At 39.9% G+C, this 128,032-nt stretch overlaps 2 protein-coding genes across 8 annotated transcripts; both read left to right on the forward strand.

Moving 5' to 3' along the window:
* The first annotated feature begins 496 nt into the window (after positions 1–496).
* Positions 497–76,326, forward strand: Zmym2 (zinc finger, MYM-type 2). 7 transcript variants are annotated; one of them, XM_011245220.3, is made up of 26 exons: positions 497–666; positions 1,763–1,825; positions 16,664–17,520; positions 25,046–25,328; positions 26,920–27,085; positions 27,924–28,136; positions 33,239–33,310; positions 34,555–34,705; positions 35,470–35,585; positions 39,809–39,925; positions 42,155–42,305; positions 46,057–46,229; positions 51,478–51,643; positions 52,373–52,407; positions 55,966–56,095; positions 57,221–57,336; positions 58,034–58,205; positions 58,654–58,731; positions 60,459–60,584; positions 61,915–62,009; positions 63,478–63,646; positions 64,145–64,296; positions 70,148–70,262; positions 70,820–71,071; positions 72,150–72,270; positions 73,683–76,326. In XM_011245220.3, exons 3-26 carry the CDS (start codon positions 16,674–16,676, stop codon positions 73,873–73,875), a joined length of 4,209 nt encoding a protein of 1,402 aa, XP_011243522.1. In that variant the 5' UTR covers positions 497–666; positions 1,763–1,825; positions 16,664–16,673; the 3' UTR covers positions 73,876–76,326. The 7 variants fall into 7 exon arrangements, with proteins under 7 accessions (XP_011243522.1, NP_083774.2, NP_808295.2 ...); XM_011245221.3 differs by having other exon boundaries at positions 659–924; XM_011245219.3 differs by having other exon boundaries at positions 661–784; positions 73,683–75,786.
* A 38,804-nt stretch (positions 76,327–115,130) lies between these two features.
* Positions 115,131–118,932, forward strand: Gm36789 (predicted gene, 36789). The gene is made up of 3 exons (XM_017316282.1): positions 115,131–116,903; positions 117,878–118,180; positions 118,538–118,932. Exons 1-3 carry the CDS (start codon positions 116,690–116,692, stop codon positions 118,831–118,833), a joined length of 813 nt encoding a protein of 270 aa, XP_017171771.1. The 5' UTR covers positions 115,131–116,689; the 3' UTR covers positions 118,834–118,932.
* Positions 118,933–128,032: the final 9,100 nt, after the last annotated feature.

Here is a 128,032-nt window from a genome sequence, read left to right on the forward strand (position 1 = left end):
GCTCGCCCCCTCGGTCCGCCGCAGGCACTGCCGGGCTCGCCAGTCGCCCGGGTCTTGGGGGCCTGGACAGGGAGGACACCGGGACATCGAGGCCGCGTTTCTCCTCGAGCAGAGTCGCAAAGGGCCGCGGCGACCGTCTGGAGGCCGAGACCCAGTGTCCCGATCCCGGGCCCACGGGAAGCCTCGACGAAGACCGCCCGCCCCCAGGGCCGAAGCGCGAGCCGAACTGCGGGCAGCGCCACTCGGGCTCCTGACCCGGGCGGACCCCGCGAGTGGGGGCGGGGCGGGGGCACGGAGGGAGGGAGGGAGGGAAAGAGGGAGGGAGGGAGGGCCGGCCCAGCCCGCGGGGGGGGGGGGGCCGGTAGGCCCGAGGGCGTGGCCCAGGTCTGACGGACAGCCGCCGTGACTACCTCACCGAGGAGGGTCCTGAAAGAAGGCCGACTGGGCCAATGGAGCCTGCCCGAGGCATTCCGTGCCGCCCACGCCATCAGCCAATGAGCGTGCGGAGGGCGGGGCCTCTCCGGGCCCCGCCGTGCCACCGCCTCCTCTGCCTCCTCCTCACCAGCGCTAAAGCCGGGACTGGACCGAGCGGAGTTGTGCGTGTCGCCGAAGGGGGGTGGGCCGGGGGAGGGGAGGTTCGTTCCGCGGAGCTGCAGCCAGAACCCGGTGAGGCTTCTCCCCGCCGTCTTTCCTGTCGAGGGCCGCGGAGAGTGGGGGTGGCTGGGAGCAGCGCAGCCTCGGGAGGAGGAGGCGGAGGCGGGGGCGACTGGGGAGGCGGAGATGGGTGAGGGCAGCGTCGGGAGCCTCCCACCGAGCCGGGCTTAACAGCCCGCGGCGGCCGGTGTCGCGGCTGCTGCGTCGGGGCCTGAGGGTGCGCTGGGGGCCGCGCTGATGTCCAGGGCGGCTTCGCGTGCGGCCCGAGGGGTGAGGGAGCGCGGGCGCGGCAGGGCTGGCTGGGTGAGGCGGTCGCCGGGGGCGGGGGGCGCGGGGGCCTCGAGGTGCGGGCGGCAGCGGCCGGAGGTCGTGGGGTGTTTTCCTTTCTGTGCTGCGGGCGGCCGGGCGGGCCGGGGAGGGGCCCTTTGGCCCTCCCGCCTGGGGGCTGCACTCCCACCCTGTCTGTCCAACCGAGACCCCAAGTTTTCGATGGCAAGGGGTGCCTTTTGAGTCTTGCGGCGTCCTCTTCGTCGCTGGTCTCCTCCCCGGCGCTGTGCTGCGCGGCTCTTGCTCCTCACGTATTGTTTGGCTGGGTCTCTAATGGCGGACGGGGAGGCAGCGCTGCCGGTCTCGGACTGCAGGGGGGGCAAACCTCGGGCCCAGGGCAACTGCTTGGGGCAAATATGGGCAATATCAGCCCATCGTTGACATAAACTGGTTTTTACCTGTAAATTGGTGCTGAGTTTGACTGGAATAACCGTGGTGGTAATACTTGCGAGGGAGTGCAAGTCCCTTGCTGGCGTCGGGGCAATGTTTGCCCTTCCCCCTCCCTACCCCATAGCAGGCTTGGTGCCCTCAGGTCCCTTTCCCTGCAGATTGAGGCTTACACATGGGCTTTGGCTCCAAATAAAATATTTCACTCCACTTGGGTAGTAAGTAGTAGGCTGTTTTGCGTGGGCTTTGGGGTAATAATAGAAGGGCCAAACCTCCTTGACCCCTTAGTCCCTTCTCTGCCTCCTCCTGGTGAAATCGGCTTGGTGCTCCTACCAGATTGGGTGTTCATCCATTTCTCTCCCCCCCCCCTTTTTTTTTTTCTCTTTTATCCCAGGACCAGAAATTTCGTTCAACCCTATCTGGTGCATCTTTGGCAGAAAGTGAGGAAAACACCATTGTGAGTCCTTTTCTTCTAATTTGCTTATTAACAGAGGACGTGGTTGGATTATAGGGGTTCAGCTATAGGATTTGGCCCTCCTGGTTGTTCTTAAGGGGAGGAGCCTTCTCTTGGGTGGCAGCTGCTGTCGGGGAGAAACTCCAGTGATGCCTGGTGAGGCAGCTGGGAGTGGGCGCTGCTGTTTGCACCGCTGCAGACATCGCTTCTGCTGCTGCAATACCAACCTCAGCAACCAGACGACGGGCTTCTGCAGCTGCTCACGTTACCGGTGGGGAGGAGGGGTGTTGGGAAGGAGGGCATATTTCTGGTGCCCTCTAGAGTTACAGAGTGGGAATTAATGTTATTTGGTTTGAAGTGCATGCAACCATTTTTGACATTTTTCTTGTCATCATGGTTAATGGACCTCTGGTAATGGACAACTATGGAGAGCTGCTTAACTTTTTATGCCTGGTCTGAGTGACAGAATTTGACCATGAAGGTGGACGTGTTTCTAGATCTTTCATGTTCTTTGCATCTGTTGTTTTCATCTTACCAAGTAGATGCTGCTTAGACCTGTGCAGTCCTCTACTTAGTCTTTCATCTCTGGTGTTGACCAGTTCTCTATTATGTCACGCTTTTTATGGATTTCTAAAAATTTTTATAGTGTGTGAGTGCATGGTGTGTTTGTGTTGGTGCACATGCCAGAGCACCAGTGTGTAGGTCAGGACAACTTTTGGAGTTGGTTCTACCCTTCACTGTCTAATTGGTTCAGTGAATCCAAGCCAGGTTGTTAGGCTCATGTAGCAGGCCCCTCTATCCATTCAGCCATCTTGCAGGCCCTATCACTTATTTTGAGATGGCATCTAATGTATCCCAGGTTGACCTTGAACTTTTGTTGCGTAGCCTAGAATGACTTTGAACTTGTGATCCCTCAGTCTCAACTTCCCAAGTGCTATGACTTGTGTCCTCTTGTTATATTTATGTGGTGCTGGGAATCAAACCCAGCTTCCTGCACGCTAGCAAGCACCTCACCAACTATGCTACAGTTCTAGCCCCAAATATTACTCTTGAGCCCAGTACAGCTCCTGTTGTTACTTGTATACTTTTAAAGGTGTGTTATAAGTATAGATGCTTATGGTTACTTTGGATTTATTTATTTTGGTTTTTTGGGACAGGGTTTCTCTGTGTAGCCCTGGCTGTCTTGGAACTCACTCTGTAGACCAGGCTGGCCTCAAACTCAGAAATCTGCCTGCCTCTGCCTCTGGAGTGCTGGGATTAAAGGCGTGCGCCACCACGCCCGGCTTGGATTTATTTTTAATGTGTATGATTGTTTTACCTGTTTGAATGTATGTGTGACATACATGTACTTTGTGGCCAAGGATGTCAGAAAAAGGTATTGGCTGTTGTGAGCCACTATGTGGGTACTGGAAACTGTACTTTATAACTGCTGAGCCATCTCTCCAACCCATTGTTAAACGTTTTAAACTTGTATTAAGTAATTTAATCCACAGGAGAACTTGGTAGTATAGCTAATAATATTTTCCCCTTCTGAACACTGTCTTTACTCTGAATTTGCAGAGGAGGGAGTAGGCGTAGAAGGATCCTGGGAAGGACCCAGTGAAGCAGGTTCTGAACACAAAGCAGTGTGGCGACAGAGCCCACCATCAGCAGCTGGACTGGACTGGATTCTCATGTCGGAGATCTCAAACTTAAACTGAGTCAGAATAACCTTTTCTTGCTTGGAAGTGGAAACATAAAAAGTGCTTGAATCCTGTTCAGTTCTTTTAAAAAAAAAAATAGAAAATGCTAGATGGTGGTGGTGCCCACCTTTAATCCCAGCACTCAGGAGGCAGAAGAATCTGTGAGTTTGAGGCCAGCCTGGTCTGTAGAGTGAGTTCCAGCATAGCCTGGGTGACATAGAGGAACTCTCTGAGGGGTGGGTGAATAGTTAACAGTTGGTATTTATTTATTTACTTATTTATTTAATTTAGACTAGGATTATGGTCCAGACTGGCCTTGAGTTCACTGTGTAGCACATGATGTCTTTGGGGGGGGTCTTCTTTTTTTTTTAAATTTATTTATTATTATATCTAAGTACACTGTAGCTGTCTTCAGATACACCAGAAGAGGGCATCAGATCTCATTACCGGTGGTTGTGAGCCACCTCTCCAGCCTTCTTTGGGGGTATTCTTTTTGCCTCTTTTTCTAGTTGGTGGATTACAGGCATGTGCCACTATGATCTGCTTCATTTAGATTTTTTACCACCTTATTTCAACACCAGTATAGGCTGTTTGTATCAGTATAATTTTTTTCAGTATATGTCTGAAGGAACTTTATTATTATTGGAGATGAGGTTTTACGATATAGTTCTGGAACTCACTTTGTGGACCAAGGTGGCCCAAACTCAGAGAGATACACCTGCCTCAGCCTTCCAAGTCCTGGGCTTGCAGGTGTCCACCTCAGTGCCTAGCTCGACTATAAACCTCGAATGAGTGTGAAGTCCTTTTAGGAACTAAGTCATTCTGATACTAAGTTTCAGGACCTTTCATGTGGCTGTTGTTATTTTTCCATGAATGATTAACTTATCTTCCCTCCTCCCTTCTTAGATCTTTGATTGTAAGCCTGGCCTTTAATAGCTGGGCCTCCCTCCAGCCTTCCTCTTTCATAGTGGTGTTTTTTTGTTTGATTGTTTTTTGAGACAGTCTTGAAGGGTGTGAGTGTGTGTGTGTTTGTGTGTAAATGTTGCTCAGGCTGGCCTAGACTTTACAGCAGTTCTCTTGCTTCAGTCTTGGTGCTAGGATTATAGGTAGGTGCCCCTGGACATGGCCTGACTCCATCAGTCCTTTGTCAGCCACTTTGGTCCTCCACAGAAGCTGACATAGAACATTTCCAGCTCTCATGGATATGATCTTGTCAGACCGTAAATCTGTATAATTGGATTTATTTTGTAGGCTTTTATTCTGTTTTGCTTGTTTGAGGTACAGAAGTATACAAACAGTGCTATTGTGACAAAATGAATCTTTGGCTCATATAACATGCACTGGTATTACTGTGATAGGAAAAAATGTAAGAAAGAATATATAATTCTTTGTTGTCAAAAGATGTGGTATAGTTTCTTTATGCTTTGATATCTGTCCCCAGTTCACTGATAACATCAACACATAGTTTATTATGTTAAATGGCTCTTATAAGAAATCTTAAGAATCTTTATGTCTTTAGGTATTGTAAGGAAAGCTCAAACTAATTTCTTGTCCTGCTGGAATTCTATGTGTAATCCACCTCAGTGTATCTTGATACCCTGAGAGAGACAGACAGACAGACAGACAGACAGAGACAGACCGTCTTTCTTGACCATCTCTCATTAGGAAATAGATTGCCTGGACTCCATGCAACTGTATACAACAAGGATACTCAAATCCAAAAGCTGTGCAGATCTAAGTACATGTAACTCATAAAGTTGCCAGTGAGAAAAAAATTGTTGCTGGATAAATGCATAAGTTTGAAGAATGAGGTACAGAGCAACATTACAGTATATTTTTTTTGTATATAATCTAGACAATTTTGTTGTACCTGGATGGATATTTTAGTTTTAAAATAATTGACTTTTTTTTTTTTGAACATAGAAATAGCAAGTGCATCCTCATTGGTGCCTGTGCTAAATTCATCGTAAAAAAGACAGTTGATCATCTTAAAGGGTGAATTATAGCACACCTTTTATTTTGTTTAAAAGCATATCAGTTTAGCAACTGGAGAGGTGGCTCAGCGATTAAGAGCACTGACCATTTTTCCAGAGGACCTGGGTTCAATTTCCAGCACTCACATGGTAGCTCACAACTGTCTATAACTTGTTTCTAGAGGATCTGGCATCCTCACACAGACAAAAAAAAAAATGTAAGAAATACTATATAATTCAGCAAAACACCAATGCACATCAAAATGAATAACTTGTTTAAAAAAAACGTATCAGTTCTCAAATGAAGTTAAAATACTTTTTGTTCACCATTAAAAATCCATTTTAGCCAGGCAGTGGTGGCACATGCCTTTAATCCCAGCACTTGGGAGGCAGAGGCAGGTGGATTTCTGAGTTCGAGGCCAGCCTGGTCTACAAAGTGAGTTCCAGGACAGCCAGGGCTACACAGAGAAATCCTGTCTAGAAAACAAACAACAACAAAAAAATTCCATTTTAGTGTTAGAAAATTGATCAGGTACCACAAATACTTGATCACATGGTGTGATTTGTGGTTTGTTTGTATTTTTTTATTGTTTTTTTCAGACACAGTTCCTATCTTTCTTCTTGCTGTGATTAAAACACAGATCAAAAAACAACTTAGAGGAGGAAAGGATTCATTTATTTTATACTTGTAGGTCGCAGTTTATCATTGAAGGAAGTCAGGGTAGGAACCAAGAAGGAATGTTGCTTGCTGGATTGTTTTTCTCCTCTCTCTCCCCCTTTTCCTCTGTCCTCCCCTTCCTCCTCTTCTTTCTTTTTCTTCCTTCCTTCCTTCCTTCCTTCCTTCCTTCCTTCCTTCCTTCCTCTCTTTCTTCTCTTTCTTCTCTTTTTTTCTTGAGACAGGGTTTCTCTGTGTAGCCCTGGCTGTCCTGGAATTCACTTTGTAGACCAAGCTGACCTACTCAGAAATCCACCTGCCTCTGCCTCCAGAGTGCTGGGATTAAAGGCATGTGCCTCCATGCCCTGCTTCTTTTTTCTTTTTGGACAGAATTTCAATGTATAGCTTTTCTGGCTTGGAACTTCCTATGTAGACCAGGCTGCACTCAAACTCATAGAGATCTGCCCGCCTCTGCTTTTGGTTACAGAGTGCTATTAAAGCCCTATTCAGCTAGTTTTAAACAGCCTAGGCCTCCCTGCTCAGAGATGGTGTTGTTTAGAGTGGGCTGGGCCCTCCCACATCAAACATATAAATCAAGACAATTCCTCACAGACATGGCATGGTACAATCTGATCTGGGCAGCTCTTCATTTGATACTTAAATGACTCCAGGCTGTGTTAACATTGACAGCTGAAACTAAATAACTAGGATACTCCATTCCTTGTCCACTTGACACATAAACATACCACTTGAAGCCATAGTCTTTGAACTCTTTCCTTGTTTATAAGATCTTCTTAGTGTCATAAGATAAAATGTCCAATTTTCAAAGTCACAGTCTTTAAAAATTTCCAATACTTGAAAAGTTTAATCTCTTTAAAAAGTCCAAAGTCTCTTAACTCTATAAAATTAAAAACCAGTAATATCCATTCTTCTCAGTGGGAAGAACTAGGCATATTTATACTAGATCAAAGCAATCCGAAATCCTGCAGTCCAAATTCTGAAGCTCAGTGTTTGGCATCTCAGTCACCTTCTGGACTCCAAATGGCTTGACAGTTTACCTCTTTAGTTGTGTCATCCACAGAGCATATAACTTGTGTTTAGAGGGTCAGGCCAGCTCTGCTTCACACTTGATACTGTTCTCTGAAAGTTTTATGGCTGTGGGTCTCTGGCATCTTAATTCTCCACTGCAACTCTGACCACACTTTCATTGATGACTTCTCCTGGCCTCTCTATTGACTCTACCTCTACCACACGGTGCCAGGCCTCAGCCACTTTCCATGAATCTTTCAATCCTAACTTTGATGCCTTCAGAACCAGTACAAGGTGGACTGATTCTTATGAGTTGCCTAGTTTTGACTACCAGTTGGATGATGGATGCAGCCTTGGTGTCACGTTGAGTCCACCCTCCAACTCCCTTCTGTATGCTGACACTGAAGAAATAACTACCTGAAGAGTTGCTTTAGTGATACTGACCTCTTATTCATCACTAATGATTATTCAGTCCTAGTTGATCAGGAACCACAGAACGATAATTCAAAATACAGCACAATTCTATTAATAGTCTTTCTTCCCTCTGAAATGTCAGACAAGACAAAAGTTTGAACATTTTTATCTTCCAAGGTCCATTCTAGTCTACTTATTTATTTATTTAATATTTATTTATTATATGTAAGTACACTGTAGCTGTCTTAGACACTCCTGAAGAGGCATCTGATTTTGTTACGGATGGTTGTGAGCCACCATGTGGTTGCTGGGATTTGAACTCAGGACCTTTGGAAGAGCAGTCGGCGCTCTTACCCGCTGAGCCATCTCACCAGCCCCTAGTCCATTTATTAAGCACTGGTTTGCAATAGCTTTCCAACTTAAAGTTTGAAAATTCCCCATAATGCTCTAGCTAAATAGTCCAAAAGCATAAAAAGCTGTATGGTGAGGTTCATTGTAGCTACAACCTCACTCCTAATACCAGATTCAGTTCTGTTTTGCCTTGTTGTTGTTGTTGTTGCTGCTGCTGTGTATAAAATACTCTTACCCAGGGCAATTTTGAAGAAGGATTCGTTTGGCTTGTACTTTTAAGGATACATCCCATCGTTGAGGGAAGTTGGGACACAAACTTGAAGCAGAAACCACAGAGGAACACTTTTTCCTTGCTCAATCTCTGGCTTGCTCACATATTCATGTTTATCTAGTTTTCTTTTCTTTTTTTTTTGTTTTTCAAGGCAGTGTTTATGTAGCTTTGACTATCATTGAATTCACTATAATTTGAACTTACAGAGATTTACCTGCCTCTGCCTACAGAGTGCTAGGATTAAAGGCATGTGCCACCACTGTCCAGCTATCTAGTTTTCTTACATAGCCCAGGCTCACCTGCCCCAGAGATGTGTTGCTGCCCATGTTGGGCTGGGCCCTCTCATATCAGTCATCAGTCAAGACAAGCACAGACCAAATTGATTTGAACAGTTGCAACTCTCCCTTTGATTACTCTAGACTATGTCACGTTGGCAGCCGAGACTGACTAGGATATAGGGTATCATTATGCCCATATTGACCCTAGCCTCCTTTCTAAGTACTGGGATTGTAGGAATTTGTTAGCTTGCCTGACTAGGATTTTCCTATTTTAAGTTACTAACATTCCATTGAAAACTAGAAGAAATAACTTCTATTCTTGGCTATGAATAAACATTTCTTCATGGCTATGTGTGTTGTATTTATTTACATGTACATTTGGTTGTGTGTGTGTGTGTTTAGGCCTAAGGTTGATGTTGGGTGTCTTCCCAATTGTTCTCTTGTCATAGTTTTTAAGGCAGTTTTTCTTTTCAGTTTTTTTTTGTGGGGGGGAGGGGTGTAGGTGGTACACACCTTTAATTACAGAACTCAGAGATAGAGGCAGGTAGGTCTGTAAATTCCATGCCAGCTTGCTGTACATGAATGTCAGGCTAGCTGAGGATATATAGTGAGATCCTGTGTTAAAACAAATACATAAAAACAAAAGGATAGTATCATGGGTGGAAATGACTCAGCGGTCAAGGACTCTTCCTGCTCTTTCAGAGGACCATACACAGTAGAATGTAAAAGTGTTCATTGAGCCTTTTTACCTTGGTCAGTATAATAAGATAGGTACTCTTCAGAATTTAAATTTGTATTTACTTAATACAAGTAGTTCTTTTATTCTTGGTAGCTTTTTTTTTAGGTTTTAAAAAATTACTGTCTTATTATTTTATGTGTATGGGTATTTTGTCCTAGTGTTTGTGTACTTTGTTTGTCTGGTGCCCATGGAGGCCAGAAGAGGGTGTCTGATTCTCTGTAGTTGGAGAGTTAGAGATGTGTGTGTTATCCTTGTGGGTGCTGATAGATCCTCTGGATCTATCTAGATCCTCTGGAAGAGTAAGTAGCCCAGTGTTCATAACTGCTCCGCCCCTTGGTGCCTATTTTCATCTGTTTATATGTTCACTTTTAACTGAAAAGTACTCTCTTCTCTTCTCTTCTCTTCTCTTCTCTTCTCCTTTCTTTCCCTTTCTCTCTCTCTCTCTCTCTCTCTCTCTTTCTCTCTCTCTCTCTCTTTCTTTCTTTCTTTCTTTCTTTCTTTCTTTCTTTCTTTCTTTCTTTCTTTCTTTCTTTCTTTCTTTTTTCGAGACAGGGTTTCTCTGTGTAGCCCTGGCTGTCCTGGAACTCACTTTGTAGACCAGGCTGGCCTCTGACTCAGAAATTCACCTGCCTCTGCCTCCCAAGTGCGCTAACCACTGCCCGGCTGAAAAGTATTATTTTCAGTTAAAGTACTATTTGGTCCCTGTTTCTTGGCATTATGAATCTCAAAGATCTCTGTGCTGACTGGAAGATACATGAGTCCTCAGCCTATGGGATCTGATGTCTCTACAGAGATGGCATCAGAGTAAAGCTGAATCTGAATGGATTTTGCTGCTGTTAGGGGAAGCCCGCCTACATTTGGTCACAGATTTTCTGTACTGATTTTTCAGTGGGAGTATTGGAGAAACTTTAATGTCTTTGTTTTTTCCCCTAATTGGTCATTCATTTTTTTCCTTTAAAAATTTGTGACATTTAAAAAATATTTATTATTACTTAAAAAGTTTTAGGTTTTTTTTTTTTTTTTTTTTTTTTTTTTTTGGTTTTTCGAGAAAGGGTTTCTCTGTGTAGCCCTGGCTGTCCTGGAACTCACTTTGTAGTGACCAGGCTGGCCTCAAACTCAGAAATCCACCTGCCTCTGCATCCGGAGTGTTGAGATTAAAGGCGTGTGTCACCACACACGGCTTTTAGGTTTATTTTTATTTTATGTGTATCAGTGTTTTGCCTACATGTATGTATGTGTACCATATGTGTGCCCGGTACGGACATATACATAGATACATACATATAATTCATGTGCACACCTATCATAATACAATTTTTAATAAAGTCATTCTTCATACACCCCCACCCCCCACCTAATACCCCCCTCAAGACAGGGTTTCTCTATATAGCGCTGATGATCCTGGAACTTGCTCTGTGGACCAGGCTGGCCCTGAGCTCAGAGATCTGCCTGCCTCTGCCTCTGTGATTACTGAAGCTTCTGATCTTGTGGCTTCTGCTCTCTCAGGGTGGACTCCATGTGTGGAACACCACACCAGGTTTATGCTGGGATTAGATTCAGGGTTTATCTATAACTATGTGAGACCTCTACCAACTGAACTATATATCTTTTTTCCTTTGGTAAAAAATAGCTACATTATTTTACATTTTCTTTTTCTTTTTTTTTTTTTAAAGATTTATTTATTTATTATATGTAAGTACACTGTTGCTGTCTTCTGACACACCAGAAGAGGGTGTCAGATCTTGTTAGGGATGGTTGTGAGCCACCATGTGGTTGCTGGGATTTGAACTAAGGACCTTTGGAAGAGCAGTCAGGTGCTCTTACCTGCTGAGCCATTTCACCAGCCCCTATTTTACATTTTCAACAGTGCTAAGGAGATTTGATTTTTTTTTCATTCTTTTCAGTAATTAAAAAAGTTACAGCCAGGTGGTGGTGGCGCACACCTTTAATCCCAGTACTCGGGAGGCCGAGGCAGGCGGATTTCTGAGTTGGAGGCCAGCCTGGTCTACAATGTGAGTTCCAGGACAGCCAGGGCTACACAGAGAAACCTTGTCTCGAAAAAAAAAAAAGCAAACAAACAAACAAACAAAACAAAAAAACATGTATTTGCATATGTGGCAAACATTATGGAATATTTTGAAGGACATACTCTGAGTAGAGTAGAAAGCTTGCACATTTAATTAATGGTAGTTTTTGAAAGAAATGACAGCTGGTTTGTAATGGATCTGATTCTCTCCTTCTATGATTGTCTCCTTCTGTGTGTTTCAGGTGGTCAGGCTTGTCACCAAGCACTAGCAAGTGCTATTTTGCTGGTCCTTTTGGATAGTTTTTTTAAGACATCAAAATGTAGCTCAGGTTGGCCTGAAACACTCACTCAATCTCCAGAGCTCTGAGATTACAGATAGTAGGCCATCAAGTTGAGATTTCTTGGCTTCATATACATTTGCCCAATGGCTGATAATGGGCCACCTTTTGATTTGATGATGAGTCATTTGTGTGTCTTGTGGCACAGTGTCTTATTTAAGTACTCTGTTCTTTTTACGTTGCACTGCTCACCTTCCTACACCTCTTCCTACCTACCTCTCTTTCCTTGTTGGTTTCTGATTCGGAGGTATTTTCTCTCTTCTTTGTCTTCATTTCCTTGGTAATACTCTTTGCACACTATTGTGAATCTTGAACAGTTAAGTGTGTTTTTTCCTTAACTGTTTGGTGATATCCAGAATGACAAATCCAGTGGTATGAAATTTTCTCTCAGAGTTTTTTAGTTGACTTCTATTTAGATCTTGTTTCTTTTTGAGATTTATTTATAGATTGTATATGGTATAAATGAAAGACCAGTTTTTCGAGTTTTTTTCCTCTTCAGGCCATCTTTCTGCTTTTTGTTTCCATATATGAAAGAAAGCTCAGGACTGGCTGTAAAAGTAACTTTTATTCTCCTGCCGTAGTTGTTGTCTTGGAAGCTGACTGCCTCCCTCTGCTAACTTGGGCCTAGTCCTGGAATCTTCCAGTCTCTGTGTAATCTAGTCTAGGCCTAGAATGTTTTCAGTATCTGAGAATTACTGCTGAACAAGTTTACCCTTTCTCTTTCTGAACTCTGGCTTGCTGGTTCAACTCAGCTGTTTTAGCTTAAACTCTTTTCTAGTTTTTTTTTTTTTTTTTTTTTTTTTTTTTCTATTTTGGTTTTTCGAGACAGGGTTTCTCTGTTTAGCCCTGGCTATTCTGGAACTCACTTTGTAGACCAGGCTGGCCTCAAAACTCAGAAATCCGCCTGCCTCTGCCTCCCCAGTGCTGGGATTATAGGCGTGCGCCACCACACCCGGCTCTTAAACTCTTTTCTAAGCTGACTGATTTAATCTGGCTTTTCTCTTTTGGTGTCTCCTGAATTTCTCTGCTTGGCTTCATACTAACTTTGTTAATATGTTCTAATCTTCTGGCTTCTCATTCTCTGCCTCTCATTCTGCCTTCACATGTGTCTAGTTTGTTCTCTCTGTCTCTCTGTAATCTCTGTACAACTGTTTCCTCTCTCTCTGTACTGTTCCTAAAAGAGCTTCCTTTTCTGTCTCCTCTCATGAGAGTTGGGCGCATCCCAGTCTGTCACATCTTTCTCTGATTTGTAACCTTGTCTGCCACTCAGTTAGACATCACTTTCAAACATGGGTGCTTTCTTTTACAAACTAACTTTACTTCATTGTTTGGTATTAAAAGTGTGTACTAATGGCTTGTCTGTATTCAAGCTAGAGAAATTAAAGGTGCGTGCTAAGGCTGAGCCACACCACAGCCAGAGACAGGTTTTTCCAGTAAATAGCACAGTTGAGGTCCACAGTGTGATGGAACATTCTGTAACCACTGGCTATGATTTCCTCTAGTTCATCCATTTTCCTGTGAATTTTTTTATGCTGGAATATCCTTTGTATGCCATATTCTTTATGATTCACCTACGCACTTCTCTGTTAAGGACTTCTGAATCTGTCTTTTTGTTGTTTGTATGCTTGTTTTTTGACTCCGGGTCCCTCTCTGTATGTAGTCCTGACTATTCTGGAGTTTGATATGCAGATTAGTGTCTTTACTCAGCCTTTCAGGGCTAGTGTTGTGCAAAGATGACAAAGTAACTTTAAGTTACCTATAAAGTGTTTGCTAGAATTATATATATCCAGGTAATTCTGGATTCAAAACAGGAGTTTGGAAATGTTCACCTTTTCTTTTTGTTCTTGTTCTTCATCATCTCCGTCACCACTACCACCAGCGTCACCATCATCATCATCATTGTTGGTTTTTTGAGACAAGGTTTCTGTGTAGACCTTGCTGTGCTGGAACTTGTTCTGTGGACTAGGCTGGCCTAGAACTGAGATCTGCCTGCTCCTGTTGGGATTGAAGGCCTGTGCCAAGACAGCCTGGGTCCATTTTCATTATTTTTAGGAGAGGTTTAAGAGTTGTTGGTTATTTTGAAATGTTGATAGAATTTATAAGTAAAGCTATCTGTCCTAATTTATTTACTTATTTATTTTTAAGATATATTTATTTTATGAATATGAGTACACTGTGGCTGTCTTCAGACACACCAGACAAGTCAGACCAGAAGAGGGCATCAGATCCCTTTATGGATGGTTGTCAGTGCTTTTAACTGTTGAGCCATTTCTTAGTTTCTCCCTCCTGCTCCTCACTTTTCTTTTTCTTTTTTGCTGAGATGTTTCTGATTACTGACTTAATCAACTTTGTCTACTCAAATTTCATATTTTTCCTTTGTGTGAATTTTAAGGATTTTTTTTTGAAATTTTATCTTTGTTATCCAGTTTGGTATATGACTTGCTTGTGTTATTCTTAAAAATTCTATTTCTGTAAAATTAGTAATGACACCTCCATTTTTATTTTCCATTTTAGTAATTCTCCTCCTCCTTTCCTTCCATTATGAATTTAGGGTTAGTGTGCTGCTTTTGTTATTTTTTTTCTTTGTTCCTTATTGATTTGAGAAGATTTTTCTTTTCTTTCTTTCTGTCTTTTGTTTTGTTTTGTTTTGTTTTTTGTTTTTTTTCGAGACAGGGTTTCTCTGTGTAGCCCTGGCTGTCCTGGAACTCACTTTGTAGACCAGGCTGGCCTCGAACTCAGAAATCTGCCTGCCTCGGCCTCCCGAGTGCTGGGATTAAAGGGGTGCGCCACCATGCCCAGCATTATTTTCTTTTTTTGTTGGTTCTTGTTCGTTCATGTACTCTAGTCTGGCCTCAAACTCATTGCATAGCCAAGAAGACTTTAGAGCCCCACTTCTGCTCTACAATGCTTGGATCATAGGCATGTTGACAGTGGGCCTGGTTTTTGTGATGCTGAGGATAGAGCCTGGGTTTTCCTGAGATAAGCAAGCACTCTTACATCTTTACTTGATATTTTTACTGGATATTATTTCCCGAATTGTGCTATACTGTGATAATAAAAGATTATTCTCATCATTCTGTAATGGTGTTTTAAATATATTCTATTTGATATTTTGTTTTGATACATTAATATTTTACAACTAATTTTTCTAATTTATTAGGAATTACTAATTTTGAATTTATAATTATTGGGAACTATAGCAGGTACAGCAAACACATTGCTGGTATTCTTTTGTTGTAGAAAATTTATCTTCGCCTCCTATGATTCCTTTATGGTACTTATAAAATTTTTAGGTAGGTTTCTAAAGGGGAAAGTGTTCTTTTTCTTGTTTTTCTTTTTTTAAATTTGAGATAGGCTTTCACTTTGGTAAGCTTATAAGGGAGAAGATGATGATAATTTGTTTTTATTTTGAGACAGGGTCTCTGTGTTGCTCATGCTGGGCTTGAACTTGGATTTCATAAAGTTAAGCAAGTCATGGATAATTGCTAGCTAAATATGAGTGATAGTAAATTAACTATGATTAAATTTCCTCCTGATTATAGTTCATAGAGTAATAAAACATTCATACATCTTTTAAACCTGAATTGTCTTTAAAAGAAATTTAAATTAATGGAAAAATAGATAGGAGTCACCTGGTGTATAGCTTTGCTTCTTCTGACACCAAAGAGGTAAAGTAAATTTAGAATGAAGATCTTTCATTCACAAAGTCATGGGATGATTTATGAGTTCCTAGTTAGTAGGAATGTTCAAGCTTATCTGTGGATTGTCAATGTATTCCACTGTAAAGATATTAGCACTGTTGAACACTTCTATTATATTCAGCTCTCATTGTAAATCTTTTGATTCTTCACCAGTTAATGGTTACTCAATTTATACTTTTCAGCTGTGTTTTGGAGTAAAGTTTTTGACTATCAATTACACATTTTTTCTATAATGTTTTTTTTTTCTATTGTTATCTCTCTATCTTTACTGATTGATTGATTGATTGTATTTTTGAGACTGGGTTTTCTGTGTAGCCTTAGCCATAATGGAACTAGCCTGGTCTCAGGGTAACCTCAAACTGCAAGGCCCTCCTTATCTCAAACATAAAAGCCAAGGGTCCCCCTCCCCACTAATAAATTCATCTTAAAAGATGAAAATCATGTGATATAAAAATTAGGAAAATGATAAACAGTGAACACATTCTCTACCCCGTCACCCATTAGTTGAAGTGATAATTCCATTTATGTCCTCTATCCTATTAGCTCTTTGTATTTTATGATTTTAAATCAGGCTTTTAGGATTTATATAACCAGGGGTTGGGGTGATGGCCCAGATGAGAAAATGCTTGCTGTAGAAGCATGCAAGCATGAGGACCTGAGTTTAAGCACCCACATAAGAAGCTGTGTGTATCTGTCATCCTAGCAATGGAAAGAGACACAGCAGGATCTTTGGAACTTGCTATCCAGTCAATCTAATCAAATTGGTGAACTCTATTACGTGAGAGATTTAAAACTTGAGGTGAGAAGTATTGACGACTCAGTGGTCAAGATTGTTTCCTACATTTCAGAGGACTTGTTGAACAGCTTACAACTGCCTGTCACGCCAGCTCCAGGACATCTGATGCCTTCTTTTGGCCCCGTGGATAAATGTACACGTGTGGCATACGTTCAGTACCGTACCCATAAATAAAAATAAAGATAAATGTTAATTTAAAAAAATTCGGTAAAGCAAAATCTGGCCTGGGATCAGATCTAGTCTCAGTAGTGCCAACCTTCCTGCTAATCTTTTTAAACTGGGTGGTTGTGAAAAACTAGTAAAAGGTTTCTGAGCATCCAAGGACCAAAAAGTCAGAGAGTTCCAGGTAAAGATTCTGTCTCAAAGGGGGTGGGGGGATACCTGATGTGGACCCCTTGCTTTCATATTATCATGTTAGTTTTGGAGTTTCAGTTGACACTTAACTATTTACATTTTGGGCAACTTTACGGAGTAAATCGTGTATCTCTAGAAAGTGGTAGTAGAAGTGTGGTACGCACGATTACTGAAAATCGCCTTTAAAAATAAAGTCACATACTCAGGTTTATGTTCTTTTGTTTCCCTGAACAGGTTCTTTGGCATGGACACAAGTTCAGTGGGAACGTTAGAACTGACTGATCAAACTCCTGTCTTATTAGGAAGTACAGCCATGGCAACTAGTCTCACGAACGTAGGAAATTCATTTAGTGGCCCACCTAATCCTTTAGTGTCTAGATCTAGTAAGTTTCAGAACTCATCAGTAGAAGATGATGATGACGTTGTTTTTATTGAACCTGTACAACCTCCTCCATCTTCTGCACCTTTGGTTGCTGATCAAAGACCCATAACATTTACATCTTCAAAAAATGAAGAACTACAAGGAAACGATCCCAAAATTCTTCCTTCATCGAAAGAGTTGGCCCCGCAAAAGGGCAGTGTAAGCGAGACAATTGTTATTGATGATGAAGAGGACATGGAAACAAATCAAGGACAAGAGAAGAGTTCCTCAAATTTTATTGAAAGGAGACCTTCTGAAACTAAAAACAGAACTAATGATGTGGATTTCTCCAGTTCCACTTTTTCAAGAAGTAAAGTAAACGCAGGAGTGAGTAACAGTGGTATTACCACAGAGCCAGACTCGGAGATTCAGATTGCTAATGTTACAACCTTAGAAACAGGCGTAAGCTCTGTGAGTGATGGCCAGCTAGAAAGTACTGATGGGAGAGATATGAACTTAATGATTACTCATGTCACATCACTGCACAACACCAGCCTGGGAGATGGCTCCAACGGACTTCAGTCCAGTAACTTTGGTGTGAATATACAAACGTACACCCCATCTCTAACGTCACAGACCAAGGCTGGAGTTGGACCTTTTAATCCTGGTAGGATGAATGTTGCAGGAGATGTATTTCAGAATGGAGAGTCTGCACCTCATCACAATCCTGGTAAGAAGTCATATTTTACTTCATAAAAATGAATTTAATATTTTGTTGGATACCTTTTTCATTGAAATAAAACTGTTGTTTGGTGTCTATAGAAAATGTTTTAATTTTGTTAATATTAAAGTTTGAATTTGTTGTGTATAGTATTTGTGAAGTAGAATATTAGCAGTATAATTTTGTTTAATGAATTAAAAATACTGTATAAATTTAGCATATTTTATAGATTGCTTTTTGCTAATATTAATATCATGTAAATTAGAACAAAAAGATTAATAACATACTTAAAAACATTGTACAATAAATTCTACTTATTCCCTTATTTTTTTCATGTTTTTATTAAAGAATTGACTTAAGGTTTTTTTTTTTATTTCCTATCTTTTGAAGAAAGCAAAACACAGTTTTCATTTTTAAATTATTCTAAGGAATGATTGACATGCAAAAACTGTACCCGGTACAGCATAACTCTATTCAAGTCGATGACTTTGAGACCTTGTGCTTTGTGCTTGTTACCATCTTTGTTCTTTGAGATAGGGTCTCACTCTGTAGCATTGACTGGCCTGGAACTTGGTGCCTAATCCAGGGTGACCTTGGACTCAGAGATTTACTTTCCTCTGGGATTAAAGGCCTGTGGCAGCACACATATCTTGTGTTTGTTTTGATTGCTCATTTAGTGTTTTTTATTTTGTTTTCCAGTGTTTTTAATAAGCTCTTCATTTATTATTTATCAAAGTTGGTTCCTCCCCTCCCCTCCCCTCCCCTCCCCTCCCCTCCCCTCCCCTCCCCTCCCCTCCTCTCTCTTTCTTTCTTGTTTTTTAAATTTTTCTGAGTCAGGGTTTCTCTGCATCCATGGTTTTGCTGGAACTCACTCTGTACACCAGGTTGACCTCAAACTCAGAGATCTGCCAGCTTCTGTCTCCCTCTGCCTCTCAAGTGCTGGAACTAAAGGCAGGCCTGACCACTGCCTGGCTAAGTTGGAATATTTCTTTACTATTGGAAGGCCCCTCTTTGTGAGCTGCTTTGCTCTTTGAAAAATATTAAAATATAAATATTATAATAACTGGCCTTAGCTGGTTGTAGTGGCACATGCCTGTAGTTTCAGCCCTTGAGAGATGAAGGCAGAAGGATCAGGAATTCAAAGCTATCCTCTGCTACAAAGCACATTTGAGGGCATCTTACACTACAGTGAGACACTGTCTCAAAAAGGGCTCTCAAATCAACATACAAAACTGGTCTTTTCATAAATAACTGTATGTTGTTCTTTTCTGCATGAAGTTATGTCTTTCTACCTCAATTTCTATGTGTTTATCTTCACTTCATTATTTAGTCTCATTAGAAACTTTATTATTATTATAATATCTAAGTACACTGTAGCTGTCTTCAGACACACTAGAAGAGAGCATCAGATCTCATTGCGAATGATTGTGAGTCACCATGTGGTTGCTGGGATTTGAACTCAGGATCTTCGGAAGAGCAGTCAGTGCTCTTAACTGCTGAGCCATCTCTCCAATCCTTATTATTAACGTTTAACACTTAGGAATTGTGTAAAATTAATTTGGGATAACTAAAATGTAGGTGATGTGCTCTTTGATATATATGAGTTTTAAAAAATCAGTTTAATGTGTATGAAAATTCGCCTGTGTATGTATCCACACCATGAGCTTGAGGAGGCCAGAACCCCCTGGAACTGGAATTATAGATGGCTATGAGCCTCCATGTAGGTGCTGGGAATTAATTGAACATGAGTCCTCTGAAAGTGCAGCCAATTACTTTTAACCTGTAACCCATATTTCCAGCCTGTTATTTTTGTTTATTTACTTCAACATTAGTATCTGATGAGTGAAGAACGTTTGCAAAATGCATAATTAAGAAAGAATGAGCATCAGGGGCTAGAGAGATGGCTGTCTTCCAGAGGACCCTGATTCAGTTCCCAGCACCTACATGGCAGTTCACAATTATCTGCAACTCCAATTTTAGGGTATCTGACACCCTTATACAAATATAAATACAGGCAGAACACCAATGCACATAAAATTAAAAATAAAAAAATAAAAATAACTAAAAAAAGAATAAGGGTCAATATCCCTTATTTTTATTAATTGAATATGTTCATCAATGCTGTGTATAGTTATCTTTAAGTCCTGTTTCTGTTTCTTTTAATTTAACCTAGTTGAAACATACTATAGTTTTTTGTTTTTAAAAATAAATTATTTAGATTTACTTTATTATTTTATGGATGTTTTGCCTAATCCGTAGACACAGAGAGACTGGACTTTGTGCACTTTTGAAACCTCAAAGCCTCCCTAGTGACATACTTACTCCAGCAGGGCCACACCTACTCCAGCAGGGCCACACTTAACTACTTTTTCTAATCCTTCTCTAGTAGTGCCACTTCCTGGTGACTAAGCATTCAAACCTATGAGCCTTTTGGGTGCATTCTTACATACATGTGCATGTACAGGCCAGTGCTCACTGTTGGCTATATTCCTCAACCACTTCTTTATTTTTAGGTAGGGTTTCTAAATGAAGCCAGTGGATTTGACTTGGCTCTCTGGCCAGCAAGCACTAGGATCTTCCTGTGTACACCTCAGTGCTGGGATTACGATGCACCTCACTGTACCTGGTTTTTTTTTTTTTTTTTAGATTTTTTGAGATTTTTCGAGACAGGGTTTCTCTGTATAGCCCTGGCTGTCCTGGAACTCACTTACTCTGTAGACCAGACTGGCCTTAAACTCAGAAATCTGCCTGCCTCTGCCTCCCAAGTGCCAAATGGTGGGACTAAAGGAGTGCGCCACCACTGCCCCATTTCTGTTTTTTTAAATGTGTATTCTAGGTGATGAAATTCTGGTTCTTATTCTTCCATGTAGAGTGCTTACCCAGATCTTTGTTATTTATTTATTTATTTATTTATTTATTTATTTTTGAGACAGAGTTTTATATAGCCCATACTTAGTTAGGTTCAGCATGTAACTAACAATGACCTTGAATTACCAATCTTTTTGCTTTTACCTTCTGAGTGGATTACAGGCCTGCATCCCACCATGCCTATATAATTATATATATATATAATTTTTTTTTTTTACTTTTCTCCTTCCTGACAGATTCAGGAAAAAAATAAAAAAATATGTATTTGCATACATGCTGTCTTGATTACTTTTATATTTCTGTGATAAAACACCAAGACAAAAAGTAGTAACAGGAGGAAATGGTTTATTTCAGCCTACATGTCCTGACCATTTTGTATTGAATAGAAGGACAGAAACCTAAGCCTAGAATGTGGAGGCAGAAGCTGCTGTGGAGGCCATGCAGTAGGTTGCTTATTGGCTTACTCTCTCCTGGCTCGTTCAACCTGCCTTTCAGTAGCCCAGAACTGCTTGCCCAAGGATGGCACCACTCACAAAATAGGCTGGGCTCTCCCATATTGGTCAGTAGTTAAGGCTAGCCTGTAGACAGATCTTATGGAGGCATTTTCTCCATTGAGGGTCTCTTTTCTCAAATAACTCCAGGTTGTGTCAAGTTTACATAAAGCTACCCTGGACACAGACAAAGCCCTGCAGGAGTCAGGTTCTCTCCTGTCTTGTAGGTCCTGGGGCTTGTTGACAAGTGCCCTTAACCTGCTGAGCCATCTCACTTCCTCATGCTTAGGTTTTTGCAGTGTTCAGGATCAGCTTGCTATACAGACACTACTGAGCCATATGCCCAGATTGAGCATTTTGACTTATGACATATATTGCCATATGTTTTTTCAGAACAGTTTTACCAATGTATGCTACTACCAGGTATATATTAGTACGTTTTTCATTGTAGCTTTTTATTAGTTGATATAAATGTGGTCAGAGTTAGTTTGTCCTCAATGTTAGTTTTAGAATAGCTGTTTTTTAATCATTATAAGTATATTAACAATATTAATATGAAAAAGCAGATAGCATTAATTGTTACCATTAGGAAGAACCAATCACTTCAGCTAGGGTCACATAGTGAGACCCTGTCTAAAAAATAATTGATAATATCTATAATTCTGAGAACATCATGTAGATACGGTTTTGAAATCTCTATACCATTCCTTTAAATACCTAACAGTTTTTTCTTTCTAAAAGATTTTATTTTTACTTATGCCTTATGTGCCTGTCTGTTATGTGCATGGACATGTACAAGTGCCTGTAGAGGATAGAGGGGACATTGGATCTTTCACAGCTGAAGTGGAAGGGAAGTGAAAGGTAGTTGTGAGCTGTCTGACATGGGTGTTGGGTACTGAACTTCAGTCCAAGAAGCGTACCAACTGTTCTTGACTGCTGAGCTATCCCTCCAGCCTCTACAGTAGTTTCTAAAGTTTGACTATGTCAAGTTTATGTGATATCAAAGTTCTTTTATTTATTTATTTATTTTTTAATCAAAGTTCTTGATTCTCTCTCTCTTTTTTTCTTTCTTTTTCTTTTTTTTTTTCCGGGGGAGGGTTCGAGACAGGGTTTCTCTGTGTAGCCTGGCTGTCCTGGAACTCACTCTGTAGACCAGGCTGGCCTCGAACTTAGAGATCCTCCTGCCTCTGCCTCCGGAGTGCTGGGATTAAAGGCGTGCACCACCATGATTCTCTTAGTTCTGGTTTTTTAAATGTAATTATTTTTAATATATGCATTTTTTTAGTTTTATTTCTTTAGTAATATTGATGGGCCATAAAAATTATGTACTACTCATACTGCTTATTTATTATGTAAAGGAATGTAAAATTCACTTAAGTAAGAACAATGTAGAAGCTGGCAAAATAGGTCAATGAATAAATGCCCTTGTCACTTGAGGCTCATCCCTGGAATTCATATGGTGGAAGAGGAGAGCTGTCTCCCAGTATTAGAGCTGACTTCTGCAAGTTGTTAAAAAACACGAGAACAACAACAAAAAGCCCAAACCAATCCCTCTCTGAAAACCTAAAATGCAGTTAGACTGATACAGTTTTTAATTAGCTCTTATATTTTTAGGCTGTTTTTTTTTTTTTTTTTTTTTTTTTTTTTTGTAGTAGAGAATAGATTAAGAGTTAGAAAACTTATATCAGCATTGTGGTGCTAATCTGTAATCCTAGCATTTGGGAATTAAACTCAAGAGCCATCAGTAACCCAGAGTTATACTCAGGTACATAGAGAATTTGAGGCTATCTTGACTCAAAAAAGAAAGTTATAAAATCTTGCTATTTATACCAATTCTTCTACTGGTGTTATTTGGAAAAATGTTACTGTAGTTTTATTATCTTTTTATATAAAGCTGAGGGTTTAGAAAAATGATTAATTACCATTCTACCTATTCCAAAAATGTTCTTAAATATTGTGGGAGAGAAAACCTGTAAGAAGGGGAAATGTAAGAGATGTAAGAGCTGATATATAAAGAAAGTCTATATTATTTATTCTTCAGGCATTAAGCTAATTTTTTATTTATTTTTGAAACCGGGTTTCTCTGTGTAGGTAGTCTTAGCTGTCCTGAAACTCACTCTGTACCATGCTGGCCTTGAATTCAAGAGATTCATCTGTCTCTGTCTCCCTACTGCTAGGATTAAAGGCATGTGCCACCACTGGAAAGCTTTCTTTATTTGACCTTCCAGAAAGGTTTTCTCTGGAAACCTTTTTTTTAAAAATTGTTATTTATTTACTTTATATATCCCAATCAAAGCCTCCCCTCTCCTTCCTTCCCAGCCCCTCCCTCTCACCTCCCCTGGAAAGCTTTTCTGAAAAAGACATTTTTGGATTATGGCATGCGCATATGCAGAGTCAAACAATAGATATAATAGAAAAAAATTAAAAAAGATGTTTGGAAATAGTTTTATGTCTTCTCAAACATGTTGTATTTGTTCAAGGCCCTAGTATCTTATTTTTTTGTTTGTTTTTTTTTTTTTTTTAGAGACAGGGTTTCTCTGTGTAACAAGTTCTGGCTGTCTTGGAGTAGACTAGGCTGGCCTCAAACTCACTGCTTCTGTTTCTTTTTTTTTTTTTTTTTCCCTTTTTTTTTTTTTTTTGAGACAGGGATTCTCTGAATAGCCCTGGCTGTCCTGGAACTCACTTTGTAGACCAGGCTGGCCTTGAACTCAGAAATCCGCCTGCCTCTTCCTCCCGAGTGTTGGGATTAAAGGCTTGTGCCACCACTGCCTGGCACTGCTTCTGTTTCTTAAATGCTGGGATTAAAGGCATGTGCCACCATGCCTTGGGCTTACCCATATGTTGATATATGTGTTCCTTGTAAATACATTTACACTACCTGTTTCATGCCTGTGACATTTTTAATGCTTCCCGTATGCCCATCACTGTGGTTTGTTACAGTATTAGCACACTTAATATTCTATGCTATTTCTAGTTTAGAGAAGAGTGAAACACATTTTTTAATAGTAGCATATCAATCTTAGAGGTAGTATAATACAAACTATTCCTCTAAATTTGTTTGTGTTCGTGGTATGTGCTTGGGTATTTGTGTAAGGTACATGTGCATTGCTGTGGGGTCAGAGGGTAATCTTGAGTATTGTTCCACAAGCACTGTCTATCTTATTCCTTGAGACAAGGTCTTCTCATTTGCCTAGAGCTGGCTGGTCAGTGAGCCCTGAGGATCTGTCTCTGCCTCGTCAGTTTTGGGGTTATGAGTGTGTGTACCATACTTGGCTTGCTTTTAAGAGAAAACAAAATGAAAAAACGTGAGTTCTGGGGACTGAATTCAGATCCTCATACTTGTGCAGCCAAATAGTTAACATCTGAGCAATCTTTCAGAGCCAGTGTGTGTGTGTGTGTGTGTGTGTGTGTGTGTGTGTGTGTGTTTAACTGACAAACAGAAATAATATGTTTTTATCTTGGAGAAAAAGTTGATTAGAAATATATATACATGGTAGAATGGCTAAATCAAACTAATAAGACATTATATACTCTCGCTGTTTTTTAAAAAAATTAATTAATTAACTAATTAATTATGTATACAGCATTCTGCCTGCATGTTCACCGGCACGCCAGAAGAGGGCATCAGATCTCATTACAGATGGTTGTGAGCCACCATGCAGTTGCTGGGAATTTAGCTCAGGATCTTTGGAAGAGCAGCCAGTGTTCTTAACTTCTGAGCCATCTCTCCAGCCCCTCTCTTGCTGTTTTTTTTTTTTTTTTAAAGATTTATTTATTTATTATATGTAACTACACTGTAGCTGTCTTCAGACACACCAGAAGAGGGCGCCAGATCTCATTATAGATGGTTGTGAGCCACCATGTGGTTGCTGGGATTTGAAATCAGGACCTTTGGAAAAGCAGCCATCGCTCCAGTCTTCTCTTGCTGTTTTTAAGACTACAATATATTGTTTATAGAAAGCAATCTTACTTCCAAACAGTTTTTTTCTGCAAAGTTGCTACTTCATTAACATTTGAGACAGGTTTCTTACTTCAGAGCTCAGGATGGTCTTAAATTCTTGGCAGTCCTTCTGCTTGAGTTTTTCAGGCATGAGTAAAACTATTTCTTTGATAATAGGTTTCAGTGTCTTTAAATACCTATTTGATTATTCTTTTCTATATATTTTGTTTTTAAGATTCTTGGATCTCCCAGTCAGCATCATTTCCTCGTAACCAGAAACAACAAGGGGTGGATTCTTTATCACCAGTGGCCTCACTTCCTAAACAGATATTCCAGCCCTCGAACCAACAACCCACTAAACCAGTTAAAGTCACTTGTGCAAACTGCAAAAAACCTCTACAGAAGGGGCAGACAGCTTACCAACGCAAAGGATCAGCTCACCTCTTCTGTTCAACCACCTGCCTTTCTTCTTTCTCCCATAAGCCTGCTCCAAAGAAACTCTGTGTTATGTGTAAAAAGTAAGATTAACCTTTCACACAATTCCATGTCATTGAATATTGATCATAAAAGTTTTTAGAATTTTTTTTTTGGGTGATGAATTCATGTTTTAAAACAGTTAGCAACTTTGAATCTTTGCAGCCCAAGTCTAAGTTGGTTATAGATGGGGCTTCGTATTTGGTATGGTCAGGTCTGATTGTCTTAGGTGCTTGTAGTTATTTTGAATGTCATTTCCAATGGATCCCTTAAATTTGGAAAAATGTAAATATTTACACTGTTTTATATTTTTTTGTTTTTACAGTGTTAGGGAGCAAGTCTAGAGCCTCACCTCACAGAGGCACTCTACTACTAAATTCATTATTAAATATAAGAATGTAGCTTAATGCTAGACAGTTTTTTATATATATGTGTGTGTGTGTGTATATATATATATATATATATATATATACACATATATATATGAGATACAGAATGCATATATGGTTCATTCTGTATTATAATAAGCCACATTTTACGATATCTTTGGAATGTGGTTATTTTGAGTGGGTAAAGCTTTGGGTTTTGGGTATTTTTGTGTTGAATATTATCAAAGGCTTATAGTTTCATAACCCAGATATCTTTTTTTGTAGTCTTGGAACTACAGCTTCTGCCCTTTTTTGGGGGGGGGCTGTTTTCACAAGCAAATATAGATGAATATTCTGTACTCTCTTGGAGCAGCCTAAGTCTGAAGCTGGTTTTAGCCGTTCGACCTCTGGGAAGGAGTTAGTGCTTTATTCTTGTAGTAAATCTAAGCACAAAAACAATTGTTCTATAGTGTTTAGGTGGTTTTAAATACTGTAATAGAGAGTTTAGAAGTTTAGTTCTTTTAAAGAAATGTCAACACTATCATGATTATTTAGATTTTTGGGGGGGATGGGTTGGCTCTTATCTTAGAACTTTATATAAGTTATCCTGGCTGCAAACCTGTAGTAGCCCTATTACTTCTCCCAAGGGCTGGAATTACAGGTACATGACCCCCTTCTATTTATTTGTTTGCTCATTCATTCATCCATATATTCACACATTTATGTTAAAACATAATCTCATGTAATCTAGGTTGGCTGTATACTGAGACCTTGAACTCTGAGATCCTTTTAAGTATTAGGTTACTGGAAAAGTAAAACTATTTCTTTGATAATAGATTTTAATGTCTTTTCAAACCTCCACCTTCTGAGTGTTCAGATTATAGATATGAGCCACCATGCTTGGCAAGTGGTGCATTTAAGTAGACTATTTTGTGTAGTAATCTCGTTTACCTATTAATCAGTTGGGAAGGGGAATTGAACAGGCAGTGTCAGTTTAAATAAATAATTATTCTTTTATTCCATGTTGTTATAGAAATTTTATTTTAATGTTTCCAATATCTGAAAGCCATGTTAATGTATTTGAAGATAAATTAATTTTGACTTTTAATCTTTTCTGAGAGTTCATATTTTATACTAAAAGTGATTTCCTGGATCTAAAAATGGTGTTTGATTTCCATGATCTAATCTGTGGTTAAAATATCAGTTATAACCTTTATTTTTGGTTTCTTATGAAATGGAGCTTTAAGTTGTACCTCTTGTTTTTCAGAGATATAACTACAATGAAGGGAACCATTGTTGCTCAAGTGGACTCAAGTGAGTCCTTCCAAGAATTTTGTAGTACATCTTGTTTGTCTCTCTATGAGGACAAACAGAGTCCTGCTAAAGGAGCTCTAAATAAATCAAGATGCACAATCTGTGGCAAATTAACTGAGGTTTGTACTTCTGTACTTTTCATTTACTTGTATGAGAAAAGAGTTCAGATTTTAACAGTTTTCCTGTACTCTATATTGATGCATGTATTCTCAGAATGATGATATGCAAGACTAGGATTCATAAGACTAGAATTGTATAATTCACCCAAAAGAGTAAGTAGTATTATGATTGCTCTTTTTGGTTGTTGTTTTTTGTTTTTTGTTTTTCGAGACAGGGTTTCTCTGTATAGCCCTGGCTGTTCTGGAACTCACTTTGTAGACCAGGCTGGCCTCAAACTCAGAAATCTGCCTGCCTCTGCCTAGGATCAAAGGCGTGCGCCACCACACCCGGCTTGCTTTTTCTTTTTTATTGGTCTAATAATATGTTTATTTATACAAATAGACTGACTATACAAGAAAGACAAAACACTTGCAGGCAAAAAGAAGTGGAAGCATGTTCAAAAATTTACATTATTAACTGTGATGTTAAAGCAATATATACTTTACCTTGTTTGAATTGATTGTAGTGTTGTCTTTTTCTCTTCCTTGCCAGTGCAGGGTACTTTGTCATTTCTTTTGTTGTCTACAGATATAACACATGGTAGATTTTCTGCCATTTTATCTTTAAAGAGGTTTATAGTAATAATTACTATGGTTGTTCATTCTTTTTCAGTAACAGGCATGTGTGCATATATTCTTTCATATATAAACAGTTCAAAGACAGAAATATATTTCGATTTTTTTCTTTTCCTCAAATTAGTCTTCTTGGGGGGTGTAGTGTCTTTGTTCCTGTTGAATTACGTTTTTAGCTACTTGAAAACAGATAAACTCATAAAAATTCTGACTGTTTTTCTTTTAGATTCGCCATGAAGTTAGTTTTAAAAACATGACTCATAAGCTGTGCAGTGACCACTGCTTTAACAGATACCGAATGGCCAATGGTCTGATAATGAATTGCTGTGAGCAGTGCGGAGAATATTTGCCCAGTAAAGGTGCTGGGAATAATGTTCTGGTGGTTGATGGTCAGCAGAAGAGATTTTGTTGTCAGAGTTGTGTCACTGAATACAAACAGGTAATTTATGTGCTAAAAACCAAACCAACGAGGTATTCTTTTGGGCAGACTTGGAAGCATTGTAGTAGTGCTAATGTAGGAGGGTTTAATTACATTTATCTTGGAATCCCAGTTAATTTTATGGTTGTCTTCAAATGAAATATGTATAGATTGTTGTGTAGGATATGGATTGTATGTGTAGGAAATATGTGTATAGATTGTTGGAAATGAGCTAGTAATTATACCTGTGATAGTAAATGTTACTAATGAGGTTTCTCTTGAATTTTCTCTGGGGAGTTGGAGAGGGATTTTCAAACTGTCAGGGCTTGGGTTCAGAATGGTTACCTTCCTGTTTGAGCTGGAAGATTAATTTCTAGTTTTAGGTCTCATTTGAGTTTGAAAATACATTTAGAAGTAACATGCATTATAAGATGAGCTTTCGTTTAGCTGCTATTTTGTTTTCTCCTTGACTCTTATGCATTATTTGTAAGTAGTACTTTTTAGTCTACAGTTTTGTTCTGTATTCTTTTTGAAAAAAATATCTAACTCCATTGTTACGTTTCCTTTAGTTTTAAAAAGAGGGTATCTTAATGTGTATATTGTTTTATATGTCTCTTAATTCATCCCCTATCAATACCTGGATAGATCCTTCTCAATCTTTATGGTAGCATAGGGGCTGGAGAGATGGCCTAGTGGTTAAGAGCAGTGGCTGCTCTTCTAGAGGTCCTGAGTTCAATTCCCAGCAACCACATGGTAGCTGATAACTGTCTGCAACTCCAGTTCCAGGGAATCTGACACCTTCAAACACTTAATACAATTAAAATAAAAGTAATTAAATTAATTTAAAAAAATACCTGAGCCTTTATGGTAGCATAGTCTATTTCATCATAATTTTATGAATCCATTATTAAAAATCAAATTGAAGCATGGATGGTTAGATTAGTATTAATTAGTTCTTTAGAGCTGCCATATATCATATATATATGACTTAAACAATAGTGATTGACATTTTCATAGTTCTAGAGGGTGAAAGTCCAAGTATAGGTCTCTGCTCTTCTCTTCTCCCTGCTTCCTACAGCTGTCTCTTTTTGCCTTGTTAGTATATGACATTTGCCTCTTCTCGTAAAGCCCCACCCTCATGACCTTCTTTAACCTTAATTGCCTCTAAAAGAACTTGTCTTCATATAACAATTGAATTGGAGGCTAGAGTTTCAAAGTAGGAATTGGGTTGAAGGGAGCACACACAGTTCAGTCTATAATAATAAAAGCAAAAATAGTCTTACTACATTGTCTTTTGTTTTGTTCTGTTTTGTGACAGAACCTCTTTGTAGCCCAGGTTGCCCTGAACTTGAACTCCTGCCTCAGCCACTCAAGTACTGTGATTGTAGGCATACATCACCATCCCTCCATTGTTTATTGCGTTTTAATTATCTTTCATTTCTATGCTTTTAGGTTATTTTCATTCAGTATATTTGTATGCTGGAAGTATAGTATGTATAACAGTGTGCTTCTGTCTCTCTTCATTCCATGCTCAGTTCTGTGCTGTTAATCTTAATTGGCTATAGCGGCAATGTTCTTTAACCAGTAAATCAGGATGTCTTCTATAATTCCTTCTATAATGTTGGGAGATTGAATATATAAGAGACAGTACAAGCCTGTATTGTAGTAGCTTTGTTGTTGATGGCATTTTAAGCTATGACCTGTCTTTTGCTGTTACAAAATAGTGAATGATGAATAACAGAATATTTTGTTACTCCCATATTTGGGGATAATAGGTATCTATAATCTCAGTAGTTGGGAGGTTGAAGCAGGAGGGTTGTTTGAGGAGTATCCATGGTAAGACACACCCTCAAAAAATAATTTGATGTTGGCTTTGGAATCATTTGGTAGATGTTGACATACGGTTCTACCCATCATTAAGTATGTTCCCTGTTGGAATTACTTGTGTGACTTTCCTGTCTTTATTGTCTGCAGTAGAGAAGATGCTAATCTTTGTGAGAGAGCAAGTGTGTGACTTATGTCTTAAGGACCTGCTTTACTGCTTTGCTATGGTGTTTTTCTTGCCTATGTTTTTGTTTGTTTTGTTTTTGGTACTAGGTATTGAACCACTGAGCTACATATCTATCCTGAGTATAGTATTTTAAAGTCAGGAAACAATTTTGTGTAGCTATTCTCAGTGCAGTTCTTGATTGTTTGGATATCTTGGTCCCATTCTAATTTCATATGAATTTGAGAAGCTGCTTTTCAAGTTTGCAGAAATAGAACTTTGATATGGTGGCATAGAATCTACATGTGGCTTTGTTTAGTGTTGGCATTTTGACAATATTAAGCCTTCTTATTTATAAACATCTGTGTTTGCATTTACTTAAGCCTGTTTCTTGAGTAGTCTTGTAGTTTTCACTGTGTAGGTCTTCATTTCTTTGGTTATTATTCCTACATGTTTAGTCTTGGACTTATTTCTTGACACATTGATTTCCTTTTGAGACTGCACATGGCCATGTACAGGAGCATGGTGACTTATTGTCCTCTGTGACCTTCAGCTTTGCTGAAAGCATTTATTACCTCTAATTTTACTGTTAATGTCTTGGGATTTTTCTGAATTTTTAGTCATTTCATCTACCTGTGAATTAGAGTTTTACTTATTCTTTTCTAATATGTGTTTTTTTGTTTGCCAATTGCAATTGACAGAGCTTAATGTTACGTCTAATGGAAAGATGAAAATAACCAGGAAATATTCATGATCCCACAGGAAAGCTTTTTGTTTTTCACCAATTCAGTACTTTTGGTAGTTCATATAGCCATTGTAAGGTTCAGGTAGTAGTTTTTTTTTTTTTTAATATTAAGTGTATTGGGTCTTTTTTATCATAAAAGCGTATTGAATTTGGCTTAATGCTGTTTCTGTTCCTTTGAGATAATTAGAAAAACTTCATTGTTAGCATGTAGATTGATTTCCTTTTTTGAATGTTCTTTATAGGAATAAATCCCATTTGATCTTCACTACACACTTGTAACTAAGCTTATGTCTACTCTGATTTTCTTTTGCTGTTATATTTTTTAGTGAGGGTAGTGCAGGCTGGTGGAAAGGTGGGTTAAAATGTCTCATCCGCTTTTTGGAAAAGATTGAGAGTGCATGTTTTATAGAATTTATTAATGAAACTGTCTATTCTTGGGCTTTTCTTTGATGAAAATTTGCTTTGGTCTTGAAATAGAGTCTTGTTATGTTCTCAGACTTCTGTGTGCCAGGGTTACATCATGCCAGTGGTGGGGAGTTCTCATTGATTGATTGGTTAAATCTTTTTAATAGAATTCTCTTGACACATTCTGGGCAGTTTTGTGTCTGTTTTGGGAAATTGTCATTTCATCTAGGTTGAACTTGTTTTGTACAACTTTTCCTACCACTTGTACTTTTTTCCAAAACATTAATGTCATTTAGGTATAGTGTTTTTTCTGTCCATTTTGGTGTATATCTGCATACATGTTTGGGTATGGGCTCATGTGTGCATGTGTGTAGGCCAGAGGTCAGCCTTGGGGTGTCTTTCTTTAGGTGCTGGCCACTTGGTATATGTCTATACCTATGTTTTGAAATATAATATCTTACTGACTTGGAGCTCACCGAATTTTCTAGACTGCCTGACCAGTGAGCAAGGCCCGGGGAACTACTAGGTTGTGTTACAAGTATGCCTGGCTTTTATTTATTTATTTTAGTGTAGGTAGTAGGGTGGAGCCCAAGACCTCAGGTTTATGTATGGAGGAGTTTATTTCCCCAGCCTTTGTGTCTTTTGTTAATTTAGCAAAAGATTTTTTTTGTTTGATTTTGCCCCCCCCCCCCCTTCAGTACCTAGGGCCTCACACATGCTAGGCAGATGCTGTTCCACTGGGTTGTGGCCACATCTCTTTTTCTTTCTATATTTCCATCCATCCATCCATCCACCCATCCTCTATCTATCTATCTATATCTATTTATTTAGTGTGTGTTGAGGATCCTGGAAGCCTATGGTCCAGATTTCTGTCATACACTTGACAATCAGGAGACCGTGTCTTTTTTTTTTTTTTTCTTGGTTTTTTTGAGACAGGGTTTCTCTGTGTAGTCCTGGTTGTCATGGAACTCACTTTGTAGAACAGGCTGGCCTCAAACTCAGAAATCTGCCTGCCTCTGCCTCCCAAGTGCTGGGATTAAAGGCGTGCGCCACCACGCCCGGCTGAGACCCTGTCTTAAATGAGGTAAAAATCAGAACTGATTCCCAAGGCTGTCCTCTGACCTCCACACATTCTACATGTGATTAAAAACATCAAAGGCCAGGCTGGATGTGGTGGTACACTGTTGTGTTTTTTAACAAAATCTTTACTGTTTTTACCAATTGATTTTACCAATGAAGACTGGGGTGCCAGATGCTGAGAAAAGCCTGCTAGCTCAGGGAAGCAGAGGAAGCACCCGGCTGACATTCTTCTTCAGCCTTTGCCCAGAAGCAGTCCTGTCAGGCTGTCTCAAAAAAAAAATCTCCTACAAACTTAGTGTCCCTCCCTTCTGCCTCCTGTGCGTTTCTCCATATGCTTCTGACTTCCTCTTACCATCTGTGGTTGTTTCTTAATAATCCTGTGTTCACATCCTGCCAACTGGCTGCTTGTTCTACCTCTTGACCTATGGTTGACTTTATTTAATATGCTGTGACAGTACACACCTTTAATTTCAACACTCTGGTGGTACAGTAAGGGTAGGATCTCTGAGTTGAGACTAGTTCATTCTGCATACCAAGTTCCCGTCCAACCAAGGCCACTGGGGTGTGGAGTCTCTCTTGTGTCTGAGAGAGGGAGGGAGAGACAGGGGGTGTATGTGTGGCGAGAACAACTAGAGTGCTTATTAAAGAGTAGGTGTTCGTTCTTAAAACCTCGTGTATAGAGGGAATCAATCAAACTGTTTTCTTTCCTGTGCTGTTAAGGTAATGTTTTATCATTGTATCATTTTTTTCCCCATTAACAATAGGCATAGAGCAGAAAATGCATTGTTGAATGTTAGGAGATTATAAATTAGTCAATAATTGAAGCAGCTTTCATAGATAATTCATTTGCTTTTCAGTCTAACTGCTTTTCTTTATGTACTTAAAAAGTCTTTTAAAATGTTTTAGGTAGGTAGCCATCCAAGCTTCCTGAAGGAAGTTCGGGATCACATGCAGGACTCTTTCTTAATGCAGCCTGAGGTGAGCAGAAATGTTGGTGAGATTTAAGACATATTTTTAAAAAATTACACACACACACACACGACCTATACATATATGTGTTTGTGTCTGTGTTTGTGTGATTGCCTTGGGTGGGAGTGTGAAGGTCAGATGACAACTTGTATGAATTAGTTATATCCTCATACTATGTGAGTCCATGGTGTCAAGTGTATATGAAAAAAATCACATCCAGTTTGAAGCATTAAAATGTATTTTAAGCATAATAATTGTATAAATATATTAAAATTTGTTTTCTTAAATTATAACAGATGATGAGTGTTTTTGTTATCTCTAAAAAAATAGACTTTTCAGTTCCACAAAATTTTACGTTTTTTATTTGTCAGAAAATACTTGTGTTCCTAATCCTTTTTTTTTTTTTTTTTTTTTTTTGGTATTGTTTACCCAGATGAATAATATACTTCTGATCTCTGACTTCATGCTTTATTGTTTCTTAGCCAGTGAGGCTGTCTGTCTATATATGTATTTCTTTTACCCATGCTCTGTTTTGGAGTGTTTTTACTGTTGCAGCTGCTGTATCTTTTTGAGTCGGGGTCACGTTATGTAGCCTAGTGTCAAGCCTCAGCTTCCTCATGTCTCTGTCTCTCACACAGGAGCATACTGTTCTCAGCCAGAGCCTTCTCTGAGATACCGGCATTTCCGTGGCCAGGGTTCTTTTTGTGCAGCTCCCTTCATTAGCTTGTTTTCCAAGCTGGAGTACTTTAGAACTTCATTTAGTTCTTTAACTTAGTAAGGACCCACAACCCACCTCTAGGCCCGGAGATTTAGTAGCCCTCGTGTTTGCCTGGCTCTTGTTACTTTGAGATTCAGTCTTGTGGATAGTGCCAGAATCATTGAACACATGTAAGGAAGGTACTACATTGTAGAAACTACATTGTAGAAAATCCTTGTTTTTTGAAGGAGGGTTAGATGGTGATGATTGGTCTGTTAATAGCTAATCTAGTTAGTGGCACAATTAGTTTGCATCTAGATAAAAGAGAGTAATATGTCACTTTGAATAGATAGCAAATGCTTTGAGCCATGTATGATGGCACGTGTCTGCAAGTCTTGTGGGGCTAAGGAAGGGGGGTCCTAAGTTTTGAGGCTGGCCTAGGCTCCATAGAGAGCTGTCCTTTGCGTTTCAAAAAAAAAGATATGAAATTGATCTAGTTGAATTGTATGTGTACATTTATGTGTTTTTAAATTATCTTTTTATGTTCAAATTTTAGAAATATGGAAAACTGACAACTTGTACTGGTTGCCGAACACAGTGCAGGTTTTTTGATATGACTCAGTGCATAGGTCCTAATGGATATATGGAGCCATATTGTTCAACTGCTTGCATGAACAGTCACAAGACAAAATATGCAAAATCACAAAGTAAGTTTCTGATATTTGGAAAGTTTGAAGACTTTAATGACATACTTGTTTATCAAAGGTAACTGATCTTATTTTTATATAGTTTTAACTGTTTTTGTTTTCCCATACCTAACTTCGGTGATTTCCATACTTGTTAATTTTTAAAAGTTAGTGAGGTTAACTGATTACACCCAAAAATATCTAAAATATATTTTTATGTATCTATGTTTGTTTTAGGTAATTTGACAGCTATTTTTAGTTTTTTATGGCAGTACTTTTCTATTGAATATTTATTTTTATTTTATGAGCCTTGGTGTTTTGCCCACATGTGTCTGCACCTGTGTGTATGTAGTGCCCACAGAGGTCAGAAGAGGGTGAAGGAGCTTCCTGAAATGGAGTTACCGGTGTTTGTTAGCTGCTGTGGGTGCTGGAAACTGAACTGTGGTTCTTTTTTGTTTTTTTGTTTTTTTCCGAGACAGAATTTCTCTGTATAGCCCTGGCTATCCTGGAACTCACTTTGTAGACCACGCTGGCCTCAAACTCAGAAATCCACCTGCCTCTGCCTCCCAAGTGCTGGGATTAAAGGTGTGCACCACCACGCCCAGCTGAACTGTGGTTCTTATTGCTGAGCCATCTCTCAAACTCCTGGCAGTGTTTTTTAAAGATGGAAATAATCTTGAATAACTTAAGTTACAAATAATAGGATAATTTTAAAAAATCAGTTAACATTTTTAGAAAACCTTTTACTTTATAAAGAAATCAGGTATGTATCTTTTCTCTTATAGGTTTGGGAATTATTTGCCATTTTTGTAAGCGAAACTCTTTACCTCAATACCAAGCCACAATGCCTGATGGAAAACTGTATAACTTTTGCAATTCCAGTTGTGTGGCTAAATTTCAGGTTTGTTGCTTATTTTTCCCTACCCCCATAAAATGCACATAGATAACAATCAGTATAATATGCTTTATCTTTTCTGTTACTTTTAATTTGTTGAGTGCCTGATGAGAGGGTAGAGATTATAGCCTGAATCACAGAAGGCCTGGCTGTACTTTCATACATTGTTACTGTGATACAGAGCTTGAAGGAACATGAATTTTAGTATGGTTTAATTCAGTGCTTTTCTTGTTAGTTTGAATAGCTGTGGTCTGTGATAAATGAATGAAAGTGTCTTTAGCCTGTAAGTACCAAGAATATATACTTTCCAAATTAGAAATGAACCTTGTAAAAAGGGAATTAGTCTTAGAGTAGACCTTGATGGGATCCATTTTAGGGAGATAGTATTTATTTGGTATATGTTCTGAACTGTCTTACATAGTTCTTCAGAGTTGGAGTATGGATAATTCCAGAGGATAATGTTACAGATAGTGTTGAAACTTAGCATGGTTGACTGATCTGAGGGAATAGTTTAGAGGGAACTCAAGCAGTAGTTAGGTAGTACTAGTAGGTTTACCTATTGTATGTGAAAATTTCAGGGTATTGCCCAAAGATTCAAACCAGTGCATAAAGCCATGCTTTATGAGTTAATTCATCCAACAGTTCTCTGTGTGTGTGTGTGTGTGTGTGTGTATTCAATCTTATGTAGTCTCATTTATATACAAATAAGACAAAGTTGACAAATAGACAATATTTTTATCTCTCAAGCTGTATAATTTGAACTTTATATCTGTGTTAGTTATTTTCCTTTTAAAAGCAACGTAATAGGGCTGGAGAGATCAGTAGTTAAGAGCACAGTGTTCTCTTTCAGAAGGTCTGTGTTCAATTCCTAGCACCCTGATGGCAGCTCATAACTGTCTGTAATTCCTTTTCCAGGATCTGGCACCCTCAGTCAAAACACCAGCACACATAAAAATAAATATGTAAAAAAAGATACTAATATTATCTCTTTAAGCTACTATATAAACAAAAGTTGCTATAAGTTCACAGTTTTAGAAGTTAAAAAGTCCAATATGGCTCTTGCAAGTTTGTGACTCAAAGTCCTTTGAGTAGATGAAGCTGCATCAGATGGCCCAAAAGACATGTAACATTTTAGTCACCTGATAGTTAATTTTTTTTTTTTCTGTTCAAGGTGACAAATTTTATTTTTCCCACACAGGTTATATACTCATAGGAGCAGGAAGGGGGTGGGGGTGGGGGTGGGGGTTGCTTTGTGTTTGGGTAATGCACCCATTCCCAGGAACAGGATGTTGACTGGTCAAACAGTTCAGCAGGAAGATCAGAACAGAAAGGGTTACTAGGCACTATCCACAAGATTTATAGCTATTTGTTCTCGGCTGACTTCAGGATCTATGTCTATTTGTACTCAGCTGGGCTAGTGCTTTCCCACAGAGGCCAAGACTTTGTAAGTAAGCACTTATGGCTGACAAGGCAGTTAACATTCAAACAGGGTCGCTCCAACAGTCACATAGCATCACTTGGGTCACTTGAGGACTCTTGTCTCTGGGGCAACTAGGTCTTGGGGTTTGCACTTAGTATTACAATACATACCGACAGGCTAAACCTCAAAAGAGTCAAGTAACTTGGGTCCCTGAGGGCTCACAGAGACTTGGTCACCAACTAGGGAGCATACAGGGACTTGCCCTAGGGCCTATATACATTTGTAGCAAATGTCCTTCTTGGTCTTCATGTATGGCCACAAACCAGTGGAACAGGAGCTCTGTCTCTGCCCCTACCTGGATTGCCTGGTTGGGTCTCAGTGTGGGAGAATGTGTCTAGTCCTGCTGGACTAGATGTCTCTAGGTGGGGTCTATCCAAGGGGGCTCTCCTTTTTCTGAAAAAGTGAGGGAGTAATTGGGGGAGAGACTTATAAGGGTGGGACTGGGAAGAGAGTATGGGGTTGTGATTTTGATGTAAAGTGAACAAAAAATAGTTATTGGGAAAAAAACAAAATGAAATTCTCAAAATTCTCAAGAATTCTAGGCTTTGGGTGATTTTTTTTTTCCTTTTTAAATATTTTTTATTAGGTATTTTCCTCATTTACATTTCCAATGCTATCCCAAAAGTCCCCCATACCTTCCCCCCCCTCTCCACTCCCCTACCCACCCACTTCCACTTTTTGGCCCTGGCGTTCCCCTGTACTGGGGCATATAAAGTTTCCATGACCAATGGGCCTCTCTTTCCAGTGATGGCCGACTAGGCCATCTTCTGATACATATGCAGCTGGAGACAAGAGCTCTGGGGTACTGGTTAGTTCATATTGTTCCACCTATAGGGTTGCAGTTCCCTTTAGCTCCTAGGGTACTTTCTCTAGCTCCTCCATTGGGGGCCCTGTGATTGAATAAAACCATCCAAGACCTAAAAAGGGAAGTAGACACAATAAAGAAAACCCAAAGTGAGGCAACGCTGGAGATAGAAACCCTAGGAAAGAAATCTGGAACCATAGATGCGAGCATCAGCAACAGAATACAAGAGATGGAAGAGAGAATCTCAGGTGCAGAAGATTCCATAGAGAACATCGGCACAACAATCAAAGAAAATACAAAATGCAAAAAGATCCTAACTCAAAACATCCAGGAAATCCAGGACACAATGAGAAGACCAAACCTACGGATAATAGGAGTAGATGCGAATGAAGATTTTCAACTTAAAGGGCCAGCAAATATCTTCAACAAAATTATAGAAGAAAACTTCCCAAACCTAAAGAAAGTCATGTGCATGAACATATAAGAAGCCTACAGAACTCCAAATAGACTGGACCAGAAAAGAAATTCCTCCCGACACATAATAATCAGAACAACAAATGCACTAAATAAAGATAGAAAAAGATAGAAAAGCACTAAGGGGAAAAGGTCAAGTAACATGTAAAGGCAGGCCTATCAGAATTATACCAGATTTTTCACCAGAGACTATGAAAGCCAGAAGATAGATGTTATACAGACACTAAGTTAATTTTTTTAAAACAAACTTTAATTTTATGGTACTGTGTGGTATTTAAAAATGATTGTTTCTTCTTCTAGTGTTTGTTGAATAATTTTATTAGCTACTTCATATAGGCACAAGGTTATGTGTCACATATCTATGTGATGTGTGATATACTTCAAAAGAAAGCTAAATACCAGTGTAATTCAGGTTGAGAATCAGAGAAAATATCTTTGTATGGTAGTGGCTTACACTTTTAATCCCAGCACTCAGGAGGCAGAGACAGTGGATCTCTTGAGTTTGAGGCCAGCGTGGTCTAAAGAGTAGGTTCCAGGACGGCCAGGGCTACACCGAGAAGAAAAGATATGAAAATGAAAGAAAGGAATAGAAAAGAAAGGAAAAGAAAATGAATTAGAAGGTGAAAAGTTCTTTTGTGTTGGTGGTAATCCTAGTATTCGGGAGACAGGATGATCTCTGTTTTACATAGCTAGTTCCTGGACCTCAGAGACTGTATGGAGACCCTATCATAATGAAGAATCAGAAAACAAACAAAAACAAAAACCAAAAAACCATTATAAGTCCACGTATGTTTATATATCCTATCTTATTCTGTGAATTATTTCTGGTATGAATCCCAGCTTTTATTCATTTCCCACCTAACTCTGAAGAATTGATTACCTTTTTAAAAAGCAATATATGCTGTTTTTCTTGATAATAACTTGGAGTGAGAGTTAAGGGAGTGATGTGAACTATTTGTTACTTAATATTTGAACCTTGGAGAGACCTTTGTGTGTTTTTCTATCTCCTTGCTAACTTGTCCCTTCCTCCATCTCTCCTCACTCCTCTTCCCTGATTTTATTTACAGTTTAGAACTCGCGAAACTAACCTTATTGTTCTCATTTTCTTCAGCTGAAATAATTGAGCTATAGTTTTTTCTTTTCATATTTAGATAATCTCTCAGTAAATAATTCAATCCTAAAGCTAACAGTGGGTTGTTTTTGTTTTTGCTTTTTTTTTTTTTTTTTTTTAAGTACTGGGATTGAAGCTAGGACCTTGTGCTTGTTAAGCAAGCATCCTTTCATTGAACTATATTTCAGTTCTTTGACACAATGCATTTTAAAGGCAAAATTAAGAATTGCTGTTTTGTGAACTAAAGAAGTAATTTACAAAGAAACTTGCTTTCTGCATGTAATAGACATTTGATAGTTCTTACAGCTAGAAGTTCTAAAATACTTGTCAGACTAAGTGTACTTTGTTCTTTATTTTAGGCTCTAAGCATGCAGTCATCTCCAAATGGCCAGTTTGTAGCACCCAGTGATATTCAGCTGAAATGCAACTACTGTAAAAATTCCTTTTGTTCAAAACCAGAAATCTTGGAATGGGAGGCAAGTCTTATTTCCTTATATGTGTTATCTAATGCTAAGACAAGAATCTAAGAAAATAAGTGGCATTTCTATTTGGAAAATTATTTTTTAGTGGATAATAATAAGCTTTGTATTTTGTGTCCTTGGTATGTTTACTTTGTGGAAATAAAACCAATAGGATAGATTTCAAGGAAGCAATTTATTGAAGTCAAATGTAGTATGTTTGTAATAAAATATAAAAGTCAATTCACACACCTAAAATCTCTGCAGACTCCTACTCTGCCCTCTCCTTGTCATTATTATCATCTTATGAGCTATGGATATGTTATTGCTCAATATTTGTAGAATTAGAATTTGTAAGGCCGATACTATGCTGTTATTTAATATCTTATCTTTTAATAAATATATTTTAATAAGGGAGTAGAGAATGAATTTTGTTTATTTTTTTTCCTTAGCACTAAACCTTTTCTAGTTTACTTATTTACTTTGTCATGTTCCTTGTTTTGCTGTTTCCAAGTGAGTTTGTTTCTTTAAGAGTACAGAGATGGAAAGATGAATTATCCAGGCTGCCCATTGCTGTGTTTACTTTTGGCCATCCTTTAACCTTTTTTGGGGGGTAGATTGGGTGGTTGGAATATAGAGTATATGCTTAAAAAATTATATAAGATGTGAAATTAAAATCAGACTATTTTCTGTGGTTGTTTACATGTTATTTAAAATGTAATGCATAGGTCAAAATTGGTTCCTAGAATTAGACTCCATGATTTTGAAAGTATTTGGAAATCCGAGGTTTATTATTTTAGAGCCTGTAAAATGCTTTTGTTTTGAAAGATTATTTTCATGTATATGAGTACACTGTAGCTGTCTTCAGACACACCAGAAGAGGGCATCCGATCCCATTACAGATCGTTGTGAGCCACCATGTGGTTGCTGGGAATTTAACTCAAGATCTCTGGAAGGGCAGTCAGTGCTCTAAACCACTGAGCCATCTCTTCAGCCCAGCCTGTAAAATTCTTTACTTTTATTACTTTGCTTGGTGCTGTCTCCAGAGTAGTTAAACCATTCATGCTTTTGAGACTCTTGATGGCATCTTGTCATTAGTTTTAGACTAATAACCACCTAGTAGCAGAAATAATATTGAATGCCCAACATGAGAATAAAGGAATGGCCAGGGAGTGAGGAAAACCTACAGGTAAACATATACGATAGTATCATATAGAAATAAAGATTCCACAATAAGCTGAAGTCTGATAAATTTTTAGATGAAAATGGGAATTTCCCCACTGTTCATATTTTGTAGTACTGTGTTGCTTTTACTTGCACAGAACTTTAGTGTTAGATGCCATTAAGAGATACTGCCCTATTGAGTGAGCATTTCTCTTAGGAGACTGTGCGCTTAGGACTCCATAATTAGCAGTCATGATACTTTTTCTCTTTTCTCTTAGTCTGTGCGTGTGCAAGCACATGTGGCTTATTGAACCCAGGACCTTGAGTGTGCTTAGCCAATACTTTACTTTTGAGCTCCTTCCCAGCCTTCCTTTCTCTTCTGAGTTATCTATTCATAACGGGGCAAGTTTTCATTAATGGTTGCTTTACTTGAGATGTTTTCTAGACTTTTATTTTCTTTATTTTAGTCTTTAGATATCTTTATGTGTTACGTTAGTTATTTAGATTTAATCTATATCTGCTATAAGTTTTGGGAGAAAAGTTGCTTTGCTTGGAGTTTTAGTTCTTAACTCCTGGGTCACTGTTTCAAAAGTAGACCTTACAATTGTGGCTTGAAGCCAGGAGAAACAATAATAACTGTTTATTTAAGAGAACTAATTAACTCAGTCTCATGCTTTTGCATCAGTGTCATATAAGAGCACCAAACTGAAAATTTGAGACATAATAGACGTTCTTATTAAAGTGTCACTGGAATATGTTTGATTGCCTAAAAATGTTGTATCTTGTGTTTCTGTAGCTTACATTGTATTTTTTGTTATTTTCTTTGTGTTTCTCCAATCTATTAGCATATCCAGGCTGTAACTGTATGTTAGTGATTGTTCTTAGTCGCTCAGTACTTTCAGGGTAGTTAATAATGCTCAGTTGGTTAACTTAGGTGTCTGTGGCCGTTAGCAAATGTATCTCCAAGAATCATAACATTAAGTAGATAAATGATTTAACTTTCTTTAAAAGTGGCTTGTTTATTTCTTAAACTTGGTCTTGAGATGGTTCTCATACTTACCAAGGTTCCCGTTGTGCATTTAGAACAAAGTGCATCAGTTCTGCAGCAAAACTTGCTCAGATGACTATAAGAAGTTGCATTGCATAGTTACATATTGCGAATACTGCCAAGAGGAGAAGACTCTGCATGAAACAGTAAATTTCTCTGGCGTTAAGAGACCTTTCTGTAGTGAAGGCAAGTGTGTATACAGCATTGTTCATAACTTTTTATATATATATATGTTTTTTGCTAAATTATTTAAAGAGTATATAATTACAGACGTCCAGAATAGGTACACAATTTTAATATTGACTTAAGAAAATTTAGTTTACTTTTATACTGAATCTTTTTTTGTTGTTTTACATGTATTTTTAGACTTCTGGACCTCAAGGTTTCACCTCTAGAAATTTGGGATAAAATGAAAGGAAGCACTGCCATCCCACGCTATTTATTACTAGAGTTGTGCATTGTAGCCTGAAGGTTGATTTTGCAGGAGCAGGCAGAGTGTTTTGCATTCACTCCAGTTCCCTACCCGCTTGCAGCTATAGAGTTTTTTAGTATTTAGATTGATCATCACTGACCTCAAAATCTGAAACCCATGATACTCCAGAAGTTTCAGGTTTTGGATTTTCAGGTTAATGAAGTCACTAAAGTTGATGTGACTGCTGAAAATAAATACCCTACAAGAAGCCCCCAAACCTGAAATGTCTCTGACCTAAAGCATTTTAGTGTCATTGATGTAGAGGTGGGAGGACTTATAGTGACAAGCACAGTGGATGCGTTGTGGTTTGTGGTGTCTGAGATATATTGGGTTCTGTTACAAATATTCACAAGTGTCCTTTCTTCTCATTTAAACTTGCACTGGTCTTATACCAGAAATCAGACTGTAGACATGAACTCTAGTTCTAAATTTACTTCTCCAGAAATAGAAACAGGATTGGGTTTTAGGTGCTCATTGTTGCTAGTGTTTCCAGTGGTCACATTTTTGCTCTAATCTGCCTCTATCTTGTCTTCTGTTGGGGGGTCACTGATATATCTTTTTTTCTTTTCTTCTCAAATATATTATATAGAGAGATATAGATATATAGCTATATACATACATACAGATAGCAATAGGTATATAGATATATACATATGTACACACACACGCACACACACACACACACACACGCACACTCACTCATATGTCTGTCTGTCTATCTATCTATCTATCTATCTATCTATCTATCTAGTCCCTTAAAGAAAACAGCTCTTCCCCTCCTCCGTTAGAAGCTATCAACTGTGAGGAGCTATATCCCTATTACTTTTTTGCTTGTTTTTTTTTTTTTTCTCAGTCAAGGTTTCTCTGTGTAGTTGTATTGTGTAAACCAGGCTGGCCTTGAACTCAGAGTGCCACCTGCTTCTTCCTAACCCAAGTGCTAAGATTAAAGATGTATTACTCTTTACCCACCCCCTACCCCTGGACCCCCTTCCTATCACAGCTTTTTAGGCCTCTCTTCAGTGGCTTCCTCTCTAGACAGTTTCGTTTTGTTAGGGGGGAGTTAGAAATCACAGAAACCTTCAATGTCTGTCATTCTCAACTCTGAGTCTGGAGTCATTAGTGATAAATGCTATTACATAGGCTTCCTATCTGTGTTTTCACCTATCTGATGTTTCCACCGAGGACTATTTGTCCTCTGCTTCTACTTTTTCTGTGAATTCCTGTATCAAATTTAGATCAAAAGGGTAGTTAGATAATCCTGAATGCCAACAGTCAATGGCAGAAAAAAATGTTTGTTCAGTGGAATCACCATACATCTCACAAACAATCCAGCATGCGTGTTAGAAGGTATTAATGACAAAGCCGAACATTCCTACTCAGCTGTAACTGGTGCATCTCACCTAGAGCCACGCTTTACTCTTCTTATCTAAGGGCATAAGGGCAGAGTTAGAGTAAAGATGACCAGTTCTATGGTGTGGTGGCGCACACCTTTAATCCCAGCACTTGGAAGGCAGAGGCAGTCAGATTTCTGAGTTTGAGGCCAGCCTAGTCTACAAAGCAAGTTGCAGGACAGCCAGGTCTATTATATATATTTATAGGCAGAGAAACCCTTTCTTGAAAAACCAACAACAAAAGATTAATACTGAGTTGATTAACTCTATCACCTACTTTTTTGTGCCAAAACAGTCTAATATTGATTATTAATATAGGTATCTGTTCTTACAGAAATTATACTTTTATAACTCTAAAATGGACTTAATTAAATTGAAGAGTGCATCTCAAATAGTTAATTGGTACTTAGAAACATAATTTTCATTGGGAAGGACTTAGTTTCAAATGGGTATAAAGTGTTAAGGCTATGAATTTTTCTCTTTACTTTTTACTACTGAATGAGGTTTTGTTTTGTTTTGAAGTCCTCTGTTACTCATCCTAGTTTTATGGGTAAACTATTTACTATCAGTCAAATTCAGTGAATTACAAAGGCCAGGTGTGGTGGCATATACTTTTAATCCCAGCACTCTGAAGGCAAAGGCAGGTAGATAACCTGTGAGTTTCAGAGTAGCTTGATGGACAGCCAGGGCTACATAGAGATTCTTAAAAAAACAAAACAAAACAAAACCAAAACAGAAAAAAAAACCAACCCCAAAACCAAAAAAACACTCAACAACAAAAAACTAAAGAAGATGTATATTAAAAAATATTTTAAATATAGCTCAAAGGCTGGTGATGGTTCAGTGGGGAAAAGTGCTAGGTCTGATGACCTCAGTTGGATTCCCAGTACTCATATAATAGAAAGAAGTTGTCTTGACTGCCATGTGTAGGCTATAGCATGATGACATGACACATACATATTTATATATGCAAATGAATGTAATTTTAAACCTAAAATACAGTTCATAATAACAAATTGTAGGATATTACATAATGATTTGCAAACATTTTATTTTTCAAACTGTACAGTCAGGTATGGTGCAGTTGCCTCAGGCATTTGAGGAAGGAGGATTGCAGGTTCAGAGCCACTCTGAGATTCACAGATAGGTCAGAACATTTAAAACACGGCTTCATGAAAACATTGTAGGTGGTAGAACTATAATTTGAGCTTTTTATTAAAGGATAAATCAGGTTTCCTAGATATTAGTAGATTAGTCTACTTACTGGTTAACCTTAGGGGTAGTATAGTTAGGAAACTAGATATGTGAAAATATATTTATGCAGAAGATAAAGTAAGGTATTTTTTAAAGGAGTAGATAGCAAAGTATTTTCTCTAGTCACATCAGAGTCCTATTTTCTTGATGAATTTCTATATGAAAATAGGCTGTTAGGAAGACTCTAGAAAACTTGAATATGTCTAAATTTAGTTAGAACTTTTCAGCAGTCTGCATTCATTTTTCCAATGCACTCACTTGTATCTTTGTGATTTTACTCAAATAGAAAATAGTTCTGAAGCATTGCCAGATGTGTTTTCTAATATGATAATGTTCTGTTTTAATTTTCACAGGTTGGTGTTGTATGATAGACCTAGTATTTCAGAGGGCCTGGGGAAAAGGTTCAGTCAGCCAGTGCTTGCTGTTCAGACATGAGGCATGAGTACCTGAGCTTGGTCCCTGTCACCTATGTAAAAATTGGACATGGAAGTCTGTAATCCCAGCACTGGGGAAGGGAGGCAGAGACAGGGGGCTCTGAGCGCTTGCTGGCTAGCCAGTCCAGCTATATTGGCAAGCTTTAGGTTCAGTGAGCGACTCTGTTGAGCGAAATTGAGGAAGGCAACTGGCATCAAGCTTTGGTCTCCACATGCACCTGAATGTACACATAAAACATGGAGGTTTTTAGTTAGAAGGGAAGAGGACTTTACATTTGAATATATTCGATGTTCTGAAACCAATAATTAACTAGTCTTATAAGATTTGTCTAAGTTTAAAATATGTCTTTTTATGTGTTCTTTTTAAAACATACAACATTTTTCAGGCTGCAAGCTATTATACAAACAAGATTTTGCAAGACGATTAGGATTAAGATGTGTTACCTGCAACTATTGTTCTCAGCTGTGTAAGAAGGGAGCCACTAAAGAACTTGATGGAGTTGTCAGAGACTTCTGCAGTGAAGACTGCTGTAAGAAATTCCAGGAGTGGTACTACAAGGCAAGTAACAACACCTTCTCAGCAGGGCAGCTACTTTGGGTGGACTTCTAAAGCACTTGATATCTGTTACTGTGACAGTATCCGGTTGTTCTTTTTATTTGTGTACTCTATGCCTAATCCTGTTTGTGCTGTTCATTAAGGTTTTTGTCTCTTGTATTTTTATATTTTGAAGTGAAATTATCATTATTTTTCTTCAGAATTCATTTAGGCATTACCAACCATTAGTCTATTCTATGTATTTTCGGTGGTGTAGCTTCATAAAACATTATTTTTCTAAATTTATTTTTAATAACTCCATTATCCGTATTGAACAGTAGCAGTAGTTGCTTTAAATATTAAGGTACTGTTTCGTAAGTATTTGCTTATAGGTGTGTGTGGGCTCACACGTAAATGTCTCCTTGTGGAACAGAGGTATAGAACAACTGTATTTTATATATTATGAAAGACTTTTTAAAAGTCAATAAATATTACCCTTTGGGCCATTGTATTAACTACTTTTTTTTGAGACGGTGTTTCACTGTGTAACATTGGCTGCCTTTTATATCACATATCTCTGATTTCTGACTGCTGGGATTAAAAGTGTGCAACGTCATTACCCCCCCCCCCCCCCCCCCCAAGACAGGATTTCTCTGTGTAGCCCTGGCTGTCCTGGAACTCACTTTGTAGACCAGGCTGGCCTCAAACTCAGAAATCCGCCTGCCTCTGCCTCCTGAGTGCTGGGATTAAAGGCATGTGCCACCATGCCCGGCGTGCAACGTCATTTTTGATTTTTTTAAAGATGAGAAAATAAACATAAGTTTGGAGTTTGTATGATCAGATTTTATCCAAGGAGAGGTTACTAATTTCTACGCTGATAACAGAAAAGTACGTCAATGGTAAAAGTAAAGTTCGTGATATGTATGGATATCATGTTTGTGATAAGTCTGGACACAATTTAAAAGCATGTGAAAATAGACATCATGCCATAGGATTAAGTTTGAAGAATCTGGCTAATGCTTCAGAGGATGAAGCTGGCTACTGGCATAGCCTTGACAACCAGCTACTCCATTTTCAAGCACCTGGACAACTTTTTGAAGCTGAAAGTGCTTTCACAATCAGCAGCAGGCTTTAGAAAATGCTTTCTAAGAATTTCATCAAATCTCAAAGCATAATTTCTCATTGGCCCAAAACAAAAACAAACCAAAGTAATGATTTGTTTTGATGATTTCGGTGTTTGAAATTGACAGTCCAAAGTTGCTGTTTCTTTTGTACCAATATAGTAATTCGTATTTAAAACCCAGAAGCCTTTGTGCAGTATACATAATAGTTTTGAAAGACTGTCTCGAATTAAAATAGTTTTATGTATTTTTAGTATTTAAATTTAATAATGAGAGGTAGCTGTATAGCTCAGTGCTTACTGTAGGCAAAAGGCTCTGTGTTTGATGCTAAGTCCCACAAAAATACATTTCATTGAAATATTTAACAGTTTGCTTTTAAATTTTCTGTTAGTATGTTATATTAGTTGCATTTCTATTAACTTGATAAAGCAGCATGGTTAAGATGACTTACAGAAAAATTTACTTTGGCTTAACAATTCCAGAAAGTTAGAGTTCATAATGTCAGAGTAGAGAGAGGTACCAGGTTGGGGTGGTGGCTGGAGAAAGGTGCTAAGAACTCCCAGCAGGAACTGTAAGTACGAAGCAGAGAACATACTGGAAAGTGGCAGGAGAATTTTACCTCTGAAAGCCTGCCCATCCTGACTGACTTCTTCAAGCAAGATTACATCTCCTAACCTCCTCCAACTGTTTAATCCATAATCCAGCAGTCAGGGTTAGGAACATTCCCATGCAACCGCTACATAGGATAAGACATTTTAAGTAATCTGTGTTTCCTGATCTTTAGTAGATTGCTTCTGTATTTAAAAAGAGACTTTATACAAATTTTATCTTTCTAGTTGGAATAAAAAAATGTGTTGATAGACAACCAAAGAAAAACATCTTAGAATAAAATGTGTTTTATCTGGGTGTGGTGGTACACACCTATAATTTAAGCTGTCAGAGACATGTTGGTAGCCGGTTGGATGCCAGCCTGTGTTTACACAAAAAGACCCTGCTTGTGTTTAGGGGTTGGTTAAGAGCACTGCTGTTCCTGCAGAGGAGCTTGGCTCACTTTCTAGTACCCATGTACAGTTACCCAGTTACAGCCACCTACAACTCCAGTTCTAGGCCTAGGTCTGACTCTTCTGAGACATGCACTTGGCTTACAGACACTGAAACACGTAAGATGCAAAGTCAAAGAGAAGGTTATAGCCTCCACAACTTTATGTCATTAAGCTTAGAACTGTTAGTTTCAAGTTCTCAGTTATTCTTTAAGTTTGAAAAACTAGGTACTTTGTTTTCATGAGTAATTGACATTATCCTGCCCTGGGTTTTCTTTGGACAAATTGTTTTTAATTTTCTGGAAGAAAATTGGACAGGAAAAGAAGTATGTTTGATTATAGAATGAAGGACTGATTATTATTCAGATTTTTGGATAGGTTATATTTAATTATGTTCTTTGGAATTCTTTAATTTCAATAAAAATTTCTGGCTATAGTAGCATATGCCTGTAATTCTAGCATTTGGGATATGGAGTCAAGGTTTGAGGCAAGGGTGAGCATCATGATATCTTGCCTTTAAAAAAAAAAACAGTGTAGTACATAGTACTATGCTATGGCACTTAGATAAATTTTACACAAACCAAGTTTTAGCTTAGATGTTAAATTGAGAACCCTTTTTGTGTGTTTTACTTGTATTATTTTATTTTCTAGTGATTCATAAACTCAGTTTCTCTTTCCTTTGCCAGTCTGTATCTTGAGGTCAAGATAAAGTACAGGTTTTGACTTGGTTTGTATGCTGGAATCCTGCTACTTCAATTTTAATATTTGATGTTAGATCTTTAAATTTTGAGTGTTGGTTTTCAGTGTTCATTTTGGAGGGCAGTTGTAAGAACTGTAGATAGTAGGTCAACATTATTAGGCTTTTTCTCAGGTTTTTAGTAAGTGGGGAGGTCAGGCTACAGCTTTGCTTTTTTCTAGTGTTCTGACTCATTTGTAAATGGTGGTAAGCCTACATTTCCTCGTGTTTATGTGTTTTGTCTATTTGATTATAAAAAAAGGACAGAAAGAAAATGAACCTGAAATACTTCTGTGATTTGAAAGTAGTCTTTAATTGGTGAGAGTATCTCTCGTACAGTTGGTTGCTTATGTAGTTGTGGTTTGGTATTCAAGGCCTGGAGAGCTGTGGATTGGCCTTGCTGAAGCTCTCAAAATCTAGGTTTTGATGTCAGCAAAAGGTGGTGGCGGCGGCAGCGGCGGCAGCTGCAGCAGCAGCAGCAGCAGCAGCAGCAGCGAGGTAGATGACCTTTGCTAAGTGAGAGCAAAGGCACATGGAAAAGTCAAAGCTGCTTCCTTTGCTTTCCTTTTATCTCTAGGGATCTCTAGGGCGTTGCACACATTTAAGATGGGTCTTTCCACTTGGAAGAACAAGTCAGTTAACCATCACAATGACCTAGGTTAAACACTAAGTGCCCCTGTGATACTACTACTACATAATACTATCAACAGTGTACAATTTTAGACTAGCATCAGTTACTGCTAATAATTTATAGTGTGAAGCTTCACTTGTTGAATGTTTATTCAGCAAGAAGGCTGAACTAGAGAAAAAAAGACAATGCATTATGGCCTATCTTTGTTAGTTAAGACCTGTGTACGATATGATCCATTGTTAATGTCTCCCAACCAGAAGTTTACTTTTTTTAAATACAAGTTCAAATATACTGTACTTTAGAGATACACCCTTTACAGTATTTATTAATAGAATTTCACTTGAGATTGGAGGTGAGATAAACACACACAATAAAACTATGGATTAGAGTAATGAAAAAGTAACAGCTACAATTATGAACTGTAAAATAATACTTAGTATTATCAGAATTTCCAAGCTGTTAAGCTGATGATTAGTTTTTAAAAAATAATTATTTTTAGATCAAACAAGTAATTATTATTGTATTGGAGTTAAATACATCTTTTGTTTCATTCAATGATCAAAATGTCTTTGATCAAAAGTATGGGCAAGATTTTGGTGAAACAGTATTTCTTTAATTGCTACTTTAAAGTGTAATAGTTTGAGTTTTAGAGTCAGATAAAAAATATACATATACACACATATGTATATGTACATATGTGAAGTTATAGATTTCCTTGGTTTGATTGTATTCCTAGCTATAGATTTGATTGGATATCTTTTGTGTGTTTATTATTTATTTAATAATTTTTTATTCTAAGACCAGGTTTCTCTGTATAGCCTGGGCTGTCCTGGAACTTACTCTGTAGATCAGGCTGGTCCAGCTGCCTCTGCCTCTCAAATAGTTGGGCTTAAGAGCACACGCCACCATTGCCTAGCTTCTGAGGGATGTGCTGCAAAATTATTTTATTTTTAAGTAAATATAGACTGTTTTAAAATGTAGTTTCTAAGTACTTAAAATTAACTTCTTTTTAAATTTTAAACTGTCAGAAAATAAAATATTTTAAGCCGTCATTTCTGAGTTCCCATTTTAAGAGCTTGTTTCAGAATTATCTGGTCTTCCTGGAGATGTCATCCCTGTTATTGCCCAGTGTTTTGTCCTGCAGTGCATTCAGTGAGCTATTTTCTTTCTTTAAAAGAAAGCAGTCTGGATATCTGCTTACTAATTAGAACTGTTTAATTAATTAATCAATCAATTAATTAAATTGCTAAAGATGTCTATTATAATTATGGGTTTCAACATTATTTTATCTTATGCTACTTGCTGTTTAAGTTTAAATTTTTATTTGAGTCAGGGCATTACTGTGTAGCCCATGGTGGCCTCAAACTTGCCAACTTCTTTCCTTACCCTGCTATCTATTGGAATAGTAAGTACGCACTACCATGCCCAATTTCAAAATTAATTTCAAGTAAATTTCTACTAATTTTGTATACTCATGTTCAATTATTATTTTCCAGTCCTTATGGTTGTACAGCAAAGACAGGAAACTGCTGAGCCATCTTTCCAGCCATTCTCTTTTACTTTGGTGTTAATAAGATTGGATTTTGTCAATTGTATCACACATCTAGTCTTCATGTTTGCCTTACAATTTTATTTTTTCCTTGATATCATTTTAGTATTTCCTCATCACATTGGCCAGCTATTATGTGTGCTATGTTAAATCTTCTCATTTGAAATGTCTGAGCACTTTTTTCTTTTAATTAAGGCTGCGAGGTGTGACTGCTGTAAATCCCAAGGCACTCTGAAAGAGCGAGTGCAGTGGCGTGGCGAAATGAAACATTTCTGTGATCAGCACTGCTTACTACGTTTCTATTGTCAGCAAAATGAGCCCAACATGACAACTCAGAAAGGACCTGAAAACCTACATTATGGTATGTCATGTGGCCACTTGAAAGCTTTTTATATTCTTAAAATAAAGAATCGCAAGCATTGGTTGATTTGAAGGTAGTTAGTAAGACTGGGTCCTGGCTCAGTGGCAGAGTAAGGATGATAGTTTATAGCCCTAGTAAGCTTCTCCCGAAAGAGGTCAGTTTTCTCATAGTTTATGTACAGATGGAAAATAATAATTGAAATAAATTCCATGCTTTCCCTAGGCCGAAGTCCCCTGTATGATAATGTTTTATAGATACATTGCTTATTTTATTCCCACTTAAAATCATGTTCGATGAAAAAAAGTATTGGGCATCATTGAGCTAAATTACAGAGAAATTAAATAGAATTAAAAAGAACTGTTTTAAAAAATAATCTATCCTGTGACAGCTAACTTCAAATTCAAATAAAAAGTTTCCTGAGCAGATGATGTGCTAGGTGTGGCCTAGAAGGAACAACAGAGCTTTTTAGAAGTTGTGGTCTTGTATTTTATTTAAGCAGCAATTCTTAGAGTATCGAATTTCCCCTAAAGCACATTGTACTGTGTTCAGAGAGGGCAGAGGGAAAATGAGTTCATCGTTCACTCACCTCCATAGTTCTTATACTGTTTGTAAATTTGGGATTGTTTCTTAAGATAGTTTTTCAAAATTGTAAAACTCCCTGATAAACAGGGATTTATAAAAATGTCAAGAAAGTGTATTTATCTTATTTTAAATGTTTATGTTTTTTAGATCAGGGCTGTCAGACGTCCCGAACCAAAATGACAGTGAGTATTTTTCAGTTTAGTGCTGTGATATGGTTTATAGTATAAGTGAAAGTAATTAGGCTGAGTTAATATGATCACCATGAAAGGTGTTTTTTTTTTTTTTTTTTTTTTTTTTTTTTTAATACTGTGTTGAAACAGTGGAAACGTTCAGCTTACTTCCTAGTAGCAGAGACTGTCAGGCGTAATGTGAATCATTATAACCTCTGCCCAGATGGCATGTGAATTGACATAGGAATAGCTTTGGTAGGATTGCTCCTCTGTCCCTCTCTGTATTTAGAGGGTATGGATGGGCCAGTGGTAAACAGTTAGGTTTTTAAGGGAAGCAACAAAGGACAAAGTACACAAGCTACACACTAGAGACCAACCTGACATGGATCTCGCTTGGAGGGAAGCAAGGGAAGTGAAGTTAAAAGTAGTGTGATATGAAGATCTCTTAGTGGATGGCTGGATCTATGAGTCTTTTAAACCTGAAAAATATATAATAGAGTCTCTGATCCTATTTTTTTTTTTTTAGCCTTTTCCTTTCTTTTAGTACAATGCAGCAAATCCTTAATTACCTGTAATGATTACTAGGGAGCATAAGTAGTGGTTGGCCATACCATGAAGAACAGTGAGGCACTGTCTGCCTTTAGTATGCCAGCTCTTTTGGAGTTTCTAGCACCCTTGTTCAAAAGGTCTGTGCTAGGGGTTGGAGAGATGGCTCAGCGGTTAAGAGCATTGACTGCTCTTCCAGAGGTCCTGAGTTCAATTCCCAGCAACCACATGGTGGCTCACAACCATCTGTAATGAGATCTGAAGCACTCTTCTGGAGTGTCTGAAGACAGCTACAATGTACTCATAACAATAAAATAAAATTGTAAAAAAAAAAGGTCTGTGCTAAAGGAATTGTTCATTGGCATTAGAAAAAGCCTGTGGACCAGCTTATACTATGCTTAAACAAATCAATAAAGATCTGTAGCTCCAACTAAGCTCATCTAGCAGGTTTTCAGAACTCTGAGATACCTAGGCTCCAACTCAGAAATTGTGATTCAGAAAATTATTTAGGTGGTTCTAATATAAAAGTAGAGGTGACAATAACCTACAGACATACATTCTTTATATCCTTGGGTTAGGGCGCCATCATGGCTATTAAGACTTGTATCTTTTTTTTTCCGCATTGTAATCTTTTAGCCCTGTATCCATAGTCAAGAGAAGCTTAGCTGATTTTTTTTAAATAAGCTGAAATGTGTTCTATTTCATATATATATTCACACACACACACCCCACACACTATTAATAGAATTTCATTTGAGGTATGATTTAAGTGATAATAACATGCACAATATAAAACTATGGATTAGAGTAATAAAAAAGGCACAGCCACAATTACCATAAACTAAAAAGTAGTATTTAATATTATCAGAATTCCCAAGCTTTTAAGCTGACAATCAGTTTTCCAAAATTGTACTAATTTATTTTTAATGACCTGTTTAGAAAAAGTGTAATGAATAGCATGGCTTTGTAGCTTTCAAATGCTTATAGGATGATAATCAGAATTAGAACATTAAACCTCAGCTAGTGCTGACTGTTTACACATTTGATATGTTGAGAAAGTTGAACTTGAAGGACGTAAGTTATGTAGATACTGTAGAAGAATCTGGCAAGTGTTTTACAAGAGAATGTGAAGAACAGCTTTCTAGAGCTGACAGGAGTGTCTGGTGCTCTCAAGGGCATTGGTAAACTTACTAATAGTTCTCAAGTATCTAGCTTTAAATTACTCAGTTTCTGCAGCCTTGCCATTATATCAGTGCTCAGAACAACTTTACAAGCTCATATTTATAGTGCTCAGAATCTGTGAACTGTCTATGTCATTCTGTGGGAGATGGGGTGAAAAAGCATAGGGATGTCTAAAATCGTCTGTAGTTCTACAGCTGCATCATGCTAGAAGGGAGAGACCCTGGTTTTCAGAGTTGAAGAATTACTTTCCATTAGGCTAGAATTCTTAGGTTCTAGTCATTTGTGGAAACAAAATCAGAGTGTCCTTCACTTCTCTCCCACTCAGTGTAATCAGTTTGAAAATTAAGGCTTGATGTGGCCGAGACTTGTAGTCTCAGATACTCAGGAGTTGGAGGCAGGAGGATCAAAACGTCAAGACCTAAGTGGTTTACAGAGTTAACTTCAAACCTTAAGGCTAACCTAGGAAACTGAGACCCAACTCAAAAAATTTGTTGCATTAAATAAGGTTACATGATACAGCCTAGTAGAAGTGTATTTGCCTAAGGTGTGCCAGGATATACATTTTTTTTAAACGATTTGCATTCTACAAACTTTGAAGGCATGAGGAAGCTGCAAATCTTAGTGTTAGCAAAGAAACTCCCACAGTGGACAACTGCCCAATATTATTACATTAATTCAGCCTGGGGCAGCACCAAACACATTACTATTAGCTAATTGATGGAGAAATGTTTGTTAGAGTAAGGAGTTTTGAAGGCTCTGAATTCTGGTAACTGGAAATAGAAATGTTAAAACATAATTTAGGGGCTGGAGAGACAGCTCAGCATTTAAAAGTACTTACTGCTCTTGGAGAGGACCTGGGTTTGGTTTCCAGCACACATGGTAGCTGGAACAACGATCCATTACTCCAGTTTCAGGGGATCTGATGTCCACTTCTGACCTCTTTAGGCACCAGGCACACACATGATACATACATGCACACAGGCAAATACTCATATACATGAAATAAAGATACATAAAAAATGTTAAAGTCCACATAGTTTATGTTGTGCAGTAAACGGGTAGGAGAGGCTTTGGTGGGTACAGACAGAATGGATGTCTTGAAAAAACTGTCAGTGTTAAGGAGAAATATGACTCTGTGCTTAAAACACGGCGTCAGAGCTAAGTACCACATGTGTATATGCTAAGTGCCACATGTGTATATGCTTCGTATCATAGTGCCTAGAAATTGGAGGCAAATCAATCAACCATAGGAGACTAAAAGAGTTGGCTTGGGAGGGAAAACTGGTTGCTGCCAAATCATAAGCTCTAGTTCGGCTAACCTCTCCCTTGGTTTTATGAATTTCATAAACCTCTATATCATAGACCTCAAGCTCTACCAGAGCAAAACTTAGTGTATTTATAATTAAACTTGTAAGTCTTTGTTCTGTGTATTTTCAGGATTTTAATTTATAGTGACATTACTCTGTAGAGTGAATTCCTGCTGCTAACCAGTGTGTTTAGATCCACATTGATCCTCCAGATTATGACTGGTAATCTAGGAGTAATAATATTTGGTTATACTTTCCCACTTTTTGTGGAAGTCCACTTAAGCGTTGGAAAGCAGACAGTGAGCTGGGCATGATGGCACATTTCAGCACTCTGGAGGCAAAGGCATGTAAATCTCCATGAGTTTGAGGACAGTTTGGTCTGCGTTCCGAGTTCTAGGCCAGTCAGAACTATATAGTAAGACTCTGTCTCAAGAAAGAAAAGAAGAAAGACAGGAATAGAGGAAAGAAAACATGATCAGTACCAGGAAGATGTTAAAATTACAAAAATAAAATGTTTCTCTTTGCTTCTCTGAAGGGCTCAGCACCACCCCCTTCTCCTACACCAAACAAAGAGATGAAGAATAAAGCAATTCTTTGCAAACCTTTAACAATGACAAAAGCAACTTACTGTAAGCCTCACATGCAGACCAAATCTTGTCAGACAGGTAAGTTGAGAACTGCTGGATTGCACCTCCTCCTCCTTAGACCACTGATGAAAAAGCCATGCTTTCCTAGAGTGAAGGGCTACGGTAGGTTTGCTAGGGATTGTATCTTTTCATCTATGTGATTCTCTTTTTATATTGTCTTGAGAATGAAGAATATTGATTAAATTGTGATCTGATAGTCAATGATTAAAAGTCTAGAGTCTAACTTGTTAAAAAAAGTCACACAATCCTATAAAACTTTTCCTGGACCGATAGCTACATTTGCATGTTTCCTGTTGAGAAAATGGTTTCTTTGTGGTCTATAACAATGATAGTTTGTTCAGAAAGATATTAAATAATTTATTTAGATACTTGTTTCACATTGCAGCATTAACTGTTTCTGTTCTTCATTTTCTTTTGATATTTTTCTTTTGGGATTCTGTCTTGCTGTATAGCTCAGATTTTTCTTGAATTTAATCCTTTTGCATGCTGGGATTACAGGGTGGACTATTGTGCAGCTCAATGTTTGCTGCATTTTAATAGTTTCAGTAAATAGACTGAGGAGAATTGTCAGGACAGTATGCTGGATATAGAAGTATATTTTTAAAGGATATATTTTAATTTTTTTAAAGAAGTTGTTATGTAGTGTTTGTTCTAAGTTAGAATAGGTGTTGCAGAAATCTTTTTATCAAATCTTGTAGAAACTAGAAATTTCTTATAAATGAGTACAAAGTTATTTTCTTTTGTTGTTAAGTTTCCAGTTATTATTGTTAATATTAATACAGTTAATATTGTTTGTTGAAATCAGTTAACCAAAGACACAAAAAGCCATGTGTAAAAGAAAAAGTCATGCTTTGTGGTTATATGCTTTTAGTTGCTCTCCTAGGAAGACAGAAGCAGAGGCATCTATTAATTTAAGTCCAGTTTGGTCACAAAACAAGTTTAGCCCCCCTCCCCCCCCCCAAAAAAAAAAAACAAAAAAACCAAAACAAACCTATTATGGTGGCTCATACCTGTAAGCTCATGATGTAGGAGACTGAGGCAGGAGGATTGCCACAAGGTTAAGGCCAGCCTTTTTGACATGTTTAATGATTTTTTTTTAAAACAAAACCACATGTTGTTCTTTCCCTATGTCTTGTTTTTCAGATGAGAATTGGAAGACAGAGTATGTCCCAGTGCCTATTCCTGTCCCTGTGTATGTCCCTGTGCCTATGCACATGTACAGCCAGAATATTCCTGTTCCGACCACAGTTCCTGTTCCTGTGCGTGAGATTTAACCCTTTTAGTCTAAGCTTTTGCAGGCAGTTTGGGAAACTTGTCTGTAGTTACTAGCTTGGTAATACTGGCAAAGCTGTACTAATTATAGTTGCTGTGACAAAGTGGATTTAATGCAAGGAGGAATTTCATTTTGGTTTATGGTTAAGAACTTCCAAAGAGGTTCTACCTTCTAATGGTTCCACAGCCTTTCAAAACAGCACCAGCAGCTGGGGACCAAATGTTCAAATACACAAGCCTATGAGGTGTTGTTGACATTTATACCCAGTAGAAGCCATTTGTCCTTTTCTTCCATGGTTAGATTTTTGTCAGCTTCCTGCTATGTTGATGCTTTTTATATTTGTTTGGGCATTGCAGAGTGTTAAGTTGACGGGGATGGGTATATCTGCTGTGGCAATACTATCTCTTCTCTTCTCTTCTCTTCTCTTCTCTTCTCTTCTCTTCTCTTCTCTTCTCTTCTCTTCTTCTCTTCTCTTTTCTTCTCTTCTTTTCCTTTGTTTTTTTTTTTTTTTTAAAGTATCTGTATTCTGGAATTTTCTTGTCATGGTAAACTTCTTAGTTTTGATGTTTAGTCTTGCTAAAGACTTTCTTTGATAATGTATTTATATAGTAGTAGGTCATGCATTTAATTTGAGAAAATAGCTTGTATTGTTTAGTACACCTAACAGTAAATGCTTTCGTTAGGTGCCCGTTCCTGTGTTTCTGCCTGCTCCATTGGACAGCAGTGAGAAGATTCCTGCCACAGTTGAGGACCTCAAAAGCAAAGTTTCTTCAGATCCTCTTGATTCAGAATTGCTTACGATGACAGATATGATGACTGAAGAGGAGGGGAAAGCAGAGGCATCCAACATCAATAGTGAGCTATACTATTCAGTTTGTCGCTAAGAGGTGTGGGGGGATGGGTCCTATGTATTGTCATTATTATGGTACTTAAAGGCATATCCTGTAGCAATACTTAATAAGATGGTAGGAGAAAGGATTATAGCAGAAATATTTTATATTAATAAATACACACTTTGGCTCAGGGTTAAGAGTACTTGATCTTGCAGAAGACCTAGGTTTGGCTTCCAACACCCACAAGTTTATATCTTCCTTTAATTCCAGTTCCAGAGGCTCCAGTGTCCTCTTCTGGCATTCACAGGCATGAGACATGCAAGTGGTGCACAAATATACATATATGTACAACTCTTGTACACATAAAACAACAAAAAATTTTTATAAAGAGAAATATAAACTCCACTTTGAACTATGTATGCTCTAATGCTAAGCTTGATCTCTAGTGGAATAATTTGTTTTATTTTGAGGTGGAGATTTTGTATGTGTCCTGGGCAGTAAACTCTTGGCCTCAAGACAAGGTCTTCCAGCCTCCTCTCCTGAAGTAGGTACGGTTGCCACCAACCACACTTGCTTGTGTTTTCAAAAAAATCAAACAAAAGGTTTTTTGTTTTGTTTTGTTTTGTTTTTTAAAGATTTATTTATGTGTTTGAGAGTTGCACATGGGTATGTCTGGTCCTTGTGGAGCTTAGAAGATAGTGTTATATCCATTGGAAATGGAGTTACAGATGACTGTGAGCCACCCCGTAAGGCCTGGAAACCGAATTTAGGTCCTTTGCAAGAGCAGCTATTGCTTCTAATTCACTCACCCCCCCCCCCCTTTTTTTTAAAAAATAGGATTTGAATTCAGTTCAGTTATTTTTCGTAGTAGATTTCTAAGATATTGTTTTGTGATAGATATTCCCAGTGATTATTTTTTTTACTAATCAAATAATTTGCTTTATCTAAACCATAATTTATCCTGTTTTCTCTTAGGACACTGTTGCTGCATAGTGGCATGATTTAATATGAGTGTTTTTTTTTTTTTTTTTTTTTTGGACATTTATTCCTACCTGTAGCCTTCTGGTAATACTTAGAATCCATTTTTAGTCCTGAAATGCCTGATTCCCTTTATACGAGACAATTGTAGTAGTTGTTTTACAGTGTTCTCAGAGGTTGTAGTGGATTGTAATTAGTACTATGGGTTTGTTGTTGGTTTTTTTTTTTGTTTTTTTTTGTTTTTTGTTTTTTTTAGATAGGGTTTCTTCGTGTAGCCTTAGCTATCCTGGAACTAGTGCTGTAGTAGACTAGGGTGGCCTTGAACTCACAGAGATCCACTTGTTTCTACTTCCCAAGTGCTGGGATTAGAGGTATGTGCTACCACCCCCCAGCTTGGTGTTTGCTTTTAATTTAAAATAGAATATAGACACCCACTTGGTCTCTGTGCTCAGGTTTTGGAGGGTGAGTTCTAGGTGTATCTAATATATTACAAAATAATACCCCATGGGAAAAAGAATGAGAAGCCATGTCATGAATTCTTCATAGAAAAGTTATCTTGTGAACACCTTTATTTCCTAATTGTATAATTTGTCTTATTTTTCTTTCTGGAGACCTTTTGTCACTGTAGTATATGTTGGATAGAATGCATATAACTGTGCAAAACAACACGGTAGTTATTAACAAGCATAGCCTGAGTCTGCGGAAACTTGCTCAGAATTCAAAAAGACTGTTTGAAAATCAGTTATTTACCTCCGTAAGTTTTTTTTTTTTGGATAAAGAATTGTTTTTATGAATATCGACTTGAGGAAATGACTCCCTCAGAGAAGTGCCTGCCATGCAAGCGTGAAAACCTGAATGTGGATCCTCAGAACCTATTTAAAAGATTAGGCACAGTGGCTTTTGCCCATAACCTTAGTGTGGATGACAGGGTAGAGTAAGGAGGGAAGGTGCACCCAGTAAACAAAGAAAAAACACAGGACGTCAGCCTTTGGTGTCACCTGCATCCCTGTCTACGTGGAAGGACTTAGGACACACTGGCGAGTAGTGTGTGTGTCTCTCATTCTCACACACACGCGCGGACACATACAGATACTCTAACATAGGAGTTGTTTTGCTGTTATATTAACTTTTGAAAGGGGATAGCCAGAATATATAGGATTAAAAGTTTCCAATTTTAGTTATGAATTTTATAGTAGGTTACATATTAATATTGGTAAGTACTTTTTCCTTTGAGAAATACAGAAACTGTTGAGTTTTTTAAAATTTGATTTTTAATGATATTACTGCTTGGTTACAGGTGTAATTATTGAGACAGACATAATTGGCTCAGATCTTACAAAGAACTCTGACCCAGATATACAATCCAACATGCCCGATGTACCATATGAACCAGATTTGGATATTGAAATAGATTTCCCCAGAGGTACTTAAATGCTACTTTATCACTTTTAAATCAAGTTAAATAGTTGTATTTATCAGCAGTGTTTATATCATCACTTCTTGTCCTCATCCTTGTTTCTTTTTTCCATGTGTCCTTTGCAGTAGAGGATGCTGGGGGTGTGCTTTTCCACTTAGCTACATTCTTCTTCTTTTGTTTTTTATTTAAAAAGAAAAAAAAAAAAGAAAAAAGAAAGCTGAATTAATTTCAGGAACTTTAGAAACTAGAGAAAAATACAATACTTGTATTTTTTCAATTGAGAGGTATTGATAATATTAGGGTAGAGGTAGGGATCATGATAGGGTTTTGCTATAGTCCAGGCTGGCCCCCAGCTCAAAGCACTCCTTTCAGCCTCTGCTGCTGGGATTATAGGTGTGTGTCAAATGTGTAGCTTGGAAGCATTTTTCTTAATGTTCTTGAAAGTTAAATTCACATTTAAAGGGAAAAAGTAGATTTACTTCTTTAAAAGACATATGCCCTGGGTTGAAGAGATGGCTCAGCAGCTAAGAGTCCTGACTACTTTTCCAGAGGTCCTGAGTTCTCAGCAACCACATGGTGGCTTACAACCATCTGTAGTAGTATCTCATGTCCTCTTCTGGTGTGTCTGAAGACAGTGACAGTATACTCATATAAATAAAATAAATAAATCTTAAAAAAAAAGACATATGCTCAACTGCTTCTTGGTCTTTAGTGCAGATTAGGTGAAGTGTCCCATCTGGGTGTCTTGGCTCCTCCAGTCCCAGCCCTTGACAGCAGAGGCTGAATTAGAGTTACGAGCAGCTACTATCAAGCTGTGAGGTCCATCCAGTTTAATAAGGGCCTGTCTCGAAAAAGAAAAGTATTTCAAAGCCTCATGTGATAGTACATACCTGTAGTCCTACTACAAAGCTAGGAGGATTGTAAGATGTAGACTCTGTAACATGAGTCCCAGGCCACAAGCAGACAGGTAAAAATGTGTTTCTTTTCTCATTTCCCCCTAATTTATGAATTTCCATTGAATGAAATGTCAAGCATTCCATGAAAAAGGCTTAATAGATTAAACTAGATTGGCACTTTAGATCTTCTAACTAAATTTTTGTTGTTTCCTTTTTCTAGTATCATATAGTTGTATGATTTCTGTATTTATACTTGTTACATATTGTTTTTAGTAGTATGAATAGGGTTTTTTCAAAACTCAGCACCATGTTAAGTATGCGTCTCCTTGTGCCTATCCTAGCAGAAACTTATCCTCATGTCTGAATGATCGATCCTTAATGTTTATGTAGCATAAGCTTGTACTGTTACATTTGAAATAAAATATTTTTTAATTTGTCAGCTGCAGAGGAGCTTGATATGGAAAATGAGTTTTTATTACCACCTGTTTTTGGAGAAGAATACGAGGAGCAGCCCAGACCTCGATCTAAAAAAAAGGTACAGAATTTGTTAATGGTTTTATGTCTTTTATTCATTTAATATCTCTGTAACGGCAGGTCAGAGAAAGATGCTTTGGTGATTTCTTGTGCCTGACAATATGGGAAGATAGATGTTAAAATTTATCTTAATACAAGGTCAAAATAGAAAATAGTTGACTTAAAAAGGAAATTCAAGTCTGACAATAACAGAGACTGTTCTCTTAGTGAGCATAGTGGCACATACCTGTAAGCACTGCATTTGTCTCAGAGGAAAGGAGAAGGGGGAAGGAATTGATGGTTTCAATGGGTTAAGTTTTTTATCAGTTTTGATGAGGTTAATTAATGAAGAGAGGTATAGTTTATTCTTAAGCATGCTAACACAGAGCGAAAGATATTTTGGGAACTAGGGATGTAGCTCAGTTGGTAGAATGTTTGCCTACTGGGTTTGATTCCCAGCACTTTATAAATTGGGTGTGATGCCTCTTAATTCTAGCAAGAGAGGCTAGAGGATCAGTGGTTTATGGCCAGCCTGAAATAAATGTTTTACACACACACACACACACACACACACACACACACACACACACACACACACACACCCCAAAATAACACAGCAGCAGAAGAAAGCAAAACCAGGTATGCACTAGACAGTTTGGTCATTCATAATCTAAGTTGGTTTAGTATTCTATCAATAACTTTCTGTTTCTGATTTCCAACATAAGACAAGAGCAAAAGACACAAAGAAAATGGCTTTCACAAATTTGTCTCAGGAAAGAAAACTGAAAATAAAGGAGTGTCAACTGTATGATGAAGGTGATAAATGTTAGAGCATAGTGAGTTGGAGACTACCTGGCCTAAATAATGAGACCCTTTTCCAAAACAGACAAACGACCTTACCAGTAAACATTAAAAGAAGGCACTAGGTTTTGACTGCGGGGCAGTGTGATTGCCTAGCATGTAAATGGTGCTGACTTGATCCTCAACACGAAAAAGAAAACAAAGAGGAAACTTCCTTTTTCCTTTCTGTTGTTGTTTTGTTATTTTAAGACAAGGTTTCTCTGTCATCCTGGCTGTTCTAGAACTTGTTCTGTATACCATGCTGGTCTGTTAATCTCAGAGATAGATATACCTACCCCTGCCGCCTGAGGTAGGAGTAAAGTTGTGTGCTACCATGGCTGGCTAAGGGTAAATTTCTTATATGTTTAAGATGTTAGAAAGTTCTTCAGTCCCAAAGTGACATTTAGAATCCTATTTTTATTTTATACTTTTTACTCTGATTTTATTATATAAGTGATTTGTATACAAACATTCATGGATTTGGATTTCAAGAAGCAGTATAGATAACTATCATTAGCTCTCAGAGTATCAGCCAGTTCTAACACAAATACAATTCTTTTTGAGTTGCCTTTGTTTAAAGATGACTTGCATAGATGTCATGAAATAATATAGTCTCAGAGAAAGAATTTACAGTGTTATTTTATTACCAGGGAACCAAGAGGAAGGCTGTATCAGGATACCAGTCTCATGATGATAGTTCTGACAATTCAGAATGCAGCTTTCCTTTCAAGTATACATACGGTGTAAATGCGTGGAAACATTGGGTCAAAACTAGGCAACTTGATGAAGATCTTCTGGTATTAGATGAGCTAAAATCCTGTAAGTGTTTTGGTTTTATTATCCTAAGTTCTGTTTAAAAATCTGTTTCTGTACTCAATTACCTTTTAATGTGCATCATGCCTGGTATCTACCAAGGCCAGAAGAGGATGTTAGATTTCCGAGAACTGAAGTTACAGAAAGTTGTAAGCTGCCATGTGGGTGCTGAGAATCAACCTGGGTCCTATGGAAGAGTAGCCCTTGACTTAAACGTCTGAGTCATCTCTCCAACCTCATGATTCATTCAGTTTTAATTTATATATACGTGTGCATGTCTATGAATGTATTCTCTTTTTGTGTGTGTGTGAGTGTGTATGTGAGTGTGTGTGTGTGTGTGTGTGTGTGTGAGAGAGAGAGAGAGAGAGAGAGAGGAGAGAGAGGGAGGCAGTGAGAGCGCCAGTGGAAGCCAAAAGAGAACACCATAGTTAGAGCCGGAATTAAAGGCGATTATGAGCTGTGCAACATAAGTGTAGATTACTGATTATTTTTATTTCTTTTTAGCTAAATCAGTAAAGTTAAAAGAAGATCTACTCTCTCATACCACAGCTGAGCTTAACTATGGGTTAGCCCATTTTGTCAATGAGATCAGACGACCAAATGGAGAGAATTATGCACCTGACAGCATCTATTATCTATGCCTTGGTATACAGGAGGTAAGCTTTTGTATATGATGTTACTAAGAAAAGTTGTGGTAACGGTTTGTTTGCTGGAACTTTTAGAAAGCTTTTTATTTAGCTTACGTGTGTGTGTGTGTGTGTATGTGTACAGATGTGTGTTTTGGTGCCCAAAGAGGCCAGAAGAGTGCCAAATAGTGTTTCTAGGTGTTTGTGAGCTGTCTGATGTGAGTGCTAACATCTGAATTCTTGTCCTCATGGTTAATCAGTGAGTGCTCTTAGCTGAGCCATCTCTCCAGTCTGTTTTCTGGGATTCCTATTTGGCTAACCAGGAGAACTAGAATATAATCTCTTTGGAAATACTTAGGGTACATAAGGGATTTTTCTAAGATATTTTATGCTTTTCTGTAACAGTACATACATTGCTTATACCTTCAAGTTCTTTAGAACAAACAACAGTTGACTTAAGTCGAGTGCTCCCCTCCCCACTTTTAACAGGATTTCAGTGTTGTAGCGCTGGCTGACTTGAGACTCACAGAAACTCAACTGTCTCTGCCTTTCACATGCTGAAATTAGCATGTGCACCACCACACTCAGGTTCATGCATGTTTTGTGAGGAGTCTAATAGCATTGTGTATTTGGGCATGACATCCCTTTTTAGTAGTTGCAAGTAAATGAATTCATAGACTAGCTACAGAGTTTTCTTTAGAGTGACTGATGTTTTTATATACATATAGGGCATAAGTATAAGTGTATACACTTAACCCATACTAGCAATGCTAAGTAACTGTACATGCTCCTTGTTTTATCTGTCTAGTTAAGGAGACATTACTTTTGACCATGCAGATGTAAAGATCAAGTACTTTTCTGTATGAAGCAGAGCACTAGACTTCAGTAGGAAAAGGAGAGGAAATTTTAGACTTCTTGTTATTTTTATCCAGTGATATATTTTGTTGTATTAGAGTTCTATATAAAATTTTATTTAAAAGGACTTCCTGCTAAACACATCCTAAAAATGAGCTTCTAGGTTTTTGGTTACATGATTGGTTAGTGTCAAGAGTTTGTTTTCTGTTGTTTTAATGATACTTTCATTCTTTAAGAATCTCATGCCAGGTAGTGGTGGCGCATGCCTTTAATCCCAGCACTTGGGAGGCCGAGGCAGGCGGATTTCTGAGTTTGAGGCCAGCCTAGTCTAGTGAGTTCCAGGACAGCCAGTGTAGTTCGATAGATTCTCCCTCCATCTCCTCCTCTAGGATGCATCCCCAGCTCCCTACTCTGTTTAAAGAGGCATTGGCCTTTTGAGACTGGCTGTTTAAATTCAAGACTCACTCACCTCTTAATGTATCATCATCCCCAACTTTTGTTGATTTTTAAGTTAGAGTAAGACCTCAAAAGACATATACCAAAATGGTGGTTTCTTTGTCCTTCTTGTATCTTATCCATCCAATTTTTCATCCCTTTTTCAAACACTTTAAGCTATGTAAGCTGCTATTGCTTACGCATAGATACATTTCTTTTTTGTATATTCACCTTATGATAGTCATCTTATATATTCTATACCTATTAGTTTTAGCAGGTTTTTTTCCTCCTAATCTTTCTGCTTATATAAGCATGTCTGTCTGTTCCTTTCTTTCTCTTTTTTCGGCATTGTTTTAAATAGCATGTTCTTTTCCCCAGTACACTGTAGAATGGAAGTGGTGAGAGAAGAGACCTTTGGTTCATTTATGGTCTTGGAAGGGAAGTCTTTAGTCTTTTACTGTTGAGTGTGATGTTACCACCCCTTTTGTTAATTAAACTTCCTGTTATCAGATTGAGGAACTTTTCTTAGTTGACTAAAACCTTTTTGAAACTTTTTTCTTTATTTATTTCTATTATAATTAGTTGTTGAATTTTGTCAGCTGCTTTTTTGTATCTTTCACATGATCCTAAAATCCTATGGCTTTTCTTCTTTATTAATAGCAGTATAGCAATTCAGATATTAAGCCAACATTATGTTTCTAGCATACATTATACTTACTCCTTTTAAAAAATATACATTGCCAGATTAGATTGGCTGATGTAACAGTTTTTGTAAGCATTCATGATAGGTAGTATCCACAACTGTTTCTTCTCTTTATTTGGCTTTGGAGTAGCAGTGTTCATAAAGTGAATTGAGGGGTGTTTCTTTTTCTTACTTTCTGAAAAAAATCGATGAGGATTGTTAGCTATTCCTTCTATAATATTGTAGTGAGGTTCACTGATAAAACTATATGGTCTTGGATTGATTAACTATGGATGGGAAGAATGGTTTTAAGTTACTAATTCTTTTAGCTTATTTAGAGATCCTTTGCTTTTGATTCGGAATCACTTTGGCAATTTTGTCTTTGAAGACATTTATGCAAGGTGGGCATGATGGTGTGCACTTTTAACCCAGTGCTGAGGCAGCCAAGTGGAAGGATTGTAAGTTTAAGGCCAGCTTGGGCCACATAGTAAGGTCCTGTCTCAAAAAGAAGAAATTAGTTGTTAAATTATTGAGTTTACTAACGTAAGGTAATCATTCTCTAATTTTCTTTTAATTTTGGAAGAGTATGCTCTTTTATTTCCAATATTATTAATTTATGCCTTGTAGTTTCTTGAACAGTATAGTTAGGAATCAGACTTTTCCACAAAAGACAAAACGCTAAATATTTTAGGTTTCCAGTGCAAGAAGAAAAATCTAGGATATTATACAATTTCTTTTTTTCCCATTTATTTATTTATTTATTTTGTTTGTTTGTTTATCCTGATCGCAGTTCCCTCCCTCTCGTCCCAGTCCCACCCTTACAGACCCCTTCCTCCATTACCCCTACCCCTTCTCCTTAGAGAATGGGAAGCCCCTCCTTGGGTACCTCCCCACCCTAGGATATCCAGTCACTGTAGGACTAGGCATATCCTCACCCATTACGGCCCAGCAAGGCAGTCCAGTTAGGAGGAGGGGATCCAATGGCAGGCAACAGAATCAGAGACAGCATCCACTCCAATTGTTAAGGGACCCACATGAAGACCAAGCTGCTCATCTGCTACAAATGTGGCCTAGATCCAGACCTGGCATGCTCTTTGGTTGGTGGTTCAGTCTTTGTGAGCTCCTATGGGCCCAGGTTAGTTGACATTTTAGGTCTTCTTGTGGTTTCTTTGACCCCTCCTGTTCACTCAATTCTACCTCTCAACTCTTCCATAAGACTCAAAGCTCCACCTCATGTTTGACTGTGGGTCTCTATCTGTTTCCATATGTTACTAAGTGAAGGCACTTAGGAGACAGTTATGATAGGCTCCTGTCTGTAAGCGTAGCAGAGTATCATTAATAGTGTCAGGGGTTGAATCTTTTACATGGGGTGGGTCTCAAGTTGGGCTAGTCATTGCATTCCTTCAATCTTCATCTTTATCCCTGTGCATTTTATAGGTAGGACAGATTTTGGGTTAATGGTTTTGTGGGTGGGTTTAATGTCCTTCTCCCTCCTGGAAGTTCTGTCTGGCTATAGGAGGTGGCCACTCAGTCTCCATATCCCCCATCATACAATTTCTTAAATAAATACCTGGTTAAATATGCCAGTTGGAAAACTCTGTTCTTTTGTTGAGGAAAGACATTACTATGTAGTCCAGGTTGGTCTGAAACTCTTGTGAAGGCCTCAAATTTAGAGGAATCCTTCTGTCCCTGCCTGATGGAAGTTACAGGCACACAGCCATTGCTGGCTTTCTGTGGGTGCTGGGAATTTGAACTCAGGCCCTTAGGATGGTAGGGTGGTTCTTGTCCACTGAGCTATCACTCCAGCCTCCATAAATAGTAACTTGATATTATCCCAGAATTTCTTCTGGGATTTTATCCTTGAGTATTCTATAGGTAAGAATGTAGTAAAGATATTGTTTTAAAGCTTCGAACAATGTTTATTTAAGAAGCAGTAAAACAATGGCCTGTATAGTTAATTTAAATTCTAATCAAATGAGAAGTTTCCAGTAATTATAAAATACATTCAACTTAGAGGCTTTGTGAGCCTCTAAGACTACATTTATAGAATATAAGTAAATTTATAATATTTATGCTGTGAACTTGAATTTTACTAATCCTTTATTTTAATTTTTTTTCTGTTTACTGGACATTTGCATGAACTTAGGAAATTAACATACTCCTGTTGATAAATTACATTTGCTGACTGCTATTAATTGTTTTTCTTTGTACCCATGCTAAATGTTAACTGTTTTTGGTTTGTTCTGATAAGGAGAGAAGAGTTGAATAGTAGCTTATCTAAGATACACAATTTGTATGTCTAGATCAGATGTGGTAGCATAGTACTTGGGAGCCTGAGGCAGGTAGGTCATGAATGTGAGGTCAGTCTTGACTACATAATGAGTTTATGGCCTTGCCTGGGCTACCTAGCCCTGTCTCAAAGTAATCAAGTAGAATCTGAGCAGTTTGACTTTAAAAATTTTTATAAACCAGGAATATGTACATGCCATCCAGTGTGAGGCAGGAGGGTTGTGAGTTTGAGACAGTAGAGTATGGGCAGTGAAGGAGAATAGCAAGGAGGCCACAATAATAAGCTTCACTCAAGTATTTGAAATATTTATACCAAGTATTGGTAGCACAGTTTTGGAACAAATTAATTTTACCCAAGTATCTCAGGGAAGGGTGTGACAACAGGCTGAGGAGATGGCTCAGTTGGTAAATTGCTTGCAGGACAAGCATTAGGACCAGAATGTGGATCTCTAGCACCTTATAAAAAGCCAGGTGTGGTACTGACTGCTTGAAATCCCAGGGCTGGGAAGGTGGAGACAGGAGGCCTCTGACTTCCTGGCTAAGCAGTCTACCTGAATCAAGTGGGCTCCATGTTTAGTAAGGGACCCTGTCTCACAAAAACAAAGAGAACCTCTCTCCCTCCTCCCTCCCCCACCCCACTCACACACACACACACACACACACATACACACACACACACACACACACACACAAATGAGTAATAATAAGAAAGACTTAAATTTTTTGAAACACAGGTAGAAAATTTCCTAGATCGAAGGAATGAGAGTTGAATGACATCCTTAGAAGACAGAGTCAGGGCATGGTTTCCCAGGAACCATGTTTATTTAACATGGCTGGAATATCAGGTGTGAAGTCATACCAGAAAGGGCCTGGATTTGTTTATAAATTGTTTAATTTTAAAGTATAAGGATTGTTTCTGTTTTGGTTTCTGCTGTACTAGAAATAAAAGCCCAGGCCCTTGAGTATACTAGATATGTACTCTCCCTTGTGTTGCATCCCTGTTTAGGTTCTCAGCATTTTCAAAAGCACACTGTGTATATGCTTACACACAGGTTTTTTGGCAGAGGAAGGGAAGAACATAGGCAGACAGCTCTTTATTGTTTTCCTTTAATCATTAATCTTTAAAATATATATCTTTTCTCCGTGTATGATATAAACATATCATTCTATATATTACTTGACAGACTGATAAGAGAGAGAGTGTGTTATGTGTGTGTTTGATGAAGGTCTGTGTGTACCACCCTGCACAGATGGCAGTCAGGACAGCCTTGTAGAGTGGGTTCGGAAAAAACTACCTTGGGTTGTCAGGCTGTTGCATGGCAGATGCTTTACCTGCAGAGCTATCTCACTGGTTCCAAACTGATGTTTCTTACCCAGTTTTTACATTCAGGATTCTATGTTATACTTTCCAGCTTTGCATGTTTTAAGTAACAGGTTAATTGGGAATTTATGATTTTTTTAACTTGTACACACATACCCAAGTGCAGTAATCTCTTATGTTTTATTAGAATTCTTGCTTTTCCTAAACATAAAGCTCTTTTTTTTTTCTTAAGAAATGCAAAGTGTGATACATTCACTGTTTATAATTAGCTGGTTTTCCTTCAATAATTTTTTTTGTAGTACTTATGTGGTAGTAATCGAAAGGACAACATATTTATTGATCCAGGATACCAGATGTTTGAGCAAGAACTGAATAAAATACTCCGAAGTTGGCAACCAAGCATACTTCCAGATGGTAATGCTATTTTAAATATGTGTTGATAGTTGATAATGGAATTGTTATTTTTACAGAAAGTATGTTAAGTATATTTAGGAAGTAATTTAAGTTACGATGGAAGAGCTTGTGAACGTGAGCTCATATGCAGATAAATAGTAACTGATGTTTGTGAAGAACTTAGTAAAACCTGTGGCCTACTTTCTTTGTAGTACAAAGCTAGATTGTCTTAAGACCTACAATGTAGATTCTTATGTTAATAAAATAATATTTGTTTATGGGAATCATGTGTTTTTTTTAAGAATTGTACAGATTTAAAATTATTTTCTGATCATGATGTCATTTTCTTACTGAGGGACAGAAATAAGCATCCTGTACCTTATTCTGGGGGTGGTGATTTCATGCTCTGTTTCTCAACGTATGTGTTGTTAAAGGAGCTAATATGTAATTAGGGGTTCATTCACAGTGATCTAATGTGAGTAGTAGATTGACTTAGGGCTGTTTTAAACTCACTTTATTTCTAGATAGTCAAAACTGTGGTATTTACAAATCTTTTAAAGTAGTTTTTTCTATTTAAGGGTCAATTTTCTCTCGAGTTGAAGAAGACTATCTCTGGAGGATAAAACAACTAGGATCCCACTCTCCAGTAGCACTTTTGAATACCCTATTCTACTTTAACACTAAGTATTTTGGCCTGAAAACAGTGGAACAACACTTAAGACTTTCCTTTGGCACTGTGTTTAGGCATTGGAAAAAAAATCCTTTAACAATGGAAAATAAAGCATGTCTTCGCTATCAGGTGTCTTCCTTATGTGGAACAGACAATGAAGGTAGTGTAACTTTCTATAAAAACAAGACTTATCTCTATATGCATGAATGTATTTTTCCAGCATGAATATATGTGCATCATACATTTCAGTGTTTGCTGGTGTCATAAGAAGGTGTCAGACCCCTTGGAACTGGGGTATGAATGATTGTGAGTCACCGTGTAGATGCAGGGAACTCAACCTAGGACTTCTGCAAGAGCAGTAAGTGCTCTTAAACTCTGAGCCATCACTGGCCCTGATAGTATAGCATTTTTATTTGGAGATTGTCTGTGGTGGGAATGTTCAACTTGCCTTACTGAAGTCCACCTTTGCCATTCATTAAGAGACTAAAGACAGTTACTTTAATAAACACAACAAACAGTGTATGTCTGTATGTCCGGCTTTGTTGTTGTTTTGGTTTTGTTTCTTTTTGAGATGAGGTCTTACTATGCTGTGTTGGCTAGTCTGGAACTCCTGTGTAGACCAGGATTACCTCACACTCCTAGAGATCCATTTGCTGCCTTTAAATGTCTTATTGTTGTAGTTTGTTTTGAGATAAGATATCTAGTCCAAACTGGCCTTAAGCCGTATAGCAAAGAAGGACCTTGGATCTGTGATCCTCCCTATTCTGAGAAGACTGGCATGAACCACTCACTATACCTGTTTTTAAGCTGAGCCTCTAGGATCCTTTTCTTGGAAAAATAGTACATTACTAAAAGCTGCCACACAGAAAATCCTGAAGGGCACCTAATCCTATGTTGCTAAAACAGGTACTAAGGGTAAATGCCTTCCCTAGGAATTAGTTTTAGGGGGTTGTGGGATAACTCATTGGGTAAAACCATTTGCTGTGCAAGTCTGACCACCTGAATTGGAGTTCTTGGAGCCCACATAAAATACCAAATGCAGTAGAGTGAGGAGAGGAGAGACAGAATCACGAGGAAGCTCCTAGGCCAGCTATCCTGGAGTATCCAGTGCAGTAGTAGAGACCTCTCCTGCCTTGGAGAGGTGGCACTTATTCACACACATGTCATACAGATACACAAACTCACAGGAAAGGAAAAAGATTGGTGTAGGAGCCTTACTTTTGTTGTTGTTGTTAAAGATAAAATTGCTACTGGAAAACGAAAACATGAAGATGATGAGCCAGTATTTGAACAAGTTGAAAACACAGCCAACCCTTCTAGATGTCCTGTGAAAATGTTTGAATGCTACTTGTCTAAAAGGTGAATGAACATTAATGATATTTGACTAAAATTATATAGTACTGGGGAGTTTAACTTGGGGTCGCCTGCCTACTAGGTATAAGTGCTCTACTACTAGCTACATCCTTTGCCTGGTACTTTTAAAAGATGTTTGTATAAGTTGGTTGACTTTAACACTATTAAGAAATGAAAGTATTTAATTAACTTAAAAATTTTTTTTCTCCGTGCTTTCATGGAGTCTTTTGTTCCAAAGTTGTATTTAGCTCTAACTTTAGAGTCCCCTTGTGAAATACCTAGCACATGCACTTTAGGGTTCTAGTCCATATTAAGGAATCACTCTTTACTAAAAAATACCACTCCTGCTGTCCTGTCCCCCTTACATTAGAAAATTAAGCAGGTCTGTTGATTGCCAAGCGGAGATAGAAACTTTTGTAGAGGTAACTATGTTATGCTTCTGGGGTGTTTAGTCTCTGCTTTATCTCTTTAGTTGTCCTACTAAACTAGAAAGAGGCCCATACTGTAAATAGGTAGTTCATGGCACATGACTTTACACAAACAGTTTGCTAGCTTCTAGTGCAAAGATAGATGTGTTTAAAAGTAGGTCGAAGGAGTTGAGGTGAAAATAAAATACTTAGATGTGAATGGAAACAGTCTTTGAAGACATTTCCAGTTGTATGACTGTCATCTTCCCCTGTCTAAAAGCAGCACACACTGGGAACTACTAAAGAGCTGAGGGCCCAAGGACTGTCTCGTTTTGAGTATTGTGAGTGTTGTTTTAAATAAGCACTCTCACTTTCAGAAAGAGAAAGTATGTTGTGTTGTACATTGTAAACAACTTTCCAAATCATAGTGTGATTTTCAGGGTGGTTCTCATGAACTAGTAAAAACATGAATGTCACCTCTAACATGACTATGTATCTAACTGTGGCATAAAGGTAGCTTTCTTCAGCTCTATTCTGGACCATCAGTTTAGTTTTGTGGATTTCCAGTGCCGGTAACAATTTGCCAGGTGTGTGTGAATTCCTTTTTTGGAATTTGATGTTTTTTCTAGTGCAGTAAGACTTTTTTTGTGTTATATATTTTCATCATTTTAGGTCACATTTTTCACATTTCCTTTTTCCTGAATGGACATACACACTTAATGTGATTGAGATTGTAATTGGCACAATTACAATAATGACTAAAATGATAGTATATATATTAATGGAGTCTTGGATTTATGAAATAAGAATTTCAATTATATTTGGGAACTAATCCTTTGTCATAAAAACTTAAGAGAGCAGCTTACTGATATATTATTGCAGTTAATGAAGCAGAGGCTCTGAGTACATCTATTGTTTAGGGCTGAGTTATTCTTAAAAGAAGTAAATTTGCTGGGAATTTTGTTATGTTTTGTGAAATTGACCTTTTTTCTTTTTCTTTTTCCTCCAAAGTCCACAGAACCTTAATCAGAGAATGGATGTTTTTTATTTACAACCAGAATGTTCTAGTTCTACAGATAGCCCTGTCTGGTACACATCTACTTCCCTGGACCGGAACACCTTGGAAAATATGCTTGTACGGGTTCTTCTAGTAAAAGATATTTATGATAAAGACAATTATGAACTGGATGAAGACACAGACTAAAAAGGACCATTTCAGAAGCAATGGGATAACACAGCATTAGATAGTCATGCTGCTAGATCTTTACAGGAAAACATTTTAAGTTTACTCCTTCTGTTCTGAGTTTTGTAGCAATGTACCCACACTGGGTATTACCATGTAAATAATCTGTGTGTGAAAGTTGCCATTATTCTATGTAGTGGTTTTAGGATACTTAACAAATACATCAAATTCTTTTTTATTATTATTTATTTGATTAGGTATGTTTGTAACTTTTTACATTACAAATAAGAAGAGAATGTGCCATGTATAAGTTTTTCTTGTTGCACTGCTCTGCTGTTGCAAAGCTCCCTGCAGAGGGCGGGCTTTATGCGTTCCTGACCAGATGGTTGTGTATGGGTAGCACTACTCAAGTTTAGAACTTGCGGTGTCTTTCAGAATTTTTAAAATAAACTGTAAACTAATAGGCTGGGTTTTTTGTTTGTTTGTTTTATGTTTTAGTTACTGAAGCCTTAGCAGGTTATGTAGAGAGATACCATCTTCTGTACCAAAAATAGACAAGAGAATGCTGTTGATACTGGTGTTCTGTAATGTGAACTTATGCTGGTGAAAACAACTTTATGTTCCCCTTATTAAAACTTAGTGTCCTTTTCTCACTTGTGACTTTCTGCATCACCCCATCAATTTAAGGAAAAAAAGTATGTATATATGTGTAAGTAGAGAGAGAGAGTGAGAGAGAGAGAGTGACTATAACTTGAAAACAAGATTAAGACATTTTTCTTTGTAAAATGTCCGGCGACAGTGTAAGACTCTTGTTTTTCTTTCCCACGGCAGCCATCAGCATCTGAGGCCCTCACCTGCCAGGTGTATTACAGCTTGCATAGCACTCTCGAGTGTCACCACTCTCGCTGGAGGTCTTGTGCTGCTTCCAGAAGTGACATGCATATGTGGGGCAGAATTATTTTTAGAAATGCCACTCTTGAAATATTCATTTTAGAAAGTCAGGCTACTTGAAGGGAGACAGTGTCACATTGTTCTATGGCTATTACCAATGGAGAATGCTGACTAGTCCAGGAGACTGAAGAAACAGAAGCTGGTGGATGGTGCCAGTGCCAGTGTCAGAGGAAATCTTGCTTGCTACTAGGTTGTTTGGCTTTGAAATTTAATTACTTCTTATAGAAGATTACATTTAAAATACTTTTGTGCTTCTGCATAGCAGTTTATCTGTTCATAACTTTTAGATTAAGGAAATCTACTTCAAATTATACTTTCTAAAGACTGAGTAAAGTGGTATCTGAAAATTATCAGTTATTTAGCTGACTTTGTATATAGCATGTGTGATGTTTCCTTCTTATTTCTGAATCCTGAAATCACCATGGTGATACTAGTTTTCAAAATAGTTCTGAGGGAAATTGTTTTCCATAGTGACTAGACAGTATATAGCCCTTATCAATTTCTCTCTTCTTTAGCATAAATTTTAGCAAGTAAAGAAATTTTCTCAATCATGATTTTGAAAATTTCACAGGTATAGCTACTGCTCGTTTAAGCAATAACTATCTGAAATGTTTTTGGCATGAAAATTTATAGTGTTCTAAATTTTTATAAGTTTGAATAACTTCAGTCCCTTGGTTTTCTATTTGAATCATCAGACTGATAGTGGCAGCTCCATACTTTACTAAGACAGACCTGCCCCTCGCCTGTTAAGTGAAGCTGGAAACACTTAACAACAGAATGCAGATGTTTCTTGGCTTTTCAGCGCGCCTTCTGAAGCACTTTTACTAGAAATGCATATTGTGATTAAAGACTGGTTAATCCTAACCATCTTCTATTCTTCAGAGTGGTGCTATAGCCCATCAAAAAAAAGCAATAAATTTACCCACAAATGTCACATGTATATTTTACCAATACCATAAATTTCTGCCGTGGTACTACTAAGCACCGTGTCTTGCTATTTAGTTTTTATTGTTTGTACATTTTAGCTTTTCTAAGCAGAAATGCCTACAGAAGTTTGATCGTACATGATAGAGGATCTAGAGCTTGCCTTTGTCTCATGCAATCCAATGATTGATCTACTTGATTCTCAGGGGGAAAGAAAAACAAACTATTTTATGAGAATTGTTCTGGGAAATTTATTTCACCTGGAACACATTTCCTTGATTCTTGGCTGTCTTTAGTGTGTGGCCATAACTAACTGCTGAGAGAAAGGACATTGAAATGATAGTTTATTTTTATTTCTTGGTGACTTCTGATTATAGACAGCATCCTGTAAATATAACTTTATTGTCTTGAGATGTCTATTGAAGATACTATATTTTTCTGTTCTGAACGATTTTGCCACTTAAAATCGTTCAATGAAAAAGATGACTAGCTATTCTGAGGCAGGTGGATTTCCCATGCAAACTGAATCCTTAACGCATTTCAAAAGGCTTTTACTGTATTAGGTAACATGAGATATTAAAGGATTTTTCTAGGCAAGACGCTCAGTCTTTTTTTTTCCCCATAAAAGTACTTTTTACTCAAATTGTAACTCATGTTTTTCTTTCATGAAATGGAGTGGTTATTGGAGTGTTCATACTGAAATAGGAGAAGGGTGCATATTGTCCTATGCTTTCTAATTTACACTGCTTTTTCTGGCTTCCCTTTGTCTTGGCCAATTGTGGTTTGCAAACCGGGGTGACTCATTATATGGAGCAGAGAGGACAGTCCCGCTGGAGAGGACAGAAAATGGCAAGTTTGAGTTTGCATTTCCCTACCATAGGTGCCACTCAGTCTGTGGTCCTAAATGTCTTAAATATCCTAAATACAGTCATAAATTACTAAACATTAATGTTTTTATCTGGCCAGCTATTTTCAAGGGGGGTATCATTACACGGCTCTGCTTTTGTTCTAAGCTACCATTAATTGTAAGTTTCTTTAGTTTCTCTCAAAAAAACAAAAAGACATGACTTTCGTGTCTGGGTGAAAGCATTTTAAAGAACAAATTTCACTAACTTAATTGCAGAATTATCAGTTTTACCCCTGACAAGCCATTATGTATGTTTAGACTGAAGTTTGCTCAAGTTTACTAATTCTTTTCTGCTGTGTCCTTGGGATTACACCAATTGCAGAGTGTCACCAGTTTGGAAGCTTCTATCTACAACAGGTCAATGTCTTGTTAAGGGGCTGGGAGTAGAAACAGCTACTCTGCATCTTCATCTGGAAGATGGATAATCATAAACCACTGTGCTTACCGCATGGTGAGATGAATTGGGTAGGAAAATGTCCTATAATAAAAGGCAGGGGACAGCCTCATTACCGAATCACAAGCTGATGGATTTAGACCAAAATACAAGTTTAAGATTTAACTTGTGGACAGAAGTGACTAACTGAACATTCCTAGTTTGAAAATCTGAGATCTGCGATGGTCTTAAAAATCCAAAACTGTTGAAGGGCCGTCATGACAACACACAAACACTTTGAGTGTCGGAATCGTTACAGACTCCAGATTGATCGTGTGTTGCCAAACATCTCAGCTCGTGTGGGACTGGAGAGCCACAGGCCATGGTATCACAGCTGAGCTCCAAACTGACCATGTTCTCTCTCTCTCGAAGCACAGTGACAGTAAGAATGGCAGGGCTTGAGGTTTCTAAAGCCCAGTACTGCTTGCGTTTCTGATTCTCGAGTAGCAAATTGAGCTTGGTTACAATGCACCTCACAGACTGACAGTCGATCCTTGTGATTCACTTAGTATGTTTTCTTGGAGATGGGGAAGGTCTAAAACAGCTTTAGTACAGAAACCATATCAGTTTTTAAAGTCCAACTCAAAACTGCACAGTGATATTAACACACAACTGTTTACTACACACTTCCCTTTTTTCTCTTGATTTATCAAGACAGGGTTTCTTCGTGTGACCCTGGCTGTCTTGGAACTTGCACTATAGATCAGGCTGCTGGCCTGCCTCTGCCTCCTGAGTAGTAGGATCAAAGCAGTGCGCCACTAGGCCCAGCTTTTTACACGGTTTTTTTGTATGTGTGTGTACTACAGAACTGCTGCTCTCCAGGGTACGTAGAAAAGTGTGTCAAAGTACTTCTAAACAAGATACACCTACATAATGGATGCACTCTCCATCTTCAGAAGGCTGTGAACAAGATAGAAGTACTCCCAAAGGCTGCTGCTGTGCTCTACATTTGTTTAAGAGACCATCACTGCCTGTGAATGTGGTGTAGATTGTCCTGTGACTGCAGGTGCTCCAGTAGAAATGGTCAGAGTAGTTCTGGACAGTGATGGTATCAGCCCTGGTCTATAGCTTTCAGCCCAACCCAGTGTATGAGTATGAAGTAGCTCCCAACCACAGACCTGTAATATTTACCAGGCGTTAGCCATGTCTACAAGGACCTTGGCTACAGTGAATCAAAAGCAATCCAGTTTCTAAGTTCTGTACAGTAAGTGGAACACACAATGTGCAACATGTTGCAGGTTATTCTACACTGGTAGAGGGATTTCCACAGCAATTGCTTTTGGAATAAACTCAGCTCACTAAGTCATAGTGAGTTCTTAGCTCTATACAATATAAAACATTCAGACACTGATCACATGTTAATAGTTTGTTGTTGCTCATTTGAGGTAGTGTCTCATCTATCAGAACTACTTCAAACAGGGTTTGCCTCTCTCAAATGCACAATTTTGTAGTTCTAAGTTGCTGTCAGAAGGTGGCAGTAGAGCACAGCATGGTATCTATTTGTGTTTGTGGTATTCATACTATATTTAAAGTCCTTGGGAATCTTGTAATATAGGCTCTTTACGGGTGAATTATGTGCTGTAGATTGATGTTAATGGGGTTGGGGCACCACCTTGTTATTAGGGACCCTGGTATAGCTGTCTCGTATGAGGCTATGCCAGTGCCTGGCAAACACAGAGGTGGATGCTCACAGTCATCTATAAGATGGAACACAGGGCCCCCAATGGAGAAACTAGACAGAGCACCCAAGGAGCTGAAGGGGTCTGCAACCCTATAGGTGGAACAACAATATGAACTAACCAGTACCCCCAGAGCTCATGTCTCTAGCTGCATATGTAGCAGATGGCCTAGTCGGCCATCGCTGGGAAGAGAGGCCCCTTGGTATTGCAAACTTTGTATGTCCCAGTACAGGGGAATGCCAGGGCCAAGAAGCGGGAGTGGGTAGGTAAGGGAGCAGGGTGGGGGGAGGGTATAGGGAACTTTTGGAATAGCATTTGAAATGTATATAAAGAAAATAATAAAAAAAAAGAACCAAGAATGTGACTGGCATAAGCTATGTGTACACAGTGTAAGTCCATCTCTGTCACAGACTTGGGGGAAAAAGTTTTTTCAGAATTTTTAAGTATTATTAATAAGGGATTGGTGATAAATGTAATAGATTGGTATTTTTAGTAAAATATTTAGGCTTTTTTTTTGTTGAGGGAGAAGTAGAGATAAATTTGTAAAATTTGCATTTGGGTTTTGTTTATACAGTCTACTATGTACCTATGACTGTCCTAGAACTCACTATGTAGACAAGGCTGTTGTCTAACTCAGAGATCCACCGTCCTCAGTCTCCCAGATTCTGGGACTAAAGGAATATGCCACTACACCTGGCCCCACTTGGATTTTAAGAGTGCATAAAATAGGAATAAAATATACAAGTGATAACTTTAGATTCACCATTGAATTCAGAATTACTAAAATGTAATAATAACTTTCCACCCTTTTGAGCATTTGTAGCCTAAGTATGTAAGCAAGATACCTTTGTGGAGAGCTATTTTCACAGGATCCAATCATCTATTCAACAAACTGACCATCCTGCAGGGACTTGGTCACATGCTGAGAATGGAATGGGACATAGAGCCTGGCCCCTCCTCTCCAGGATACGGTCTGTAGCTGGGGAGACTGTTGGCTAAGATGGGCACCTGGGCCTTTAAGTGAAGCACTATACCTAGTACCAGCTCACAGTGAAACCAGCTCTTTCTATCTGACTGAAATTCCAGGCATCTCTACTGACATGTTTCCAGTTCTGTCCAGAAGGAAATGCAAGATGGAAATAGCAGAGAAAATCTCCCAGATGTGAGATTTCTGTCTTCAGAGATTTATTTGTACATGTCTGTCCCATTCTTTTTTAAATGTCTCCTTGCTACAAGAGCAGAGTATACATTATACTTTGTGTGAATGTAATGTAATGGGGGTATAGTCATCCCCCCACTCCCCATCGAAAGTACCTAGGAAAGTTCTGGCACGTATTAGGTGTAAATATACATGTTGCAGGACTGTAGCGGTGGCTCAGTGGTTAAGAGAACTGGCTATTCTTCCAGAGGATCCTGGTTCAGTTCCCAGAATACACGTGACAGTTCAAACCTGTCTAACAACAGTTCCAGGGAATCTGTCAACCTTACAGACATACAGGTATGCAAAACACTAGTGCACATAAAAATGTTTGTTGAATAATGGTTTTTAAGTAGACTGGAATGATGTATAAGAATGTGCCTGTGAGCATCTGTGTCTTACCTGGGTCTCTGCTGACTCATCCTGAATGCTGCTACTCTCCTGCTGCCTTTTGAGTTCTAGGCCTTCCATTTCAATACAAGAGAGTTGGGGTCTGGGGCCAGATGTGGGCACCTGGTTAGTAGTCTGCATGGGCTTTAGAGGAGCTGTGTTCGTAACATTGGTTAGAAACCTAGTCAAAATCAGCCACAAATCCTTAAAGGAACAGGGCGTGTAGTTAGAGGGAGATAAAAATATTCTCAGCAAAGCCCATCTAACCCTTCCTGTTCTGGGTTAGACTATTTTTTATGATGTCAGTCTGAAAGCCTAGTACAGAGGCAGTGCTCTGCACCTACGTTTTATTCCACTTAAATTAACTATCCTGAGCTCTACCTGGGCCATATTTATGCTGTTACATCTGTGCTTTTCACCAAAGCTAGAGTGTTTGCCCTAAAGTGTGAGGCTCCCTGACACCAGTCAAAATTCCTGTGGGTTTAAGAGCAATCATTCCAGTGTAATACCACCTGCAAGGTGGTGCTATCACTCACAATTTAAAGGCCTGTGTCACACAAGCCAATGGCAGAAATGCCATCTGGGGCTTTAGAAGTGTGCTCTGGAGCCACTGTACAGTTCAGCCAGGTGTGAAGCAGGAAGTCCAAGTGACCTAGAACCCAGAACTCTTCTTGATACAAAATGGCAAGTGTGTGTATGCCAAAAATAATAGGTGTGCAAGAAGCTTTGGAAGCTAGGAGGCAGGTGGTAAGTGGTCACAGGAGAGCCAGTGATAGCCACACACGGAGGGCTCAGTCACTGCCACCACTGCTAGCACCAAGGCACAGTGCTCTCATCTATAAACATCTGTAAAGGACCAGAGAATATGCTAGGCTCTAGGAAAGAAACAATAGGAAAAAAAATAAGGTACTTATGATGACATTATGAGGTACTTAATAGAATTCCCACAAGGCTTCTACTGCAAGATGAAAATTTACAGAAAAATCACTATATTCTATTAAAGCCCCAATGGAATGCCCTTTATTTGACAGGACTGCTCATTTTGTTTAAGTGGGGGTCAAAGCCAATACTTTGTTATCGGAAGTGGTTGGTTGCAAATGTTTATCTGTTGGGTCTCATCTTTAATAAAAATGTCTTCTCGAATGGGTAGTGTTACTGACTGCTGGCAAGTCAGGAGTCAAGTGCATTCCTCTCTTGAAAGGCAATAGTAACAATTTTCTGTTTTGTTTCCTTTTTTACAATTTATTTCTTTCTCTTCCTCCTTTCTTTGTTTACTTGTTTACTTATACTCTTGTTTTATTTACCTCTCAGTATATCCTTATGTTGCAGATTGATCCCTTTCCATACAGAGTTGCATGGACTGAGGTTGTACCATCAGCTGTCGGGTTAATGTTAGTTGTTGGAAGTCCCTCTCCTGAACTATGTTTTCTATTGTAGCATTGTTTGCCTTGTGATTTTTTACTTGCTCTTTAAGAAACATCTCTACCCCTGTAACAAAAGCTAGTTTCTTTTTTTTTTTTAAGATTTATTTATTTTATCAATGTGAGTACATTGTAGCTGTCTTCAGACTTTACAGGTGGTTGTGAGCCACCATGTGGTTGCTGGGATTTGACACACACACACACACACACAAACACACACACACAAACACACACACACACACACACATACACACACACACACACACACACCACAGGGAGAAAGAAATTTCAGCTTGGCCTTGAATGCAAAAGTACAATAAAAGTTTACATTGTTAAGTCCCCAAGCTTAATAGTGTGGCAAGACCAGAAGGGGCTATTAAATTGTGATTTCTCTTAACAAAAGTCTGTGGATCCAGGGTCCAAGAGAGTGCATGGTGTTGGTCCTTGCCACTGTGGGTTTAGTCATGGGTAGATTTAGGCATGCTACCATGGGGCCTGCCGAGGCCACCAGCTACCATCAGCTTCAAGTGTTTCAATCTCTGCTAAGTCTTGCTCCAAATACATACAAACCCATCTCAGCATTATCTTTTAGGTTTTAGTGGATTTTTTCCCCATATAGATTTATTGATAGAGATAGACATTTAGTTTGAGGGGCTGATGGAGCTCTGTGGTAGAGTGCTAGCACATATACTAGGCTTGAGTTCTACCTTGGCTTAGCACTGAGAGAAAGGAGGAAAGAAAAAGCTGAGTCTTCAGTCACTTCAGTCTGGGTAACTCCTTACAAGCAACTGTGGTGTATGGTGAAATCACAGCCCATGAAGAGTGAGTAGAACGCCAAATGTGATGATTGGACCCCTGTCCCTGCGTTTGGGAATCTGAGGCAGGAGGATTGAGAGGTAGAGTCTAGCCTTGGTTATAAACTGAGATCTTTGTCTTACACATATACCCCACCACCACCACCCTCAAGAATAAAAGAAAAGAACGAGGGGAGCTTGAGGGAAGAGTGATGTGGGGGTTTGATGATCCCGTAACCAGAAGCCTGCAGTTCACAGCTGCTGACTAAAGATGCATGGATGAGTGTGTGAGGGAGGACTGTTTAGTTGCTTCCAGTGGCCTTAGCCTCTCCCTGGTCCAGGGCTCTTGCAGAGTGGTACCTCATAGCCTGCAAGAGCCCTGCGTGGAGCCAAGCCCAGCCTCTCAAAGTCAGGCAAGGTGCTTTCTACCTGTTAAGTGCCGCATACTGCCAGTCCTGTAGAAGGAAGGGAGCTCCCTGGCGTGCCTTGGGCTTGGTGTTCTGGTCTGCCTCATTCTCAGGGACCAGAGGCAGCAGGTGTCTTTAGAGAGTGAGCCTCACAGGGCTGGCCTTGGCTACTTCTTTGCTGTGTCTCGCTGATGGAGTTTGTAGGATTAAAACATTTAGCAATTTAGGATTTTGAGAGGCTGATAGCATGGCATCTATTGAGGACAAGGGATTTAAGTACAGGTTCCCACAAGAGTCCTTCCTGCCAAAACTCAGCAGCAGCCAGCAGTGAGGAAGCTGCACAGTAGTATTTCAGAATACCTGCGAGCAGGGCTGGTCATGAGTAGAGTTGATGGCTAAGCAGCTGCAGTAGTTGGTACCTCTTGAGATCACTTTCCTGGGGAGGCAGGAAGGCTGAGGGAATAAAGGTGGTGGTCGACATGACTTTGTTCCCTTGGACCCACGTGGTAGGGAGAACCAAGTTATCCTCTGACCTCCACATTCTCATGATTCACATGTGACCCCATTCTGACCCCCCCACATGAAAGATAAATAAGTATAAAACCACTTTTCTCAGCATATATTTAGGTTTTACTAGACAAGCTGATCTGGGTTGCTTGGTGTGGAAAAGGAGGCTGGGAAAGGCAAGTTCAGCTTCTGCCTGAGGGTCTTTAAGGGAGGTGGCTCGGGATCCCGCCCACACAACAAATAAAGGCCCAGGACCTGTCTTCCGCAGAAGATAGAGTCTAGGACATCGGTCTGTGTTAGCTAGCACTGAGTTCTCCCACTTTGAACTGAGGACCAGCAAAAGCATTTCATCCCTATCCACTTGGCACTCATGCCCTCGGGCTTGGTGAAGGCAGGCTATTGCTCTGTATGGGGTGCTGCAGCAGGGGCCATATCAGACAGCAGGTGCAGGGCAAGGCTGTAGCTGTTATTATTACGGAAACAGGATTCTCTAGCCGCTGAACCGTTGCAAGAACAACACTGCCCTTTCTACTAACCCTGAATTTTTCTATAATTTGAGATGTATTGTTCTCTGCTGTTTCCCCGAGCACTCTGAATCAGCTCAAGCTGGCTCTTTGGGCTAAGAAAACGGTTCCAACACAAAGGTGAACCAGAGGTTTAGCAGCTCGTGCCTTCATGTGGATGCCTGTGAGTACCTGCCACGCGTTCTTTAGCAGTATTCTCCATACCCCGACATGGAAGGAAGGAAAACCTTTTGCTTTGCTCATAATGGATTTTTCTGAGTGATGTGATCAAAAGGGGCACAGAAGAAAAGGGAAGCGGTTTTATTTTGTTACCAAATCCCAGCTCTGTAGTGCATTCTAGAAACCCTCAAAACCGAGATAAGTTTTACTCACACACATTTCTACTGGGAGCCAAACCTGAGCTCAAACGTAGTTACATTAAAATATCTGTCTTCTTGTTTCTTCTTTCCCTGGAGTCTGATGATTTGGCCCGGAAGCTTCTCCGTCCTGTTGAATGAACCGTCTGAGACCATCATGTGGCCAAGCTTTCAACGAAACACAATAAAAGAGGCTGCAGCCAGACATGGGCACAGTCATGAAAGGCTGACAGAAACACATTCTGGTGAACTGCAGTATGTCAGGGAAGTGAGGCAAAAAGGGGGGCACAGAGACTGGTGGTGAGGAAAACAGGAACGATTCCAGACAGTCCTCATTCAGATTATCAGTAAAACAGTCTACTTTAGATCTTAAGTGTTCTGAGTCAGTACTTTGTTAAAGCATGAAAGAACCTGTACTGGAACCACAAGGAGAAACATTTTCCTCTGCATTCCCTTTCTGGTCTCCCCCTCCCCTGCTGCTCCCCCTCCCCACTTGATCCTCTCATTCCAGTTCCCCACCCATTTATAACTATCCATTGTATCTCCCTTTTCTCTCATCTATCTGGCTCTGTTCCTTACTCTATAACTAGCCTCTGTGGTTCTATGGACACTTATCATTGACTTAACAGCTAATATCCACTTGTAAGTAAGTATATATACCCCCTTTGTCTTTCTGGGTCCGGGTTACCTCATTCAGGAAAATTTTTCTTGTTCCATCCGTGTACCTGCAAATTTTATGATTTCATTTTCTTAGACATCTGAGTAACACTCCATGATGTAATGTATCACATTTTTTAAATCCATTCTTCTGTTGATGGACCTCTAGGCTGTTTCCAATTTTTGGCTATTATGACCATGGTTCAACATTTGTCTCTGTGATAGGATGAAGTGTCCTTTATGTATATGCCCAAGATACTTCATGTGAAATAACTGGGTCTTAAAGAACACTGAGTTCCATCTTCCTGAGCCTGAGGAACTGCCACACCAGTGCTGGAGGAGTGTTCCCCTCATGCCACAGTTTCTCCAGCACGAGCTGTCACTTGTCTAATTGATCTTAGCCATTCTGACAGGTGTCAGATAAATCTCAAAGTCGTTTTGATTTGCATTTCCTTGATGGCTAAGGATGTTGAACATTTCTTTAAGAAATTTCTTGGCCATTTGAGAGTCCTCTTTTAAGACTTTTCTGTTTAGATCTGTACCCCATTTTAAAACTGGATTATTTTCTTGAGTTCTTTATATATTTTGGGTATTATCAGATGTGTAGTTTGGGAAATTCTTTCCCCATTCCGTAGGCCGCTGCTTTGTCCAAATGATGGTATCCTTTGCTGTGCAGAGGCTTTGCAGTTTCATGAGGTGCCATTTATAATTGTTGATTTCGGTGTCTGTGCTAATGGTGTTCTGTTCAGAAAGTCTTTTCCTATGCATAGGAGATCGAGACTATTCCCCATTTTCTCTTCTATCAGGTTCATCATATTTGGTTTTATTGTTGAGGTCTTTGATGCACTTGGAGTTGTGTTTTGTACATGAGTAGCATGGATCCACTAAGTTTTTCTACAAGCATTCATCCAGTTTGACCATTTGTTGAGGATGCTATATAAAAAAAAAAAAAAGATAGTATATGTCTTTGACTTTATCAAAAATCAATGACCATTAGCATGTAGATTTATGTCTGGGTCTCAATTCAATTCCATTGATCAGCATGTCTGTTTTTGTGCTAATCAAATGCTTTATTAAAAAGCTTTGTAGGACAACTTGAAATTGAAACTGGTAATGTTTTCAGTAGTTCTTTTATTATTCAGAATAGTTTTAGGCAGTGTGTATGTCTGTGTGTCCATATGAAGCTGAAAATTTCCCTTTTATGATCCGTGAAGAATTGTGTTAGAATTTTGATGGGGATTGCATTGATTCTGTAGATTTATTTTGGTGGGAGGCCATTTTTATTATATTAGTTCTACTGATCCCATGAGTAGGGGAGATCTGTCTATCTTCTGATATTTTCTTCAATTTATTTTTTTTCAGTGTCTTTCTGTCTGCTCCTTTTGGGTTTGAGTCCTCTTCCCCTTTTCCCTCCTCTTTCTTGTCCCTTTCCTCCTCCTCTCCCTCCTTCTTCAGATCTTTCAGGTCTACTATTTATTACATTACTAGTATAAGATCACTCTTTTTTTGTTGTTGTTGTTCTGTGTAGATATTCAGTGCTATGAACTTGCCTCTTAGAACTACCTTCACTGTGCCACGTAAGTTTGGGTACATTGTGTATTCATTTTCACTTAATTACGGAACGTATTTAATTTTTGCCTTGACCCATTTTTATTCAGTAATGAATTATTCAGTTTCCATGAGTTTGTCAGTTTTCTATTGTTTCTGATATCCAGCTATAATCCATTGTTGTCAGATAGGATGCAAGGTCTTAATTCAGTTTTCTACTTACCTGTTGATAAAACTTGCCTTGTATCCAGGTTGTAGTCGATTTTGGAGAAAATTACATACAATTCTAAGAAGAAGGCTTATTCTTTTGTATTTGGGTGAAAAGTTCTGTAAATATCTTTTAGGTCCATTTTGTTTATAACATTTATTAGTTCAAGTGTTTCTCTGTTTAGTTTGTGTGTGTGTGTGTGTGTGTGTGTGTGTGTGTGTGTCTTGGTGACTTGTCTATTGGTGAGAGTCAATTATTGAATTCTCTCATTATCAGTGTGTGAGGGTCAATATGTAATTTAAGATATAGTAGTGTTTCTTTTACAAGCTTGGGTGTCCCTGTGTTTGGTGCACAGATGTTATGAATTTCAAGTCCTCTTGGTATTTTTTTTCCCCCTTTGATGAGTATGCAGTGTCCTTCCCTATTCCTTCAGATTAGTTTTGATTTGAAGCCTATTAAAATGTCTACACCAGCTTGCTTCTTAGATCTATTTGCTTGGAATATCTTCTTCCATCCTTTAACCCTGATGTGATGTTCATTCTTGATGTTAAGGTGTTTGAGGTGAAACGTCAAAGCCTAGTGACACACTTTCTTCAACAAGGCCACACCTTCTAATAGTGCCACTTCCTATGGGCCAAGCTCTCAAACATTTGAGCCTATGGAGGGAATTCCTATTCAAACCACCATATTCCACTTTCTAGCCCTATAGGCTTGTAGTCATACCATAATGCAGAATTGCATTCAGATCGTCTTCAAAAGTCTTCATAGCCTATTAACAGTTTCAACCTTGTTTAAAAGTTCAAAGTCTCTTCTGAGACTCACGCAATCTCTTAACAGTAATCTCCTGTAAATCAAACTGAAGAAGCAGATCGCATACTTCCAACATACAAGAGCACAGGATATACATTACTGTTCTAGATGGGAGGAAAGGGAGAATACTGAGGAAACACTGAACCAGAGCAAGGCTGAAAACCAGCTGGGCAAACCCCAAATTCTGCATCTCTATGTCTGGTGTCAGAGCACTCCAGATCTCCAGCTCTTTTCAGCTCTGCTGACTGCAACACACTTCTTTCTCCTGGCTGGTTCCATTAGCCCCATTAGCATCATTTCTCAGCAGGCATCCAATGACACTGGCATCTCTAACATCTTGGAGTCTCCAAGCCAATCCAGGCTTTACTTTGACAGCTTCACACAATGGCCTCTGTAAGCCTCCATGCAGGGATATCCCTGACACATGCCTGACATCAGTGGCTTTTCTTAGTAACAGAGGGAGATTCCATAGCTCCTTTCTTCTATCCTTGACTCTAAAGCCAAAACCATGTGGCTGAAGCTGCTAAGTTTGCTGCTTGCTGGAGATGGAACATCAGGCTTTTTATTAATTTTAAAAAATTTCCTTGATCATTGACTTAGCTCCATTCCACTTTCTAGTGCCTTCTTTCTCCTCAAATTGTACAGTTTGTAGTTTTCCTTGTTCAGCTTGCTCCTTTTCCTTATAGATCTGCAGAACACTAAGAACCACACAACAGAGTCAATACTATGCTGTTTTGAGATTCCTTCTGCTAAGATTAACCCAAAATTCTTCATTTTAACCTCAGGCAGACTTTTCAAACAAGGAAAAAAGCAGCCATTCTTAGCCAAAATATTACAAGAACAATCTCTAGGCCACATACAAATATTCTTTTCCTCTGAAATCTCTGAGTCAGGTCCCCACAGTGCAAATCACCCTCAGCACCACTGTCTTCCATGCACTTACAAGTATGGTCCATTACTTCCCACTAAAGGGTTCAACTGCTTTTCTAATCCACATTCCTTTAAACAATAGCATGGTCAGGCACATCACAGCAATACCCAGTTCCTGGTACCAACTCCTGTCTTGGTTAGGGTTTCTTTTGATGTGAAGAGATATCTTGACTATGGCAACTTTTATAAAGAAAAACATACTTAATTGTGGATGGCTTACAGTTTCAGAGGTTTAGTCCATTATCATTAATGCAATAAGCTCAGCAGTTTACAGTTAGACAAGATGTTAGAGAAGGAGCTGAGCGTTCTACATCTTGATCTCCAGGCAGTAGAAGGGGACTGCCACACTAGGTCTAGCTTGAGCATATGAAACCTCAAAACCAGCCTCCACAGTGACACACTTCCTTCAACAAGGCCAAGTCTACTCCAATTTAAGGCCACACCTCCTAATAGTGCCACTCCCTATGGGCCAAGCATTTAAATACACAAGTCTATGTGTGTCACTCCTTTTCAAACCACACAGTCTATGTTTTTATTGGGAAATTGAGACAATTGGTGTTGAGGGATATCACTGAACAGTGTTTGTTGATTCCTGTGAGGTTGGAGTTTTCATTTTCACACCCTTCTCTAGGGCTAGATTTGTAGATAAATGTTGCTTAAATATGGCTTAATCATGGAATGTCTTGTTTTCTCCATCTACTGTGAGCAACTGTTTTGCTGGGTATAATACTTTGTGGTAGCATCTATGGTCTCATAGAGTCTGAAGAACATCTGTCTGGGCACTGCTGGCTTCTAGAGTCTCCTTTGAGAATTCAGGTGTTATTCTAGTAGGGATGCTTTTGCATATTGTTACTTGGTCTTTTCCCCTTATAGCTTATCCTATACATTTAGAGTTTTGATTATTATGTATTATGGAGAACATCTTTTCTGGTTTAGTCTATTTGGTGTTCTGTATGCTTCATGTACCTTAATAAACATTATCTTCTTTAGATTGTAGAATTTTTCTTCTATGATTTCGTTGAAAGTATTTTCTGTGTCTTTGACCTGGGTTTCTTCTCCTTCCTTCTCTACCTATTATTCTTAGATTTAGTCTCATCATGGTGTCCCAGATTTCCTGGATGTTTTGTGCCAGGAGTTTTTGGATTTAGCATTTTTTTGACTGAAGTATACATTCCTTTCATAGTGTCTTCAATGCCCAGTACTCTCTCTTCCATCTCTTGTGTTCTGTTGGTGAGGTTTGCCTCTGAGGTTCCTGTTCAGGTTCCTAAATTTTTCATTCTCAGGCTTCCCTCAGTTTGGGTTTTCTTTATTGAATCTATTTCCAGTTTCCAGTTTGAACTGTTTTATCCATTTCCTTCCACTGTTCGTGTTTTCAGATTTCTCTAAGGGATTACTCCCTCTTTACTTAAAGGACCTAGATCTATCAAGATCTAGGATAGTAAAGATTCAGAGGATTTTGAGGGCATGGTGAAATAAGATATTATAAGGGAAATAGATTTTCTCTACAAACAGTGTGAGGATTATTGCAGTGCTTAAGTTTGGAGTTTAGTTTATATTCAAATCATGTGCAGCTATGTAGTATAATTCCTAATAAAATGTTACTTAAATGTTCTTTTTTTTCAAAGTTTTTATTAGATATTTTCTTCATTTACATTTCAAATGCTATCCCAAAAGTCCCCTATACCCCCCCCCCACCCTGCTTCCCTACCCAACCACTCCCACTTCTTGGCCGGGGCGTTCTCATAGTCATCTATTGAACAGAACACAGGGCCCCCAATGGAGGAGCTAGAGAAAGTACCCAAGGAGCTGAAGGGGTCTGCAACCCTATAGGTGGAACAACAATATGAACTAACCAGTACCCCCCGGAGCTCATGTCTCTAGCTGCATATGTAGCAGAAGATGGCCTAGTTGGCCATCATTGGGAAGAGAGGCCCCTTGGTATTGCAAACTTTATATGCCCCAGTACAGGGGAATGCCAGGGCCAAGAAGAGGACCTCTATCTTATTCATAAAGTCTATTTAAAAGACTTTTTCCTGTGCTTCATCAATGTTGCAATACTCAGGGCTTGCTTTGGTAGGATTGCTGGGTTCTAGTGAAGTCATATTATCCTGGTTAATTTTGATTACTGGGAGAAAGTGGACCACTGACAGTGAACCTTGAAATTTTGTATCCCAGTCCAGTGGATACAATGTGACCAGTGGCTACTGGCCACTGCTACTGTGTCTTTTTTTTTTTTTTTTTTTTTGGTGCTACTGTGTCTTATCCACCTTGATGAGTATCCTCTTTGACTGAGTTAGAATAAGCTTTCCCAAGCAGTGTCACCAGCTGAGGACCAAGAGCCTTTTGGGAACTTTCACATTGAAACCACAGTAGTGAGTAACTTCAAAATGAGGCCTTAAAATATGAACCTGGGCAGTTTGCTCAAGATTGGCTGAAGAGAGGACAGTCCAGAGACAGAGAGTACAGGTAAAAGACTAAGGAGACAGAAATAGAGAACTGGAACTCTCAGGAAAAGTTACTGAGTGGTGTGTGTGTGTGTGTGTGTGTGTGTGTGTGATGGAATTTCAGACAGTAGGTTTGTATATTACAGCCTTGTTCTAAAGGCTTGCTTTCCCAACTGTGGTGCTGTTGAAAGGTGGAGGGACTTTTAGGAGGTAGGACCTAGGCAGGTCATTGAGAGCATACCCTCGAATGGAGACCCCATTTGGAACCTATCTTGGAAATGTCACAGTAATGGAAACTTAGCAGTGTAACTTAAGTTTTTTTGTTTGTTTGTTTTCCATTGAGACAAGGTTTCTCTGTATAGCCCTGGTTGTCCTGGAACGCTCTCTGTAGACCAGGCTGGTCTCAAACCCAGAGATCTGTCTGCCTCTGCCTCTGATTAGGATTAAAGGTGTGTGCCACCACCACATGACGTCACTTTGATACAAACTTCCACAAACTCCAAGAGGGGTCAGGAGGAAGAGGTTGTGGCAGGGGACCCTCAGTCCAGTTTCTGGGCATGTAGGGTTCAGAATCCTGGTAGCAAGGCAAAGCTCTAGGGAAGGTGAGAGAAGAGATGAGATGATTACAAAGATAGGGGCTAAGAAGAAGGTGAGACCAAGAAGGAGAATACTTACAGAGACAAGATTTGGGGGAGTGGTCCTCAGTACCACCCTTGGGAGACCATGGGGAAGCATAGGAGGAGGCAGGGCGTTGATGTCAGAGGCCCTGGGTCAGCATGAACGTGGAGCTGAAAATGCTGACCAGAAGCTTGAGGAAGCAATGCTGCTCCTGAGAATTGTGTTGGTGAAAGGGGGAGCTCAGAGCCATTTTTTAAAAGCCCGTCCTGAAAGCTGTGCCCACTCATCCTGACTCTTACCTCTTTCATAAGAATCTGCAACAGTGGGAACCATGCAGGCTACCTCGCACTGGCCGTTCGCTCTTCAGCCCACTCTGACTCTCATCCCTGTCTCCAGCCAGTACTGGACAACCAAACTCCAAAGTGCCACTCCTACCCCACAGGGCTGAGCCTGATCATACAGTTAGAGAGGTCAAGAAGGGCTATCGTTTATAAACAGGAAGTTTTTCAGACTGACTCTTGCTACCACCCAAACTGGGTGATGCTGTGTAGGTACTGCCATACTCAACCTAGTGTCCACTGTCACTTCCTGTGCCAGAGGCAGAACTGAGTGGTTACATAAGGGACCACTTGACTCCCATGTCTAAAGTACCCACCATACAGGAAAGGCCTGTGGAGCCCTGGTTCCCAGGGATGATGGACAGCTCTGTGCTTATGGTGGCTACACGGGTCTTCCTCTGAACCTGGGCTAACAGTGATGCATTTTCAAAAGCACCAGGAACATTTTTTTTTTTTGAAGTCAGAGTTTTCCATCAAGTGATGCTGGCTGGGCTCCAGCTCGGTTCTATTCATGTGAAGGCAGAGCTGGACGGATACATGGTGTGACAATTCTCAGCCCTCGCTTTTATTTCTGCTCAATCCCTGGTCCTTTTAAGCAGTACAATAAAAGTGCTTCGGTCAGCAGGGTCAAGCAGGATAACCAGAGAGAAATGTGAAAACGAGATTATGGCCTGTGATTAGAGGCTGGGACCTGTGCTGAATGTCTTTCACCACGTGGTCTGAGCTAAGGCCACCATTTGTCATAAAACAAACTGCCTGGTGCCCAGGGGTAAAGAATGACAGACGCGCTTTAATGTGTTTTGTTCAAGTAAACGAAGTGCCATTGTTTTGGAAAACAGAGCCAAAGCTTACAAACAGTGAAAGGATTTCCATATTTTCATATTTGTCTGCTTCTAAGGGGCTTGGGTTCCTTTGGTCATCTTTTACTAGTCTATTCGTGGCTGGGGCTTCCAGTTATTGCATAGGAGCATCCATGAAAGTCAGTTAATGTAAGTTGGAGACAGTGGTTACCCCACAGCTGAGACATGGTCCTCAGGGGACAAGGTGAAGGACAGTCTACCTGGAAAACAATCTGTAAGGTACATCTTAGACTTCCTCTCCCTCACTTCAGCAATTCACTCCCATGCATCTCATCTGTCTTGAAGAGTTAATCCATAGGGACTGGGGTGATGCTTCTCCAAGTATCAGGATTGGAGTTTGGATCCCCAGAAAACCATGTAAATGTCTGGGGCAGGCATAGTGGATTGATTACCTCTGAAGGTAGAGATCCCCAGAGTAAGCTGCCAGCAGGGTTGGCCATGGCTGTGAGCTCCTGATTTGATCAAGAGGCCAGGACTCACTGAATAAAGAGGAAGAGAGGTTGAGGCTGATTTTTCACATCAGTCTTTAAGCCTTGGCCCTGGTCACAGGAATGCACTCTGCTCACACATACAAAAAAACCCAAAAAACCAACCAAACAAAAAAACCCCATGTGCGTGCACATACTCACAGCATGAAAAATGAAGAGAAAAAGAAAAAAAGATGTGCGTGCAGAATTGGCTTTTGATTAAACAAATTGTCATACAGTGAAATGGTGGAATCTATTTATTTATTTTCTTGTGGCTGGGTTTTGAGACAGGGCCTCACACAGTAGTAGCCTGAGCTATCTTCGAAGTACTCTGTAGCCCAGGCTGGCCAGATCTTGGTGATGCTGTCTCAGCCTGTCAAGCACCAGGATGTCGGGTATAAGTGTATACGTGACCTAAGTGATGTGACCTTAGCTGCCTTTAGAGATTACACATTTGAAAAAGGAAATGTACTAACATAGAGACTGTTCATAATATATATATATATGTATATGTATATGTATATATGTATATGTATATGTATATGTATATGTATATGTATATGTATATATATATGTAGAAATAGGAATGAGTCAGATTCTATGTGAAAGTATGGGTAGAAGATAACGCAAACTGAAAGCAGTGATGCCCCAGGAGGACTAAGATAAACATCTCCTTCATGGCTCCTTCAAGTCTACGTGTTTGTACTTCTACCACAGCAAGTCCTGATGCAGTGTTTTACTTGAGGTGCAGGGACACTTGGAATTCACTGGGTTTTGAATCCATGAATGGGATCTTTCGTAAGACTTGATAATTATCGACTTTTAAAATATTGTCCCTGCCCCCAACTTCCTCCTTCCCTTCTAGCATGTTGATTTGTTGTTTATTTTGTTTTGTTTTATTTTTGTTTTACAAGATGGGGTTTCTCTGTGTACTCCTGGCTGTCTTGGAATTCTTTCTGTAGACCAGGCTGGCCTCAAACTCACAGAGATCCACCTGCTCCTTACTCCTGAGTGCTGGCATTAAAGACGTGTGCTATCACCTGGCTAGCATGTTGATTTAACAGGAAACTTTTGATCCTTGAGCTTCTTTCTCATGCTGCTAGAGTAGAAGAGACTCCTGGCCAAAAGAATCAAATCTCTAGCCTGGGTGGAGGCTTAACATTCTAGATGAATAGTTCATTTACTTAGCCAAAGGACCACCCTTAGGAAGGCTGGCTTACCTTAGGCCAAGCTAAGAGATAGGAAGAATTATTAAGCCTTTACTAAGAAATGTACTATTGCCTTCACAGAATCTCCACCCTTATGGAAATACATGCAGGCTACAGACATCCATATGGCATGAAAGTATGTTGGCTTTAATTTTTCCCTTTTCTCCTTTCCTTTTCTTTTTGAGAGAGGGTTTCCTTATGTAGCCTTGGCTATCATGGATCTCTCACAGTAGGCCAGGTGGGCCACCACTGACTATCTCTCTCTCTCTCTCTCTCTCTCTCTCTCTCTCTCTCTCTCACACACACACACACACACACACACACAGATTTATTTATTTATTTACTATATGTAAGTACACTGTAGCTGTCTTCAGACACCCCAGAAGAGGGCATCAGATCTTATTATGGATGGTTGTGAGCCACCATGTAGTTTCTGGGATCTGAACTCAGGACCTTCGGAAGAACAGTCAGTGCTCTTAACCACTGAGTCATCTCTCCAGCCCTCTGTCTCTTTTTAAATCCTGGTCTCCCTAACATTTTGAATCCCCCACATTTTGGGTTTCTTTACTATTTCTCTAAACTCATTCCCCTCACCCCATGTGTGGGCATGTGTCTGATCTCCTGGCCAGCTTACATGGCATGGCAATTTCTTTTCCTCCTCTCCACTACCTCCTCTGGGCAACTAATGAGGTTAGCAACCTGCCCTCTCTAAAGTTGTTTTATATATTTATTAATCTAAAATTTTAAATTCTAATAAAATTGTCTGTGAACTACACTTGAGTCCATTCTTAGATTTCTTTATCAGTGACACGCAGAACACCCAAAGGAGACATCTATTTATCCTGTATACCTTCTGTTTCTAGTTTGTGGTTTATTCAGGATAATTCCCTCAGCTTATTAAGAGGCCTATTGGACTTGCAAACTTTATATGCCCTAGTACAGGGGAACGCCAGGGCCAAAAAGTGGGAGTGGGTGGGTAGGGGAGTGGGGGGGTGTATTGGGGACTTTTTGGATAGCATTGGAAATGTAAATGAGGAAAATACCTAATAAAAAAATTAATTCAAAAAAAAAAAAAAAGAAAAAATAGGTTCCTGATGGGTCACTGTGATGGCTATTCTTGGCTGTCAACTTGACTACATTTAAAATGAACAAAAACCCAAAAGTGAAGGGCATACCTGTGAGGTATTTCTGTTTAAGAAAAGATTTGCTTCCAATCCAGATATTTGAGGAAAGAAGACACACTTTTACTCAAGATCTAATCTGTGTTATGCCTTCTGCTGCAAGATTACGTAAGGACATGGAAGAAGAAAGCTTTAGCTATTTGCTTGCTTGCTTTCACCTTGATAGCAAGTCCATTACCTCACTGGAATTAGACCTACACTTTCTGGATGTAAGTTTCTACTGAGGACCAGCTGAAATATCCAGCAATAAAGAACTACTGGATTCGTGGACTGTGCATTCATAGGCAACCATTTTTGGATTGACTGGGCCACAGCCTGTAAGTCATTCTAACACATCCCCTTTATAGTTACATACATTCGTTTATTCTATAAGCTCCGTTACTCTAGAGAACTCTGACTAATACACCAAGCATATCTATATTGAGTTATCAAAAAAGCAATTAAGGATTGCTAGGAAGCTCTGGGATGAGGTATCAGAAAAGACAGGGCTTTTATGGGACATTGGCTACGTAGGAAAGCTGTTTGTTTTAGGGCTTTACTGCTGTTAACAGACACCATGACCAAGGCAACTCTTTTGAGGACAACATTTAATTGAGGCTGGCTTACAGGTTTGGAGGTTCAGTCCATTATCACCAAGGCAGGAGCCTTGATGATAATGGCAGCATTCAGGTAGGCATGATGCAGGTGGAGCTGAGTGCCACTCCTCGGGCCAAGCATATACAAACTGTCACACTGTTCTGATACAACATACTGATCTTACTTCTTCACATGGGGCTCTGCACATCTGCTGGACAGAAATCCTGGATCTGAAAGCAAATCAGGAGTTCAAGGTCATCCTATGGTACTGAGAAATTTCTAGGCCAGCCCTAGGGAACATCAACCCTATCTCTAAAGGAAGAAGAAAAGAAAGAGATGCACCTATGCTTCGCATCCATGCCCCTAAGGTGACTATTTCTTCTCCATATGAAAATCCATAAGAAGATCTCATATTAAACTCCATCTCTGCTGCATTCATTACATGAGCCACTGGTTGTCCCCCCACTATGAAATGACCTCAGTGTGTGGACTCCTGGCTGTAATCTCAGGAGCTGGTAGGTCACGAGAGGAGGGGCAGAAGTTCATGGTCATTCTTGTCTTCATAATCCTGGGTGAAAGGGTTCAAAATTGAGTTGTATGTGGATGGTAGATATAATACCAATGAAGAAAATATGAAAACTTATCTAAATATTTAAGTTTCAGATACTGAAAGAATGTCTGTCAAGGGACATTGCCACAGTTCTAAATTTCTAACCCATTTACAGATGGAAGAGGAATTGTTATGCTAGGTCTAACATAACAATTGTTAATGTGGTATATATATTTCATTTGCCATTTGTAACATCACCTTAGGTTTAATTAAGATCCAGCTATTGTTTATTTTGGAAATCAGTCATGACCTTGGGTGATATAACTCTCAGTCACGTTAACGCTGTGATTGCCTTCAACTTGACTACAGCTAGAATTAACTAAAGTCTCAAGTGTCTAGGCACCCTTCTGAGCAGTTTAGCATAATCACTTGGAGCAGGAAGTCCTACTTCTGATCTTGTTCTCTGAGGTGCAAAATACACCTTTCCTCAATTTTTAGAGGTGAAAAAAACCAGGCTCTCTTCTGAGACACATCTGCTATAGGTCACCACAAAGAAGAAAGTTCTATATTGCTTGCTTGGTATCATCTGTTGGAGTCTGCCAAAAGACTCTCACTCACAAAGACCACAGAGAAAGACATCGCTGCAAACCGCAAGAGGTTTGTTTGTTTTTTTAAAAAATTGATCTAACATGTTGGGACTCCCCTCAGCACACAGGCAAGAGGAGACAAACAAAGAACACACATTTTATATCTTGTAAGGGGCAGATTTAGGCAACAGGGCTAGCTGGCTGATTCGCATTGGTGTAGCAGGTAACCCTTTCAGGCATTGGCTGGTTTGCATAGGGTGACCACTTTTGGCCTATTCCCTCACTCTGCCTGCCCTTATGGTTTTTCTCAGCATTGTTTAGTCGACCAGCTTCCTTATCTGGCTGTGCACTTGGCCTGCTAGTATAGTTTGAAAAGTCCCTTCAGAGGGGTAAGGGGCTGAGTGGTCTTGATTTTATTTTGGATACTATATCATCCTCCATGGGAAGTGCATGCACTAACTGAGGTTAGAGCAGAGGTTCTCTGTTTTGGGGGGGGAGATGTGTTTTGAGTTGATGAAGCTCCCAAAGGGGTCACCCGAGGCCAGTCTCTGAGCCAAGCATACTCAAACCACCACATTCCTCTCCCTGGCCCCTTGTTCAAACACATGATTCTATGGGCAATACCTAGCATTATGCTATATAATGCTAAAATATGCAGTCCAACTGACAAAGTCCCCATACTCTATAGCACTATCAAAAATTTGAAAAGCCATAATTTGAACATGAGGTTTAATGTTCATTCAATGACTTAAGTGTAGTGCTGTATATAATCAAAATCACAAAGCAGAGCATATACCTCCAACATCACAGGATATATATTCCTACTCCAAAATGTTATAGTGAAGCAATACTGAACCAAAGCAAGAGCAAAAGTCATCTGTATAAACTCCAAGCTCTGTATCTCCATGTCTGTTGTCAGTGCACTCTTCACATCTGCAACTCCTTTCTTTCTTTTTTTTTGTTTGTGGGGGGGAATTTTATTTATTTTTTATTAGATATTTTCTTTATATACATTTGAAATGCTATCCCGAAAGTTCCCTATACCCTCCCTCCACCCTGCTCCCCTACCCACCCACTCCCACTTCTTTGCCCTGGTGTTCCCCTGTACTGGGGCATATAAAGTTTGCAATACCAAGGGGCCCAAGGGGCCTCTCTTCCCAGTGATGGCCGACTAGGCCATCTTCTGCGACATATACAGCTGGAGATACGAGCTCTGGGGGTACTGGCATATAAAGTTCTGCAACTCCTTTCATCTTTCTTGACTGCAACACATATATTTCTCTTTGAATGTTTCCGCCCTTTGTTTCAGATTTCTTTGGCTTTCATGAGATATTGACAACCTAAGAAGGCTGTGCTGATATAGGGCTCACGTCATAAGTCCTTCTTATTGGACATTGCTCAGATGCTGGGCCTATTGAAAGGCAATGATCCTAATCCAGTCTGGGTACACCAGGATTTCAAGGTCATCCTATGCTATTCAGGAAGATCTAAGAGAGCACCATGGAATCCCAAACCCGTCTCTAAAGGAAGAAGAAAAGAAACAGCTGCACCAAATCTCCACACCCATGACTTCCAGTTGATTTTTTTTCTACCCTGGTGCTTAAAATCCACACTGAAATATCTTAGTAAACTTCATCTCTGTTGCGTTCGATCAGCCAGTGGTTTTCCATCTACTATGGCATGACTTGAACGTGTGGATAAAGCAGGAAAATTCAGGGATCTAAGGAGAAATGGCTGAAAGGGGTGTTAATCCTGGCTTTCAGAATGGGGTGGAAGTAGCCTGGGGTACATATATACCATGTCTGCAAACTCAGTGTAGTGGCTATTCCTGGTTGTCAACTTGACTATATCTGGAATGAACTACAATCCCGAATTGGAAGGCTCACAAGTGATCCTAGTTTGGAGGCAGGGTGATACAAGTTTCTGACCTGGATCTTGGCATGGAGATCTTGAGGCATAGTGACTATGAATTCCAGAAGATTGAGACAGAGAGATCTCTGAGTTCAAGGTCATCTGGGATTAAAAGCATGATGGCCCACACCTTTAATCTGGGCCATACCTTCTGCTGGAGACCTACTTTGGACATTGGAAGAAGGAAGATTTACTCTCTTTCTTCTTCACCTGCTTGCCTTGTGGGACCGAGCAACTGCTGGATCCTTGGCCTTCCATTCACAGCTGCTGCTGACCATTGTTGGGAGTTGGACTACAGACTGTAAGTCATCAACAAATTCCCTTACTATATAGAGACTACCCATAAATTCTGTGACTCTAGTGAACCCTGCCTAATACAGAAGTTGGTACTGGGAGTGATTCTAAAGGAGCAGAAATATAAGGATAAATCTTTTAAAAATCTGGAGTTGGTTTGATAATTCACTAACACCTTCAACTACTGAAACCTCTCCAGATTCTCTCCCTCCTAGGAGCTCGGAGAATATTGAAGACCCGTGGTTGAAAAGCTTAAAGAAGCTAATGCCCTTGATTATCTTGATGAATTAGGTGATTCAGTGTACAAAACTTTCTACAAGATGGGGGAAAAATCAAGAAATTATTTTGCTGGCTGGTTGCTCTTAGCATCTTGGGAAAAAAAAACGATAAAGGAAAGAAGGAGTTGTATGATAATATTGAAAGGCTCCAGATGCAAGTAAACAAACTAAAAGTTGCTAAGTGTGTCCTTGAAGAGAATCTTCTCTCCAGCAGCCGTAGAGCTCAAGTTGCAGAAAATCAAACTGAAGCCCTCATTATAAAGTTGGCTGATCTGCAGCAAAAATTCAGGTCTCAGTCTTAGAGGGTGTCAGCAGTTAAAGTAGCAATTAAAGTAAGGGCACTAAGTGGCAAAGAATGGGGTCCTATAACTTGGGATGGGGATATGTGGGACGACCCTGTTGAAGCTAAGAATTTTGAACCTTCAGATTCTCAAGAGTTTGCCCCATCTGAGGAAGTAGTACCCTCTGCCCCATCCCTTGAAATAAAGCCTTCCCCGCATGAGGAAATTAATCCCTCAGAGACTAATAAACCAGCAGCGACTTTCACTGAAGAAAATGCCAGACAAGACAATACTGATGTTTCTCAAGGCCCAATAACAGTTTCTTCTAGACCAATAACCAGACTCAAGGCAAACCAGGCCCCTAGGGTGCTGGAGAGATGGCTCAGAGGTTAAGAGCACTAACTGCTCTTCTAGAGGTCCTAAGTTCAATTCCCAGCAACCACATGGTGGCTCACAACCATCTGGAATGGGATCTGATGCCCTCTTCTGGTGTGTCTGAAGACAGCTACAGTGTACTCACATACATAAAATAAAAATATCCTTAAAAAAAAAAAAAAAAAAAACAGGTTCCTAGAGGGGAGGTAGAAAGTGTAGTCCATGAGGAAATTCACTAAACTACTAAGGAGCTTACTGAGTTTGCTAATTCATTCAAGCAGAAGTCTGGGGAATATGTGTGGAAATTGGTGGAAGGAACATAAAAGTAGAGCAGGCTGAGTTTATTGACATGGGCCCTCTGAGTGGAGATTCTAGATTTAATATGGAAGCTCGCACAGTTAAGAAAGGTGTCAGAAGTTTGTTTGAATGGTTGGCTGAAGTGTTTATCAAAAGATGGCCTACTGAGAAGGAGTTAGAGATGCCTGATATCCCTTGGCTTAGTGTTGATGAAGGGATTTTAAGGCTCAGGGAAATTGCAATGCTAGAGTGGATCCGTTGTGTAAAACCTAATCTTCCACAATGGGAAGGTCCAGAGGACACGCCCTTCACCAGCCCTATAAGACGCAAACTGGTGAGGGGGGCACCAGCACATTTGAAGAATTTTGTTCTTGCCCTTTTCCTTGTGCCAAACATTAGGGTTGGAGATGCTGCTGCTCAGTTGGATGAATTAAATACAATGGGTTTAATTGGACAAGGTAACAAGGTAACAAAGGCCAGGTGGTAGCATTGAATCACCAGAGACTTGTGATTGTAGTTGGAAAAATGGACAGAGTAGACAAAGCCATGTTTATAATGACATACCCCATAATGGTCAGCACAGGAGAGGTGAAATTTATAATGGCATGCTTTGTTTGGACCTTTTGTAGTGGCTAATCAATAATGTTGTTTCCAGGTACGAAATAGATAGGAAGCCTACTGCATATCTATTTAATCTGTATAAGCAGAGAAATTCTCAAACAAATGAAGAAAGGTTACATTGGATCGTGACAAAAGGCAGTCTCAGCCAGTGAATCAATTTCCGATCTTGAGCCAGTTTGCAGATCCGGAACCTCTTGAATGAAGGGGTGGCCAGGTTCCCCTGAGGAAGGATCATTGATAAGACACCTAACAATTTTGCTGTTAGCCTTTCTCCAGTTCTTACCCAGAGGGACCTACGGCCTTTTACAAGGGTAACTATACACTGGGGAAAAGGAAATAATCAGACTTTTCGGGGTCTGCTATATACTGGTTCTGAGTTGACACTGATCCCAGGAGATCCCAAGAAACATTGTGGCCCTCCAGTTAAAGTAGGGGCTTATGGAGGACAGGTGATTAATGGAGTTTTGACTGATGTCTAACTCACAGTAGGTCCAGTTGGTTTCTGAACACATCCTGTGGTCATTTCCCCAGTTCCAGAATGTATAATTGGGATAGATATACTCAGAAATTGGCAGAATTCTCACATTGGTTCCCTGACCTGTGGAGTGAGGACTATTATGGTTGGAAAGGCTAAATGGAAGCCTTTAGAGTTGCCTCTGCCAAAGAAAATAGTGAATCAAAAACAGTATCGTATTCCTGGAGGCATTGCAGAAATTACTGCCACTATCAAGAACTTGAAAGATGCAGGGGTGGTGGTTCCCACCACATCTCCCTTTAACTTTCCTATCTGGCCAGTACAGAAGACAGATGGATCATGGAGAATGACAGTTGACTATCGAAAACTAAATCTGGTAGTAACTCCAATTGCAGCTGCTGTACCAGGTGTAGTTTCGTTACTTGAGCAAATTAACACATCTCCTGGTATGCAGCTATTGATCTGGAAAATGCCTTCTTCTCAGTACCTGTCCATAAGGACCACCAGAAGCAATTTGCTTTCAGTTTGCAAGGCCAGCAGAATACCTTCACAGTTTTTGCCCAAAGGATATATTAACTCTCCTGCCCTATGTCATAACTTAGTTAGAAGGGATCTTGATCTTTTGTTTCTTCCACAAAATATCGCATTGGTGCACTGTATTTGTGACATTATGCTGATTGGACCAAGTGAGCAGGAAGTAGCAACCACTTTGGACTCATTGGTAAAACATATGCATTATTAGAGGATGGGAAATAAATCCAACCAAAATTCAAGGACCATCTACCTCAGGGAAGTTCTTAGGAGTGCAGTGGCGTGGGGCATTCAGAGATACTCCTTCTAAGGTGAAAGATAAGTTATTGCACCTGGCCCCTCCCACCACCATGAAAGAAGCACAACGTTTAGTGGGTCTATTTGCATCCCGGAGACAGCACATTCCTCTCTTGGGTGTGTTACTCAGGCCTTTTTACCAAGTGATTCAGAAAGCTGCTAGTTTTGTGTGGGGCTTGGAACAGGAGAAGGCCCTCCAACAGGTCCAGGCTGCTGTACAGGCTGTTCTACCACTTGGATCATACGATCCAGCAGACCTGATGATACTTGAGGTGTCAGTGGTAGATAGAGATGCTGTTTGGAGCCTCTGGCAGGCCCCTGTAGGTGAATCACAGAAAAGACCTTTGGGATTTTTGGAGCAAAGCTCCAACATCATCTGCAGACAACTATTTTCCCTTTGAAAAACAGCTCTTGGACAGCTATTGGGCCTTAGTGGAAACTGAACAATAGGACACCCATCATGAGCTGGGTGCTATCAAACCCTCCAAGTCATAAAGTAGGACATGCACAGCAGCAATCTATTATCAAGTGAAAGTGGTATATATGTGATCATGCCTGAGCAGGTCTTGAAGGCACAAGCAAGTTACATGAAGAAGTTGCTCAAATGCCTATGGTTTCTACTCCTGTTACAATGCCATCTGCTGCCAAGCATGCGCCTATAGCCTCATGGGGTGTTCCCTATGATCAACTGACCAAAGAGGAGAAGACTAGGGCCTCGTTTACTGATGGCTCTGCACAGTATGCAGGCACCACCCAGAAGTGGACAGTTGAAGCATTATAACCCCTTTTCGGAACAACCCTGAAAGATACAAGTGAAGGAAAATCTTCATAGTGGGCAGAACTTCGGGCAGTACACAAGGTATTACAATTTGTTTGGAAGAAGAAATGGCCAGATATACGATTATTCACTGACTCATGGGCTGTAGCCAATGGATTGGCTGGATGGTCAGGGACTTGGAAAGATCACGATTGGAAAATTGGTGAGAAAGACATCCGGGGAAGAAGTATGTGGATAGATCTCTCTAAATGGGCAAAGGATGTGAAGATATTTGTGTCCCATGTAAGTGCTCACCAAAAGGTGACTTCAGCTGAGGAGGAGTTCAATAATCAAGTAGATAGGATGACCTGTTCTGTGGACAGTCAGCCTCTTTCCCCAGCCATCCCTGTCATTGCTCAATGGGCACATGAACAAAGTGGCCATGGTGGCCGAGATGCAGGTTATGCTTGGGCACAACAACATGGAGCCACCACTCACCAAGGCTGACCTGGCTACATCTGCTGCTGAATGCCAGATATGCCAACAGCAGAAACCAACACTGAGCCCCAGATATGGCACCATTCTTTGCGGTGACTAGCCAGCAACCTGGTGGCAGGTTGACTACATTGGACCACTTCCTCCATGAAAAGGACAGCGTTTTGTTCTTACTGGAGTAGATACTTATTCTGGTTATGGATTTGCCTTTCCTGCATGTAATGCTTCTGCCAAAACCAGCATCCGTGGACTCACAGAATGCCTTATCCATAGTCATAGTATTCCACATAGTATTGCTTCTGGCCAAGGAACTCACTTCACAGCCAGAGAAGTGTGACAGTGGGCCAATAATCATGGAATCCACTGATCTTACCATGTTTCCTATCATCCTGAAGCAGCTGGTTTGATAGAAAGATGGAATGGCCTTTTGAAGACACAGTTACAGCATCAATTAGGTGGCAACAGCATAGAGGGCTGGGTCAGAGTTCTTTAGAAGGCAGTATATGCTTTGAATCAGCGTCCAATATATGGTGCAGTTTCACCCATAGCCAGGATTGATGGGTCCAGGAATCAAGGCATGGAAAAGGGAATAGTTCCACTCATTATCACTCCTAGTGACCCTCTAGGAAAATTTTTTGCTTCCTGTCCCCACGACTCTAGTTTCTACTGGCCTAGAAGTTTTGGTTCCAGAGGGGGGAGTGCTCGTACAACAAACATTCCATTGAACTGAAAACTCAGACTTCCCCTTGGTCATTTTGGACTTCTAGTGCCCTTAAACCAACAGGCTAAGAAAGGAATAACGGTGTTAGGAGGGGTGATACACCCAGATTACCATGGGGAAAGTGGATTGCCTCTCCACAATGGAGATAAAGGGATTATGTCTGGCATGTAGAAGATCCCTTAGGGCATCTCTTAGTACTACCATGTCCTGTGATTAAAGTCAGTGAGAAACTACAACAGCCTAATCCAAGCAGGATGACAAAGGAGGCAGACCCATCAGGAATGAAGGTATGGGTCAGTCCTCTAGGAAAAGAGCCAAGACCTGCTGAGGTGCTTGCTGAGGGTGAAGGAAATACAGAATGGGTAGTAGAAGAAGGTAGTTATAAATACCAGCTAAGGCCATGTAACCAGTTTCAGAAAGGATTATAAAGTAATATGAATGCTTCTGTATTATTTTGTTAAGAACACATTTGCCTTTCTTCCAACTTCTTTAACATCAATTGGTACTTAAGACACTAAAAGAATGTTCCTAAGGGACATTGCCCCATTGTAAATTTACAAATGTGTTTGCCAGTGTATGTGGAATAGTTATATCATGTTAGGCGTATTCATGACCTTGCTATGGTTTCATGTGGGCATGAGATATTATTTGTGTCAAGCTGGCAAGAGGTGGATTGTAGTGGCTATTCATGGTTGTCAATTTGACTATATCTGGAATGAGCAATCTGGAGTTGGAAGGCTCACCTGTCATCCTAATCTGGAGGCTGGGAGATACAAGTTTCTGACCTGGATCTTGGCATGGAGATCTTGAGGTATAGTGGCTATGAATTCCAGAAGATTAAGACAGGGAGATCTCTGAGTTCAAGGTCATTTGGGATTATTAGAATTTGGGAACTGAAGCTAAGGCCTCAAACATTTCTCAGAGCAAGCTTATAAAGAAAAAAAAAAAAAACCCACAGTGATCTCATACTCAGGTGTAGAAAGTGCCACCTAGCAGTCAGCTCTGACTCAAGCTATTTAGGCTACTGTACTGGCTAGTTTTGTGTCAACTAGAGTTATCACAGAGAAAGGAGCTTCATTTGGGGAAACGCCTCCATGAAATCCAGCTTTAAGGCATTTTCTCAATTAGTGATCAAGGGGGGAGTTCCTCTTGTGGGTGGTGCCATCTCTGGGCTGGTAGTCTTGGGTTTTATAAGAAAGCAAGCTGAGCAAGCCAGTGGAAGCAAGCCAGTAAAGAACATCCCTCCATGGCCTCTGCATCAGCTCCTGTTTTCTGACCTGCTTGAGTTCCAGTCCTGACTTCCTTGGTGGTGAACAGCAGGATGGAAGTGTAAGCTAAATAAACCCTTTCCTCCCCAACTGCTTCTTGGTCATGATGTTTTGTCCAGGAATAGAAATCCTGACTAAGACAGCTACCTAGACAGAACATTTTTTTTTTTTAGTGGGTAAAATTAATTTTTTTTTCCATTTTTTATTAGGTATTTAGCTCATTTACATTTCCAATGCTATACCAAAAGTCCCCCTTACCCACCCACCCCCACTCCCCTACCCACCCACTCCCCCCCTTTGGCCCTGGCGTTCCCCTGTACCGGGGCACACAAAGTCTGCGTGTCCAATGGGCCTCTCTTTCCAGTGATGGCCGACTAGGCCATCTTTTGATACATATGCAGCTAGAGTCAAGAGCTCAGGGGTACTGGTTAGTTCATAATGTTGTTCCACCTATAGGGTTGAAGATCCCTTTAGCTCCTTGGGTACTTTCTCTAGCTCCTCCATTGGGAGCCCTGTGATCCATCCATTAGCTGACTGTGAGCATCCACTTCTGTGTTTGCTAGGCCCCGGCATAGTCTCACAAGAGACAGCTACATCTGGGTCCTTTCGATAAAATCTTGCTAGTATATGCAATGGTGTCAGCGTTTGGATGCTGATTATGGGGTGGATCCCTGGATATGGCAGTCTCTACATGGTCCATCCTTTCATCTCAGCTCCAAACTTTGTTTCTGTAACTCCTTCCATGGGTGTTTTGTTCCCACTTCTAAGGAGGGGCATAGTGTCCACACTTCAGTCTTCATTTTTCTTGAGTTTCATGTGTTTAGGAAATTGTATCTTATATCGTGGGTATCCTAGGTTTTGGGCTAGTATCCACTTATCAGTGAGTACATATTGTGTGAGTTCCTTTGTGATTGTGTTACCTCACTCAGGATGATGCTCTCCAGGTCCATCCATTTGGCTAGGAATTTCATAAATTCATTCTTTTTAATAGCTGAGTAGTACTCCATTGTGTAGATGTACCACATTTTCTGTATCCATTCCTCTGTTGAGGGGCATCTGGGTTCTTTCCAGTTTCTGGCTATTATAAATAAGGCTGCTATGAACATAGTGGAGCATGTGTCCTTCTTACCAGTTGGGGCATCTTCTGGATATATGCCCAGGAGAGGTATTGCTGGATCCTCCGGTAGTACTATGTCCAATTTTCTGAGGAACCGCCAGACTGATTTCCAGAGTGGTTGTACAAGCCTGCAATCCCACCAACAATGGAGGAGTGTTCCTCTTTCTCCACATCCTCGCCAGCATCTGCTGTCACCTGAATTTTTGATCTTAGCCATTCTCACTGGTGTGAGGTGGAATCTCAGGGTTGTTTTGATTTGCATTTCCCTGATGATTAAGGATGTTGAACATTTTTTCAGGTGCTTCTCTGCCATTCGGTATTCCTCAGGTGAGAATTCTTTGTTCAGTTCTGAGCCCCATTTTTTAAGGGGGTTATTTGATTTTCTGAGGTCCACCTTCTTGAGTTCTTTATATATGTTGGATATTAGTCCCCTATCTGATTTAGGATAGGTAAAGATCCTTTCCCAGTCTGTTGGTGGTCTTTTTGTCTTATAGACAGTGTCTTTTGCCTTGCAGAAACTTTGGAGTTTCATTAGGTCCCATTTGTCAATTCTCGATCTTACAGCACAAGCCATTGCTGTTCTGTTCAGGAATTTTTCCCCTGTGCCCATATCTTCAAGGCTTTTCCCCACTTTCTCCTCTATAAGTTTCAGTGTCTCTGGTTTTATGTGAAGTTCCTTGATCCACTTAGATTTGACCTTAGTACAAGGAGATAAGTATGGATCGATTCGCATTCTTCTACATGATAACAACCAGTTGTGCCAGCACCAATTGTTGAAAATGCTGTCTTTCTTCCACTGGATGGTTTTGGCTCCCTTGTCGAAGATCAAGTGACCATAGGTGTGTGGGTTCATTTCTGGGTCTTCAATTCTATTCCATTGGTCCACTTGTCTGTCTCTATACCAGTACCATGCAGTTTTTATCACAATTGCTCTGTAGTAAAGCTTTAGGTCAGGCATGGTGATTCCACCAGAGGTTCTTTTATCCTTGAGAAGAGTTTTTGCTATCCTCGGTTTTTTGTTATTCCAGATGAATTTGCAAATTGCTCCTTCTAATTCGTTGAAGAATTGAGTTGGAATTTTAATGGGGATTGCATTGAATCTGTAGATTGCTTTTGGCAAGATAGCCATTTTTACAATGTTGGTCCTGCCAATCCATGAGCATGGGAGATCTTTCCATCTTCTGAGATCTTCTTTAATTTCTTTCTTCAGGGACTTGAAGTTTTTATCATACAGATCTTTCACTTCCTTCGTTAGAGTCACGCCGAGATATTTTATATTATTTGTGGCTATTGAGAAGGGTGTTGTTTCCCTAATTTCTTTCTCAGCCTGTTTATTCTTTGTGTAGAGAAAGGCCATTGACTTGTTTGAGTTAATTTTATATCCAGCTACTTCACCGAAGCTGTTTATCAGGTTTAGGAGTTCTCTGTTGGAATTTTTAGGGTCACTTATATATACTATCATATCATCTGCAAAAAGTGATATTTTGACTTCCTCTTTTCCAATTTGTATCCCCTTGATCTCCTTTTGTTGTCGAATTGCTCTGGCTAATACTTCAAGTACTATGTTGAAAAGGTAGGGAGAAAGTGGGCAGCCTTGTCTAGTCCCTGATTTTAGTGGGATTGCTTCCAGCTTCTCTCCATTTACTTTGATGTTGGCTACTGGTTTGCTGTAGATTGCTTTTATCATGTTTAGGTATTGGCCTTGAATTCCTGATCTTTCCAGAACTTTTATCATGAATGGGTGTTGGATCTTGTCAAATGCTTTTTCTGCATCTAACGAGATGATCATGTGGTTTTTGTCTTTGAGTTTGTTTATATAATGGATTACATTGATGGATTTTCGTATATTAAACCATCCCTGCATCCCTGGAATAAAACCTACTTGGTCAGGATGGATGATTGCTTTAATGTGTTCTTGGATTCGGTTAGCGAGAATTTTATTAAGGATTTTTGCATCGATGTTCATAAGAGAAATTGGTCTGAAGTTCTCTATCTTTGTTGGATCTTTCTGTGGTTTAGGTATCAGAGTAATAGTGGCTTCATAAAATGAGTTGGGTAGAATACCTTCTACTTCTATCTTGTGAAAAAGTTTGTGCAGAACTGGAGTTAGATCTTCTTTGAAGGTCTGATAGAACTCTGCACTAAACCCGTCTGGTCCTGGGCTTTTTTTGGCTGGGAGACTATTAATAACTGCTTGTATTTCTTTAGGGGATATGGGACTGTTTAGAAGGTCAACTTGATCCTGATTCAACTTTGGTACCTGGTATCTGTCCAGAAATTTGTCCATTTCGTCCAGGTTTTCCAGTTTTGTTGAGTATAGCCTTTTGTAGAAGGATCTGATGGTGTTTTGGATTTCTTCAGGATCTGTTGTTATGTCTCCCTTTTCATTTCTGATTTTGTTAATTAGGATTTTGTCCCTGTGCCCTTTAGTGAGTCTAGCTAAGGGTTTATCTATCTTGTTGATTTTCTCAAAGAACCAACTCCTCGTTTGGTTAATTCTTTGAATAGTTCTTCTTGTTTCCACTTGGTTGATTTCACCCCTGAGTTTGATTATTTCCTGCCGTCTACTCCTCTTGGGTGAATTTGCTTCCTTTTTTTCTAGAGCTTTTAGATGTGTTGTCAAGCTGCTAGTATGTGCTCTCTCCCGTTTTTTCTTGAAGGCACTCATAGCTATGAGTTTCCCTCTTAGAAATGCTTTCATTGTGTCCCAAAGGTTTGGGTACGTTGTGGCTTCATTTTCATTAAACTCTAAAAAGTCTTTAATTTCTTTCTTTATTCCTTCCTTGACCAAGGTATCATTGAGAAGAGTGTTGTTCAGTTTCCATGTGAATGTTGGCTTTCTGTTATTTATTTTGTTTTTGAAGATCAGCCTTAGTGCATGGTGATCTGATAGGATACATGGGACAATTTCAATATTTTTGAATCTGTTGAGGCCTGATTTGTGACCTATTATGTGGTCAATTTTGGAGAAGGTACCATGAGGTGCTGAGAAGAAGGTATATCCTTTTGTTTTAGGGAAAAATGTTCTGTAGATATCTGTCAGATCCATTTGTTTCATCACTTCTGTTAGTTTCAGTGTGTCCCTGTTTAGTTTCTGTTTCCATGATCTGTCCATTGGTGAAAGTGGTGTGTTGAAGTCTCCCACTATTATTGTGTGAGGCGCAATGTGTGCTTTGAGCTTTACTAAAGTTTCTTTAGTGAATGTGGCTGCTCTTGTATTTGGAGCATAGATATTCAGAATTGAGAGTTCCTCTTGGAGGATTTTACCTTTGATGAGAATGAAGTGTCCCTCCTTGTCTTTTTTGATGACTTTGGGTTGGAAGTCAATCTTATCAGATATTAGGATGGCTACTCCTGCTTGTTTCTTCATACCATTTGCTTGGAAAATTGTTTTCCAGCCTTTCATTCTGAGGTAGTGTCTATCTTTTTCTCTGAGATGAGTTTCCTGTAAGCAGCAAAATGTTGGGTCTTGTTTGTGTAGCCAGTTTGTTAGTCTATGTCTTTTTATTGGCGAGTTGAGACCATTGATGTTAAGAGATATTAAAGAAAAGTAATTGTTGCTTCCTGTTATTTTAGTTGTTAAAGGTGGCATTCTGTTCTTGTGGCTGTCTTCTTTTAGGTTTGTTGAGGGATTACCTTCTTGTTTTTTCTAGGGCGTTGTTCCCGTTCTTGTATTGGTTTTTTTCTGTTATTATCCTTTGAAGGGCTGGATTCGTGGAGAGATAATGCGTGAATTTGGTTTTGTCGTGGAATACTTTGGTTTCTCCCTCTATGATAATTGAGAGTTTGGCTGGGTATAGTAGCCTGGGCTGCAGTTTGTGTTCTCTTAGTGTCTGTATAACATCTGTCCAGGCTCTTCTGGCTTTCATAGTCTCTGGTGAAAAATCTGGTGTAATTCTGATAGGCTTGCCTTTATATGTTACTTGACCTTTTTCCCTTACTGCTTTTAGTATTCTATCTTTATTTAGTGCATTTGATGTTCTGATTATTATGTGTCGGGAGGAATTTCTTTTCTGGTCCAGTCTATTTGGAGTTCTGTAAGCTTCTTGTATGTTCATATGCATCTCATTCTTTAGATTTGGGAAGTTTTCTTCAATAATTTTGTTGAAGATGTTTGCTGGACCTTTGAGTTGAAAATCTTCATTCTCATCCACTCCTATTATCCGTACGTTTGGTCTTCTTATTGTGTCCTGGATTTCCTGGATATTTTGAGTTAGGATCTTTTTGCATTTTCCATTTTCTTTGATTGTTGTGCCGATGTTCTCTATGGAATCTTCTGCACCTGAGATTCTCTCTTCCATCTCTTGTATTCTGTTGCTGATGCTCAAATCTATGGTTCCAGATTTCTTTCCTAGGGTTTCTATCTCTAGTGTTGCCTCGCTTTGAGTTTTCTTTATTGTGTCTACTTCCCTTTTTAGGTCTAGTATGGTTTTGTTCATTTCCATCACCTGTTTGTATGTTTTTTCCTCTTTTTCTGTAAGGACTTCTACCTGTTTGATTGTGTTTTCCTGTTTTTCTTTAAGGACTTGTAACTCTTTAGCAGTGTTCTCCTGTATTTCTTTAAGTGATTTATTAAAGTCCTTCTTGATGTCCTCTACCATCATCATGAGATATGCTTTTAAATCTAGGTCTAGGTTCTCAGGTGTGTTGGGGTTCCCTGGACTGGGCGAAGTGGGTGTGCTGGATTCTGGTGATGGTGAGTGGTCTTGGTTCCTGTTAGTAAGATTCCTCCGTTTACCTTTCGCCATCTGGTAATCTCTGGAGTTAGTAGTTATAGTTGACTCTGTTTAGAGATTGTTCTTCTGGTGATTCTGTTACCGTCTATCAGCAGACCTGGGAGACAGATTCTCTCCTCTGAGTTTCAGTGCTCAGAGCACTCTCTGCTGGCAAGCTCTCTTACAGGGAAGGTGCGCAGATATCTTGTATTTGGACCTCCTCCTGGCCGAAGAAGAAGGCCCAAAACAGGACCTTTCTCAGACACTGTGTTGCTTTGGCAGTTCCCAGGTGGTACAGACTCTCACCTAAGCAGACTAAATTCCTAAGTTCCTTGGAGTCCCGGTACCAAGATGGCGACCGCTGCTGCTGTGGCTTAGGCCGCCTCCCCAGCCGGGCGGGCACCTGTCCTCTGGTCCGGAAGGTGGCCGGCTGTCCCCGCCCACACAGGGTGCTGCCTCAGCGCCTCTGTGCTTCTGCCTGTTCCAGAAGCTGTCAGGTTCTCTGGCGCACCCTCTCACCTGTTCAGACTAATTTCCTAAGTTCGGCGGGTCCCGGACCAAGATGGCGACCGCTGCTGCTGTGGCTTAGGTCGCCTCCCCAGCCGGGCGGGCACCTGTCCTCCGGTCCGGAAGGTGGCCGGCTGTCCCCGGCCCACACAGGGTGCTGCCTCAGCCCCTCTGTGCTTCTGCCTGTTCCAGAGGCTGTCAGGTTCTCTGGCGCACCCTCTCACCTGTTCAGACTAATTTCCTAAGTTCGGCGGGTCCCGGACCAAGATGGCGACCGCTGCTGCTGTGGCTTAGGCCGCCTCCCCAGCCGGGCGGGCACCTGTCCTCCGGTCCGGATGGTGGCTGGCTGTCCCCGGCCCACAAAGGGTGCTGCCTCAGTGCCTCTGTGCTTTCGCCTGTTCCAGAAGCTGTCAGGTTCTCTGGCGCACCCTCTCACCTGTTCAGACTAATTTCCTAAGTTCGGCGGGTCTCGGACCAAGATCCAGAACATTTTTTATTGACCTTTATTCTGATTGTTCCTAAGTAGAGCTTATGGCTGTCTTATTTCTTTTTTTTTTCTTTTTTTTCCATTTTTTATTAGGTATTTAGCTCATTTACATTTCCAATGCTATACCAAAAGTCCCCCATACTCACCCACCCCCAATCCCCTACCCACCCACTCCCCCTTTTTGGCCCTGGCGTTCCCCTGTACTGGGGCATATAACGTTTGCCTGACCAATGGGCCTCTCTTTCCAGTGATGGCCGACTAGGCCATCTTTTGATACATATGCAGCTAGAGTCAAGAGCTCCGGGGTACTGGTTAGTTCATAATGTTGTTCCGCCTATAGGGTTGCAGATCCCTTTAGCTCCTTGGCTACTTTCTCTAGCTCCTCCATTGGGAGCCCTGTGATCCATCCATTAGCTGACTGTGAGCATCCACTTCTGTGTTTGCTAGGCCCCGGCATAGTCTCACAAGAGAGAGCTACATCTGGGTCCTTTCGATAAAATCTTGCTAGTGTATACAATGGTGTCAGCGTTTGGATGCTGATTATGGGGTGGATCCCTGGATATGGAAGTCTCTACATGGACCATCCTTTCATCTCAGCTCTAAACTTTGTCTCTGTAACTCCTTCCAAGGGTGTTTTGTTCCCACTTCTAAGGAGGGGCATAGTGTCCACACTTCAGTCTTCATTTTTCTTGAGTTTCATGTGTTTAGGAAATTGTATCTTATATCTTGGGTATCCTAGGTTTTGGGCTAATATCCACTTATCAGTGAGTACATATTGTGTCAGTCCCTTTGTGAATGTGTTACCTCACTCAGGATAATGCCCTCCAGGTCCATCCATTTGGCTAGGAATTTCATAAATTCATTCTTTTTAATAGCTGAGTAGTACTCCATTGTGTAGATGTACCACATTTTCTGTATCCATTCCTCTGTTGAGGGGCATCTGGGTTCTTTCCAGCTTCTGGCTATTATAAATAAGGCTGCTATGAACATAGTGGAGCATGTGTCCTTCTTACCAGTTGGGGCATCTTCTGGATATATGCCCAGGAGAGGTATTGCTGGATCCTCCGGTAGTACTATGTCCAATTTTCTGAGGAACCGCCAGACTGATTTCCAGAGTGGTTGTACAAGCCTGCAATCCCACCAACAATGGAGGAGTGTTCCTCTTTCTCCACATCTACGCCAGCATCTGCTGTCACCTGAATTTTTGACCTTAGCCATTCTGACTGGTGTGAGGTGGAATCTCAGGGTTGTTTTGATTTGCATTTCCCTGATGATTAAGGATGTTGAACATTTTTTCAGGTGCTTCTCTGCCATTTGGTATTCCTCGGGTGAGAATTCTTTGTTCAGTTCTGAGCCCTATTTTTTAATGGGGTTATTTGATTTTCTGAAGTCCACCTTCTTGAGTTCTTTATATATGTTGGATATTAGTCCCCTATCTGATTTAGGATAGGTAAAGATCCTTTCCCAATCTGTTGGTGGTCTTTTTGTCTTATTGACGGTGTCTTTTGCCTTGCAGAAACTTTGGAGTTTCATTAGGTCCCATTTGTCAATTCTCGATCTTACAGCACAAGCCATTGCTGTTCTGTTCAGGAATTTTTCCCCTGTGCCCATATCTTCAAGGCTTTCCCCCACTTTCTCCTCTATAAGTTTCAGTGTCTCTGGTTTTATGTGAAGTTCCTTGATCCACTTAGATTTGACCTTAGTACAAGGAGATAAGTATGGATCGATGCACATTCTTCTACATGATAACAACCAGTTGTGCCAGCACCAATTGTTGAAAATGCTGTCTTTCTTCCACTGGATGGTTTTAGCTCCCTTGTCGAAGATCAAGTGACCATAGGTGTGTGGGTTCATTTCTGGGTCTTCAATTCTATTCCATTGGTCTACTGGTCTGTCTCTATACCAGTACCATGCAGTTTTTATCACAATTGCTCTGTAGTAAAGCTTTAGGTCAGGCATGGTGATTCCACCAGAGGTTCTTTTATCCTTGAGAAGACTTTTTGCTATCCTAGGTTTTTTGTTATTCCAGATGAATTTGCAAATTGCTCCTTCTAATTCGTTGAAGAATTGAGTTGGAATTTTGATGGGGATTGCATTGAATCTGTAGATTGCTTTTGGCAAGATAGCCATTTTTACAATGTTGATCCTGCCAATCCATGAGCATGGGAGATCTTTCCATCTTCTGAGATCTTCTTTAATTTCTTTCTTCAGAGATTTGAAGTTTTTATCATATAGATCTTTCACTTCCTTAGTTAGAGTCACGCCAAGATATTTTATATTATTTGTGACTATTGAGAAGGGTGTTGTTTCCCTAATTTCTTTCTCAGCCTGTTTATTCTTTGTATAGAGAAAGGCCATTGACTTGTTTGAGTTTATTTTGTCTTATTTCTTAAGATTAACAAACCTTAGAACATATAGAATCTATGTAGTCAGCATGACCCTGATCTGAGTCAAGTTATTTTCTGCATGAGTGTCTGGCAGGCATGGAACAAAATGGCTATGGGTATGCTAGAGGGGCAGGCCTCGAGAGTTACATGGCCTCTTGTTCCAGGCAATCCTCTGTGTGTTTCCTCATTCCCTTCTCATTAGTGCAAACAAAGTAACAACACATTTGATCATATCTGCTAAACTTGTGGTTCTAACCTTCCTAATGTTTCAACCTTTTATACAGTTAGTTCCTCATGGAGTGCTGACCCACAACCATAAAATTATTCTTATTGGTGTTGTATAACTATCATTTTTGTTCTGTTCTGATTTTAATATCCATTTGTCCTCATGGTCTGAGGTGACCCCTGTGAAAGAGTCATTCCAGCCATCAAGGAGTTAGGACACAGGCTGAGGACTGTTGTGCTAGACCAAGCAACTGAAAACTTCTGAAGAACAGAGACACCTCAAGGACACAGGCTGTCCGGTTTTAACAGTCATGAGATGAGATGAAGAACAGTAAAAAGGTTTATGATCTGGGCCAGAAATTCCATGCCAAGTGTGGCCTCCATCACAGAAAGCCCCCTGTCCCACCACTCCTGTTCCCTCCACGACTTCCTGTTCCCTCTGTCTCCTCCATGCTTCCTGTTTTCTTTTCCTGATCCTTGGTGACGATTTTTCCAGGCTCTACATTCCCAATGATTATGGCTTAGGTCCAGTTTTAAAATATGCTTCTAAATTACAAAGAATGGCTTAAAAACAAAACTCTGTTCCTCTCAGTTTCTGATGAAGTTTACACAAAATGAAGGATTTTAGCAAATGTGTCCATCTCTGGGCGATACTTTTGATCCTAACACATCAGAGAGGAAGCTAAGGCAGGAAGATCAGTGTATCAGACTCCAGAGTTAGGCCTTAACTTCAGTGAGTTAAAGAATGCCCAGTACTAGGTAAATAAACTCTGTCTCATAAAAGGTACTTATATTAATTGTCCTAGGTGTTACTTAGTTTCTTTGGTGGTTTTCAATGGCGACTGTGGGGTCTTGCTATGTAGCCTAGGAGATCCTGCTCATGAGCTTGGTTCTTTCCTCAGCATGGGAGGTGGGATTAAAGGCCCCAGGTTAACAATTGCTGAACCACCCTACACATACAGGTCGGGTGGGTCAGATTCAATTAAACTGAAGAGCTTTATAAAGGACTATATTTGCAAAAGATGCTCAGATTGTCCAGAAAAGTAAGAGCTCTCCATACAGCCTAGACTCTTGGGGACACAAGGACACAGCGATTCTAGTTACCTTACTGTGTTCAACCCACTCTGTTCTGTTCCTCATGCTGAACTTCTTATCTAGCCAATATCCTGCTTTTGGTAACAGGTGCATTGCTCCAGAAACAAAGCAATTCTGCCTCATCCCCCTCCCCATATCCTGCTTCTATGGGTATAAACACTGCCTGGGAAAAATAAAATTGGTCAACTTGATGTAAGAGACTTGCTATCCTTTCTTTGTGTTTCTTGCATGCCATTCTCTCAACAGGTGGTTCCTCAGACCCTGTTCAACTGTCACAAAGGACTGGAGAATGGTGCCTCAGGGAGAGCGGGAGTGCCATTTTATGCTCTCTCTCTCTCTCTTTCTTCTCCCATAGGTCCTTGGTATGCTGGGCATGGTAACCCCGCTCAACCCCCCAGCTTCCTATGTACCTTCCCTCTGCATTGGTGGTGCCATCTCTCAGGTATGCACCTTGGTATTATGGCAATCCGACCACTATTGGAAAGCTTAATGGGAACTCATCACTGATGATGTCCAAGGGTGATGAAATACTGATTTCCTGTTGGAAGGATTGAAACTCCCATATATCCTTTGATATTGTCCCTTGCATTTGGAGTTGTGTGAGGGACATTATATCACATTAGGTATGATTATGACACGGTTAAATATACAATGCATTTGCCATTCCTCCTTGGTTGGCTTTATCACCTTTCTGTGATTGTATACTGGTTATTGTTTCATTTGGAAAGGAGGCATGACCTAAGGTGACATCATAGTCAGGAGTTGACAGGAGGTGGGCTTGTCATGGCTGTTCTTTGACGTCAAGTTGATTATATCATAGTTAGAAGGAAACAAACCAGAAAAGTTCTGTTTGTCTCTGCTTTTCAGTTTAAGTTTCCAAGAAGTGAAGATATTTAGGAAATGTGTGACATTGGCATCTCATGCCTTTAATTCCAGTACTTGGGAGGGGGATCCAGAGGCAAGCACATCAGTGCAGTGTCCTAGATAGGTTGGGCTTAGTGTTAGTGAGCTGTAGGATGGCCAGCACCATGAAAGGAAACCCCAATTCTTAAAGGAAACTTCAATGAACTGACCTTGGTTTCACTCGGTGTCTCTGATATTTTTAAATAGAGACAGTGTGGTCTTCCTACATTGGTTTATATTACCTGAAATCCGCCCTTTGCTAAAACCTAAATCTGAACTCCTATTTATTTTCTAAAGCTGAGGCTGCTGATGAATTCCCAGTGAGTGTACCTCTAGGTATTAAGAGCCTGTTAGAAGCTGGGTGCTGGGCTCTGCTGTAAGTGTTCCCAACATCTTGATAACAGAAAGTGACCATTTTTGTCAGTTCAATGTGCAGGGAGAATCCCTGAGTAAAAGTGACAGGTACCAATGTGTAACCTCTGATATACTCATCTTGCCCCTCCATCTCTGCAGGTCCTTCCTTTAGTCCATGGACTGACCCTGAAATCAAGATCTACCTGCAGGAGTGGGAAGTGGTTGAAAGGGCAATTGGCCACCCAGGCGAGAAGATCAAGAAGAGCAGTCTTGTTTGGCAGCGTCTCTATCAGTGGGTCCTGATCAAGGACGTCCAAATATGTTTGGACCTGATGTGGACTCTGAAGGATCTGCACTCAACCCTCATTAGAGAGAGATCAAGGATTGTACCCTTGTATTCTCCTTATAGAGATTATCTGGACAGGGTCTTGGACCCCAAATGTCAGGGAGGCCATGTTCCAGGTTAGTCTCTTCTGCATAGACACTTGGGCTACTGTAAGTGGTGGCATCAGATGGCCCTTCCTTCATGAGGACAGAGCTGAGCAGACTATGGAGTGAAGCCCCATTCCCACAGGGCTGTGTTGTTGCACACAACACAAATTCTGGCCTCCAATGTCTAATTTCCTCTGTCACCTCAAGGCAATGGAATTTGGACTTGTTCATAGTTGACTCTGACCCAGAGGACAGGCAATTACTTAGAGTGACTCAGGGAGAGTGAGGGTGCCATGTTTATGCGCTCTCTCTCTTTCTCTCTCTCTCTCTCTCTCTCTCTCTCTCTCTCTCTCTCTCTCTCTCTTTCTCTCTTTGTTCTCTACTCAGGTGCTGTGTTTGATTGGTCTGGTTACCCCATGCCTTCCTGGAGCACTCAACCTCCAATGGTGATGCTATCTCCAGTATACCAGCCTTGGGATTATGACATGTTTGCATCTTCTGGACAGCTTGCTGGGAATCCATCGCTGATGATGTCCAGTCAGGATTCACTGGTTCCCAGATGGGATGCCTGGAATGCCACCTATCCATTGCCAGTTCAACATGTACTTCCTGCCTCTCTCCCTGGAGACACCAACCTTCAGCTGCCATGGTCACCTCGTGATGATAGCTCAAGTCCTCAGTGAAGACATGTGGGGACTTTTCTTTTTCCTCTAAAAACCCCTCAATCATACAGCACTGTATGGATACTCGATTTCTCTATCTTATTGTAAAGGAAATGTGAATTCAAATAAATTATTTTGACATAACTCTTTTCATGTTGAATTCTTGTCACTTTAGTAGGGAACATAAGTGTAGAGGGGAGGGGATGTGGTACTTCATGGTGAGGTTCATTTTGTGGGTACCTGATGCCTGTTGTCTACCCTCCATTTCCATAAGATTCCTGACCCTGAGGCTAAACTCTCTCTACTTCCCAGACAGCAGCTCAGCAGCTCTTTCATTCTCTGGCCCTCTTGATGGAGGATTCCTGATCAGTGATCCATAGACTCCCATTCTTGAGAACACTGGGACAATGGGTTTAAAATTGAATTCTACGTGCTTGGTAGATGGCAATATCAATTGAGAGAATATGAAAACTTATCTAAATATTTAGGTTTCAGATACTAAAGAGAATGTCTGTCAAGGGACATTGCCACCAACCTCATTTTGTATTACATATACAGGTGGAAGAGGGATTCTTATGTTAGGTCAAATCATGGCCTGGTGATTCACATGTACATCAATCTATCTATCTATCTATCTATCTACAAACCATTTATATTGCATTTCACATTCCGCCTGGATAGTTACTTCACTCTAGGTCTAATTAAGATCAATAAAGTGTTTATTTTTTAAATGAATCAAGATCTAGGGAGATATAACTGTCAGTCAGGTTAACGCTGTGATTACCTTCAACTTGACTCCATGTAGAATTAACTAAAGTCTCAAATGTCTAGGCACCCTTCTGAGGAGTTTAGCTTAAGTACTTGGAGCTGGAAGTTCTACTTCTGACCTAGTTCTCTGAGGTGCAAAATACAGCTTTTCCTAATCTTTCTTGGTGGGAAAGCCAGGCTCCCTTCTGAGACATACATATATGCTATAGGTCTACAAGAAGGCCAGAAAAGAAGGAAGTTCTCCATTGCCTGCATGGTATCACCCTCCATAGGAAGTGCATGCACTAACTGAGGTTAGAGCAGAGGTTCTCTGTCTTTAGGGGGAGATGTGTTTTGAGTTGATGAAATTCCCAAAGGAGTCCCCGAAGGTCAGTCCCTGAGCCAAGAATACTCAAACCAACACTTCCTCTCCCTGGCCTATTGTTCAAACACGTGATTATATGGGCAATACCTAGCTATAGCATAATGCTAAAATATGCAGTCCAACTGACAGAGTCCCCATACTCTATAACACTCTCAAAAAATTTTAAAAACCATAATTTGAACATGTGGTTTAATGTTCATTCAATGACTTAAAGGTAGTGCTGTATAAAATCAAAATCACAAAGCAGATCATATACCTACAACATCACAGGACATATATTCCCACTTAAAAAAGTTATAGTGAAGAAATACTGAACCAAAGCAAGATTAAAATTCATCTGTGCAAACTCTGTATCTCCATGTCTGTTGTCAATGCTCTCTTCATATCTGCAGCCCCTTTCATCTTTCTTGACTGCAACCCACATATTTCTCTTTGGATGGTCCCGGTCTTTGCTACCAGCTTTGCTGAGCAGTTCTCTATGCCTCTGGTCTCTCTAATATCCTTGAGTCTCCAAGGTAACTATAGTTGGAGCTTCTTGTTCCAATGTCTGGTATCCACACATGAACATCTGAGCTCCTCCATAGGGCTCATGTCACTTCTTCATCTCTGCCCTTTATAGTACTCTAGGCTTTGGTGGATGACACTCCCTTGCTGCTATTCTTGTTGTTCATCCCACGGTACTGGCATCTCCAAAAGACTGGGTCTTCTACTGCATGTAGGCTTCACCAATAGCCTCTCAAAGGCTCCTTTCCATGTACCTAGTCACTAATTCTTTGCATGGCTACTTCAGTCCTAACTTATCAACTGCAACTAGGGCTGCACCTTCACACACGGCCTTCCCTATGTGCGGAAGCTGATGGCAACCCCACAGTCACATCTAACCTGGACACCTGGGAGCAGCTAGAGTCTGACCTACCAATCAAAGAGCATGCATGCAATGATCTGAGGCCTCAGGCACATAAGTAGCATAGGGCTGCCTTGCCCAGCCTCAGTGGGAGAGGATGATCCTACACCTGCATAGACTCTCTGGACCAGGTTAGAGGTAACACCCAGGGGTCCACCCACTCAGAGATCAAGGTGAGATTTTGAGGGGGCCAGCCTTTGGGGTGAAAATAAATTGTAGCGTTTTATATGAAAGAAAAAGAAAACAACAATTGAATATAAACAAACTACAAAACAATAAGAAAACAACAACAAAAACAAAAACAACAACAACAAAGGGCTTTCCCTGGTCTCTCAGGGAGCCAAGGCTCAGCTGTCTCCACGACCCCTTCATATCTTAAAAACCAGTACCACCTGGATGATTCTCACCAATTACCATGTCCAGCTACAGCATGAGGTACAATCTTGGCAATCTCTAGAACACAGGTTCTTAGTGCTCTCAGATATCACTTCTCAGAAGATTTCACTTCAGTGATGGTGGTCTCTTTATAATACCCTCTAATTTCTATGCTCTATTTAACCAGAATCAATTGTCCCACTAACCTCTTCTATTCCTGATTAGAAATCTAGAGCCATATTGAAGAAGAAACTCCTAGTTTCTTTGCCAAGGTAGTCATTTGAAAGGATGTTTTCTTGAGGCACAGAGGTCAAAGGATGTCTCCCGAGGGAGACATAGGTGAAAGGATGTTTTGCTGAAGCACACACAGGTGAAAGGATGTTTGATAGAGCAAACATGTGAAAGGGCCTGTGATGTCCGTGTATAAAATGAACGTACAAGTATTAGAGGGATGAGCACTGAGCGGTGGTTTGGTTTTCTCTGAAACTATTCTTCCCTAAGTACTCACAATATTGGTTTGCCTTAAGTAGTGACATTGAGTTATTTCATGTGGTAAAGCTCCCATTGAGAAATTCTCATCCAAGAAATGCTACCTAGATTCCTGCATCAGATTTCTCTTTTGTGGGCTCTCTTCAGGCCAGTTGGCATGTCTGTCAGTTCCTTCCTGCCCGGATTGTAGCTTCTGGTTTGTGCCTTGTGTGTCTGAGTAGAGAAGGGCCTGAAGCTGCTGGTTCCTATGTGATATCTGCCTGCCTAGAGGACTGGTCTGCAACAACTGTATCCTATTTGCGGTTTGCTATGGGACTGAACTGCTGATAAAGAAGTCTGCGATTGCCTTCCAAAATTATTGATGAATAAATCCACATTCCCCATATTCTAATAACTTTTCTCTTCAAGTACATTTGTGGGATGGCAGGTTAGAGTTGAGGTTGAACCCATTTTAATAATAGGTTGCAATATACTTGATGCCTGATTTGTCCTTGGCCAAAGCTGCAGAGTTCTACTGCTTGGTGCACAGGGACATGGCAACCCATGTCTATTCCATCTTTACCTGCTTCTGTGTTCAGTGATTTCATTCATTGCCTATGCTTGGCTCCCCTGGAACTTAATCTGTAGACTACCTTAAATTCAGCGATACACAGGCCTCTGTCCCCTGAGTCTTGGGATTAAAGGTGTGCACCACCACACCTGCACTTAAACTTTTTTTCACCTAGAGCTTGGAATAGGACAGGCTCATCGTATTAGTCAGGGTTCTCTATAGTCACAGAACTTATGGATAGTCTCTATACAGTAAAAGAATTTATTGATGACTTACAGTCTACAGCCCATTTCCCAACAATGGTTCAGTCGCATCTGTGAATGGAAGTCCAAGGATCTAGCCGTTACTCAGTCTCACACAGCAAGCAGGCAAAGGAGCAAGAGCCAGACTCCCTTCTTCTAATGTCCTTAGCCCAGATTAAAGGTGTGTTCCACCACATCTTTAATCCCAGATGAAAGGTGTAGCCCAGATTAAAGGTGTGTTCCTCACTGGTGAGCCTTCCAATTCTGGATTGTAGTTCATTCCAAATATAGTCAAGTTGACAACCAGGAATAGCCACTACAATCCACCCCTTGTCAACTTGACACAAATAATATCTCATGTTCACATGAAACAATAACAAGGTTGTGAATACGCCTAACATGATATAACTATCCCTCATACAATCGCAAACGCATTTGTAAATTTACAATGGGGCATTCATATTACTTTATAATCCTCGTTTCTGCAACTGGTTACATAGCCTTAATTGGTATTTATAACTACCTTCCTCTACTACCCATTCTGTATTTCCTTCACCTTCAGCCAGCACCTCAGCAGGTCTTGGCTCTTTTCCTGGAGGATTGACCCATACCTTCATTCCTGATGGGTCTGCGTCCTTTGTCATCCTGCTTGGATTAGGCTGTTGTCGTTTCCCATTGACTTTAATCACAGGACATGGTAGTACTAAGAGACGCCCTAAGGGATCTCCTACATTCCAGACATAATCTTGCTTACCACCATTGTGAAGAGGTAATCCAATTTCCCCATGGTAATCTGGATCTATCACCCCTTCTAACACTGTTATTCCTTTTTTAGCCTGTTGGTTTAAGGGCATTAGAAGCCCAAAATGATCAGGGGGAAGTCTGAGCTTCCAGTTCAATGGAATGTTTGTTGTAGCTAATGGTAGGAGCACTCCCCACTCTGGAGCCAAAACTTCTAGGCCAGCAGAACCTAAAGTTAAAGGGTCAGGAAGCAAAAATTTTTCTAGAGAATCACTAGGAGTGATAGTAAGTGGAAATATTCCCTTTTCCTCCCCTTGATTCCTGGACCCATGAATCCTGGCTATGGGTGAAACTGTGACATATATCGAACGCTGATTCAAAGCATATACTTCCTTCTGAAGAACTCTACCCCAACCTTCCAAGCTGTTACCACCTAATTGGCACTGTAACTGCGTCTTCAAAAGGCCATTCCATCTTTCTATCAGACCAGCTGCTTCAGGATGATGGGGAACATGGTAAGACCAGTGAATTCCATGATTGTGGGCCCACTGTCATACTTCTCTGGCTGTGAAATGAGTTCCTTGGTCAGAAGCAATACTGTGTGGAATACTATGACGATAGATAAGGCATTCTATCAGTCCTTGAATGGTGGTTTTAGCAGAGGCATTACATGCAGGAAAGGCAAATCCATAACCAGAATAAGTATCTACTCCAGTAAGAACAAAATACTGTCCTCTCCACGAAGGAAGTGGTCCAATGTAGTCAACCTGCCACCAGGTTGCTGGCTGGTCACCTCGAGGAATGGTGCCATATCTAGGACTCAGTGTTGGTTTCTGCTGTTGGCAGATCTGGCAATCAGCAGCAACTGTAGCCAGGTCAGCCTTGGTGAGTGGAAGCCCGTGTTGCTGAGTCCAAGCATAACCTCCATCTCGACCACCATGGCCACTTTGTTCATGCGCCCATTGAGCAATGACAGGGATGGCTGGTGAGAGAGGCTGACTGTCCACAGAATGGGTCATCTTATCCACTTGATTATTGAACTCCTCCTTGGCTGAAGTCACCTTTTGGTGAGCACTTACATGGAACACAAATATCTTCACATCCTTTGCCCATTTAGAGAGATCTATCCACATACTTCTTCCCCGGATGTCTTTCTCACCAATTTTCCAATCGTGATCTTTCCAAGTCCCTGACCATCCAGCCAATCCATTGGCTACAGCCTATGAGTCAGTGAATAATCGTACATTTGGCCATTTCTTCTTGCAAACAAACTGTAATACCATGTGTACTGTCCAAAGTTCTGCCCACTGTGAAGATTTCCCTTCACTTGTGTCTTTCAGGGTTGTCCCAGAAAGGGGTTGTAATGCTGCAGCTGTCCACTTCTGGGTGGTGCTTGCATAACGTGCAGAGCCATCAGTAAACCAGGCCCTAGTCTTCTCCTCTTCGGTCAGTTGATCATAGGGAACACCCCATGAGGCTATAGGCACATGCTTGGCAGCAGATGGCATTGTAACAGGAGTAGAAACCATAGGTATTTGAGCAACTTCTTCATGTAACTTGCTTGTGCCTTCAGGACCTGCTCTGGCCCGATCACATATATACCACTTCCATTTGATAATAGACTGCTGCTGTGCACGTCCCACTTTATGATTGCAGGGTCTGATAGTACCCAGCTCATGATGGGTAATTCAGGTCGCATAGTAACTTGGTGTCCTATTGTCAAAAGTTCAGTTTCCACTAAGGCCCAATAGCAGGCCAAGAGCTGTTTTTCAAAGGGAGAATAGTTGTCTGCAGATGATGGTAGAGCTTTGCTGCAAAATCCCAAAGGTCTTTTCTGTGATTCACCTACAGGGGCCTGTCAGAGGCTCCAAACATCATCTCTATCAGCCACAGACACCTCAAGTACCATCCGGTCTGCTGGGTCATATGGTCCAAGTGGTAGAGCAGCCTGCACAGCAGCCTGGACCTGTTGAAGGGCCTTCTCCTGTTCCAGGCCCCACACAAAGCTAGCAGCTTTCTGAGTCACTTGGTAAATAGGCCTAAGTAACACACCCAAGTGAGGGATGTGTTGTCTCCAGAATCCAAATAGACCCACTAAACGTTGTGCTTCTTTCTTGGTTGTAGGAGGAGCCAGGTGCAATAACTTATCTTTCACCTTAGAAGGAATATCTCTGCATGCCCCACACCACTGGACTCCTAAGAATTTCACTGAGGTCCTTGAATTTTGGTTGGATTTATTTCCCATCCTCTGATACGCATATGTATTACCAATGAGTCCAAAGTGGTTGCTACTTCCTGCTCACTTGGTCCAATCAGCATAATGTCATCAATATAGTGCACCAATGTGATATTCTGTGGAAGATCCAAACGATCAAGATCCCTTCTAACTAAATTATGACACAGGGCAGGAGAGTTAATATATCCTTGAGGCAAAACTGTGAAGGTATACAGAATTCCCATACATATTCACCAGGTTTCTGCTTGAATGAATTAGCAAACTCTGGTAATTGATTCACTGGCCGAGATTGCTGTTTACCACGATCTAATGTAGCCTTTCTTTCATTTGTTTGAGAATTTTTCTGCTTATACAGATCAAACAAATATGCAGTAGGCTTCCTATGTATTTCATTCCTGGAAACACCATGATTGATTAGCCAGTACCAAAGGTCCAAGCGAGTCATGCCATTATAAATTTCACCTCTCCTGTGCTGACCATTACTGGGTATGTTATTATAAACATTCTTTTGTCTACACTGTCCATTATAATAACTAGGATCACCTTGTCTCCGGTGATTCAATGCTGCCACCTGGCCCTTGTTACCTCGGAATCCAACTAAAACCAGTGAATTTAATTCATCTAATTGAGCAGAAGCATCTCCAATGCTAAGGTCTGGCACAAAGAAAAGGGAAAGAACAAAACCCTTCAAATGTGCTGGTGCCCCTCTCACCAATTTGCGTCTTATAGAGCTGGTGAAGGGCATATCTTCTGGACCTTCCCATTGTGGACAATTAGGCTTTACACAATATATCCACTCTAGCATTGCAATTTTCCTAAGTCTTAAAATCCCTTCATCAACACTAAACTACGGAATATCAGGAATATCAGGAATATCTCCAAGTCATTTCCAGTAGGCCATCTTTTGATAAACACCTCAGCCAACCATTCAAACTTTTGACACCTTTTTTAATTATGTGAGCTTCTGTATTAAACCTAGAATCTCTACTCAGAGGACCCATGTCAATAAACTCAGCCTGCTCTAGTTTTATGTTCCTTCCACCCTTATCCAACACCCTTAAAATCCATTCCCATACCAGGTTTCTGCTTGAATGAATTAGCAAACTCATTAAGCTCCTTAGTAGTGTAGTGAATTTCCTCATGGACTACACTTTCTACCTCCCCTCTAGGAGTCTGTTTTGCTTTGAGTCTGGTTACAGGTCTAGAAGAAACTATTGGTGGGCCTTGAGAAACATCAGTATTGTCTTGTCTGGCATTTTCTTCAGTGAAAGTCATTGCTGGTTTATCAGACTCTGCAAAATTAATTTCCTCATGTGGGGAAGGCATTATTTCAAGGGGTGGGGCTGAGGATACTACTTCCTCAGGTGGGGCAAACCCTTGAGACTCTGAAGATTCAAAATTCTCAGCTTCAACATGGTCTTCCCACACATCCCCGTCCCATGTTATAGGATCCCATTCTTTGCCAAGTAGTGCCCTTACTTTAACTGTCGACACACTCTGAGGCTGAGACTTGAATTTTCGCTGTAGTTCAGCCAACCTTACAGTGAGGGTTTCAGTTTGATTTTCTGCAACTTGAGCTCTATTGCTGCAAGAGAGAAGATTCTCTTCAAGGACACACTTAGCAACTTTTAGATTGTTTACTTGTGTCTGGAGCCTTTCGATTTTATCACACAACTCCTTCCTTTCATTCATCATTTTTTTTCCCCAGATACTAAGAGCAGCCAGCCAGTAAAATCATTTTCTGATTTTTTCCCCATCTTGTAGAAAGCTTTGTGCACTGAATCACCTAATTCATCAAGAAAATCAAAGGCATTAGCTTCTTTAAGTTTGAAATATAGTTTCAACCATGGGTCTTCAAAATTCTCTGAGCTCCCAGGGGGGAGAGAATCTGGAGAAGTTTCAGTAGTTGAAAGTGCTGGTGGATCAACAAGCCAATTCTAGTATTTTAAAAAATTCATCCTTGTACTACTGTTACTCTAGAACCACTCCTGGTACCAACTTCTGTATTAGTCAGGGTTCTCTAGAGTTACAGAACTTATAGATAGTCTCTATATAGTAAAAGAATTTATTGATGACTTACAGTCGGCAGCCCAATTCCCAACAATGGTTCAGTTGCAGCTGTGAATGGAAGTCCAAGGATCTAGCCGTTACTCAGTCTCACACAGCAAGCAGGTGAAGGAGCAAGAGCCAGACTCCCTTCTTCCAATGTCCTTAGCCCAGATTAAAGGTGTGTTCCACCACATCTTTAATCCCAGATGAAAGGTGTAGCCCAGATTAAAGGTGTGTTCCTCACTGGTGAGGCTTCTGGATTGCAGTTCATTCCAAATATAGTCAAGTTGACAACCAGGAATAGCCACTACACTCATCATGAACTAAAAGATCTGCTTGCCTTTGACCCACAATTTTTTTTTTGTCTTAGTATTATGATTGCTATGTTTGTCCTGATGGTCCTGATCACTGTAAACCAAAGAACAAGTATATTTGGACTTTTTAAAGACTTCCTTTGCCATTGCAAATAATCTCAGTCTTTTCACCTGAGCCTCAGACAGAC

This window comes from Mus musculus, chromosome 14, assembly GCF_000001635.26.
Source record: "Mus musculus strain C57BL/6J chromosome 14, GRCm38.p6 C57BL/6J".
Lineage (NCBI taxonomy): Eukaryota > Metazoa > Chordata > Mammalia > Rodentia > Muridae > Mus > Mus musculus.

Excerpts from the sequence above, each read along its gene's own strand:
- Zmym2 (XM_011245220.3), top strand. The coding sequence starts at position 16,674 with ATGGACACAAGTTCAGTGGGAACGTTAGAACTGACTGATCAAACTCCT. Across the intron at positions 35,586-39,808 it reads GTTGTGTGGCTAAATTTCAG|GCTCTAAGCATGCAGTCATC; the intron begins GTTTGTTGCTTA and ends TCTTTATTTTAG. Across the intron at positions 52,408-55,965 it reads CGTCCCGAACCAAAATGACA|GGCTCAGCACCACCCCCTTC; the intron begins GTGAGTATTTTT and ends GCTTCTCTGAAG.
- Gm36789 (XM_017316282.1), top strand. The coding sequence starts at position 116,690 with ATGCCATTCTCTCAACAGGTGGTTCCTCAGACCCTGTTCAACTGTCAC. Across the intron at positions 116,904-117,877 it reads TTGGTGGTGCCATCTCTCAG|GTCCTTCCTTTAGTCCATGG; the intron begins GTATGCACCTTG and ends CCATCTCTGCAG. Across the intron at positions 118,181-118,537 it reads TCAGGGAGGCCATGTTCCAG|GTGCTGTGTTTGATTGGTCT; the intron begins GTTAGTCTCTTC and ends TTCTCTACTCAG.